Source organism: Lissotriton helveticus, chromosome 4_1 (assembly GCF_964261635.1).
Source record: "Lissotriton helveticus chromosome 4_1, aLisHel1.1, whole genome shotgun sequence".
Lineage (NCBI taxonomy): Eukaryota > Metazoa > Chordata > Amphibia > Caudata > Salamandridae > Lissotriton > Lissotriton helveticus.
The window spans coordinates 872,645,938-872,790,116 of record NC_136063.1 but is presented as its reverse complement, the minus strand read 5'-3'; positions in this window follow the sequence as shown (position 1 = coordinate 872,790,116).

Genomic DNA, 144,179 nt, shown 5'->3' with positions numbered 1-144,179 from the left:
GAAGAACTCAGTGCTCCTGGTTCACTACTCCTCCCTCCCTTCCACTGGGGTCCTAATGGATTTTATCAAAGACATTTTCTCTCTTCTGATGGCTGACATAATTGTAATTGTTATTTTTCCTACATTACATGATGCCTAATTGCTCTCACAAGAAAGGAAAAGTTATTGTTTGCAGTCATTATTTGTATTGCTACACATTACTTATGATTGGTTGTTTACTTTATGACATCATACTGCAGTTGTTTTCCAGAGGTTATCTGGGAAAAGTAGTTTACTTTACTTTGACTACCATTTAATTAAAGTAATAAAAATAATGCATAATACTTGACTTCATGCCTTTAATAAAGCCCAGACTCCAGGTAGACAAATCTTCATTGCTCTCTTTCTGTGTTCCCATGCAAGACTAACGATAGACTTTTAAGAAAATCATTATATTTTCCATAAAGTAAAGTTTTCCCCTGTTGACCTTCTCATTGTCATATCTTCGTGGCAAGCATTCTGAAAAAGGAGTCTGGCTATGTTGTCAGTGTCTAAAAACAAAAGACCTTAATACATTCAAACTGTCATTAGATACACTAAAACATTTCACATACACTAGTGAACTGCATATCACATTAACAGAGCACAGTGTGAGTTGTCTGTTGTCTGTAGGGGCCAGGCGCCCATTTAGAAGCAGAATCACGAGAGGTATGAGAACGCCTTTTTTAAATCTGCAACCAATTTGCAAATTTGCGACTCTCTATTTAGTGTATTATCTCACTGAGCTTTTTTAGGCCGAGCATTCAAGACCTCTTGTATATACTTTGGTACATACTTTAGTATATATATTCTAGTATATACACTTTAGTATATACTTTATTTTATACTTAAATGTGTATGTACTTTGTGGGCTCTGGAGATCAGCCCTAGGACTTGTCTGCTTCCACTTAGGGACTTTTGTCTTCAGTTCTCTTGCCTCTATTTAACTGCCTTGATAGAAAACAATCAGGAGAGGTCAGTAAAATACCAGAATTGCTTTCTGCTTAGGGACTTTCTTTTTAAAAAATGTCTGGCAACTGCCTCTATTTATCTTTCTTGATAGAAAACGTCCAACAGAGGTCAGTAAAATACCAGAATCACTTTAGCATTCTCTAGATTCCAGTCCATAGAAATTGTCTTCCACGAGCACCCACAGACAATAATATTTTTTTCAAATCCTGGATTTTCAGATATATGACCCCCGAAGGCCCTGCTTTCATATTAAAAACAGAGCTTTGAACCATACTATTTCCGGCTGAAAGGCAATATTTCTCTCCATGTGTTCCCATACCTGGACTGTCACACAGTTTGGTGCTTATTTTCCCTCCATGTTAAAGAACAGTAGATGTTTCAGCACCCAGGCCAATGTGCTGCATAGCTAAATACATATAAGGTCCCACAGGCGAGACCGAGTGCATTGCAAATGCTTGTTTTTGTGACAATCACTACAAAGTCCTCTTTAAACCGCCACATTGTTGTACAAATTGATGATCAGGCTCAGCATTTTATAAGCACAAGAATTCCAATCATGTATTCAGCAGTGACAGAGTCTCAATGCTCCAAGGCTGCACCGTTCTATTTACTTGTCATCCTTCCAGCACAAAACATCTTCTTCTTTCTCTCGGCAAAGTTGACCTTTAAAGTTATAGTAGGCATTTTCCAGCATATTTCTCAAGCTCCTGCTGGCATTGTGATATAAAATGCAATATTAAGAAAACAATTAGACCGGGAACATTTTTCATGCGGTTCTGCACATAAAAGGTGGAGTTCTAGTCAGGCAGAAGAATTGCTTTTAATGTTTGGGGTAACCTTATTACTTATTGTTATGCTCAGTACATAATATAAAACACAATTATCTATAAACAGCTTTTAACATTTCAAAGTGACTCCAAATTAACAAGTCATTCGAGGCAGTGAAATATATGAAAGTCTTTGTATGAGAAAAAGGAACGTGTAACAAATTCGTTTTTTGAGGTATACGGTAGAAATTGCCAAGTGCAGTAATGAACCATCATTGTCTGAAAATTGATATATTTTGTCTGCAGCATAAAGAAACGAGGATACATTCAGAGCCAGCCAGCATTACCAGAAATTACAGCATAATGTGAATAGAGCGTCTGTTTGAATATTTCTCATTTCGAAACAAACAAGTTAAAAAATATAATGTTGAAATGTATAATGTTTGATTGTGTTTTTAGAACCAAGAGGTAATGTGCTTTGTTTTTTTCTTTTAGCTCCTAAATGAGCTAAGTGGTGGATATTCTTATGTGTGGGTTCACTTTGGGAAGCAATGATATCTTTGCTAGTGTTCTGAATCTTGATGTGTATATACATGTATTTATTCTTGATAAAGGGATTTTAAAATTAACAAGAAAATGACACTAGTTATAATAAAATGTGCAGAATTAACCTGCAAGCTCTGATGAAAATAATGTATTTAAATGCAGAACACTGTAAGATATCCTATGTACTCGCACTATGCCTCAAGTGGCTAAGGTAATGCTGCTTGAAAAACAAGCTTGAAGAGACAATGCTGAAAGTGCAGCATTTTAAATTGTGAACTTGACTTTCTACCCTACTTGTTTTTCCCCATCAGTAGTGATTCTGCAAAATGCTTTCCTTTTCATTAATTCAGAATTTTTGACTTCTACATAGACTATTGTTCAGAAACGCAATATTTGGGGAGAGAGATGGTGGCCTGGGGATTTGGGTCCTGCTCCCATCCCAGTCGCCGAGCTTAAGAACCTCGGGGTCTGGCTGGACCCTTCCCTTACGTTTGTGTGTCATACCAAACACACGGCGGCCTGCTGCTTTGGCATCCTGCGCGGGCTCCGTCCAGTGCTTAAGTTCTTCAATGCCCCTACCAGGCAACTCATGATCCAAGCCACAGTCATCTCGAGGCTGGATTATGCGAGCTCTTTATTAGTTGGTCTGAACCAAGCGGAGATTGGGCGCTTACAACGGATTCAGAACGCCGCTGCAAGAGCGGTGGTAGGCCTCCCAAGATTCTGTCCTACCTCTAGTACCCTGCGGTCATTGCACTGGCTACCGGTGGCCCAGCGGATCCAGTTTAAGGTCCTCTGTGTCGCCTACAAAATTCTGAAGGGGTCCCCAGCAACGATCCTTTTGGCCCTTCTCGCCCATTATACCCCAGCTCGACTCTTAAGATCTGCGGACCTAGAACTAGCTGTCGTGCCGCGCTTCAAGCGGAGTCGAGCTGGAGGACGCTCGTTTCGAGTGCGTGCGGCGGTCCTATGGAACTCCCTGCCCCCGGCGATCCGCGCTATGAGAGATTTGCTTTCCTTTCGCCGTGCGGTGAAAACCTTTTTATTCCCTTAGTTTGTTTACATTGCTTGTTTATTGTTTAGTCGTGTTGTGCAGCTGCCTTGTCGGGCGCCAGGACGCTCCTTAGCTGGAGCATCTGTGCGCCAAATAAAAACGCATAACATAACATAACATAACATTGAAAGGTAAATGATCTACTGTATATGTGGTAAAGTAAGCCTGAATGAGAAAAACATCATGTGAGCATATAATAATTCTAATTCAGTTACAGACGTTACATTTCTGTCTATGGACTATTGTAGTCATATGAGAAGATAAGGACTGAACCTGTTCCCAGGAGAGCATCGGATGCTGATTGGCTGACGGGAGACAAGAAGAGCAACATGTTGCAAAGCTTTGCAAAGTGTTTAGTCTATAACAATGTGTGTTCCTAAAGTAGGTTACCACACTTTCCCCATTCTTTTTGAGAACTTTTTGCTCACATTCCTTCTGTTCATTCTACTCAGAACGTTTGCGTTTGCTTTGAAACTCTATTGAGTATCTTTAACTTCTCTTTTTGGGAAGTTCTTTACTTTGATATTTTTGATCTATTTGAGCTTATTTAAATGCTTTACTCTCTCGATCTAGAACTATTTATGAGTTCTGGCTGACTACTGTCTCCTGATTCTGAGAATACTGATACTTTGCTTTATGGAATGTGGTTTAATGCATTTATTATATGATTTATTACGCCAATAATGATTTTATATTTTTGTTAAATACTGACTATTGAAATTAACCTGAATTTAACGTGTCCTTTGCAATAATGATCTACTAAAATATTTGGATTGATAAAACCTTTTAAAGCTCTCAACAACTCTCTTTATTGACATATAATGTGACTAATGATTGTGATGATAATCTCTCTGATTCATTGCCCTCTTCTTCTCCAAAACAAAGGCAAACATCCATACGACCAGAAGCTGAAAATAAAAATAAAAGAGTAGGAATTAGCCTGTGTTATGGCAAACTGAGATAATTCAAATTTTGTGAACTCACTCCTCTTGGAGCAAATTTAGGATGGTTTTCGTTATGGGCAGAAGAGCTGTTAACAATTACCCTGAGTGAGAGTAATGTCTGAGTCTCATTGTTGAAAGCCCAGAATCTGAAGACTAACAAGATGTGGTTTCCAAGGCGTATGCTGTATTGGAGGTGTGAGTAATAATATGGTTATGCGCTGTGAATTGTGGTTATTGTTGTATTTCATTTGTGAGGTATTGGTGTACACGTGATGAATGAATTGGTGATGTTTATATGCTTATAAAGAAGACGTTGAAGAGGTTATCGAGCTCGACGTAGCCTAAGATCCTAGGATATTGATGTAAATTTTGAGATATTCTAATAAGTGTAGAATGCACTTTTTGGGTTTTCTTGTGTGCTAGAGATTTGTGGTGTAGGTCTTGAAGTACCATCAACCACACAATTGAGATAGGGATCCTAAAATCTGTTGTGAATATACTCATATTTATTGGTGTTAGCAGAACCTAATTGCGCAATAAGTGAAGCCACATTGATTGAGGTGATTTCCTGCTGGTCGAGATTTCATTTGCATGTGTGAAATCCTTTTTGTGTGAAAAGTCAGAAGGTGTAAATACCTTAATACTGCGATTGCTGAATTACTTTTCGTATTCCTTAGTGGAGCAGACAAATATTGTTTATTTATGTTAGTTTAAAATTGTAGAAGTTGTGTACGAGAGAAATTGTAAAGGAGGGTGAACCGCTGCAAAGAGTGAGATCATGCGTCATAGTGTACAGGGCTCTGCGATTGGTTGGTTGCTGTACTGTCGCACTATTATTGGTTGATGATGACACAGACTGTTGTGCTGCTGTAGTTCAATTGTTGTGAATGTGTTGCATTGAGATTGGTTAACAAGTCTTTTAGTATTAAAGCTTTGACAGTGTTAGACAAAAGAGATCTGACGTTTACAGAATAGAATCAAAACATTTGTGAATTTGAAATTTGTTGTTTTCTATTTGTTGCTTGATCCAAATTCACAAAAAGTTTTTGAGGATTTAAGAGTCTTGCAAGAGGTGATGTGACAATTCCAGTACGAAAATGTGAAGAGGCGCCTCATGAGGGCACACCTATACATTATATGACAACAAATATGGGGTTGCACACATGTTTGTGGCTTTGTCAATTGTGCTAGATCACTGAAAAAGAAGGTCCTTTGAGCTTTACAAGATATGGTACATTTGAACTGAGAGCAATTGAAAGGTTGAGAGAAAAGTTATTTGATATCAAGCCACCACCTACACCTTCACAATATGAAGCACTAAAGATTTGGGGGAAACAGCACATGCTGAGGAGAAAGAGAACTACCAAAATAAAACTAAGAGAGTTATGCAGATGCTCAATGGGATTAGTAATAACAGAGACGGAGAAAATCTATAGTCGATGGGACTAGGCTATATCCAGCCATTACTACTGACATACTGGAGAATCTGAAAGAGAATAAGAAACAGGGAAAAGTTGACAAGGGAGCTACAAAGAAATCAGATTCTTAGAGTCATTACGGGGATGATATTTTGGATGCATTGTTAGCCACACATCCACCACCATATTCAACCCCTTTGACAAATGCTGAAGGTACTTCAACATCTCGTGCAACAATAGATACAACCTCTGTTGACCCACATACAATTCACATTGAAAGACACAGACAGTTGTACCAACTGTTATATCAAATGTTGTGCCTGTGCGAATTGAGAATGTTCCTACAATGATGCCTCCAGGTGTTGCTGGTTCAATTGTAACTGGAGCAGCACTCTCTACTAGGGTTGTGACAGCACAACCATTAGAATTTGCACAATAACTGCATCCGAATAATATTGTTCCGAATACAGTAGCTCAAGGAGCTGTTGGAGTAGCACCTGTGACAGGGTAAACTGCAACATCACAGAATTCACCGATTATTCCTTGGACAACACCTCAAACAGTTCAGTAATTGAGAGGAATGCGAAGGATTGTCTTTACGAAACCAATAGCACATGCTGAAAGTACATTGTTTGAGGATGACATTTTTCCCCATGCCTTAAGTAAATGGCAGAGAATAAAAAGACAGAGTATCACGTTCTCACTACACAGCAGACAGAGAAAGAGAGACCATTTAATGTCCTGAGATAAAAAATAGAATTAGAATTATCAGAGAATATTTAGATAATGAGCATGTGAACCAGTACCAAGAGAAAGAGCTGGTATATTTGCATAAAAAAATTACCAGACATGCAGCCAGACACTCATGATAAATTGGCAGGTTTAGCTAGAAAGTATTAAGTTGATATTTCAAAAAGTGTTCCATATCAGAAAGGTTTTAGGGTACACTTGGATGATTAAGGAATCTATTGATGCTGCCCCAAAGCACCCCACTTTCTCCTTTAATGTTAGATATGGGACAAAGCCCTATTAGTGACATTGCTAGACTTTGCCCTCTGTTTTTCTGGGCCAGAATTTGGAGGACTCCGGAGCTTCTTCCTCATGCTGAAGCAACGACACAGGTTATCCATTTGGATACCTTTGGCAAGTTGGGATGGATAAGAAATTTAAGGAAGATTGTGGCTGACGTAGGGCTTCGGGAAGCCTGGGACAAATGAGATCCACCGCTGCTCCAAAAAGACACAATAAAGCAATATTATTGGGAATGGGTCACACAACATGATTTCACGTGGCCTAACTGGGGGGACTTACTACAGAATTCCTACCGCACTAACAGGCCAGATTCCTGGAACCTTACCTTGACCTAATCCAGATCCCCCCAGGATAGGAAACTCTTCATTCAATTCAAGTTTGGTACTCTCCCTGTGAAAGAGGTATCAGCTATATGGCACACTATTGATCCAAGCCCAAGTAACTGCCCAGGTTGCAAGGCAGAATATGTGGCCCACATGCTGTTTGCATGCCCAGCTTATGCTCAACCAAGATCAAAATTGGATGAAACCCATCTGCCAGCAAATGGGCACACAGAACTACCGGAAGGCCTTGTGAGTCCTCAAATCTGATACTAGACCTCTGTTTGTTTACACAGTTGCTAAATTCCTTTGCCTCATGTGGGGCACTAGGAGAAAAGTTGACAGAACTTAGAGGGTTAGTCTTTAACACCAAACTGGTCCCGGCATTAAGCACTACCACCTATGGAAGTATGCCCACCAGTAGAGTTGTTGCACAAGCACTTTATTTGCACATAGTAAATGTTTCTTTTAAATGAACTGTTTTTACCCCAAGTATGATAGGCGGGCATTTTTAATGTGTGCCTGCTGGTCTACACCTTAAGTTCCAGTTGGTTCTAATATTGGCAGAGAGTGTCTCGTGCGGAAACTAGATGATGGATTGTGCTCTGATAGCCACTCAAGTGATTGCACACTATAAACTTGTGTGTATTTTATAGCTTATTTCTTACAAGGTGTTTATATTTTATATCTTTTTATCATATCATATGTCTGTTTTGCTATTTGCTTTTATGACACAAGTTGTCAAAATAAAGCGCTTAAACACATACAGATAATGAAGCCATCGAGACTATGCCTTGTTCAGGGATGCAATTACACATTGATGAGTTAGTAAAATGTGCTTGAAGATGGAGTGATTTTCAGAAATTAGAGAACACCTGGGTAAAGAAGAATGAAAAGAAAAAAAAAGAGTCAGAGTTAGATGAAGCAAATATTAAACCACTGACAGGTCCCTGAGATGAAGGGAAAGCTTTGCCTCATCCATTGAGAGAAATGCCAGGAGGAGCATTTGTTCATTTACTGTGAAGCAGGGTAGATCTTGCAGCATTTACAAATAATTTTCCAAAGATCAGAGAAAAGCCTGTGCAGTAGTCCTCACAACTTGTCAGATTTGTTAGGATTTCAAAAGTGCTGCAGATCGATTTGAATAAATTCTTTGACATTATAGTACCAAATGATTTGTGGGCTGAATATAAAGTTGTTGTGCAATGGTTGTGTGCTGAGCCAACAAGATATGCTCACACTAATGCACCATCTCCTGTAGTCATGCAGAAATAGAAGCAGTGATGATTGGGAAAACATTAAAAGAACCACACAAGAGGCAAAAGAACCAGAGCATGATTTCTACAAGTGGTTTCTTCAGGTGTTTCAACAATGCTGTGGAAAGAAATATCCTGTGATATGGGTTTTTTTGTGTCTCATGTTGGTATTGGGTTAAGAGCAGAGATCAGAATGAACATACAACAGAGTGTGATTTGTTGGCAGATCCTAAGATATGCAAAGTATTACAGTGACAAACAAGAGATGAAGCAGAAAAAGCTTAAGGAGGTATTGGTTTACAAGCCAGAGTGCGAGGTACTTCAGAAGGATTTGGTGGTACACAGAGTAGAGGTAAAGGTGTTCTGGTTGATATGAATTCTGGTGTAGATGTTGCAAAGCTAAAGAAAATGACCTCTTGTCACTTTCGTAATAATGTTGGGCATTGGAAGAGGGAGTGTAGAATTTATCCAGATAGAATGAGTGGAAATGGTCAAATACAAAGAGGAAATCAGATTCAGATGTACAATGTACTGGTTCAGCAGATTCAATGCCATTGCAGAAACAAATTCCAATGATGCAGGTCCCAAAAGCCCACATGGTCCCACAGAACATAAGAAATCCCGGATTGAATATGTATCAGATGCCTAAAGCTAATCTAAACCCATTTGAGAACCAGAATCAGAATGCATTTGAACAATTCCCAATGTTAGACAATGACTGTTGTGTAGCTCCTATAAAAAAATATACAAGATCTGTGCTTTTAGACAGCATACACTGTATGATTGGTGTCTGACTGATTCCGGACACCCTCACCGGGTATGTTGGCTTCTTGTACCAACTAGCTCACAGTGCCACTAGAGTCTCCTCTTACCAAGAAGAGAATAGTTCTTGGCAGCCAATGAACATGACAACCCTGATCCCTCCGGACCGTGGAAATAATATACTACCTTTCGCTCAGTCACTCGTGCTTACTTAGTCTGTCTCAGAGATTTACACAGAATAAACAGGCTGGGCATTTTCAATAAGTATTTATTGAACAGCTGTTAATCTGGTGTATAATATATGAGCTGCAACAACCATTAGACAGTATAAGATATAAATGATCAGCAGTATTATGAAGGTAAACGGATGGTACAGTTCTACCATCTTACAATAGTCATGAATATATACGAGTATATTAAATACATGATAAAAGATGCGTACCCCTACGATGCCTCCCTAACTAGGTGTACCTAAGTGTACCTAGCATGTGTTTAGGTGTTAAGCCAAGACTCCCTCTAGGATTTAGTCAACCCCACTACTTGAAGTGAAAGACCGTGGGACCCCATCCTGGTCTCGAGTTGGACACCCTGAGAGGGATGTGAGACCACTGTGAGCTGGAGTATCTGCATGCAGGAACCTCAGCGGCTCTGGTCAGTGTTGACCTGTAAGTCTTGAACTCCTCTGCCCTATCTTAGCAAGATGTGATGCATGTATACCCATAGGTCTCCCCAGGGGACTTACCTCGCTGTATTACTGTATCGGCCTGAGGATTAAATTGGGCATAAACTTTATACTTGATGTTATACAGGAGATAGCCGTCCAGCTGTGCTTCCAAGAATCCTCATGAATAATGTATAGGATCTCGAACTAGGGAAAACCTGTGTTCTGGAGGTAGTGTTGTATCTATGTAAAAGGTCAGTCCCTATAAACCGTGACAAGTGTAATGTAGGGAAGAATGTAGGTGAAGGGTAATGAAGTTACCGGGCCTATTTTATGGTACCTTTATGGAATATAACACCCACTCCTCTTCTAAATGGACAACATAGTTAAATTCGAAACGTACACAAAACATTAGTTTCTCGTTATGATAAAAACAATGTTTAAAACAATAAAAAAGGTCATACGTTTTTCTAAAGAGATAAAAAATGGAAATTGACACTCAAGCTATAGCTCTGATATGTCTGTAGGTATAGTTTGAACCACTACACACATTTGAAAGCTATGCATGCACAAAAAGAATGTCAATTTTGATATGGAATTCCAATTTTCTGTTTGTTTTCCAAAAAGTCTCATTTTTTCCCAGCACATGACCGGCCAAATGAGTCAAATCTTTATGTGTCCTGGCTCGTAGATGCAACATTTTCATTTCCTGCCTCTGCAGTTGATGGTCCCTGTAACACCTCGCAGATTATGTCAATTGAGCACAGATGATATTTTGTACTGTCCAAAGCCGATGCTGAGGCAGAGTGTGTGCCATCCAAGGCCTAGCTATTAGAGGAGGATCCTGCAAGCTTGGGCATTTCATACGTGACTGCCCATCTAAACCAAAGTCACAGTGTTTTTCTTATGAAAATAAAAAGGTGGCCGTCTCAGTTATAGGTCCGGAGTCTGGTATGTTTGGGACAACAACATCTGTGTCTCCATTGGAAAAGGAATGGAAGATTCCGTCCTTAGCGACCAACCATATAAAAGACACAGAATCTCACATAGTGCTTACTATGAGTCTGGAGTATAGTCAACACATATATCAGGTGTTAGCTATGTTGTATTCAGGGGCTACAGGGAACTTTATAGACTCTGGATTGGTGAAACAGTTAGCCTTATGTAGTGTACCTTGTGATAACCCAGAGGAAGTATTGCCAGTGGATGGTAAGCTATTAAAATCAGGACTCATTAGAGAACAAACAGGACTAGTAAGATTATCAGTGAAAGATGTGTAAAGGCAGCATCTAGAAGAATTGGCTTTAAACATCAAAGACGCTGTGCATTGGAGAAACAAAACTATACAGTTTCGATCGGAGGAATGAAAGAACATTTTTCTCATGACACCTTTTCTCATGTGGCAGCCCTAACTCACCCGTTTTCTGAAGGTAGGGCAGCAGAGAAAGAGGTAGTACTGCCCTCCAAGTACATCCCGTTTACTGATGTTTTTAGCAAGGGACATGCAGAACAGCTCCTGCCTCATCGAGTATAAGATTGTGAGATCGATTTGGTTGAGCGAGCGTCCATTCCATCTTGTAGGGTGCATGCGTTGTCAGAGCCAGAAACCAGACACCTTAGAGAATACCTTGATCACTTCCTTGATATCGGTTTAATTAGACCATCATGTTCTCCAGCTGCCTCTCCTCTTTTCTTTATAGCCAAGGCGAGTGGTGAATTGAGAGCCTGTTGTGACAATAGAATGTTGAACATTATGCAATAGATATCCTTTGCCACTTATTGCTTTATTGTTGGATCAGGTGCGAGAGGCCACCATTTTTACCAGGCTGGATTTGATAGGGGCTTACCACTTGGCACGCATCTAAGAGGGGGATGAGTGGAAAACCACCTTTAAGACACGTTATGGTTTGTTCGAATATACTGTGATGCCATTCGGGTTGTGCAATGCTCCGGCAGCCTTTCAGTATTTCCTGAACGAGGTCCTGAAAGAGTATGTGGATCATTTTGTGATAGTATACATAGACAATATACTGATTTACTCCACGTCTGTGGAGAAGCACAATTAAAAAGCCATCCTAGTGTTGAAAAAACTAAGAGAATACCATTTGTTTTGCAAGTTGTGCAAATGTAAATTCAGTGTGCATGAAGTGGAATTTCTGGGGGTTTTGCTTGTCCAGAAGGGTTGAGTATGGCCGAGCGCAAGATAAAGGCAGTGAGGCAGTACAGGAATGGCCCACTCCCAAGAACATGTGAGGCATCCAATGTTTTTTGGGTTTTGCGAATTATTATCGCAGATTAATTTTGCATTTCTCTCAAGTAGCCGTCCCACTCACAAGACTATTTCGTAAGGGGGTTCCTTTTGTGTGAACTAGTGAGACTTCGACCGCTTTCGCCTTTTTGAAAACTGCTTTCACCGCTGCTCCTATGGTTAGACATCCACAGCTGGAGGTTCCTTTCATTATTAAAGCCGACGATTCAGATGAGGCCATAGAAGAAATTCTTTCACAGAGACACAAACATAAGGGACAGTTGCACCCAGTGGCATACTTATCCAAAAAGCTGAAACCAGCAGAAAATAATTATAATATTGCTGAGAAAGAGCTGTTATCGATAAAAAAGGTCTTCCAGGAATGGCTGCAGTACTTATGGGGGGCTTGTCACCTCATAACAGTATACTCTGATCACCGGAACCTGCAAAATATGAAGACAGCTAGGCATCTCTCGCAGAGACTTATGAGATGGATGCTGTTTTTCGCGGAGTATAATTTTGTCATTACCTTAGACCAGGAACTGAAAAATGCAAAGCAGATCCTTTATCTCAACAGGAATCCTCAGAAGAGAACACCACCATAACCCCAGAGGCAATATTCGATCCAGCAAAGGTACTGTGTGCTATTGGGCTGATAACTTCTTGGAGGAAGTAACCAAACACAAAACGGCAGAGGAGTGGAAGGAATGGTCAGAGAAAGAGACCCATCGCACTATGTGACAAGGGTTGCCTTTTGGGGACAATAAGCTGTATCTACCAACCCCTAATCTACAGAAAAAAGTGTACACCTGGTGTCAAGTATCCCCCTTGTCAGGACATCCCGGTATCCAAAAAACGATGAACTTGGTACAACAACATTTTTGGTGGCACTCTTTGTCCAAAGAAGTTTGCACATGGGTATCAAGTTGTGAAGTATGTGCCAGAGGAAAAGGGGAAAACACCAAGGAGAAACAGAGACTTATTCCCATGCCTACCCCTCAAAAGCCATGGCAAAACATCAGTTTAGATTTCATCACGGTAGTAGTGGATAGCTTTACTAAGATGGGCCATTTTGTTCATTGCAAGAATTTAACAACAGCGGGACAAACCGCTCAACTATTGATGAACCAGGTCATCAAAATACATGGATTGCCCAAGGTGATAGTATCTGACAGGGGGCCTCAGTTCATAACCAGCTTCTGGAGAATGTGGTGCAAGGCGTTGCAAATTGAATTGGCTGTTTCAACAAGTTTCCATCCCCAAACAGATGGCCAAACCGAGAGGTTAAATCAGACTTTGAAGAAGTACCTATGGTGTTATGCCAAAGAGGATCAGGATTCCTGGGTTTCTCTATTGTGGATGGCTGAAATGGCTTATTAAAATGCCGTTCACTTTTCTACAGGAATATCACCGTTTATGGCAAACTTTGGTTACAGTGCAAAAACTCAGCCTATTAGTATGCTGGATATACAAGCTAATCAACCCAAAAAATGGGAGAACCGACACAGAGTCAATGGCCCACAATATTCCGTTAGAGATCGTGTGTGGCTATCTATGAAGAACATCATGTTCAAGTTGCGCAGTGTGTTCCATCCCAAATTCATTGCGCCATACACCATCATTAGACAGATCAATCCTGCGACCTACAAACTGAGATTGCCTGGCAGTCTCTGTAAACATCCGGTATTTCAATGCAGTCTGCTGAAAACAGCCCTTGAGGCTCGATGCCAGGCTCCTCCTCTGGTGTCCTGCAATGGGGGATTGGAATATGAGGTCTGGAAAATTCTGGATTCCCAGTATAGGAGAGGCAAGCTATTGTATCTTATCTCTTGGAAGAGGTATACCGCAGAAGATGATTCTTGGGAACCTAGTCATAACGTACATGCCCCATCTGTGGTTCGTTCCTTCGTTCAGATTCATCCCTCCAAGCCTGGATGTAGGAGGAACATGGCAGGAGGGCCTACTGTCAGGAATCACAACGTCTACGTGCCTACCTGACTGTAAAACTACGTTTCCCAGAATACGTGCATTCGTGAACGTGCATAATTTTAGACCTTGAAGTGTATTGCCTCTCGACTGAGAGGGAGCCATCTACGGCGGGAGCTCCGTGCATTTGTTTTTCTTAAGTACTGGCCTGGAGTCAATTGCCCAGACTCCCGGTTTTAAGGACAAGCCTCCGTTTCTCTGTGCTCGGTAGAGGATGACTCGTCTTGTCTTTTCCTGGGGGCTTCCGAGGGTTCAGTGGAAGTGATCTGGACTTCCCGCGGAGCAGTGATAATCTATCATAGCACACCATGTTCAGCAGAGCATGAACTGGCCTTCGATCATGGACCGCGGCGAGGCAACCACCTTTCGTTTTCTTTTTCCTTTTTTCATTGACTTTGGACGAGGTAGGAGCTTCCATTGCCTCAAACTTAAACTTTCTTTGACACTTGGAGGGAACAGCTGTTTTGATTTGTTCTTGACTAGTAGTAATGGCAATGAAATAATTGCGCTCTGCTAAGAGACTTGAAGATTCAGTCTGTAAGTTTTTATGACATGCATGGATCAGGACTTTGGATATGATTCCCATAGATCTCTTTGAAGAGTTATTCCCCTATGTCATTTCAGTACTTGAGGGAACCGGTATGTGTGTATGCACCCAGTGAAAGGAGCTGGTGTTAGTCGTGTTGTTTGGGAGTGTGGTTTAACCTGCTGTTTGTTATGCCTTATGGAACTATCTACACATAGGACTGGTTATTTCCCGAGGCAAGGAATCTCTGAGACGCTTCATCAAGTAGATAAGGTAGTTGGAACACACTAGCGAGACCATATGAGTGTAGTGTGGCATGTGCTGTTTATTCACATGTATTATTCTTTGTTTTTAAGGTTCTCCTCCTTGCTGTTCCCATCCTACCCTTCCCTCACTTGATCGCCCTAATATTCTGTAACTTATATAGTTGAAGTTGGGGATGTCAAGGGGTGGACCTAATATTGCATCATCGGGACCCTGTGGAGTAATAAATCTCAAACATTGAGATCCTTACAATGTCCCACTGTGACACCACAAACAGCAGACGACTTACAGGGTCTGTAAATGCACCATAGCCTCCCCAGTAAAAGCAAATGCTGTGGACCAGTGTGGTGCTAGCACGAGAACTCCAGGACATTTATATCCTTTTGCTCTGGTTATTCTATAATTATATGGCATGTCACTATTGTTCATTATTTGCTCTGGCTCAGAAGAGGAGCTCCTGAATATGCGATTCTCACATGACAAATATGGTTCCCGGTCCCCATTTTGAGAATGCTACAAATTACTATGAAACAGTTAAATGTGTGTTATGTTTGGTTTGGCCTTGTTCAATTCACAGGCAAGGCCTGGTATTCAGGTTAACATGGGGGTTCGAGGGCTCTGGCATGCAGCAACTACTATGTCCTGTTAATGTGTATTGTCCCCCGTCCAGGTCCTCCTATCAGATACAGTTAACAGATAATGCACAAGCTAGACACGTATAATTATATTACATGAAATGTCAGATGTTTGGGTTCAGTATACAAGTGACACAGAGTGCATGCACACCTACTGCAACGTAAGGCACATGTTGTCTTCTACAGGAGTCGCACCTGATGGAAGCCGAAGCTGCAAAAATGTGGAAGAAATGGAGAGGTCGGCTAATTTCTACTAACTATTCAGCTTTCCCCAGGGGGGTGACAATCTGGATCAGAGGTGGTGTTCCATTTGCATTACTAGACAAAATGCTGGACACGCAGGGCATGTTTATTTTTTTAAGTGGCACACTAGATGGAATGCCTGTTATCTTGGGGAATGTGTACGCTCCAGATTTTGATCCAAAAAAAGATTTCCTAGGTCTGAACTCGATACTGGCAGGTTGGGAGGTACATCCATGGATTATATGGGGGGAATGTGATGCTGTTATGGACATTGTTGTTGATCGGTCACACCCGCCCCTGCGAGGCACGGTGGCAAGCAAACAAGTGGAAGCGCTGTGCAGCTGGGTAGATGGCTGGTCCCTGTGTGATGTATGGCGGCAAAAGAACCCCTTAAATAAAGAATACTCTTTTTACTCCACGGTGCACCAATTGCATACCAGAATACACAAGTCCTAGGTTCCCACTACATAGCAGATCAGGTAACAGACACCACTTATTTGGCAAAGACATTTTCTGATCACAATCCATTAGAGACGGCTTTTACCTGGGGTAGAATACCTACCCCGATACCTACATGGAAACTGTGGCCCCAACTGTTGGAGGATACAGTATTTCATAGCACGCTTTCTGCTACACTTGCAAATTATTTTTCAGAAAACAGAAATACTGCATCCACAAATCCACAATATTAGTTGAATGGGACGCGCTGAAGACAGTTATCAGAGGTACGGCAATGAGGGCCACAGTGGGAGCGAGGCAAGAGGTGCATAGGAACCTGGAATCAGTCGAGGACACTATGAGAGTGCTTGAACGAGAGAGGGTGCATGATCCCACTAAGCAGACTCCATTGCAGGAGGCACGTATGCAACATGCAGAGTTGTTAGAAACTCTCTGATTGACTACAAGGCCTACACTCAAATAAAACATTCAGATATGGATAAATTGAGTACTCTCTTACAAAACTACTAAGAAATAACCCACCCACTACCGTCCTCAGTCACATTAGCCTATCCTAGGGTGACACAGAATACATGCAATTCACCATTAACAAGGCCTCCAGCAAGTACTATTAAGCATTATATAGCAAGCGCCGCCATTAGAGGAGGCACACATAGACGAATTTGCTCACAGATTTACCCTACCCAAAAGTCCCAGCAGACATGCAGGATGCCATAGCAGGACCCATTACTAGGGCAGAAATTAAGGCAGTCATTAATGGGTTCCTGTGTAATAAAGCACTAGGTCTAGATGGACTGTAGTGGAATTCTTCGCCACTTACTCTGAGATATTAGTGCCGCAGTTGGAGGAGATATACAAGTCGCTTGACTTAGGACACCTTCCTCGCACCACCGTCCAGGCACTGGTGGTATCATTGCCAAAACCAGGAAGGGATTTGTCCGACATGACAGGCTACCACCCTTTATCACTGTTATCCACCGAATACAAAATCGTAAGAAAAATCCTGGCAAAACAGAATTCAACCATATTCAACCATATTTAAACAGGGTAATTCACAATGAACATTGTGGATTTATATCGGCACGAAGCGCGTCACTAACCATACGAAGGCTACACCATATTATGTCAACAGATCTAACATACTAACAGCTGGCTGGGTGTATGGCGCTGGATATGAGGCAGGCGTTCCACATGCTATCTGTTCTGTATGTAAACAATTTGACGTTGTCCCCATCAGGAGAAGCGTTAATGGATCACAATGGAGGTCAATGAAAATGTAGGAAAAATTGTAGGGTTTTACCAGCACACCTAGTATCAATTATTAAGTTAAATACACTTGTATTACGACCGTCTGTTTGTACAATCCCTTTAACTAAGCTATAATTAAGCTATAGGGACATTCTCAACAATACTCTTCCAAAACAGAAAATCCAGAACATTCATTAGTTTTTATTCCAAAATCAGTTTCTCCATAAATAAACTCCCAGCACACGACTTGCCGATACGTGTTTTGTCTTACAAAAGACTTTTTCAAGGCTGGAAATATCAAAATATACACAAATACATACACTATCCACATAAATATATACATTTACACAAGACAACATAAATATCTAAATATGTACACGTAAAATTGTTGATACACATGGTGACTATTGAAGAATATATTAATCTACATATATAATACAAGATAAACCACAAAACATCACATCTAACGATGTCACATTTTCACTCAAGAATGGACATAGTTATTACTGTACCATAGTGTATGAAGAAGACACACTTGTACTTAATAGAAGAAATATTACCAATCATGTCTATACTGGTAAGAGGAAGTGGAGAGAAAGGAAAATGTAATCAGCAGAGGAAGCAGAAAGTTGAAAGAATACACCCGAATAGCCCAAATTGGATGTAAAAAAACAATGTTCGTGTAAGAATATATAAGCACGAATGTAACCCACCATATAGCTAGTACGTATCACAAGGTTCAGGACCATATAAAGTCCTAAGTGAGATCAGGAACCATGTAGGGACCAATCCTAGTCACACCTATAATAGAAATTATAGAGATCAATGCCATGAAACTGTGATCTCTCATGCTCCAAAAGAGAATCCAGACTACTATTATACACAGTCCAAAATGGGCCAAAGTATCAGGGTGGAACATCCAATAATAACAGATGTCAGGGTGGATGCTCCAGTAAAAACAGATGTAACAGAAAGCACAACAGGTTGGACTAGGTCCAAGTTATAAAAGTACAGTCATGAAAAAAGTTAACAAATATGGCCCAAGGATATTCCATACTAAGCAGGCTGTCCAGTATCAATAGCCAGAATCATAAAAGGGCACTAAAATGCATATCTAAATCTCAGATTGGAAGGGTACAGTACTGCACAAAGCAACAACCTAGGGTGAGAAACAATGTCAGGTGGGGAAATCACAAAATCCAACCTTGAAGTTACACTGACCCCAATAGACTTATATGTTTCCAAATCTCCCAAGGATGAATGTTACCCAAAAAGTCATATCAAAATCATCAGCTGCTGAAAGGATTATTTAAAAGAGACTGGTGTCACCTAATGTTACACAAAACCAATGGTGAGTATATCCAAAAGTATAAGTGCAAGCGTAAGCACACTCACCAAAGGAACAAAGTCACTGCTATCAGTGTTGAACAAATAAGTTCAAAATAGAGTTGGCAGCCATGAGTATCCAAAACAATCGATTCACAATCGCCGACCATTCTACTGGTGACGGTTCACGCTTCATTCCTTCTAGTCCAGTCTGTAAAAATAACCTACACCATATTGAGAAAACGTTTTTTGAAAAAATGGAAAAGCTGGATGCCCCAAGTAGTTTATATCATGTACTGTACAAGAGTCCTTCCAGTAAGACCTACTTATCAGAGTAAACAACTGGTTACACCTGTTTAAGAAGCTGTCATACGTGAAAATCACCAACTAACCCGATACTCATCTATTATTTACCCAGGTCCTACCATGGTAAGCAGAAACTTAGGAAAGCAAACCCAGCAAAGAACCACATATGAGTTCTCCATTTCACAAAATACACATTCCTAACACTAGAAAAGGCAAACAACCCCCTGACCAACTCTCCTACTAGCTCACCAGTTGGGCAGCAGGTCTCGCAGCCAAAAGTTCCTTCCTTCAATACCAGGTCTAAACAACAAACTCATAGGAACTTGTTTAAATGGAGAAATGATTCCCGCGACGTCGATTACGTGACCGTTTCCTAATAGAAACTGAGTCCTAAATCTTTTCAAAACGGCGGCCATATTAGACTACCCCCTAGTCATGCAGACTATCTAACAAAGTCAGGTGGTCGAACGTAGTCTGGAGCAATTCCACAGTGAAATCTTGTGTACCCTTGAAACAAAAGATATACTGGACACTGGTAAGATGTACCTTAAGTCTCCCTAATCGCCCGCTATGGCTATCGACACGCTAACAACAAAGAAATGTGCTACGGTAGAGCGCCCTGAAGTCATCTAGTGGTCGCTGCTGATCGTATCAATGGATATTCTCCCTACTGTTCTAAATGGTACACAACATAATCAAAAACCCAATGGCCTGGTTGTAATTGATCCGACCAATGACCACTGACCACTGAGGCAACCATCCTGAAATACCCAATTGAAGGGAAATATATTGACATAAACAAAAGTAAAAAAGGTAATTTTACCATTGAACGCCAATGTGTTATTAGCCTGAAACTTAAGGGACAAGCAGAGGGATCTATCTACAATAAGGCATTCCAATGTGCAACATAGTACCCTTAGGGCACAATATGCATAAAGTAACACCAAACAAACATATTTCAATGCCCAAATCAAAAAGGCCCGAGGTCAAAGAACGGAGCAATCATAACAGATACCTCACATCCATTAAAATTTTTGAAGCTGTACAATGACTCACCAATTCTCGAAGGAAAATATCAAATAAATAAATAAAAACTACCATTCAATGTAGAACCAGACCTCAGCGAATGTAATAAGACTAGAGGTTGGTTGCCCTCGAATGTAAATATAGCCTAGGCAACAATAGGGACAAGCTGCCTAAAATTAAAATCGAACAAAGGTGATATTAACAACTTGTCCAACTTGGATTGGTGTAGAGATGACAGTTAAGCACTAGATCACAGAAAAGATGGGAACAAGAGAGCATGATTTGAGTCAGAGCCAGTTTCATTCGCCATTAGCTGTATATCTATTCATTGGCCAGCCAGCCTTAAATTTTGTCCCCAGCATTACGTGCACCACATCTAGTGCATGTCACATCTTGGCTTACATATTCATACAGAAAAAGAACATTCATTTTGATACTTTAGTCACGTAAGAAGACATGTAACTCACGGTCAGTATTTAATCCTCTATCCACTACCCTGAGTTTAATGAGCCACTTGGCTTCTTATTTTCTGAGGGCCGCAGTTCTATCCCCACCTCGTGGATTGACCACCACAAGGGCGATACCGTGAAATCTTAATGACAATATTTCAGAGTTGGCATGGGCCTCATTATAGTGGATAGCTAGGGGGTAGTTCTCATTGCAATTTCTGATGGCTCTCACATGTTCTTGTATCCTCTCTTTAAGAGGTCTTATTGTGCTGCCAACATATATTAGGTCGCATTGGCAGATAATACAGTAGAATGTGTATTTAGTGTTACAGTTCATAAGATCCTGTATGTGATGTGCTTGTTTGGTATTGTAGCAGAAAGTTTTTTTTTATCATCTGCAAATTGGCATACATTGCACATAGTGCAAAAAACCTTAGGTTTATTGGGTAGCCACATGTTGGTATTGGTGGTCATAGGATTTGAGATGACTGAGGGACGTAACAAGTTTCCTAGAGTTTTACTGCTTTTATACACAATACAGGGTTTATTGGATACATGTAAATCCAAATCACTGTCTAGTTTGAGAAGTTGCCAGTGTTTCCTCAACATTCTAAACACTTGTGTGCTACTAGAGTTGTATTGAGTAATGAAAGCAACCTTATCATTACTGGCCGTAGTAGGTTTTCTACACCCTCGCTTCAATATGCCTGTTCTTGACATTTTGTTAATCCTAGTGTGTGCCTTATCCAATAATGACTTGTCATAGCCTCTGGCCAGAAATCTGTCCTTGAGAGAGGGTTGAGGTGAAAAGAATACATAGCCCAGCATGGATAAGAAGGTAAAGAGAACCATAAAATCACCTCATAAGTTGTTTTCTGATTTCTCCCGCTAACTTTAATACTCCCCAAGAACCTTCCCTTGAAGGCAGGCAGGTAGCTCAGCAGCATGAGCTGAGATGGCAACTAGGTACTCAGACACTGTGTATCCCCTCTTGAATTGTCCCTCAGGGAGTGATCTCTGCTATACCTCTCAACTCAAGGCAGGTAACACCCAACTCCAGGTCTCACAAATGAACATGCATGAGACTCCCTTCTTCACTTGCCTTACTGACAGCAGGGATTCTGAAATATCTGCATGCAAACATATCTGTTTTTTATGCGACACTTCTTCGTGCACTGTAAATAACAGTCTTTGGATCCTCTTCTCGAGTATGGAGTCAGCTGTGTAAGGACTAAAATGTGTGACCTGCCAGCCACCAGTTTGTTCAAGTGAAGAACATTAACTCACTGAGTTATCTCTGAGGCATGCTGGCAGATAGTTTAATAGCTGTTAGGATTGGAGCACAACAGAGCCCAAAATATTACAACTTTCTCAAAAGGCTATCACACTTAAGCTAGTGCTTTAAGTGGCAAGAAAACATTGGGTGAATCTTCGAAATGTGTGTGGCCAAACAACCCTAACTGCGTGGCCTATGTATGTATGGGTGTGGCCTAAAACATGAGATGAAATCCTGTGCTTGACAAGGGGTGCCACCTGACTAGTACATTAGTTGCTCTGTGTGTGTTTCATGTTAGTGAATTCAAATACATCATACAACAATGAACACATATGTCCAAGATCCGGTGTAACTCACCTTGTTGTCGGCCATGAGGGTAACGGCTATCCCCCACTGAGACACGCCGTGAGGGAAACGGCCATCTTCGCTGGGCGCACACCATGAGGGGAACGACAGGACTACATCTGCCACCAGCCCAGCGCACTTCCTGCTACACTCGCACCTGGAGGCGTGATAAGAGCGCTGTTGACCTCCCACAGGCGAAGCCTGTCAGAGGCCGGACAAGGCTGGGCTGGGCCACCCTCCTAAGAGGTGGTTTTCAACAATCTGTGTTGCTGTGCTGAGGTGAGTGCCAAAAAACATTGTGACATGGGGAGCGCACCACCACACCAACCTCCCGTCCTACCACCACTATATATAGCATGTTAGAAAGAGCAGTCAACATTGTCACAACGGAAATCGAGCTAACAGAGAGGCGATTATCCTTGGGACTTGTACCACCTCGAACCAATCTTATGGCAGGGGATGAGCAGGAGTTTTGTATTGGTCCTCCCCTATCGCTAAATGTAATTCTTAATGCCTCCAGACACTCACCAACCCAGAGAAGTGGTTGTGACGTAGAAAGTAACCAGGGAAATAGTGATAATGAAGTTCGTGTGGACGACCGAGATATGGGTCATGTTAAGGATATCGTCCCAAATAAAGATGTTTCCGCAAACCCGATAACTACAGGAGCAAAAAGAAAAAGAACTATAGCTAAACCAACCAGCTCTAAGAGGAAACAACCCCCACGCTCAAAACATCAACGCACAGCCCTGAGCTCATGGATCCAAAGCACGGTGGCCCCTGCGACTTCAGCAAACGTGGAGCCCACTGATGCCACAACGGATACCATTGTTGACCTAACCCTATCAGAAGCACTAACTCATTCCATTTACACAAAAACTGAGTATACTGCAGCCCCTACAACTCGCATTAGACCGGGTGATATCTCAATTGACACTTTAGTGGACGTGGTATATGAGCATATGAGAGACCTGGTGGACAAGAACTTTAATGCACTTTGGAAACGCCTAGACCGCTTGGAGACACTGATAAACAAATCAAACATACACACTAGCACACTTGAATCTACAGCTAAGCTGGGGGGGTCAGAACCCTAAGCCTTCTGGCGTTGAGAATATAAATGCTCACCTGCAAACCCCGACTCCTATACCCCCCCTTTTAGAGATGCCTGTGCAACATACAGTAAAACCAAAAGAAAGCTTACCATCTAAACCCATCCCCAGTGAGAATAACCCATTATGTACAGGACATATTAACAACACCAATAGCCCAAATCCTAATACCCACTCAGCCAACTTTGTCGCTACTACCAACCCCATAAACTTAGCTCGCTTGAGGTGTAACACTCTGATTGCTACTTCCACTACAGAAAATAATGATACTGGTCTAGAGACCAGGGGCTATGTTCTTAACTTACCACTTGCAGCATGTCCCGATGTCCTAGTTTTAGCAGGCGTCTCCCACCTAAAAAAAAACCTAACTGAGACCTGGGACCAACTGCGGAATAAAAGAGCTGATTTGCTGGTCGAACATAAAGGCCTTAGGGTGGCAAATATCGGCGAGATTATAATGGTGCACTGGATTGGCTGGTAGGACCCTCAAAAAAGAACATCAATGGAGACTGTGTTGTCATTAACTTTAGATGATTGTCACTGGTAAAATCAATACTGATGAGTCAGAAATTTAACAACAACTCCCCAACTCTCGTTTGGTCACTGTCCCTGTTTTTTTTCTATAGGCCAATCCCGGGGTTAAATACCTGTGCCATCCCTCCACACACTATGTGTATCAGGTGTTCTGCCTTGTCAGGTCTAGACAGCCTGGATTGACTGCCACCTATTCCAATATCAGCTGTACCTGCTATTACTGGTTCCTCTTCCGATTCTTTGGAGATCATTACCCCACAATCACACGATTTAAACTTGCAGGTGCTTAACTGGAATGTTGCAAGCCTGGCCTCCAAACTAAGCTCCACAGACTGGGTCAACATAGTCCAAAATATGATATACTAATGTTCCAAAGAAACACGGAGTACGAGGGATCTATTCTTAGAAGGTTTTGCTTGTTTTAATAACATCGTACCCGCTCCAAAAGTAGGTTGTCCATCCGGTGGCCTATCAATCTGGATTAAAATGTCATCAGGGGGTAGTGCAAAGTCCCTTTCCACAAATAATGACAATTTTCACACGGGGGCCTTCAATTTGCTTTATTAATTTTTACAATAATGATTTTCTAACCCTCCCTAATATGAATTTTATTGACTTGTTTGATTTTATTGCTAATCTACAAAATCAGAATGTGCACCATCATTTAGCTGGAATTTGTCTTGGTGGTTACTTTAACACCAGACTCCCAAGGGAAAATTGAATAGCTACTCCATTTTCAGTTCATGGGCTTACAAGCAAAAGAGGGATGGAACTGACAGATCACCTGTCTACTTGTAATTTGCTTAATGTGATGGAAATTGCAGATGTATACCAAAACAATAATTGCTTAATACCCACCTATAGGGGTTGTGGTTGTGCCTCAATTATCGATTATGTTTTTATAACTGCCTCACTGGAAGATCTTTTATTAAAGGCTTAGGTGCTATGCACCTCGCAGGGCGATCATAACCCAATTTTACCAACAATTAGATTCACCCATAGACCCAGTCTTGTTAAAGAGCCTGGGGCAAGTAATTTAGTGGCTTCGACTGGAAAGGTATTAATAATAATATTTTATTTTCCAACATGATAAAATCACACCCATTGCTCATTGAAACCTGCCTGTCATTTAGCGACCCCAATCCAGAGGTCATTAAGGCATTTAGCGGCCTGTGCGCTGGCATTAAACAAATGATCTCTAGGCCTGCATTAGACATTAATCAGAACCCTAGATGGTTCAACAGTACTGGCTCGCGAGCAAACAGAGAACGTTGTGTAGCATTGACAGCAACACCTAGGGAAGCAACTCTTCTTAAATCTTTACTGTGCCATCATAAAAAAGTACCCAGGCAACGCAAAGACGAGCTTCTAAAAGAATGCTGGGATAATCTTGCCTGTGCCGCTACACTTGACAATGGAAACGGTTTCTGGCTGGCAGTTAAAGACATAAGATCTATGGAACTTACTCTCACTCCCCTAAGCTGTAACATAGCTAGCGAAGCCTGGGAAGCTCATTTTTCAAAAAATGTTCACAGCCCGCCCCAGAATGAGAATCCATTAAACGGCCTTTTTGTCACACGGATTTCTATATCAGTGTCAGAAGTTGAGGATGCCATTCACCAAAGACTTAGGCAACAAGGCCCAGGGGCCGGACGGGCTTCCCATCCACCTCATTAAACACTAACAGGATTTTGGGCACCTCTTTTACTCAATGTTTTTAATATTTTAACAAGCACTTTTATTCCAAGCACTTGATCTGCCAGCATTGTTGTGCCTATTTTTAAAAAAGGAAACTAATCCAACCCTAGCTGCTACAGACCGATCTCCCTGATTGATTATACTTTGAAGATCCTTGGGAGGATTTTGTTTAATAAAATAAGGTCTTGGGCTGAAAGGGAACATATTTAAAAAAGATGTCAGCTGGGTTTTAGAAGTAAACTAGGGACAGTGGAACAGTGCCTTACTTTAAATCTGATTGTTGGCAAGTACACAATAGCCTGGAAGTAACCCATCTACCTGGCTTTTATGGACCTTACTTCAGCCTTCGACTTTGTCAATAGGTCACGTTTGTGGTCGGTCCTTTTAAACTACGGGTTGGATGAGGCATAAGTCCATTTTTTGGCAGATCACCTGTCTACTTGTAATTTGCTTAATGTGATGGAAATTGCAGATGTATACCAAAACAATAATTGCCTAATACCCACCTATAGGGGTTGTGGTTGTGCCTCAATTATCGATTATGTTTTTATATCTGCCTCACTGGAAGATCTTTTATTAAAGGCTTAGGTTCTATGCACCTCGCAGGGCGATCATAACCCAATCTTAACAACTATCAGTTCGCCCCCAGACCCAGTCTTGTTAAAGAGCCTGGGGTAAGTAATTTAGTGGCTTCTACTGGAAAGGTATTAATAATAATATTTTATTTTCCAACATGATAAAATCACACCCATTGCTCATTGAAACCTGCCTGTCATTTAGCGACCCCAATCCAGAGGTCATTAAGGCATTTAGCGGCCTGTGCGCTGGCATTAAGCAAATGATCTCTAGGCTTGCGTTAGACATTAATCAGAACCCTAGATGGTTCAACAGTACCTGCTCGCGAGCAAACAGAGAACTTTTTGTAGCATTGACAGCAACACCTAGGGAAGCAACTCTTCTTAAATCTTTATTGTGCCATCTTAAAAAAGTAGCCAGGCAATGCCAAGTCGAGCTTCTAAAAGAATGCTGGGATAATTTTGCCTGTGCCGCTACACTTGACAATGGAAACGGTTTCTGGCCGGCAGTTAAAGACATAAGATCTATGGACCTTACTCTCACTCCCCTAAGCTGTAACATAGCTAGCGAAGCCTGGGAAGCTCATTTTTCTAAAATTTTCACTGCCCGCCCCAGAATGAGGATCCATTAAACGACCTTTCTGTCGCACGGATTTCTATATCAGTATCAGAAGTTGAGGATGCCATTCACCAAAGCCTTAGGCAACAAGGCCCCGGGGCCGGACGGGCTTCCCATCCACCTCATTAAACCCTTACAGGATTTTTGGGCACCTCTTTTACTCAATGTTTTTAAAATTTTAACAAGCACTTTTATTCCAAGCACTTGATCTGCCAGCATTGTTGTGCCTAATTTTAAAAAAGGAAACCAATCCAACCCTAGCTGCTACAGACCGATCTCCCTGATTGATTATACTTTGAAGATGCTCGGGAGGATTTTGTTTAATAAAATGAGGTCTTGGGCTGAAAGGAAACATATTTTAAAAAGATGTCAGCTGGGTTTTAGAAGTAAACTAGGGACATTGGAACAGTGCCTTAATTTTAATCAGATTGTTGGCAAATACACAATAGCCTGGAAGTAACCCATCTACCTGGCTTTTATGGACCTTACTTCAGCCTTCGACTTTGTCAATAGGTCACGTTTGTGGTCGGTCCTTTTAAACTACGGGTTGGAGGAGGCATTAGTCCATTTTTTGGCATATCTGCTCAGGGACTTGAAGGCACGGGTAAGGATTAGCAATGATGGAGAGGTTTCAAGGGACATCATGACTGGAAGAGGAGTCAAACAGGGTGTGTACTGACCCCTCTTTTATTCATCCTTTACATAAATTAACTACACAATGTACTGTCAGAATTTACCAAAGACATACCTGGCATTAATGGCAACGTACTCCCCGCCCTACTATATGCTGACAATGCAGTCCTAATGGGCCGCACTCTGAACGCACTACGCACTTTAGTCAGGGGTTTTGTAGTTTTTATGGCAGACTTAGACCTTTGCACTAATTTTAAGAAATCTTTTATAAAGACCTGTGGGGCAAAAAACATTGTATTACTTCAATAACCTCAGGTCCTGAACATTTATTATACACCCGCACTTTCCCATATCTGGGATTAGTATTTTCTGACAGTGGATCTTGGGCATCTCATGTTGCCCATAGCGGAAGTAAATTTATAAAAGCAACAAACTTGATCTTGAGTCCCCAACCCAAACAAGCAGAGGCAGTATCATCTATAACAAAAATGTATCAAACACAGTCTATTCCCACTGCCACATTTGGTGCGGAAGTTTGGGGTTTCATAAATTGCAGTGGAATCCAAGGAGAGGGGGGGGGCAAATTTCCTCACCTAACTTTGTGTGTCATAAGAAATTACATTTGTTCTACATGGAAGACTTTATCAGATCCCGTCCAGCTATTTTTTGGCTAAAAGTTTGGCAAAATCCGTCAGTGACCTTGACAAGGGAGATTATAGCTGACTACCTCAACTGCAACAAGGGAGGGTGCATACCCTGGCTTTCCGCTGCTAGAAAAAGTTTAACTAGTGGGGATCTAGAGCATGTTTTTTTAATCCTTTGGGCCAAGAGGGAATAAATAAAAAGGTCCTTATGGATGCACTACATGAATCTTATAATAAAAATGCAAGATATGTCACAGAGCTCTCAAAATGATCAGTCTCTAGTGGAGGCTAACAGCCCCCTAACCTACACTCCATCTAAATATCTTCTGGAGAATACATGTTGTTGGGAGAGAAGTTTGCTCTTTCGCCTCAGGGACGGCACCCTCAAATACTCACTTTGCTTCCCTCTGGGATTCAATATTAATCTCAAGCAAATTCCCTGACCCTGTGGCACTAGTAGCAGCGATGTTACACTTTTTATTTTTAAGGCAATTGCAAACATTAATTATAGTACAGTCTACTTGGAACTTCTCAGACTCCGGAGGGACAACTTGATTTTGAGCGACAGCTCCTTTCTGAGAGTGGCAGTTCGCTCATGTGCTTCCATGAGCAATTTGTAACGCATTTAAGTGTACCTGAACACACAACACAGTCTTCACTGCATGAATCTACCTCTACTTTATAGTATGGAACACCAAAGGAAAGCGTTACCTGGGGACTGGACTACCTTAAAAGATTACATTTAATTGCACTTTATATTACGCTGCTAAAGCTGTTAACAATGGATCACACTTTATTATAATATGCTGCTATCTGTTTGTCGAACCCCTGAAAGTGTTCAACACTAATATGTTGCTATCCACCCGTTTTTTTAATTCTTCTTATGATACTGTTGTTTTGTTTAATATGTTCTTTTTAATATATGCTCATAATTGAAATCTTTGTAACTTGATAATCCCCTGTTCTTAACAAAATTGTACTGTTGCTGGTATTCCTGACCTGTGCTTTTATGGATATTTTATAGCCGAATAAAGATTATTATTGAATATTGAATATTGAATGAACACATACACATGAAATTAGTCAAACATTTCGGCTTCACCACTACTTGCTCTGCACTGATTTTATTCAATAAAATGAGTAAAACTACCCATTCTTATGATCTCATCACTATCCTATCAATCTCCTGCTCAGTGTTAGTCACTTATTTCCTTTTTTTCTTGATGTCTCCCACAGAAACGCTCCGTCCACCATCCCCTTTTGTATCGCTTTGTTCGCCCTAAGTGTGGCAGGGTATGCTCAGACGTGAGTCCCTTGTTCACTTGGCCACTGGGTTCAAGATAGCCTGGCTGATGAGGATTATGAATCTGAAACCGGTCCCAGGATGCTTGTTTCTGGTCCAGGGAAGACATGGCTTGGCAGTTCGGGCTGGACTGTTCCCATAAGGCACAGGGTCAGACTGATTTGCATATAGCCATGTCTGAACTGGGGTGGCTGAGTGAACTAAAGAATGGTGATGGATTAAACCCAGATCAGTTGACTGGGGGTGAGTGTTTGATTTGTTAAAACGCTCCATCCATCATCCCCTTTTGTATCGCTTTGTTCGCCCTAAGTGTGGCAGGGTATGCTCAGACGTGAGACCCTTGTTCACTTGGCCACTGGATTCAAGATAGCCTGGCTGAAGAGGATTATGAATCCGAAACCGGTGCCAGGATGCTTGTTTCTGGTCCAGGGAAGACATGGCTTGGCAGTTCGGGCTGGACTGTTCCCATAAAGCACAGGGTCAGACTGATTTGCATAGAGCCATGTCTGAACTGGGGTGGCTGAGTGAACTAAAGAATGGTGATGGATTAAACCCAGATCAGTTGATTGGGGGTGAGTGTTTGATTTGTTCAAACGCTCCGTCCATCATCCCCTTTTGTATCGCTTTGTTCGCCCTAAGTGTGGCAGGGTATGCTCAGACGTGAGTCCCTTGTTCACTTGGCCACTGGATTCAAGTTAGCCTGGCTGATGAGGATTATGAATCCGAAACCGGTCCCAGGATGCTTGTTTCTGGTCCAGGGAAGACATGGCTTGGCAGTTCGGGCTGGACTGTTCCCATAAGGCACAGGGTCAGACTGATTTGCATATAGCCATGTCTGAACTGGGGTGGCTGAGTGAACTAAAGAATGGTGATGGATTAAACCCAGATCAGTTGACTGGGGGTGAGTGTTTGATTTGTTCAAACACTCCGTCCATCATCCCCTTTTGTATCGCTTTGTTCGCCCTAAGTGTGGCAGGGTATGCTCAGACGTGAGTCCCTTGTTCACTTGGCCACTGGATTCAAGATAGCCTGGCTGATGAGGATTATGAATCCGAAACTAGTCCCAGGATGCTTGTTTCTGGTCCAGGGAACACATGGCTTGGCAGTTCGGGCTGGACTGTTCCCATAAGGCAAAGGGTCAGACTGATTTGCATATAGCCATGTCTGAACTGGGGTGGCTGAGTGAACTAAAGAATGGTGATGGATTAAACCCAGATCAGTTGACCGGGGGTGAGTGTTTGATTTGTTCAAACGCTCCGTCCATCATCCCCTTTTGTATCGCTTTGTTCGCCCTAAGTCTGGCAGGGTATGCTCAGACGTGAGTCCCTTGTTCAGTCGGCCACTGGATTCAAGATAGCCTGGCTGATGAGGATTATGAATTCGAAACCGGTCCCAGGATGCTTGTTTCTGGTCCAAGGAAGACATGGCTTGGCAGTTCGGGCTGGACTGTTCCCATAAGGCACAGGGTCAGACTGATTTGCATATAGCCATGTCTGAACTGGGGTGGCTGAGTGAACTAAAGAATGGTGATGGATTAAACCCAGATCAGTTGACTGGGGGTGAGTGTTTGATTTGTTCAAACGCTCCGTCCATAAATCCCCTTTTGTGTCTCCCACAGAAGTCTCTACATTGTCAAGTCTTGAAGTTTATCTTCTTCACTTTCTTTTTACTCTCCATCCTTCTGTATTTCCTTTTGTTTGTTTCCTCCAGTTCGCCATCTCTCTGTCACACAAACATACAGACAAATGCTGAATTTCATTTACCTTTGATTTCATCCATATTCCACATTTGGCTCCGCCTTTACACACGTTCAAATTAAATAGTAAATACATACATACATATACAACCAGTGCTCCACTGAAATGCCAATGATTGCATGAGCATGTAATCTGAACACATTTATGCCTACAAGCAATGAATCCCTAAGTGGAATTGAGGTTGAGGTCGGGAAAACAACTTGAGAAAATGTATGGGAACCTTATGTTTGCGTCCTCCCGATCACAAACTATAGCACATAGTTGTAAACGTGGCTTGGTGTCAATATATCAAGGTCCATGCCTTGGCAATTATCCTCCTGTTGGGGCTCTTTCTGTGCAATTATGTCTCAATGAAAAAGGCCAAATGAATTACAAAAATGTGTAAGACGGCCTCACACAACACCCTACATGTCATGCGTCATCATCGGCCAGCCTTGCTCGCCAAAGAATTCTCTAATGGAGGGTGAGTTTGTTGACATTGCAAGGGATGCTATAGTTTGTGAAAGGGAGGATGCACAGGTAGCCTGCCCATACTTTCCCTCTAGTTTCCCCACACCCTTTCTCATTTAAGGGATCGTTGGTTGTGAGGAGCAGGATTCCTACATTTTTACTCTAATTTTCAGTCACCAGCATGCATACACTGTATACCCATTGATTTATTTTTGCTAGGAATCAATTTGCAAATGTCTACAATGTTCTAGAGACCTTGTAGTACATAAATAGAAGATAGCAGTGTAGTTTGTACACATAAAACACTTTGACCAAGGACTAGATATACAATAAGACAAGATACAGTTGCTTCTTATAACATGCTGTATTCAGCTAGTGCCACTGCACTCAACAAACGAGGGTGTCCACTGCAAACTGTTGCAAACAAGTGAAAATCAGATCATAATGCATTGCAAACATGAGGCCTCATTTATGAGGCCTTGCGTGAGTTTTGTGCTTCCGATGCGTCACTTTTTGTGACGCATCGGCGGCGTAAAACATGCCCCCTGATGCGCACTATTTACAAAGTGACGCATCTAAGCAGATGCGTCACTTTGTAAACCCCTGCGCTACATTATACCTGCGTCAGGAATAATGTATGCAGAGATGGCATTCACCCGCAAAAAGCCTCGTAATAGTGACGCAGTGAAATCTATGAGATTTCACTGCGTCACTTTTAGGACGCTGTTGCGTCAAAATCTTACGCCTGCCTCACAGCAGGCGTAAGACTGACGCAAGCCCTTTCACATGGGGCTTTCCCCATGTGAAAGGAAGCATTGCTGGAGTTGCGTCACTTTTGTGACACACTCCAGCAATGCGTCACTTTTGCGCCTACAGATACGTCAGAAATACTGACGTATCTGTAACTCCTTGCGACATGATGCGTCATATTATAAATATGACGCATCAATCATGTCGCAGGGAGAGCGCAGTGAAAAGTGACGCATCGCTGTTTTCACGCAGCGATGCGTCACTTTTCATAAATGAAGCCCTCGGTGCTTTACAATTGTACATGCTACCTTACCCTAGCTGATAACAGGGGACCTCATTGAGGAGTACAACGAGTGGGGCCGCCTAGTCACACTCTCTGGGGAAGGAATTCCTGTAATTGAGTACTTTGTCCAAGATACTGAAAGCAACAACTGCCAGAAATAGTAGAACATTATATGCCATGATAATTTCCCATGTATGCCACTCAAGGTATAATGCAGCCGCAGCACCTAAATCACCATTTGTCTCCTTCTGATGATGGACAGATGTGGGTCTGCCTCCCTTTCATATTGGGCATTGCTTTAGGTGCTCGCATCATAAGGTCTCGGTGCTGTGCATGCGTAATACTGCTGGAAAATGTCGTTTGTGGAAGGCATCTCATGATGGGCGACGGTGAGTAAGTTCGTTCAATAGAAATAATGTTAATGACGCCATTGAAAGAAACGCCGTCGTAACCGGTCTGTCCGAATTATGGTGCTCAGAGGTCTGCCCCGAGTGCCCGCATCTACTGATCGTGTAAAGGAGACTTTGAAAAAAACTTTTTTTTAAAAGTCACTGTCATCAATTATAGATACGGAAGAGAATGCATGGGTGTGTTTGATTGTCCAGCGTCGTTATAGAAAGCCAGGCATTCACTGTATAAGCCTTTGGGTCCTGATGAGAACTCCACAGTAAGTAGGAGTTCGAAACACGTAGAGCAATTTTTTTGTTGAGCCATAAGAACGTGAAGTTCAAAAATATTGCTCCAAATTTATGTGAATAGATAATCTTATTGTTAAATGGCTACTATGGTTCTTGTAGAAATGTTGTGAAAAGTCTAACCACTAAATGAATTGTAAATAAATATTTGGTGCTGTGAATGTGAGAGTGCTGTGTTTTGAATGTTTGACAAGGATGAGTGACAGTGTGTATGGAATGATTTTGAATACGTAAGCTGATTGTTTTATTAAATGTAAAAAATAAATTGTATTTGTGATGTAGATGTTCAAAATGCAAATTTGGTGAAATTAAACCAACTAATGTACTAAAAAATAGAAATAAACAAAAAGAATAATTCAGACTGAATTATAAGTCTAGTACCCATATTGTGCTCAATTCCAATGTGTTGGTTTTAATACAGAGGTATCGAAAGTAACAATATTGGCAGTTGTTCAGTTCTATACTTTTGTAAAGTTAGCATTTTGCTTCTCTTAGCCCCTTGTGCCTGCAGCCTGTCTGATTGCATGTCTGGGGGATATTAGGTGAGGCTTAATGGGCTATTCTGGGAAGATGGGAGGGAGAAGCTGGACAAAGCCTCACACTTATACCTAAATACGATGTGTCCTGTCCACACACACAAGGCTGTATATACCCCTGTTGTGAATTCGGAGCCAGGGCAGGAAGAGGGGATCTCTGTGCACTTCAAAGATCCTTCTTTGAAGTCTACCCCACTTCATAGGCACCACTAGGTATAAGAACTGGACCTCAGACCCTACCAATTAAGTATACTTCAGTACCTATTGATAGTCTGCCAGGAAGAAGGACTGCTGTGCCACTGAAGGACTGCTACTCTTCTGTGATGCTGATCTGTAACAACTGCTTTCTTCCTGTGCTGACATACTGCCTGTTGCCCTCTTGGTCTGGTTAAAGGACTGAACCTCCATCACTTGACCCCCAGAACCGGGTGACTTCAAAGACTAGTTTGCTGGCTCCTGATCTGAAGTCTCAAGGAAATAAAATACTTCTAACTATCTTTCTTCTTCACCTGGCCTCTGCCATCTGTGAGTCCACCTTGCCAAGAGATTCCACTCAAGTCCTGGCCCTTTGGAAGTGGCCTAAGGTGCTTGCTTTAGCCAAACCCCCTCATCCTCTATTGAACCGGTGCATTGCACCTATTGCATAAACACCGGCGCATTACCTCTGCTACATGGCTCAACCCAACACATTACCTTCAGAACCACCACTGCACGATGCTCTCCTCGACTCGTGGTCTTCGCATTTCTATCAATGGCAGCCTCAATTACAACGACTAGAACTCTGCATTGCAGCACCTGCGCTCCTAAAAGGAATGCATTGCTGCTGCTGCAGGGATCAGGACCAGTACATCACAGCCACTCAGAGAATTGACACCAACACATTATTTCAACATACACATATCCCTTTTGCTGCATCCTGCAGCCTCTACATCAACATGATCTTTGACATAGACACAACCTGAACTAAGGTACTTCTGCTCAGCTGGACAAGCCTGGTCCCTACATCCGGCCACAGCAGTTAGTCTGAACGTTTGACTTTTCTCCTTTTCCAGTATGACCAGATAGCCCTTGTTGTCAATATGTGCTTTTTGTCACTGTTTTCACATAATTGATTAAAATATAATCTATTTTTCTATTTTAGTTTGTAATTTTTCTTGTGTTGTATTTTCACTTTATTACTATTTGTGTGCTACATAAATACTTTACACATAGCCCCTAAGTTAAGCATGACTGCTTGTGTGCCTAGGGATTGTGGCTGTTGCTTGACAATTTCTTACACCCCAAAACAACCCCTCTTCTCACAGAAGCTGTGTGGCTCATTTGTGATGATCAATCTTCTTGGGGTGGTTTTCGCCCACATATATTCTTTCATTTTGGCGCCCTGAAGCACAGTTTTTATTTGATTACATTTTATTTGTGTGACAGATTTGCAATCTCTCATCTGAAAAAGGTATTGTTCACACATATGTTATCCAGTCCTGAGGGACCATTTAGAATATTAGCTACTATGGGCCAGATTTATTTCCTGGCAGGTAGCCAATTGTTCATTCAGGGCAATAAAGTCAATTATTCCATTGCCCTGGTGGAGGCACTGCCCAACAGATTCATAAATGACTGCCAAGCTGCCAGTCATTCATAAAGCATTTCAAGGAACTGTGGTCACAGCGGTTCCTGTCAATACATTTCACTCTTTGGTACAAGGCTCTGTCAATATAACTGAGCCCTATGCCAAATAGGTTTCTTCTTTTATTTTCAAAAAGAAAATCCTATAACGAGATTTCTTTTTTGAAAATAAAAAAGACTATTCTCCCCTCACCATGTGTCAATGGTGACGGGCAGACAAAACTGATGTCTAATTCTGCCCATCTAAATAAGATGGGTGAAATTACAGGTCTGTCTCCGACCTGCCCTACTCTACAGGGCCATCAGAGGGGTTTAATCACAGCGAGATGGAGTAGTCTCGGCCGGGATTAAACCTATTGTCCAGCTGCATCTAAATCGGGTGGGTGGACCATCATCTTGGTGGAAGACTGCTCCATCGCGGTAGCAATGGACTATGCTTATCGTCAATATATAAATCGGACCCTATGTTTTAATCAAATTAGAGTTTCTTGGGTTCAGGCACGTTGGCAGTAAAATTGTGTACATCCCTAAGTGATCTAAAATAGGAGATGCTTGTATGTGGACCTGGGACTTTCAAAATTTAAGCAGCATGCGCAAGTATTTCACTGTGCACTTGCATCGGTTACCTTGAATATGTGGCCCAACCAATTAGTCTCTGTGGTTGTCTACCGGGCCAATATCTGCAACCAATGATCCCCTAAGATAGAAGGGGGTGTGGGGAACAAGAGGAAAAGTATGGGCAGCCTATCTTTGTGTACATCCTACAAACTATAGCAGACAGTTGGAAACATGGTTTAGTGTCACAACAAATGTGTCCCTGCCTGAGGGATTATCCTTCTATTTGGGCCTTTTGTGTCCAGTTATGTCTTAATGAAAGGACAAAGGAATTATGGAAAGTTTAGGTCATGGCCTCGGACTCCACCATACCTTTCAGGTCAAAATTAGTTGTTGGAGGGGGGGCTTCATTTTTTGTTGCAAACTGTATAATATGTAGAGTACTTTTATGGTTAATGGGCAGTGGTACATATTTAAACAGACTGGGCCAATAATGTAGGTCTCAGTATTGATTCATACACACAGTGGGCAAATTGCATTGGTTACAAGTCAACATAATTCACATTCAAAAATATCAAAATTATATGTGGGATTCTTAATCCAAAGGATGTTCAGGAAGATTGATGGAAAATGGTGTAGATCAGGAACATTTCTTAACTTATTATTCTGTTGTCACCCAGATCACAGACCGAGATGTCCCACTTCAGTGGCTCTACACGTGTGAATATCTTTGTATTTTTAGCAGAACAATGCAATTCTCTTCCTTCATGGACGAAGGATGTGCCCTGTCCAGGCTGTTTAGCACATAAAATGTTGAAGCTTCCATTCCTGATATTACGTGGAGGCCTGGAGTTCCTGCTTCTGATAAATAGCCACAATTTTAATGTGCTTAGGATGTCCTGCAGCCTGAAGAGCCAGCTAAGTATAAAAAGACAGTAGCACTAGTAAAACAAGAAGCACAAATATTGTGCACAAATATTCATGGTGTCCCCAGAGTACAGACAGATTGCAATTAGAGGTACTCAGTGTTAACAGCTGCTATATCAGGCTTAACAGTTTGTATCCCTGCCACTGCCCCTGTGTTCCATGGAATCGATGGTCACAGAAGCGGTGGCATTAAAAGAAAATAAATGTAGATCCGGTGCAAATGGGAAAGGAGTTTAGTAGCTATGAGTGAATCAAGGGCCCAACAATTTAAAACTATTCGTCATCAGTGCGTGTGTAATGTCGTTTCCACTACCCTTGGCATTTTAGTGAATTGGCATCCATGACAGAAGAACGGATCCTCAAAGTTGAACCATATCATTGAATACTAGCAACAGAATGATATTCAAAAGTAATAGCCTTCATGAAATGTTTAGCAACTGTGCATAAAGTATTACCACTACAATTTATGTCTGAAATTTGCATGTATGTTTTCATGAAAGGCATCTTGAGTATATTAAAGTGAAATTCTTGTTTGAGGAAACAAGATCATGTACTAATACATCCTAAAGGAATCCTGGGTATTAGCTTGACAAAGATCTTCCAAAATAGAAAGGTACATTTATAGAACTTGACTGGTTTCTCGCTGGAATACTGGGTTAAATCAGATAATTGAAAAGGTTTATGATAAAGGAGCGTGGTAATGGTGAGACAAAGGACTGATTTATAAACATACTAGTGTTTTCTGTGCTACAGCAGGCGTAAGCTTGTGTTTGAGTGATAAGTGCTACATATAAAACTAACCTCGCACAATTTTCAAAGGTAGAATATTCTCTTCTGAGTAAGAATCCGTTACCCCAAGACAGTAAATATCACTCCAGCTAACCTAGTACTCTCCTTACTACCGCCTTAAACCGTTGATAAAGCCATACCATCTATAACTCATATGGCCTCTTTCTTGCCATTTCCCTGGTTCCCAATCTCCCTCTTTTAGCAGTATGCAAACAGCTAAATGTAACTATTAGGAGTAGGCTTATGAAGCAGCTGTGCAGTCGTATGCTGCCATCGGGCTCTCTGTTCTGCCCTACTATCTCATGTTCTGGTAGCATTGCAAAACTCATGGTTGATGATCATGCCTCCAGAATCCCTAATGACACTAGAGGATAGTATGGTACTGGTATACAGAAACATAGGATAGGAAAGGATAGGTGCTATAGCGGAGCAAAGGGATCAACAGAAGTAAGGCATCCACGTGGGGGGTACTAAGGTGTGAAGAGAAATGTTTTTAGGTGTTTTTTAAAGGCCACAAAAGAGTCTGCATCAGAGATATAGATATAATTGATAAACTTTTCCAGGATTTTAGCAGGGTTTAAGGATATGGGATGGAGATTCTTCAAGTCATAGGGATCGATGTTGGAATTCCTAAGGAACATTCCTTCCAGATGCCCGGATAGATTCCAGATTGGAGTGTTCAATTGAACATCTTGCATAGAAATTTGGTTATCGGGTCAGGAACAAGTTGGAGTATGGAATGCATACACGGGTCTGAGGGGGCTCCTGATTTCAAACTCAGGAGTAGATCCTTGGTTTGCTGTATAGAAATCTAAAGGAAGGCATCAAGGGGATTTTCAATAGGGCAGTGAGCAGGCTTTTCAAAGGAGATTTCCTCTACCATATGCGGGTCAAGTTCTCGAATGATGCTGAGAACCTTTATTTGGAAATAAACTGCTACTTTGTCGCAGACCTCTTGAGAATAGTTGAGGGCCCATTACGTCGGAGGTTCTGATAACTCCTGTAGTACTTTAAACAGCATATTAGAGGAGTTGTTGGCAGACCTAACCTTCTCTGTAAAATAATTGTGTGCTTTGGCCTGTACTATGGCCAATTTATAATTCCAAAGAAGTTCCTTCTGTTTCTCCTTTTCACTGGAACCTGGGTTAACTTTCCAATACCGCTCTTGTCTGCGGCATTCCTGCCTAATGACCATGAGTTCAGTGGAATACGAAGAGGCAGAGGGTTTAATTCTTTTGACAATCCTGGTTTCATAGGGAGCTGCTATATCCAGGGAATCATAAACCCAGTCATGGAAGCCTTCCGCAGATGGGGAGTACAAACAGTCCCTAGCAGCGAATAAAAATGCCAGTGCTGCTTCCCATGCTTCTGCTGTGATCTTGCTGAAGTTCCTACAGGGTAGATGTCTAGAGAGGGCCGGGCTCGTCCCAGTAGTGGAATGAGGAAGCAGTAGCTTAAACAGAATCAGCCAGTAATATAAATATTATACTGGCATATTTGCTTTTTAAAATTATTGAAAGATTAAAAATTTCCTTGTTTATAGACGTGAAGTTTAACGAACATTGATGAAGGATTTCATAATTTAAAATGCGTTCCTTTTCATTCATTTTTTGAGCACTACTATAACTTAGATTTCTATGTATAACGTGTTATAGCACAACTTGTTCAAACGTTTTCATTAAGTTTAAGCAAACTACAAATGCACATATGTATTTACCATATAAGTGTACGTGCTAAAGCACTTTTATCTACACCACTTTACCAAATTACATGAAGGCAGTATGAAAACAAGTAGTGCAGAAGTGATAGATGACATGTCATAACATAATTAAGAAAATAGCAAGTACAGGGATGCACAGATCCACAGAGAAACAGAAATTGAGGGTGATGAATTAGTTGAATATAACTAGGAATTACTGCCTTTCAAATACTGAGGGCTCGATTCACAAATGGCCTCTGGACTCTTGGTGGAGGCCCCACAGTCGTGGCAGGTGCCTGCACTTGTGGCTGGACCTCTGTAATGAGAAACTGCAGTCACCATAACTGCAGGGCCTCCACCACAAGTGGAGAGGCACTTTGTGAATTGGGTACTGAGTTTACAAAGAGTTATCCCTCTATCTTTTTTCACCACATGAAAGATGAGGTGAAGGGTCAATTCCTGACAGCTGAAAACATGAGAGGAAGATCAACAGATTACAAGGTACATATTCAAAGTGGAAAAGGCTGACAAGGCTCAAATATAGAACGTTTCGGAGTCAGCAACAGGACAGCAGTAGAAACACTGTAGTAGTAGAAAGAAAGTACTCTTCAATCACTCCAAGTTCCTCAAAGTGTGAGAAAATTGGAACTAGATGCAAGAATATCGAATATCCAGTGAAAGCGCAAAAGACAAACTACCTTAAAAAAAACAGAACGAGCACCATGCAGCCACACAAGACCTCTGCACCTCAGTAAACTCCAGAAAAATATTCAGCAGTGTCTCAGGCACACGCCCAGAAGTAAAGAAAATAAATGCTAGCAGGAGGACAGTGGAAATGGAGATGATGTGTGTTGGAACGTGAATGTCCCCTGCATGACATACAGTTGTGTACCCTTGCCCTGAGTGCCCCAAATGCTTTTGATTTGATATTCTTTTATTTTGGCACTGATGTCATGGCCTGTCCCTGATAACTAGAGCTCTATGTCCTGTTCTGTTACCTAGAGGAATGCACCAACCATGTCCTTATAGAGAGAGTGGACTAATGTCCCTGTCATAGGTTTAGCTCATAAGGTGGTGGTGGTAGTATACCTTGTTTGACAATCCATACAGTGACTAGACAATTGAATCTGCTGGGGGAATGGGGGAATGCGGGCTACTGTTCCCTCTAAAGTAAACTCCATTGTTATGCGAGGTTTAGAAACTTGAGCTGATATCCAGTATGTTGTGTGTACAGAGAGCATACTGTGCATACATGGTAGTAGGAGTGTTTGGTCTGTGTAGGGTGTGTGGTGCATGTGTTATTGTGCATGCGTGTGTGTGGGAGTGTGTGTGTGTGTACATACTGAAACTGTGGGAAACATTTTGAAAGCCTCTGATTTGAAAATGTGTAGGAGGGATGATGAACACAGCTTCCCCAGACAGTGGAATTAATTATCTGCATTCTTATGGCTGCAGGATGTACATCCAGACACCTAAGTAAAGAGTGTGGAAAAAAGTCTAGCTATTGAAATTCTGTAAAAACTTTGTAGGCAAAGGACTACTGATTAGATCTGACATTTAGTTGATGGTGGAATGGAGGGGCGGGACTGCAGTTCTGCAGTTTCTGTTGTGCAAGATGGATCGTTTCTAGGCCAAAACTGCCGCTTTGTCAACCTCTGACTAGTGCTTTGAAAGGCTGGAGACAGGCTAATGTAGAAACAACACACATCACTGTGTTCATGAAGTTGGTGCTTCTGTTTAGGGACATCCCCATCGGTACTTGATGTGAGAAGCATCACTTTATTTAAATACGGTGTCTAGAGAGAGTAAATAAAAATATCACCTTGAAAAAGAACCAATCAAAACCATTCTAAAGGTTGAGTCAGGGATCCACTCCCCTTGTCTGGAAGGAGTGTTGCGCAAATGACAAACAAACCACCCCACCTGGTTCCATTTTCATGTTCTTCTTGATGAAGGAAGGGAAGGCACTGCAGAGTACTCAAAGTACTGCCTTGTAACAAGGGCTGGTGTATGTTTGACAGCCAGTCTACCAGAGGTTGAGGGACATTACCTAAAGTCTGCACTTCCTTCTAGAGGTGCTGCTAGTCTGCCTAGTGCCTAGTAGCTCGGAGCCTGCCTGCCTGCCTCCTGAGACAGGGTTTTGTGTCTTTTGCTTTCCTGCCCTAAGTGCACCAGGTATGCCCAGACGTGTGTCCTGGGCTCACTGTGCCACTGGAATCAAGCTGGAATCAAGCTATCATGGTTGAAGAGGGGTGAAACCCCGAAACCGGTCCTAGGATTCTTGTTTCCGGTCCAGGGAGGACCTGGATTGACTGTTCCCATGATGCACAGTGTCAAGACTGATTTGCATATGGCCAAGTCTAAACTGGGGTGGCATGGTGAGCAACAGAATGATGGATTTAACCCAGATCTCTTGACTGGGGGTGAATATTTTGATATGTTCTGCATTCCATCCATCAATTGTGTGTAACAAGGGCTGGTGTATGTTTGACAACCTCTCCTGAGGTTGGGGGACATTACCTAAAGTCTGCACTTCCTGCTTGAGGTGCTGGAAGTCTGCCTAGTAGCTGGAAGCCTGTCTGCCTGCCTCCTGAGATAGGGAAGGAATATCCTTGGCCATTCATGAGGTGAGACTGTCCAGACGGAGAGGACCAGCATGTACTTGGTATGAGGAACACCTAGAGGAAGTAGACTGCCGGAGAGAACAAAGCTAGGCTTGAGATTGGCTGCAACTGCCATGCCGTGGGGTCCATCTGAATTGACCAGAAGGTGGGCTGCAAGTGCCTTACCACAAAGGATCCTTCTACACTGGCCCAGAGGTAGAGTGAAACCACTTTGCCATGGGATCTGACTGCATCAACCTGTATGCCGTTCACAACTGCCCTGTCATCAGAGCAGACTACACGAGCTGAGAAATGGGCTGTGACTGTTGAAGAAGCTGGATCACTGCAAAAAGGCCCCATTGGGTTCCACTCGTCTGTTCCAGGGAGTCTGCACATGCTTTAGACTTGGACTGTGACTGGCCTCCCTTGTAACAGCTACAGTAGCAACATGCAAGTCCAGTGAGCTCTGCATGCTAGCAGGACAGATGAACTGCAACATACTGAAGAGAGAGCAAGGACTTAAGACCAAAGCAAATCTCCTTATTACCTGCCCCCAAGCTTGGAGAAGATGATGTATCACCAACTATCATCCTCCATTGAGGCAAATCGGCTGCTATATGACACTCAGTTGGGCTTGAGAATGCCTTACTGGAAGTGTTGTAGTTTGTCAGAGAAACTGTAGCTTGTGGCTCCTCAGCTATGGTGGTTTTGTTAGACCTCTCTGCAGCATTCGACACAGTGGTACACCCCACCTTGTTGAATAGGCGAAGTCTGCTTGGCGTTCAGGGCGCAGTTGTATCACAGTTCAGATCTTTTTTGGAAGAGCGTTCCCAGTGGATTCTTCTTTACCCTTTTTCCTCCTCTTCCAAATGTTAGTAACCTGCAAAAGGTCATCCATGCAGTCTGGTATGACTTTGTCTCGATCCTTAGTAGATGTGTGTAAGTAGTTGTCTCTGCCACAGGTAAGAAACAAATGACATAGGTGTAGACCCAAACCCCCTGCTAGGCAATCTAAAACTGCCCCCTGGTTCTCGGAAAAACGTAAACACGCCAAAACCAGATGTAAAAACTTAGAGCGAAAGTGGAGAATACAGTATAATCCTGATGATAAACTGCACTACAAAAGGGAACTTAACAAATATAAGAAATTATTGAGAGTAGAAAAAAGCTGCTACCTCAAAAACAGAATTGATTCAGCTAACAACCCCACCAGAGAACTCTTTACTTTCTACAGAGAGCTTATGGCCCCTACCAGACTGGACGCCCAAGACACCTATTCGAAAGAATTGTGAGACCCTATTGCAGACTTTTTTATAGGCAAGATCGATAAGATCCATGCCACCTTTACGAGGGATGAGATCCACCCGCTTAAACATGCAGAAGCCAAAAACATCCACACGGGAAATTCTAGTCTCTCCTGTTTTGTCACACCTGAGAGGCAAGATTTAGTTAGCATTGCCAACAGCATTCAATCGGGCTCACCCAGCGATGTCTGCCCTCCGGCTCGCTATAAAGGAGTCTTGGAGACCACAATAATAGATCAGATCAGTCTTATTGTGTCGCTCTCCTTTCAAGAATGCCAGGTACTGGATGTGTGGAAAACTGCTCACGTAATCCCCCTTAAAAAAAAACCAACATCCACATCTCTCAGTTCCAGAATCTTCGCCCCATCTCCCTTCTCCCCTTCTGCGCTAAAATCGTGGAAAAGGTGGTGAATAAGCAGGTCATGAGCTACTTGGAGGAACACTCTCTCTTGCATCCCACTCAATCGGGCTTCAGAGCAGGACACTCCACAGAATCAGCCCTACTTTTTTCCACCGAGGGCCTAAGGAGCATAGTGGATGATGGAGAGACAGCAGCGTTGGTTTTATTAGATCTTAGTGCAGCCTTTGACACTGTGCTGCACTCAACGCTGCTGTCCCGGCTGTCTGACATGGGAGTGAAGGGACGGGCCCTAGCCTGGATAGAGTCCTTTTTGACCAACAGGAGCTTCCAGTTGCACTGCCCCCCCTTTAAATCTTCTCGCAGAAACGTAAGCCATGGGGTTCCACAGGGCTCGAGTCTGAGCCCTACTTTGTTTAATATCTATATGGCACCCCTGGCCCGTATAGTTGAGACATTTGGGGTGGGCATTGTCAGTTACGCCGATGACACACAACTGATGTTTAAGCTCACGCCTGACCACAGAGAAGACGCCACCAACTTCTCGAACTGTCTTTCATCGGTAGCAGCTTGGATGAACCACAATTGCTTACACCTTAATGGCGATAAAACCGAGTTGCTGGTAGTAGGGAAATCAGCTTCAGCATGGTCGCATATGTGGTGGCCTACGGAACTGGGCAGTCCACCTTGTCCGGTGGAGTCGGTGCGTAATTTGGGCATAACCCTGGACTCTGATCTCTCCTATAAATCCCATGTCAACAAAGTAACAGCCAGGTGCTTCAGTATACTGAAAGCTCTCCGTAAGGTTCTAGACCTCCTACCCATCGACTCTAGAAAGACCATAGTCCATGCCCTGGTAACCCCCCACCTGGATTATGGGAATGCCCTGCTTTTAGGTTTGAGCCAAAAAGGATTACACCAACTCCAGTGCGCTCAGAATGCCGCAGCTCGCCTTGTACTTAAACTACCCCGCAGGGCATCAGGGAAATCCGCTCTGTCCAAACTCCACTGGCTACCTATAAAAGAGCGTATTAAATTTAAGTCCCTCTGCTTCGCACATCGTATCGCTCAGGGCACAGGCCCGAATTATCTACAAAATCTCCTCACGATACATTGTCCCATTAGAGACCTGAGATCAGCCGGTACGATGATGTTTAAACTTCCCAAAATTACCAGAGCCAGGATGGGCGGGCGCTCGTTCAGATTTCTTGCTGCCAAATGCTGGAACGAACTTCCGCTAGGTCTCCGAATGGAGCCCTCTGAGAATATGTTTCGGAGAAAACTTAAAACTTTTCTCTTTCCTCGGGCATAAGCTTGTTCCGTTTCTGATCCACCCCTGTCCCTTCCTCTAAGTTATTTTGCAGTATTCAGCGCGGGGACACACTGTTTTTGGGTAACCAGGCGCTTTATAAATGGTTTTATTATTATTATTATTATTAGATGCATGACCCCCAATAAAACAGGATTTAAGAACCCATTGAGTGTAGTCTGTAACACTAGAAAATATTTAGCAAAATTATTACAATCCATCAATTAAGCTACTTGTTAATAAACTACATCATATTACTAACAAAGCCTTTCATTTTGACTACGTGCAGAGCTCCACAGCACATGGTGTGACAGCAATATTTAGGAAGAGTTATAATGATATGATTTTATTTTTGTAATAAAATTACCTTAACAGCTATACTTGCGTACTTTAGAGACCTTTATTTGGTTATGTATTCTATACCCGTTTTAACGTTGCCCTTCGTTTGTCACTTTGTTTATTCGGTTAACAAAAATATAATTTTGCTTTTTATAGAGCACTTGCTACAGCACAAATTTTATTTTTAGGAATTCTGTAAATGGCAAATATTATTAACTCAATGAAATCTATTATATTAATCTCCGAAAGAGGAATTGTAGAAAAACGCTGCTGAGAATCATAAATAGAGCATACTAAACAAACATGTTTGCAGAGAGCATTGTGCTGGCTCATACCTGAGAATGAAGTGGCATTTTGTGTATTAAACAGAAGGATCAGTAGATTATTATATTTGTTGACCTTATATGAGAATAAAACATTGTTTCTTTTCTACATTGTGCATTATGAAAGGCATCATAACACTTTAAACAAACCACTGCTGCAGCATGTTGTGTTAACATATGCCGTTTCAACTTTATATACTTTTCCTTGGAAAACAAAAATGATGGAGCTTTAGACAGCTGTCTTTGGCCTTTTAATGGGCACTTTTTCTCTGTCATTTGTTGAAAAGTGGTGTTACAAGACACCCCTGTTATTTTTATGCAAACGAGGTGATTCTTAACTGCAGGTTTCATCCCTGCTGTGATTTTACACTTGTACCCTGGATACTTTTGTTATCTCTGGACAGCAACAATTTTGCACTGGGAGCAGGTCAACAAGTACATTGAAATCATTGAAAAGAAAGAAAGAACTTCAGGGTTGATAAGGCTGTTAACAGTTCTTAGCAGGACGAGCAGCATATAATCCTGATCTTCTGCCAGGAGCACCAATTCAGCCAGCCCTACCCACGGAAACTGACACCGGTCACCATCGGCTAGCAAAAAGGTTCTGCCACTACTGATGTATATACCAAGGGATTCGGTCTATTTAATCAGCAAGGTTAGACCACTATAAAACATACATTAACAACAATATACCTTGTCTAAAATTATTTGACAACATCGAAAATCATTCCTTCATGATCAAGAAATGTAATTAACCTGAACACATTCTCTATACATGGTAAATGTTCAACCTTTTTCCTTTTACTCATTTTGCATATAAAATCATAAACATTGGATAACATAAACAACCGTTACTATCCTATGAGTATATTTCCCACACCTGATTCCTGAATTCTAGAAACAAAAGCATACATTTTGAAACTTTTCCTAACAGTTCATCCAGTGGCGGCTGGTGACATTTCAACGTTGTGAGGCGTAAAACTTGTGGGTGTGTTTTAGGAGGGTTAACGTACATGTCTGCATTTTCGGGTGGTATCAAGAAAACGCTAAAAAATACAGCCCTTGCAAGGGGTGTACGCTTCCACCCAGCAGTGAAACTGTTAAGATGAAAAGTTATATTGATAACCCACCATCCTATAACAAGGTGCATCAGAGAGTATCAGGGCCATTATCAGCAGAAAAGAGAATTACCAAGATGTGTGATCCTGGGAAAATCAAAGTATCTCTGCGCCTGCAGCTCCTTATCAGCCAAAACAGCACATACACACAATGGGCTGACAATTACATACAACAAGGAGCTGGGCATCTATAAAACAGCAAAATACTGTTTCAAAACTTTTCCTGTACATCCCATCTTGTCTCAGGAAGTGTGTTGCTGGGATACCCTTGGGGCACAGAAGACATGAGACACATTTCAGCAAAGTGGCCTGACATAGTATCCACGGTATGTCAACAAAACGTATTTCTCAATCGACACCCAGGAGGTGGCCACTGATTTAAAAACATCACTTTGGTCTCAAATTTCCACAGAAAAGAAGCTGCCATCACGATCTAGCTAACAACAAGACATGTTTAACTTTCTTTTGTTCAGTGGGACTGGTAGAAGAATGTATATGTTTTGGTAGAATCATAATTGGGTTTAAGAGGTTTAATAAGCGCCTTCTCGTGGATGAGTGTTTTAGTGCTGTACCAAAGTCCAGCTCTGAATCGATATTAGCTGATCTATGGTAAAATTCAGATATGTGCCTGCCTTTGACTAACTCTGTGTGCCCTCTTTATCACTGCAATGATCCGCATGGCTGCCGGAGCAGAGCAGCCATTGACGTCAGAGCCTCGTGTTGATTGCATTTCTATTTCAATTGCATATTGTAGCATTGTACTGCTAATGGGCCCGTTTTCACATACCTCTTAAAAGACAGTGCTGCTGCAAAAACTTACTGCCCATCACCATAATAACCCCCTTTGCATGTGGTTCCATCCTATACTATAGCACCAACTGCAACCCTCAACCCTTCTGCAGTCACATTTTACAGGAGCAGCTTCAGAACTCGTCAAACAAGAATTAAACGGTAGTGCAGGAGTCTCACTTTAGAGGTGTTCAAGCAATCAACTCCCTCCCAGAAGGAAAACTCATTAACTTCGAGCTAGCAGCCATACTCCCTGCATGCACTCACAGTCAGATGCAGATGAACACAGCAGTCACACACTGGCAGGGATAACACAACACCCAACTCACACAGTCAAAATAGAAGCCAGACGTACTAACGCAGTCACTGACTGCTAACCGAGTCAGGGCCTGCAAACAGTGAGTCCTGAACAGGGTCTCTGCAGAGTCATTAAAGTCGATTGCAGACCAAAACCTGCAAGTCCAACTAACAGGGGAATTACCCTGGGAAGAGAAGAACAATATGCACCTCATAAACCTGGGAGCAAGAATAGGTAACCAGGGCCACATCCTGGTTTACAGCCAGCAGCCATCTCTTCTCTGAGAGTACTATAGGTGGCATTCCTTTCCTATTGTTCCACGGTCGGTTGGGCCCAAAATAACTTGTTTCTAAACAACTAAAAGCTGACTAACTGTTTCTGTGCCATAATAAACTCAAGGGGAAAGAAATCTCTCATTCTAAGAGCAAACGTTAAATCCTTAAAAAACTCTTGCATGCTCTGTTATTCAGCTCCATGTTTCGGTACTGTTTAGTCCACCAAAAAGCTCTGGCTTGAGTGCCTAGAAGCTCTTCAGTTCCAAAGAAATGCCAACTACTCATGATTCAAAAATAAAAGTGATCAAATAAAAACTAGATCCAGTAGATTGGAGGTTAAGACATTGGACAACAAATATCAAAGCAAAAAATACAAAGGGAATGTATTGGTTTGGTAAAAATACAAATTTGAACTAATAGTCCTCGCTAGACCATAATATCTAATATCTATTAGATACCATATAATCAAAAGCATAGCTTCAGTGACACCTTCTGGGAGAGATGGCTTGGCGTGCACAGTATGTAACTTAAAAGCATATCTCATGCACGCCTCAATTCCTTAAATATTCTTAATAGTGTGTGCAGTGACTCAACCCCAACCACCGCCTGCCCCCTAATACTCCCGCACATTTCACCCATTGGATCTGAGGTGGCTGAGACAGGCCTTTTTCCGCTGATTTCCTTTCTTCCTCACAATGGCTGCAGCAGGCAATTAAATCAATTGTAGGATGCGCTCTAGTCTATGAGCGTGAACGCGATGACGCGTCACGCCATAGACAGGAGCGCGAAGGGCGCGCATGCGCAGTAGGCGCCAGATTGAAGGCGCGAAAGCGGGGAGAACGGAGCTGGCGACCGGAGCAGTCGTGTTAGACGCTCGGCGCCCTCTAGCTCGAGATTGCATATCATATTTGTAATAAAGACAAACAAACTCACCTACCTGGACTCTGTGCATATGTGGGGAACAAGGCAACATTACATTGGCGACGAGGCTGGGACCACGAGCACCAGGCACTTCAGGGTCAGGAGCAGACCCCCCATGACAGCCCCATATTTACAGCAGTAGGACACAGCAACAGAAAATCCAGGAATAAACGAGCAGAGGGCGTGGCAGCAGCTGAAACAACCACGGGAATCCACCTGAGCCGGCTCCAACAACCAGGTCAGTGCTGGGCTAGGAAAAGGGAGCATAGCCAGCATCCTGGCAGCCAAGGGCATTGACCCCAAGTCAGAGGAAGGGGCGCAAACGGACGACCCCACACAGACCAGAAGGGATAGCACGCCTGGCAGCCCCAGAGGGCAAGGGAACACGGCAGAGAGTGCGGGAGCATCCGGTGGACTCAGTCAACACAGTGCCCAGGGGGTGGACCCCAGAGGTGAAGCCAGAATGGCAAATCAAGCGTCTGCTTTGATGGCCCCAGTCCCATTCCTGCCTAGACCGGGCGAACCGCAGTTAAAATGGGAGGACTGGAAGGATTATTTTCAAAACTATATTGAGGCACTCGAAGATGAGAATGAAGGGGAATTCACCTCGGAAAGGAAGAAGAGACTATTGCTCCACAACCTGGGCCCGGAAGGGGTGAGAGTGTTCAAGAATCTGGTGCCCAAGGAGAGGGGAGTGAATGAGACAGATGTCTTCAAAAACGCACTGGATGACCTGGACAGCCACTACCGCCCAGCAGTTTGTGTCTCCATAGACAGGTATAATTTCCAGCAGCGGAAGCAGGAGGCTGGTGAGTCGATTGATGATTACGTGGCAGCGCTCCGACGCCTGGCCATCACGTGCCAGTATGGAGGGCTTCAAGAAGAATATATAAAAGACCAAATTGTTATGCACACCACGTGCAGGTCGGTCCAGGACAAACTGTGGGCGCAGAGTGAGACGTCCCTTAAAGAAGTGGTGGCGATGGTCAAAAAGGCTGAAATGTCACGACGCGGTGCGGAGGCAGCAAAACGGGAGAACGCGCCGAGGCAAATGGTGAACAAGATAGAAGATGCACCCCAGCCTGGGAGAGCCAAGGGAGGATATGGAGATCAGAGGAAGGACTTGAGATGGACAGGGAAGCAGGCAGGCCGCCCTAGTACAGACAACAAGTTTGCGTGTTATAGATGTGGCAGCACGGCACATTCGGCGCAGGATAAACGCTGTCCCGCGTTTCGCGCCAGATGCTCATTTTGCGGCCTGGTCGGCCATTTTGAGAAAGTCTGCCGCAAAAAGGGGAAGAAATCCACGGTCAAGTGCGTCGATGCGGCCGCAGCCGACGTCAGCGAGGAGGACGATTTGGATGACGACGACTTGGTGTTGTGCATCGAGGACCAGGTACTTGAGGTGACGGGGAAGCGAAGAGACAAGCCTCGCACGGACATGCTGATAGGGGGAGTGAAGGTACACGTGGCCGTCGACTCAGGATCTCCTTGGACCATCGTGCAAAGGTCCATATGGGAGGAAGACTTTGTGCCTGTGGTGGGGCCAGACCTATGGCCGCCGGACATCAGACCCATCTCGTACACGGAAAATGCCATTCCTTTGGTGGGGTGTCGAGACTTCGACTTCGAATTTAGAGGGAGGTCAGCCACGTGCACCCTGTACATAGCGGAGAGAGGACCTTCAGTGCTGGGGTGGAGAGATGCAGGTGATCTGGGGATCATACTCAACCCGGGAGGTAAAGAACAGATTCTCTTGACAGACGAGTGGCCCCTCACGAGAGAGGAAGATTGGAAGTCGGCATACCCCAAAGTTTTTGACGGATCAGTGGGAAAACTGGACAAGTTCGTTCACAAAATGGTCCTCAAGGAGGGTGCAGTACCGGTGGTGCATAAAGTCAGGAACATTCCCATATCTACCAGCGGAGCAGTACAACAGGAACTCCGGAGGCTAGAGGAGCAAGGTGTCATAGAGCCGGTGGATAGTGCAGAGTGGCTATCCCCCTTGGTCGTGGTCAAGAAGCCAAATGGGCAGGTACGGCTCTGCGTTGACCTCAGCGAGCTCAACAAAAGTCTCATCGTGGAAAAGTTTCCCCTTCCCAGAATCGAGGAGATGCTCGCCAAGACTAAAGGTGTGACTCACTTTTCCACTATCGATCTCACGTCTGCGTACTACCAGATAGAGCTACATCCATCGAGCAGGAAGTACACCGCTTTCATCACTCCATTTGGGTGCTACCAGTTCCGGAGGATGCCCTTTGGCCTGGCATCCGCAGCGGCTGTTTTTCAGAAGCTGATGCACCGCTTGTTCAAGGACATTCCTGGAGTACAATACTTTCAGGATGACATCTTGGTGATGGGCTCGTCAAAAGGTGATCACGACAGGAAGTTGCGGAGCGTGCTGGAAGTGTTGCAGAACAAAGGGCTAACGGCGGAATGGAGTAAGTGCAAGATAGGGACCCATTCGGTGACATACTTGGGGCATGAGATCAGCACGAGCGGAATTTCACCCAAAGAACGAAATGTGACGGCCATAAAGGAGGCGAAGGCACCCAGCTCCAAGGAGGAGGTGAGGTCGTTCCTGGGAATGGCCGAGTATTATAGTAAATTCGTGAGACACTTTGCCACCCGGACATACAGAATGCGACAACTCATCAGAGACAAGACCAAGTTTGAGTGGGACGCAGAGGCGCAAGAGGAGTTTGACACCATCAAGACCTGCATTAGTCAAGCTATTCCGTTGCAAGGGTTCGTTCCATCGGGCCAGACCGTGGTAACCACTGATGCCAGTGACAAGGGCTTAGGGGCGGTCCTGGCTCAAGTGAGAGATGATGGGGCCACTGAGACGATCTGCTTTGCGTCCCGTGCGCTGTCTCCGACGGAGCAACGATACAGCGTAATTGAAAAAGAGATGTTGGCAGTCACCTGGGCTTTAGGCAGATTCAGACAGTTCGTTTGGGGTACGAGATTCAAACTGCAAACGGACCATAAACCCCTCATCAAGGTCTTGACTTCCTCGGGGCATGAGACGGCGACCCCGAGAATAGCCAAAATGACTCTGAAGCTACTCGATTACACCTACGATGTTGAATATCTGCCGGGAACACAGAACAGGGTAGCGGATTATCTCAGCAGGGCTGCCGCGATGGAAGTGGCGCCAGAGGAAGCCCTGGATAAGGAAGAGATGGTGGCAAGCATGGAGGACTATGAGAGTTCGATAAGTGCCCAAGAATGGGAGTCCGCCTATGATGAGGACATGGAAAAAGGGGAGATTAAGAGATACTTAACATCAGGCTGGCCTGACAAAAGGAAGCTCACTGATGGAGTACGAAGGTTCTATGAAATTAGGGAAGAACTGTCCCTGAGTGACTCTGGGGTGTTTATCTATCGGGGCGAAAGAGTTGTGCCGCCGGATTCACTGATACCCAGATTACTAACTCTACTACATGAGGGCCACCTAGGTATTGTAAAGACCAAGGCACGCGTCAAGCAGATGTATTGGTGGCCAGGCATGGACGTTCACATTGAAAGGCAAGTGAGGGAGTGTGGCCAATGCCAGGGCGCGGACAAAGTGCTGAGGCCTCTCCGACCAGCCATGGGGAAGTTTGACACGCCACAGGGACCTTGGGAGAATGTGGCAATTGACATATTGGGACCGGTCCTGGATAGCAAAGGTGTGAACAAGTACTTGTGTGTAGTGATGGATAAGTACTCAAAATGGCCTGAGGTGGACATTCAAGAATCCATGGACACTGACACGATTTTGAGATTCCTGACTGCAGTTTTCTTAAGGGAAGGCATCCCCAAAACCATCCTTAGTGACAATGGCCCGCAGTTTGTCTCGGACAAATGGACTAGGTTCATGAGAAGGAATGGTATCGAATCCAAACACACGGCAGTGTATCATCCCGCATGCAACGGTCAGGTGGAGCGGTTCAACCGTGTGCTGATGGGCTCCATACAGGCGGCCATCATGCAGGGAAAGGATTGGGAAGTTGAGGTAATGAGCATGCTGTGGTCTTACAGGATCACCCCCACGGCTGTGGGGTACAGTCCATTTCAAGTGTTGAGAGGACGGCATCCGTTCACACGAGACAATGTTGTGTGGCGGGAGAAGACCATTACCAGTAAATGGTCCCCTGCGGTGGTCCAACACAACTTGGAAAAAGCCCAAAAGATTTATGCTGCGAATTACGACAAACGTCGGAATGTGAAAGGAACAGAGCTGGAGGAAGGAGAATGGGTTAGGGTTAAACTCCCTACCCTTCAAAAGAAAGGCGACAGCAAATATAGTCAGCCTCTACAAGTCAAGGAGGTGAGAGGTAGAGCAGCCCTCCTCAGCGATGGCAGAGTGTGGTCCCAAGACCGCATGGCTAGAGTAAACAGGATTGTTGTATGGCCCAAGCTGGAAGAGACAGAGGCACAGAAGGACTTCCACGAGAGCACGCCTCGACTGGAGCAAGCTGATGAAGTGTTGCCCGAGGAAACAGGAGACAACAGTGAGATGGACATTCCCGGCGCAGGGCGCGCAGTCAGAGATGTCACTCCGGCTGGAGTAACTCAGAGTGGAGATTGGAGAGATGGTGCGAGACCAGGCGGAGACAGAGAGGTGGAAGAGAGCATGCCGGTAAGACACACCCGTAGTGGCCGGGCAGTCACAGTGCCCTCAAGATATAGAGACTATGAAATGGGTGGACATTAATGATAGTTGGCAACCTGGCGGCCAGCCAGAGAACATTGGGACACCTTGTGCAACTTTGTGGAGGTTGAATAGTTAATTTTGTTTACTGTTAAAAAGGGGAGATATGTAGGATGCGCTCTAGTCTATGAGCGTGAACGCGATGACGCGTCACGCCATAGACAGGAGCGCGAAGGGCGCGCATGCGCAGTAGGCGCCAGATTGAAGGCGCGAAAGCGGGGAGAACGGAGCTGGCGACCGGAGCAGTCGTGTTAGACGCTCGGCGCCCTCTAGCTCGAGATTGCATATCATATTTGTAATAAAGACAAACAAACTCACCTACCTGGACTCTGTGCATATGTGGGGAACAAGGCAACATTACATCAATCACAGGCCTTCAGCAGGCCCTCACCCTTGGAGGTGGCCTCTTCAGGATAAATCACAATGTAGTGCTTCCCACCAAGCCGTGAGAGCATCCCCCGGTGCACAGCTCATTAATCCTTCTGGCTATCCCAGAGTTCCTCCAAATCTCACTCCAAAAAACAATGTTTCACTTTCCATGAATTTATTTCATTCATATGTGTTTCAAGAGTTCATATTTCATTCGCATTTATATTCATTGAGATTGTAATCAATTTCAATCCATTAGTCCAATGCATTTCGGTCATTGATGACCTTCATCAGGGAAAATCAGCTGAAACAAGGTACAGTATTGCTTGTGTCAATCGTCAATAAAATAATCAATTTACAAAAAATAATGATCAGTTTACAAAAATCTTACAAATAAACATTGTCAACACTTCCATGCTGTGTTCAAAATCGTGTTCATTCGTGATTCCCCCGTGCATAAGTGCTCACATAACATGAATGTCAAGAAATAATGCCTCATAGGCACTCACATGTGTTCATGTTCGTAAATTCTTCAATAATGCATCACTGAAAAATAAGGTGAAATTGAGCAGCGCGCTTTATATGAAACTCTTTGTCTGGTGCTTGTTATTTTAAACAAAACATATTGTCACAGTATTGTCAACTTACATATCGGACGAAAAATGCCATCTACAATCTTCATCTACTCATTCCAAATGTTGCCGGCATTAGCAAAGCGTCTGGCCAATAGCGTTACTTTTCACAACAGCAGTGTAAACACAAGTAAAATGACTAGCTCTGATTGGCCCGTGCCCCGGTCACATGATCGGACTTCCGGCCAATGAGAGGGCGGCTATTTTTATGCTTTTCGATACTAAGTGGGTGTTAATCTTCACTTTAACAATAACGCTTTCTATGTTTCAAGTCACTCAGAGACGATGGAGATTATTACACTGACATTCAAAATAAATCAATATAAATTAATAAAATGTGACTAACCTTTAGAATAGTATCCAAATTAACAGATAAATGATAACATACATAATTAACTACTGGGAGGATGTCCAGGCATCCATTAATTTAGGCAAGGCTAAGCACCCATGCCTTCTGCAGACTTTCTTCAGTGTTATTCCATAGGATGAAAATATCATCAATGTAACGTACGAGCATCTTTAGATTGTCTGTCCATGTGGGGTTGCTTAGTATAAATTGTTCTTCATATGCTTTCATGTAAATATTTGCATGCACAGGGGCGGCACAGTTGCCCATCGAAGTCCCTACCAATTGTTGATACCATGTGTCTCCCATTTTAAAATAGCTGTGATAAAGTGTAAAAATTACGAGTTCCATAAGAAACACTTGCATAGGCTGATCGTAATCTGTAGATAGAATTGCTTCTTCCATAGCGTCAATTCCAGCTCCATGAGGTATTGCAGTGTATTAAGATTTCACATCAGCCGTGCAGAGTAGCAGCTGTTCATTGGTTCCTATCTCCAACATATCCAGTCTCATCAGAAAATCAGTGAAATCCTTGATATAGGTGACAATTTTCTGTACAGTTGGTTGCATGTATCTGTCTATCAGTTGACCAGTGGGTTCATGTATACTATTTTTTGTAGAGACAATGGGACGTAATGGTGGGTTAAACAGGTCATTATGCACTTTTGGCATCATGTAAAATGTGGGACTTTTTGGATTAGTTTTCAATAGAAAGTTTCTTGTTTTCTCAGTTATCACACCGTTTTCTTTCGCTCTCCCAACGATTTCAGCCAATTTGTTAGCATATTCTTGAGTCGTATTATGGTTTAAAACAGCATAGGTGTTAGTGTCCGCTAAGTGCTCTTTGACCTTTTGTTGATACATTGCCTTATACATTATTACAAGGCCTCCGCCTTTATCTGCTTTTGTGCAGATGATGTCTTCATTGTTGGCCAGTTTCTTTAAAATGCTCATCTCTTTATTCGTCCTTTTTTCAAATGTAATCTTACTCAGGTCTTGCTTAACCATTGTCTCAAATAAATCTAGTGTTTTATGGCTCATTGGAGCCATAAAGGTGCTCCTTGTTTGAAGTCCTTTCAATTGATCTGGTTCTGTGATTGATGGTATGTCTACCACATGGTCAAAAAAATGACGTAATCTTAACTTGCGCATCAGTTTAAAAAAACTGATTTCAAGTTCCAATGAATTCGTATGTGTAGTAGGGACGAAAGAGGTACCTTTCTGTAGCACCGTTAATTCTTGGTTAGTCAATTTGTGCTTAGAAATATTAATGACTAAGTGTTCTTGCCGGTTGTCTTCTTCTTTTCTTTCTCTTTGGTCTTGGTTGTGACTCTTCTTGTATTCGGGGGTTCTTTTTGTCCCCCTGGATCATCTGGTTGGACCATGCCTAACTCTAAAAAAGGCTCCTCTGTGATATCTAAAACCGTTGAAGTGGTCGGTTTTTCAGCTGAACTCGTGCCTTCTTGAGTGATAGTTGATGTCTTCGCTTGAGTTGATAGTGTAATTTTTTTGGGTGGATAACTCTTGCTGGATGGTGGTTTATTCGATACATCACTTCCAGACGAGGAAGTATCCGTGTAAGGGGTGTATGGGCGATTTCTCCTTCTTTGGGCATACACATCTGCACATGTGTACACCTCCCCTAATTTGTAGTCCAATGTGTCGGGCTTGAACTTTCTGATCTTGCGTTCATTCACTTCCTGGGTATGTCGCTCAATCTGCTCCTTTCCATCCTTCAGAACTGAATCCAGTTCCTCAGCGTTCATCATTTTCGAAAGTTTTCTGTTAACTCATCCATCTCTTTAGACAACTCTAATAGAATAATTGAAAGTTCTTCGATAATCAACAATATGAGATCCTAATGAACATCTATTTAGAATGGCGTACCACTTGTCTTGGAAGGACTCAGAATTCTTACAGAGGGAAGGCTTCAGGGCTATGCGAAGCCCTCTGGGTATGCGTGAAGCTTTATGATAACGTATCAAAGTACTAGCGTGAAGTTTCTGGTTCACATGGCGTTTAGAGATGTAAATTAATTGTTTGATGTTTCTGAGCCTTGGTCCTACTTGAGGACGTCTGAGTCATCTCTTCCTGTATTAAAGAATACATTCTGGAAGCTTCTCCTTCCTGAAAAGCAAACGTGTCTGCCCTTGCTTCCGTGCTTTTGCTGATTTCCTCATACTGCATTGTTGTACAGATTTTTGTCAAAAAAACAGTTGTTACAAATTAGTATGCGTGCTGCTTCCCTCTGGGACAAGAGAGGTACATAAATGTGTAAACGTGTGAGGTCCGAGCGCACTGCCATTCCTTTGTCCATCAATGACCGAAATGCATTGGACTAATGGATTGAAATTGATTACAATCTCAATGAATATAAATGTGAATGAAATATGAACTCTTGAAAAACATATGAATGAAATAAATTAATGGAAAGTGAAACATTGTTTTTTGGAGTGAGATTTGTAGGAACTCTGGGATAGCCAGAAGGATTAATGAGCTGTGCACCGGGGGATGCTCTCACGGCTTGGTGGGAAGCACTACATTGTGATTTTCAGTTAAAGACGCCTACGACAAGAGGCGCCACTCTGTTCAGCACGCTCTGAGATTTACGAACGTTGCTCATTGAAATCATAAAATTTAAAAGGAACGGCAGTGCGCTCGGACCTCACACGTTTACACATTTATGTACCTCTTCAGGATAAATGCCAGGGCATGTGTCCGTGCGAGTCTGTGGGTTTGTGTGTGTGTCTATAGCTCACCAACCAGTCCCGGCCAGCATGTTGTATGGCGTTTTAGGATCCAAGTGAAATTTCCCGATTCATGCCAGTATATAGGTACAATTCACTTTGCCCTAATATAGGCATAAAAAATCATACCTATATTCAGACATAGCCCATGCAGTCCAAATACAGGCATGACTACTTCCACCCGTACCAAAACGTCACAACAAATTCTTGGAAAATCGGCTTAAGCAGTCAGGGACCTCCCCTTGCTTGAATATTGATTTGTCCAAGAACTCATGCACTTTACATAGAACTATTATTTCCTTGGGGTTCTTTACTGATGTTATTATGCCCGACTTTATGTCAAACTAGGCACTTTCAAGGTATAAGTAGGCCTTCACTTCCTCTAGCAGGACACGGTGGTTCAGAGCAGCTCGACTATCTACTTGCCCGACGCAGCTCGCTACAGCAAGTGCGGAAGAAAGCCGACCCTCCAGCTGACGCACTGATCAAGAAGCTGTCCTTACTCTCACTGAGAATCCAGCTCCAGTGTTTCCATGCTCCACTCGTGGGGTGTTGGGAAATCGAGTCCTGATACAGAGATACCAGACCTCCTTTATTCTAAACTAAGGTATGGAGCTGATTAGACCCTAAGAGAAATCTTGGATAGATTCTTGGCAAAGAAAACCAAACCTATGCTACACAAATACTAACTCCCTCCCGCGTACTAGACTTAGGTTAGGAACATTAGGGTAGGTGTATTTTAGATAGCACTAGTTGAGTATTTTAGTCTGTGTATTAATGTATGTAATTTTATATGGCTTAGAAACCATACAATGCTTTTACAGTATTATTTTATAATTCTATTCTCGCTGTACGGGTTATACTTTGCAGCCTGCATTACGATTGTAGCAGTTCACTTTACTTGCATGAGAAAGAAGACTGTTCAATAAATCCTTTTATTGAAAACACCCGTCTCTCTATTTCTCTGCACCTCTCTTGAAACGAAGCATGCACGATTGCCTGAGTAAAATATTTATCTATTGTTTCCACGACTCTGAAGATACGTTTATTCTTGGGGAAACAAAGTTGTATGCGCTTGTCAGAAACAAATCCCTTCTTGTGTATTCGTGAAAGTTTCTAGTGACCTCTGAAATAGCTGGCAATCACTATTAAGTTTAGTATATTCGCTAGAGACCAAGTCGACCTCAGTCCTACGTCTAAACTATACGATATACTTTTCCAATGCGCAGAGTCTATTAGGAATATAGGAACAACACTACATGGCACTCAACGTTTGGTAAGGCACTAATTTAACGCTAGATACTAGAGTAACTCAGTCATGCTTTTCACAGAGACCCCTTTTTCCTGTAAAATACTCCAAGAGACGTCTGGAGTGGGTAAAAGGATAAAATATCCCCCTTAACTGAGTAGGACAACAATCCTATGTATTAGTTTTTGGTTTGTTCAACCTTGAAGGATACAGTGTTCCAAAATATTGTGCACCTTATCTTTGTTCCCTTGAAACTTGCTCTGTAATTTTCATTAAACAATGTCGAATAACGGCAACAACACCAAGAATGGTAGAGCTGCAGCAACTGCAACCCAACCGGGCTTAGACGTTACAAGTTTCCAGCAAGACGACCCGGATTCTATAATCATCTCGGAAAACTTAAGGAAAGCAATCACTATAAAGCTTATAACAAATGGCCTATCACCAAGAGGTGATAGGGTAATCTTTGTCATAGAGGCACATGAATATCGGCAGACAGAGGTATTCTATTCATGGATTTTCTTCCCTGAAGCAAATCCAGTATCACATGTGTTTCATTTCTACAAAGTAGAAGAACATCCAACGGAATACACTCCTTTCGAGGATGTTGAAATTCCAATAATATACCAAGAGCATGCGCTCTGGTTTAAAGGCGCCCTACACCATCAAAATCACATTACCAGGCTCAGTCCACTAGGTAGACCAGGAGCAACATAGCCGGTACTAGCCAGCTATACACCACATCATGGCATTGAAGAAATGACAGGTGCAGAACTATTAGTTCATCTAAAACAGCAAATCAAAATCCATAGACAATTGGTTCACTATGTCATGCGGACTCTAACAGTCCAACCTCCTATAAGGATTCCACAACAAACCCCTTACCAGGAGAACACAAATAAAATCACACCACAAACTATACAATCAGTCATTGGTAAACTGCCCGCAAAATGGGAACAAATTCCATTCTGGATAGCTAAAAAAATTACTCAAATAGAGGCAGTATTTCCCGATACTACCTCTCATGAGACAAAGAGGATTCTAACAATCTGTTTCCCAATGGGGATCGCACCACACCTGGAGGAGTGTGACACTTGGGGTACAGTTTTTTCTGCAATCTAAACAAAAACACATGGTGTTCTGTCTATGGCGGTAATACCAGGCGTCCTGAAACAGATTCAAACTGAATACGGGGCAGAGCCTGCTTTAAATCTGGGTATGACACTACTGAGAGATTTCAAACAGGTCTCAGCTATAATATTAGCTAATATTAAAGGTGAGGTAGCATCTGTGGCGATCCGCCAAAGATTAAGAGAATTTGATGTAACTGAGCAACCATATGAACTGGCCAGAATAATTGAAAAATCCTATGAAGAACTAGGTGGGAAACCAGTTAAACCCCAACTAACTGAAAGTCCTGAAAAGGTCTTTATTAAAAACACTCTCACTATTCCCAAAAAGAAGTGGGAGAACACCAAACAAACTACTAAAGAGAAGCGTTCTCAATCCCGAAGTAGGTCTCCTCAAAAGAAGCCCTCTGAAAAGAGGTATAACCTCAGGAACAGGGATAATTTGAAAAAACCTGATAGATATCAAGATACTGATACACGTTCCTCCCGTATCATTCAGACTTCCTCACAGAAATCGGAAGGAAGAGGATGGTCAGAACAAAAGGAAGAATGCGTGAAGTCCAAAGACTATCAACACGTTCCAAAAAATAAGAAAACCCAATTCACCGAAAAGAAGGTAGCAGGTCTAAAAATCAGACATGCCGACTATGTTGAGGACACAACTCAAGAACGGGGAGTGGGTCCAGACAATGCTGGACAGCGCAGCAGAAGTAACCGAAGCTCGCAAGATCTTGAATGATCATCTAGAGACAGTGGACTTGAATGAGTACATCCAAGTTGAAACAGTTGATACCATGGTTAGTGTACCCCAAAAGTTATATGAAGTAACGCTCCGGATGGAGGGGGACATAAACAGGAAAATAAGAGCACTCTTTTGGGAGAAGCTCTCTAAGGGTTATGACATTCTTCTAGCTGAAAAAGACTGGGCACCTAAATTTGTCAGGGAGTGCCCACATGGCAAGGACATCATTATGCCAGCATTCTCCAATCATATTCCAATTAATTTAAAATACACCTATACCAGAAAATGGGCAGTAGCCCAGGCTCCAGCATTATATAAAAATCATGTAGGATGGGATGAGGATTCCCCTCACCATAAAATCTAGTTAAAAACTCAACCAACTTTCACAAAGGCAGTATCCAGTTAAGCAAGAAGATAAGAAACAGGTCAGGGAGATATTAGATCAACTTGAATACCAAGGGGTGATTAAAACATGCACCTCGTCAATAAACAATCCTTTATTTCCTTTCTCCAAACCAGACAATACATATTATCTAGTTTTGGATTACAGATATCTACACTCTTGTTGCAAAACCTTTGCAGTACAAAATGCACACAGTGCAGCACTAATGAAGAACATTGTGCGTAAAAAATATAAACCCACATTAGATATTTCTATTGGTTTCTTCTGTCAAAACATTGCACCTGAAAGCAGGTACTAGACCGCTTTCTCAATTATGGGGACACAGCATCACTTCTGTCGTCTCCCACAGGGATTCAAGAATAGTCCGGGGTTATTCTCAGCTAGAGTAACAGAGTTACTACAAACGTATGATGATGATGCATATTCTTATGTTGATGACATCTATCTAACAGACGATGACTTGGACAGGCACTTGAACAGAGTGAATACCATTATACTTGGATTCGCCTCTGAAGGGTATAAATTCAATTTTAAAAATAAAAAAATTGCCCACCTCAACGTCTTTTTTCTAGGATATCAAGTGAAGGAAAAAGCCTGGAGGCCAACTTTTTAGAAAAGTGTGCGCTGCTCCAACCTCCAAAAATGCTGAAAAACTCACAGTCGATTCTAGGTTTCCTGAATTTCGGAAGAATCTACATTCTAAACTATGCAGAAAGCGTTAAACCTCTCTACGAATTAATCAAACCTGATTTCAAAACAACTAAGTGGACTCAAAAACATACAGAAATTTTGCGTTCAGTCCAAACAGACATGTTAGCAACAACACATTTACAGACTCGCGTCAACGTACACAACCTAGAAATCAAAATCATTCCAGGAAGATGCGGATTCACATACTTAACCTTTAATGAAGGAGAAAAAGTACCAATAGCTTATGAATCACACTTGTACACACAAGCTGAAATGAAATTCACTTCTACGGAAAACATTCTGACAGAGGTTCAAACTGCTGTAGCAAAAAAGAGACCCCTTGACCAGGCAAAACGCATAATGGTCCAAAGAAGCAACAGATAGCAGTAGGAATCAACAGTTGCACTACCCTGATATATACACGACAGTCAAAGCAAAACCTTATTTGCCAAAGTTGCCCACCTCTTAGGTCCACTGCTATAGAACCTTAATTAAACAGACAAAATAGAGAACAGAGAGGCAACAATATACAGTACAGTGCATAAATCAAGTGGTTTTCCAAAGGGTATTCATATATGTTCCCAAAAAAGAGTAGCGGTCCTTCAGGTTATTCTTCAAAGATTTTTATTGCAGTCTTCAAACACAATCTTGACAGAGATGACAGCCAGCACGTTTCGCCCAGATTGGGCTTCCTCAGGGCAAAATGGTATTTTGAATGTCAACGGAACTTCAGTGTGATGTCACACGGAGGGCGGACCTAATTCTTGGGTGTCGAATTAAAGCTGTCTAAAAGTGAAGAGGTCCACGCGCTTTCTATTTAAAGATGGATGCCAGTATGCATTGAACATGAACACGGTGCTGACGCAAACATTTGCTTTCAAATGAATTTTCCTATACCAGGTGGTATAGCTTGGGACAGAACTGATTATGACATCTTTGGTCCTGCAGAGCTGTTGAACATTCTACATCAATTCAAGGTTTCTTGAGTGACTTTTTTGCACCCAGCACATTTTCTGATTATTGGGACTTTGCGACTGTTAATAATATGATGTCAGACTTATAGATGTCTGCAAAATTTACAAAACATGAATACTTAGAAGGTTCATCGGATTATGAACAAATGTACTGTTATAATCACTATGGTCATCATTATTCGCACAAATCTGCAAACCCTACAAATGTCATAATTATAATCAATGTGAACATTGTCCAACACCACCAAAGGGTAGCTCAAAAACATTCTATGAAAAATGTCCATACTTCTCAGGTTTTAATGTCTGAAATCCAGAAACATTTTACTTTAAAAATGTTAATAAGATAGGAATAAAAAGTATGTTGACTAATACTAAGCAAATTTATTCTGCGGCCTTTTATGCCCAGCTGTCCTTGTTAGGTTTTGACTTTTTGAGAGACACCATTGAGACTAAAACTGTCTGGGACAAAAGACTGGCAGGTGCAGGGAATAGAAGCTTTATTTCGAGCCTGCATTATCCCAGACCAAATAATGTTTTTACATGACACTGTCCAACAAACATACTGTCTTGGCCTAGCTAAGATAATAGATTTAAACAAACCGTCCATACCTACACCTACACCTGATAGTAAAAACACTACAGAGGGGGTGGTCGACGTAAAAACAATTTTACTTAAAAACAGAACAGATCCTGATTGGAAAAAATGTTTAATCTGGCCCACAGACACAAACAACTGTCAAGATAGATTCCTGAATAAAACTCAAGGGTTTACATTCACTAGGCCAGATCCAAGATATGTCCAGAGACAATATCCAGGGAGAGTAACAACATACAGTGTAGGAAAACTGTGCCTTGATTGGTTACAAAAATCCACACTAACAGAGGTAAAACAACAATTATCTTTACTTAAAGATGGCGTTGATTTAAGGGACTTCTTACAAGGTCCTTGAAACAGCATCACAAACATTTTATATATGCTGGTGTATATGCCATTTATGATAAAGCTTGGAAAGCGATACAAGCAGAGACTGCAGAACGAATACGAGAAATTGATCGTATCAATTTAGAGAACTCTTTCTCTGTAGTTGACAATGGGTTAACGACTCTGTCATCTTAAATTTATTCTTTGGACAGCATAGTATCCTCTGCCATAGCCATAATGGAACAGGTCTTGCTCATGCTACAGCATGGACAGTCACAATTGCGTTCTATAATGCTTTTAGGCTGGACGTTACAAAATCTTCGTTCTGGATATGTGCCATGGTGTCTAATCAACACCACGTAATTGTTTTCTGTAGTTAACCTTACAGATGAACAAATCACTTTGGCACAAAGAGGAGCAGACTATATGGTGCTGAGCATTGAGAAACTGGAAAGATTACATTTAACTGTTTCAGAAAAACCTGCAAAAGAAGGGCTAATATACAGGACAATCACTCTTCCAGTCACAATTTTCCATTTTCAGTATTGTATGAAACATATACCAGCTGGCGTATATGGAAGGTTGGGTAAAGAATACATCAAGTCAACCTGGAAATTACCATATACACACAGATGTTGGAGAGGGGGAAAATAAATATTTCTTAGTGGTACAAATTGCAAAAGCTCACTAAGTGGTACACTTTTATGTCAGTGTATTAACTTACACGGGGCCTGCGATGGTTCTTCGACCAACTTATCCTGCCCCCTGCAACGTTCTCCAGCTGCAGTGATAGATCCAATTTTTAGGCAGCTTTCTGGTGAAAGCTATATTATGTTGAATGATCACAGCTGCTGTGGAATGTTGCCAGGAATAGCCTATCTCGTAACTGTGTCAGCCAGGGTCACTTGTTGTATGCAAGTATTGTTTCCTAAAACTGAGACAGACTGGTAGTCACCATTATGGCCTTCACTGAACATCTCTTCTAAACAAATTGATACTTTAGGCAGAATGAAAGCCATTCTTTTACAAAAAACTGTGCCACTGACCTCGTCCAAAGAGACGTATGAACTACAAGTTGCAAGGTCTTCTGCAGAGATACATGCCCTTTTATCAACGATCTGCCGTATATATTTCATAGAAATGTTAGGACGTATCTTAAACATCTCTGATACCAGTGGTATTGTACATGTATTTAAGACAGTTTTTCCGGGACTGTTAGCAGCGTTTGAAGCTGTCCTCGGAATATTTCCAAATTTCGTGCACTCTGTGTTCGGCGGCCTGCCTCTCATTTTGGGACTCATGGCAGGAATGCTATTTTTGTTCCTTCTGCTCCGATATGGCAAGTCAAGCCACCAGCGACACCCAGATTACCTTAGAGAACACTCTACTGGCAATAAAGTGATGTACGCGCATGATACAGATTCTGGGCTTGGCTCGTTTTACGAGATCTGAATACCACGTGGTTTCTATCATTCCAACCAATCTGGCAAGATTGCATCTTACCTGTTCTACGATGCCTGCTATGTGAAGAAGAATGCATGTTAGACATCTGTCTGACACTCCCATCAGTCCTGCCAATGGATATTGATACTTTGCTTGGATCGGTAACAGCTCATGCATTGTGTTGTCCCCAGCGGCTACTAATCCTGATGACGGCATTTATTGAGGTCTCACAGATGCAAACTGCTGGTGGTGGGATACGTGGAGCGACAAGCACAGAGTTACCATCTCCTTCGAACATTGCTAATGCTGACGGTGATGCTTCTCATTTTTGTGCAATCGATCTACTTCTCGAGGTAGTCCAACTTTCACCTACTGTAGTAGACAAATTCTTTACAAGCTTAGAAGATTTGATGTTTTCTCCAAACAATGAGACTGACTTTTGAAGTTAGCACACAGTGTTCTGTTGGACTCTGTATTCAACCTTCACTTTTCAAATCAAGCTTCTAACTTTGGAACTCTGTTTTTCTACAATTTTACTTTTTTTTCTTCCCAAAATAAAAACATTTTTGTTGGTAAAAAGTGCTCTGCTTAAAGTAGAACTATTCCTAGAGAACAAGAATTCTTTGAATACTTCCAAGAGACAATATTCTATTCAATCTTCCTTAGTTTCCGCGTAAGCGCAGAGATACTCCTCCGGGAGTCGATTCCAGCACTATCCAAACCCAATATAAATGCCCGACTTTAAGTCAAACTAAGCACCTTCAAGGTATAAATATCCTTTACTTGCTCTAGCAAGACACGGTGATTCGGAGCAGCTCGACTATCTACTTGCCCGACGCAGCTCGCTACAGCAAGTGCCGAAGGAAGCAGACTCTCCAGCTGACACACTGATCGAGAAGCTGTATTTTCTCTTGCTGAGAATCCAGCTCCAGTGTTTCCAAGCTCCCCTTGCGGGGTGTTGGGAAATCAAGTCCTGAGACAGATACCAGACCTCCTTCATTCTAAACTAAGGTATGGAGCTGATTAGACCCTAAGAGAAATCTTGGATAGATTCTTGGCAAAGAAAACCAAACCTATGCTACACAAATACTTACTCCCTCCCGCGTACTAGACTTAGGTTAGGTACATTGGGGTAGGCGTATTTTAGATAGCACTGGTCTTTGTATTTATGTATGTACTTTTATTTGGCTTAGAAACCATACAATGCTTTTACAGTATTATTTTATAATTCTATTCTCGCTGTACGCGTTATACTTTTATTTTATTTTTATTTATTTATGAAGTTTTGTATAGCGCTAGCCTAACCGGAGGGTATCGGAGCGCTTCACAGCAAGTGCATAGCAAAACATTCCGGAGCATAACATATTACAATAAAGTGAGCAAAAGGAGCAGAACAAATAGCAAAATAGTGAGACAGTCCGGGTGGAAGTTGTAGTAAAGAAGATGTTGAGTGGGTCCATTACAAGGACTTGCTATCCCGCAGCCGGGAGAGCTAAAGTGTAATCTTCCACCCTCCAAGGGATCCTATCTGATCGCTGGAGATCAATCGAGGAAAAGGATTTTGATCCTGCATTACGATTGTAGCAGTTCACTTTACTTGCATGAGAAAGAAGACTGTTCAATAAATCTTTTTATTGAAAACGCCCGTCTCTCTATTTCTCTGCAACTCTGTTGAAACGAAGCGGATGTATGACGTTACAACGCATACTTTTACATCGCATGCCTTTACAACGCGGTTTTTACATCGCATACCATTACAACGCATAGTGCTTTTAGGCGCTGGATAGTGATTTATTTAATTTACTATTCCAACTCCAGTCCCCGTGGATAGTAGGGAAGGTGTTGGATAGTATATTAAATACATTCCCTATCCTAGAGCGCCCCCCAGCGCTATGCGTTGTAATGGTTTGCGTTGTAAAAGTTGCGTCGTAATGGTAGTGCGTTGTAAAAGTTTCGTTGTAAAGGATGTTTCCCAACGAAGCATGCACCATTGACTGAGTTAAATATTTATCTATTTTTTCCACAACTCTGAAGATACGTTTATTCTTGGGGAAACAAAGTTGTATGTGCCTGTCAGAAGCTAATCCCTTCTTGTGTATTTGAGAACATTTCTAGTGACCTCTGATCTAGCTGGCACTCATTATTAAGTTTAGTATATTCGATAGAGACCTAGTCGACCTCAGTCCTACATCTAAACTATAGGATATACTATTCCAATGCGCAGAGCCCATTGGGAATATAGGAACTACACTACATGGCGCCCAATGTTTGGTAAGGCACTAATTTAACGCTAGATACGAGAGTATCTCAGTCGTGCTTTTCACAGAAAATACTCCAATAGTGGGTAAAAGAATAAAATATCTGCCATAACTGCCTTCTCGCACTACGAAAAAAAAGTGGGGTGACGCCGGGACATGCCCCCATGGGGGAGCCACCACTGAGTTCATTACACATACAAAATATACCAGTCCACTATTTTTGAAACAGTGGGACTTACATATTACATCACAATTGTACGAACTCCTAGGGGGATATTCACAAGGAACTGTCGCAGAGAGGTGTTAACCTTCTTGGCTTAACGCCTCTCTCTGCCACTTCGGAAAAGCAAGGCTCCGCCATATTTTTTCACTCTGCGATGGCGTTAAGTTTCACAACGTAGCACCAACGCAGACACCCTTGCACCAGAGTGTAAGGGTGTCTGCAAGCAGGGAGGTTTGTTTATCTACAGGAAGGTGTCCCTTCCAGCACATAAACAAAACTAAAATGCCAGTTTGTAACTTACATATGCACTGCTTCATGCAGCACACATGTAAGTTACAAAACCGCATTTTTTTTAAAAGGTTTGTTTATGTTCAGGAAGGGACACCTTCCTGTACATAAACAAACCATGGCATTTTGTATTTTCCATGTGTGCTGCATAAGGCAGCACACATGGAAAATGCAAAAACAAGGAGAAATAAATCCTTTCTACTCATATCGCCAACTTAAGACCAGGGTTTTTCTGGTCTTAAGTTTGAAATTAGATCCTATTTACGCTGCCCTCGTGAATAAGGGGCAGCGTAAATATCAATGGGTGTTAAGGGGCACTGCCCACCACAACACCCACTGCACTCACTTTTCACGCTAAACACAGCGTGAAAGGGGGCCCATTCACAAGGCAGCGTTAAGCCACGGTAAGTGGCTTAACGTTGCCTTGTGAATAAGGCAAAGCCCCTATCGCCACCACAACATAACTGAAAGTGACGTTGTGGTGGCAATAAGGGCTTGTGAATATGCCCCCTAGGATCAAGCATATACGGGGGTTGTACCAACTGATTAGTTGAACTAAAGCAAGGCATCTAATTTTACAAAAATAGTTGAAATATCCAACAACTCCCTAACACCTGCAAGTCAGCGCATTTCGAACCCCGTTATTTTGGGATCTCCGCAATACCAAGAACTGGGTACAACTGTAAATACAATAAGTGAATAGATTGCTTTGTTATATTCTCAATACTTTTGTGGGCATTTATCATTCAAATTCCACCCCTCATGGTTAATTTTTGTTACCTCTATTTTGATGTATGTTCCATCTGTGCTCGGTATTATTAGGATGAAACTATAGCTTCAAATAAAACTAGCATTTGCAATGCAATTGGTCTCAAATTTAGTAGAGTTAGGGCTATTGGTGTGGTAAATAAGAATGTTTTTACCTATCGGTTTTGGTTTGTAATAGAGTGGATGTATGTAGTGCTGGGTGGAATGGGTTGGATAGGAATTGTTAGTTGTGAAATTGTGCTGGGTTGAATTGTGTGGTGTGGAGTGGATTTGTGTTGTTGTGTTGGGTATTAAAATGAATGTGAATGGATCACAACAAGCCTGTAGGGCAAGGTTGACACTATTTATTTTATGGGTCTAGATGTCTAACAAGAATAAGAGAAAATGTCCAGGAAGGTACCTTGGCGTCCCCTGGGCTGTCCCTTTATTAGGACGAACTCCCTTGCCCACCATAGGTGGCATGCTTCATCATTGGGATTCTCCTCGTGTCGGGATACCTAGTTGTTGCATGTGCTACAACCCCTCAATGAGAAGCTCAGGGATGCTTTGTTACTTATTTACGGAATACTAAATACTACAATGATGATTCACAGATCAGGTCAGGTTAGAGGTGCAGTGCAAAAAAAGAAGATAGTGATAGTGAAAAGATAAACCTGGCTACCAGGTATTTAATGTACCTTTATTAACACGTTCTGGGGGCAGGAGTAACACATACCTGCAGTTAGTGATGAGGATTGTCGATATGTTTTAGCCTATTGACCCTGCATAGAGGTGTTGTGGCTTTCGTCAGGACCAATATGTGCTGCTGCTTTATGAATTAGTGTACCCACAAATCAATGTAATGTACATTGTGTGAAAAGTTCCTTTCACTAGAACAAAAGCAATAATCAGTGTGCATTAACTCTGAGAATGCATAATCACAGAAGAACGTTTATCTTCATGCCTTACCTGTGTGTTGCAAGAGAAATAACCTCACCTTAACCTGGCATGCAGCTTAGGGAGGGGGCACCGCTCTGTAAAAACATGTGAGGTGAGTGAGTAATCTCACTCTTATCTAGTGTTACCAACTTAATCTGTGAAAAAGTCTGTTGCAAAAAGAGAGTTTATCTGATTCTGAAAAGTTATCAGTACTGTATGATTGCAACTCAAAAGGTGTATAGTAAAACGGGATTATTTCAAATGGAAATGGAACACAGTGGAAAGAAGTCTCTGTTTAGGTAAACATCTCCCAAGATAATCCATACTCAGGCCCTCAATAATTTCTCAGTTCGAGTAGATTCCCTATGTTCGTCTATATCGGCCCACAAAGGATTCTTTTGGTAGCATGAAAAGGGTTTATTGGCGTGACTGGAGGCCTACCACAAAATGGAAAAACATCTTAGCTCACAGTCGATATCAATACATTTTTTAGCCTGGGATTAGAAAACATACCTCTCAGTCAGTTGTGATTCAGTTCAACACATAAAGAAATTACCTCTGCTAGAGAGTTACCCATATAAAACGTTTGCGTTCTGTGTCAACCTGCATGGACTTTAAGGAGTTTAAGCAGGCCCTGGCCTCCGACGTCAAATGGAGTGATTGCAGGTGTGGGGCACCTGCACTTAGTTTTCCGCATCAGGGGCCAGATGTAGGTGTCCAAATACCGGTCGGAAACGGCAGAAAATACCGATTTTCGGCCATTTCCAACCGGTATTTGGACATTGGTATGTAGGGGCATGTAAAATTATAGAATCGGTAATTTTACCGAATCTGGAATTTTACCGATTCGGTAAAATACCGAATTGGTAAAATTACCGATTCTGTAATTTCAGATGTAGGTAGCACTGTTTTCAGTGCTACAAGGGTTTAAGAATTCTTAATTTACCACCAACTAGTAGTTGGTGGTAAATTAAGAAAACCATTTAAAAAGCATTTTTTTTGCTTTTTAAACAATGCCATGTGGCACACATACATGCCCTAAGGGCATGTATGTGTGTCACATTGCACACAAGGCAAAAACTGGGGTGCTACAGGGTGTCAAAGTGACACCCTTTCCCCCTTGGCAATTCGGTATTTTTACCGATTCTGTAATTACAGAATCGGTATTTGCCAGTGATTCCTATGGGCTTCAAGGCCCATAGGAATCAATGGCAAATACCGATTCTGTAATTACAGAATCGGTAAATACCGATTCATACCGATTCGGTATTTTTTACCTAATGAATACCTACATCAGATTTACCGATTCATGAATACCGAATCGGTAAGATTCGGTATTTATGAAGCGGTAAATCTGATTTACCTACATCTAGCCCCAGATCTTTACTTACCAGAAGAGCAGGAAAACAGACAGATCAGGAAGGAGAAAGAGAAAGTCCGTAAAGCCATCAAAAAGGAAGAAAGCCACAGCCTACACGAGTGAGATAAAGGGGCAAGGAAAGTCTGGTAGTTTATTAAAGGCACACAAGGTAATTTTAGGACAGCCAGCCTTTGGATTTGGCACACCAAGAACTTCGTAGCAGGGCTTTGGGCACCAGCACTCTCTCTCTTATAAATTATACACTGCTCCAACCCTCTTTAATAGTGCATTGTCACCTGTTAGACAGAATGCAGTGAGGGCGCCATGTTTTATTCCTAGCTCAGCATTCTTATTAGTTTTCTGAAGCATACACCCAAAGACAGAGTTTGCTTCAGAAATACAATATTGCAATCACCTTGATGTTCAGGAAGCTTTCTCTGTGTATGTCAGTGCCATTGATAGTATTGCACTCATTTGGATTAACCCGACATTTAGTGAGAGCAAGAGAGGAACACACATGAAAGACATCCAATATCGCCAGGCGGCAGTTTCTCCCCCCCAGTGACCCCACCATTTCAAGTGCTGCAGAGTGATTTGGGCGGCTCTAGATTTGCATTTTGCAGAGGAGGAGGGGAGGTGGGCAGGTCTGAGGCCCGAAAAGGAAGGCGCAGTTGCCTTAAAACAGCAGTGGGAGGAGGATAGAATAGGCAAGCTGCTTTAGGTGTTGTGTAGGAGGGAACCCCACAGGGAGATGCAGCTTTGAAGCTGCAAGTAAAAGAGAAAGCATAGCGATTGTTAAAATGGTGCCGTGCTGAGAGTTAAAGTTGAGAGTTATCAAAAAAATGGAGGCGGTTGAGCTGCACAGTGCAGAACAAAAGAAAGGAGCGGACACCATACTTCAAATTAACGTGCGGCTGAAGTATTGTCTCTTTATGAGGTGCGCTGAGGGGAGCACCTGCTCGGTGATGTTTATAAATAGCACATGGCTGGTGTTTTTCTTACCTGAAAGCAGGGACCATGCTGAAAGAAAGAACGGCCCTCGTGTACATAAAACGTTTGTGCTTGGCTACCAGAGAAGCGGGCGCCATGGTAATAAATAAGTAGTCCCCAAACAAATACATAAAGACCTACAGTGTAAGGAAACTGTAGTTGGCTAGTGCTCCTGGCCTAAAAACGGAAGTGATGTATCAGGAGCACCAACCAATAAGGAGTCAGGAAATAAGAGAGATGGAGGAGTGAACCAATTGCAAGCAGCAGGAGGGATTACTCTCCATAGAGTGATTACAGTAGGTCTTGCAGACAGCGCATGCACACTGACGCTTGACCTAAAAACAAACAAAAAACTTGTGGATGTGGTTTCGTCTCAGTATTCTTTAAAGTCTCATTTAAGACATTAAATGCTGGAGATGTGATTTACATGAGTTACTAGCACGTCTTCTGAATCTAGGGGCACCTTTTCACTGAAGTGTGTAGTAAACACTCTTGGTTTAGTCCTTCAATCCGTGTAGTCTCAGGTTTCCAATTCCTGGGTTTATCAAGGGAAAAGCACTCTATTAGTTATAGCTCCCATCCTTTAGTTTGTGTGTTTTATTTCCGAAACTAACTGAGAACTTACTTTATCAGTGCTCACAATAAAAGTTTGGGGTGGAGGATATATTATTTTTCCCCTTTATCTGTGTTAGATTTTTTCGTTTAAGTGTTACTGTCTAGTTCATATTTTAGAAAGGGGGAGTAAACAATCTCCTCTGGGCTGATGAGGGGTGAGATCCCAAAACTGGTCCCAGGATGCTGATTTCCAGTCCAGGGAGGACCTGGCCAGACAGTTCGGGCTGGACTGTTCCTATGGGGATTAGGGTCAAGACTGGGGAGACTCTGAATAAACCCTACCTGGACCTTTTGCGGAGCGTGCTGGTTTGGCTGGGCTTTCTTTTTCGGTGCAGCATGGGGACGTTTGCCATCGGTCATCTCTGCTGCCGCTGCCTCTCTTCACCCTAGTGCACGGCGGCAGAGCGGGGGGATTACAGCCCCCAGGTGCCCTTGCGGCAGGACACCGCACACACTGCTTTTGCGCCAGCAGGCGCACAAAAGACAGCGGAAGTTGCGGCAGAGCGGGAGACTCTGAATAAACCCTACCTGGACCTTTGTGGAGCCCTGTTGCGGAGCGTGCTGGTTTGGCTGGGCTTTCTTTTTCGGTGCAGCCTGGGGACGCTTGCCATCGGTCATCTCTGCAGCCGCTGCCTCTCTTCACCCTAGTGTACGGCGGCAGAGCGGGGGGACTACAGCCCCCAGGTGTCCTTGCGGCAGGATGCCGCACACGCTGCTTTCGCGCCAGCCGGGGCACAAAATACCGCGGCATAAGCCTGGGCAAAGGGCAGGCCGTCTGTGGCCGTCAGAGGCCAGAGGAGGCCGGGCTGGGCCACCCCCTTAACATCCGCAATACTATTTGGAGTCTGAACTATTCTATAAGGTACTGGCAAAAACTCCAATTGGACATTTTGTTTTTAATGCACACATATTTGATCACAGGGTTGATTATCCTAAATATTTCTTCTAGTGTGTAGTTTGAACCTGAATATTGTAGGGAAGATACACTGTGCATAGTGGGAGTTGCCCATCCTATTCGATAAAAATGAGCAATACGGATAAAAATGCTAAGTCTACTAATTCCCGCTCGATGACTAGGCACCAGGCTGCCACGACACAACCTCTCCCGAGCCTGACGACCATTGACAAGATGCTGCAGAAGACTATCTGGGTCGTGGCTACAGCCATAGAAAATACAGAGAGACGATTATCAATTACCCCTGCTGTCCCTCCGTTGCAGCAAGTGGGGGATTCCTCAGCAGCTACAGTTATCCCCCTGACTCTAGTTTCTTTCTTACGTCTTCTTTCGCTGAGCTGCCCTGTGCTCAGGTTGCTCTTGATGTAATCGATAGCCCTGAGGTTGTTAAATCTGCCCCACATTCTGTAGCAAAAAAGCCCCTAAACCCCGCCCTAGAGGTAAGAAATTAAAACCTAAAAAAAACATACAAAAGAATTATGCCCATCCTTGATTGTACACCGGTTGTTGCTCGTCCATCTCTACCATTCGTGGGAACGCCTGTTTGGGTTACTCACTTACTTGCTGACTTCCAGGCTCATATGGAACACATTATTGCCACACATATTAAAACTCTGTCATCCAGGCGGATAGATTAGTTTCTACAATTAACAATACAGGCCTAGGGAGAATTCAGTCCACTAGTCCATCGGGGAAACAGGTATCTAGAGAGACTCCTAGCATTATCAAGCCTACTCTCCACTCTAGAAACATCCCAGCCAGTAATAACGTTGGTGGGACTCCTGCTATTAGACCGACCCCTAGCATCACTAAATCTATTCCTGATCCTAAAAACCTGCCAGACAGTAATAATATCCCAGCTGTACCCCCTCAGTCAAGTGGTAATTCTATCCCCGAAACAGCTTTGCCTCTGCCTAGGGATGGAAAAGTAGGTAGCGGAAGCAATATAGTGGTGAGGGGGGTGTCTGAAGTGGGGATAAAGCACTTGGACCAACAGACCCAATCTAGTAGAAATATCCTAGCAAAGGGGTCCTCAACAGAGCTGCCCTCCATTGATCTCCCTCCCGAGTCCTTACCATATGTTGTGGTGCTTGCTGGGGTTCCTCCCATAAGCCAGGGAAAAAGTGAGGATCATACTGATCTCAAAAACAAATGCATAAACTGGCTTAACACCAACAGGCCTTCTCCCCCTAATGCATCTGGTGAAATACTATGTGTCAGAAGAGTATAGTGGATCGGGACATTACCTAAAACTATTGCAGGAAATTGTGTTGTAATTAACTTTAGGCACATATGTGCTGTAGAACACATCTGCAGTGGGTTGCCAACCGGGTCGAACACCCAAATTCTTCCCCTTCACTTGTCATACTTCTATCCCACTCCGCAGGCGAGGATCGGCCAGAGTAGAGGTGTTCAGTATGAAGGGGGGCCAAAACAAACCACCACATAGATTCCAACAGAGGAGACCAACTTGGGAGGGCTCTGAATTGTATACCCCTTTGCTCTCACTATTCCCCCAAAGAAATAGGTTTCGTTTGCTGGAACAGGTGGATTGACGCCCTGAGAGGCAGAATTTTATACCACAAACTGCTAGTAGTCTAGGTACTCTAACAGCCACAGTAGAGGGCAGCGATGTCAGTACTATCCTTGAAAACTTAACTACAGTTCAACATTTGACCATTGAGGGTTGGATAGAATCAGGGGCAAATATGCAACAAGTGGGGGTTTGTGCCCCCAATGAGGTGATGTCTAGTGGTGAGATAAGGGGAAGACACTAGAGTCTAGGACTCCAACATGTGGTATTGGGTCTGATTCAGATAAGGGTAAACGACCAGCTAGTACTGGGCTAGCGGACGGAAGTATAAAAATATTGTCTTGGAATGTGGCGGGATGAAAAATAAACTGCCCCTGCCTGAGTGGGGCTCCTTTATGGCAATGCACAACATCTGATTGATGCAGGAAACATGGGCACTGGAGGAGAGTGTAAGGCCTGTTTTTGCTACTTTTGACATTTTGGCAACAACTAGGGGCAGGGGGAGACCATCAGGTGGCCTATCAATATGGGTGGGTACGCACCTGGGCGCCCAGGTGGTCCAAATACAAACTAACTCCCCATATGTCCAGTGTGTACTTCTAACCCCTCAAAACATGCCCCAGGTGGCCATATTAAATATTTACTCAAGGCCACTTAAGAGTGGGCAGGAATCTGACACAATTGAGGCACTAAGGCAGTTTATGCTGACACTTGATCCTTCGGTTGCCCTAGTGGTTGGGGGAGATTTTAATTGTCAGTTCGAGCCCCTTGTGAGTGCAGATACGGGTGAACAGGAGGATGAGGATCAGTTTTGGCATGTTCCTGACCCGCAGATCCCTCCTGCCAGAGCGTGGACCCCATTGGTCCTCCAAATTAAATCACTCTCCCTTACAACGTCTCTGTGGGCGTGTAATGGGAGGTTGGAGCCTGACAGACCAGGTCAGTTACGTTCAATAGACTAGAGCAAACTTCCATCATTGATTATATACTGATGGAAGCTAGACACTGGGATAGGCTGCTGGAATTTAGGGTCCACCCAAGACAAGATAGTGACCATAATGCCCTTGTTTTAACGCTTAAACCTGGGAGTTTTGGGTTAAGAAATCCAGCTCCCGAATCCAAGGGCGGAATCCCGCCCCTTATGTTAGCCAATGACAGGCGCAGGGTTAAATGGCCCTATCTTCAGGGCTTCCCCAGTAAACTTGCTGAAATATACCAGATAGCTATACCGCTGATTTCTGATATGGGGGATGTAGGCTCCCAGGGTAGAGCCGTGGAAATCCATAAGCAGCTGGTCGTCGGACTCGCGGATGTGTTTTGCCCTGTGGGAGGGAAAAAACCCCATCGGGCTAGGACGCATCCCTGGTATGACGCCCCATGCAGGAAAGCAAAAAAAGACCTCCTCTCTGCAATTAAAGCCAAAGATAGAATAGGTATCAAGAAATCACGACTAATCTATAAAAAGGCAATTACTAGAGGGAAGAAGGATTGGGAGGAGAATAGGTGGGAGGAACTCAGATCCGCACTGTCACGCAAGGACTCTAAGTCGTTCTGGGCCATTGTTAGCTCTGGTGTGTGTGGGGGAGGCCCGGCCCTAGCCCCAAATATAGCACCCTCAGTGTGGGAATCAAACTTTGGAGCACTGTACGCTAACTTGGAGCTGGAAACCACACCCCTTCCAGACCTCAAACCCTTCCAGGAGCATAGATTGGTGGGGGTGACAGACTTGGCTCTGGGGGAAGCACTGGTATCTCCTCTGTTGGCCGCCTCAGGCCCCCGCCATGAGCATCGATTGGTGGGGACCTCGGACGGCGAACAGCGGCAGGACTCCCTGGATGCTGGGGATGAGTGCCACCTTGAATGGTCCGAGGTCATTACTTTGAAGGAGGTTGAGTCTGCAATAGCAAGACTACTTCCTAACAAGGCCCCTGGCCTAGACAAATTGCCTGGGGATTTATTTTGCTCCCAACCTAAAATATGGGCACCATATTTGGTTGTCCTATTCAATATGATCCTCATGGGGACTGATCCGCCAGGTACTCGGCTTGGAGCTGAGAACGTCCCCATTTATAAGAAAGGTTGCCCGCTAATTCCATCCAATTATAGGCCCATTAGCCTTATAGATACAACACAAAAACTTATGGGCAGGGTCATCCTAGATAGGATCCAGGGGTGGATGGAGGTAAATGAGATACTGACCACACTCCAGGCCGGGTTCATGTCAGGCATCTCAACTTTGGATCAAATATTCCGGCTGCAGGTTTTATTTTGGAAAACGGCAAGAGTGGAGGGTGGCAGCCTCTATCCCGTTTTCGTTGACCTGAGGGCCGCTTTCGACCTTGTTCCAAGGGAAATGCTGTGGAAAGTTTTTGCAGACTTGGGTCTCCCACCCTATCTTTTGAATATTTTAATTAGACTCTATAGCAGTAACTATGCCCAAGTTAGGTGCGGGAGGTATGCAGATTTGTCAGCACGTTTTCCCGTTCTGAGGGGGGTACGCCAGGGGTGCGTCCTGGCCCCAACGCTATTTTGCCTTTACATCAATGGTCTTGTGAACCATTTAAATGGTGTAACAGACAATGACGCCCCCAGGCTGGTTACTGGGTGGGTGCCCGCTCTGATGTTTGCGGATGACACTTTGCTGTTATCCAAAACATCATCGGGCATCCAGCGAATTCTGGATGGTTTTGCAACGTTCTGTGCTTCGCGCGGATTGGGAATAAACTTGGATAAGACCAAGTTTATGATTTTCAATCCCCCGAAGCAGACCTACCCAAACCCTATTCTTAATGGCATCCCCTTGGAAAGAGTCAAGACTTTTGTCTATCTCGATATTACCTTGACGGAAAACTTTGACTGGGGTTTCCAAATTTCTAATTCAGCTCTTAGGTTATCCCAAGTAACAGGGGGCATCAATAAAGTCCACAGAATATCAGACTTCAAGCCGGCAGCCCCGGTTATTGAAATCTACCGACTTCAGGTTAGAATGGCCGCAACGTATGGTGCTGAACTTTGGGGCCATAAAAAAACATCTAATCTCCTGAGGGTGGAGCAGAGCTTCATGAGTAATCTAGTGGGCTTGCCACCAAGCACACCACTTGTCCCTCTGCGACTTAATCTGGGGCTGGAATCAATAGAGGAGCTAGTAGCTGCACGGCCTATGCTCTATTGGAAGAGGCTTTGGTCAGTCCCAGAACTGGCTCCCTATAGAGCAGAATTCTTGGAGGTTTGGGCTCTTTTAAAAAACAAAAATATCCCGTGCTTGCTTCATATTAGGGCCCTTAGCACCCGGATAGGCTTGCCTGAGTTATGGGAGACTCCTGAGTTATGTTGCCCGGGTATATCTAAATCGGAACTTCTAAATTTGTTGAGGCGGCACAACTCACTAACCCTACAAAGATCAGCAAACCTGGGTAGGCTGTCTGTTGAGTTGCTCCTAGTAAAAATGGAATCACGATTAGAGGAATTCTTAGATGTAATTCAACCACCTCTCGCGAGGAAGCTTTACATCCAGCTAAGACATGGCAGTCTACCACTCAGGGCATTTACTTGTAAATGGGCAAAGTCGGAAACTGCAGCCTGCCCGGCATGTAATTACAAACGAGAAGATGTTTTGCATGTTATGCTTTTTTGCCCAGTGTATGAAATAATAAGGAAATGTTGGCTGATCCCATTATGTAGGAACCTCGGGTTTAGATACTGCATACAGGCTTGCAGGGTTTAACGTATGATACTTATCCCCCTATTGTCTTCGCCGTATCTCGCTTTTTATATGGTATGTGGCGCAGAAGGAAAAGGGTTGTATAATACCTGTGATTAATTATGAATTTTATATTCCCCAGTTCTTGATAACTCCGAGTTTAATCAATTTTTATGTATAACACTGACTTGTCCATTATTTATGGTTTTAATGATCTGTGTTTTTGTATGAATTTTACTTGTACTTTTATGGTCGTCTGACCGAAATAAAGTTATCAATGAATGAATGAATGATTTACATAAGGATTGGTTTAAACGGGAATGGCTGGGTTGGCAAAAAAACAATGGGATTAGGCCCTGATCTCTGTACTGGGGGTGAATGTTTGACATTGTTCAGCATTCCATCCATCAATTCTTCTTTTTGTTTTTGTCACTCTGAGTGGGGCTGGTATGCCCAGACATGGGTCCTGTGCTCACCATGTCACTGGATTCAAGCTAGCCTGGCTGATGAGGGGTGATACCCTGAAACCGGTCACAGGATACTTGTTCCCGGTCTAGGGAGGACCTGGTCTGGCACTTGCAGTTCAGGCTGGACTGTTCACTTGGGGAGCAGGGTCAAGACTGATTTGCATACGACTGGGTTTAAACTGGGATGGCATGGCAGGCAAACAATGGTTTCAGGCCCAGATCTCTGTACTGGGGGTGAATGTTTGATATTGTTCAACATTCCATCCATCTATTGTTGGTTTGCAGAAAGATTCAGCGGTAGGCTGGAGGTGCTCGATTTGATTGATCTGAAGCCTAGGCCCGCCATTACTGTATGAACATAGACCGCCAGTGATCTGAACCCTAGGCCCGCTTTTACTGTAGTGAACAACATAGACCGATGGTGCGTTTCTCAATGAAGGTATTATAAAGATGTAATTATATGACACTGTGACACCATTTTGTCAGTAAGAAGACTCTGGGCATCAGCAGCAGAGGGAGAAAGTTAATTTTAGTGTGAGCACTGGTTATTAATGTAGCTTCCTCGTTGAGCGTGAGCTTCGTGGTGGTGTGGCCCCAGGGGTGCTATATCACGTGACTAATACATTTTAGTGCAGTAATGAGGATACCTCCACAAAAATGTGTTACTCTAACCCCTGATGAGTGGTAGTTGGCATTGCCGAAGGGAGCCTGGGAACATCTATCTGCATACCGGGCAGTGCTTAATTTGTAAAAAACAGGAGGCAACTGCAGCTTGCCCCACACATTGCCCCTGCTATGCTGCCAATGATAATAACAAGACAACTACTAACCATCAGACTCCTACAAGTGTGACAATTCTGACTGTTGTATTCCCCAAAGCCATAAGAATGGCCTGGGTGGAAGGTAATAGTTGTTTTTAATGTATATTGAAGTAATAATTAACTGTTGTGATCCTCTCCGAATTACCCAGACAGTGCACCTTGTGGCAGACTGTCACAAGCGTTGGTGTTGGCAATTAAGTGCCGGTGCCGAGCACTGGAATCTCCCGGCTCAAATTAAGCACTGATACCGGGCCAACAACTTCCCTTTCATGCACAAAATTCAAGCTGACCCCATTTCACACGGGGCCTGGGCAGTAGTTTTTATACTGGGTGATGCGAAAATATCATTTGAAATGTTCAATGCATCAAAGGAAATTTAACACACCCAGAGCACAATTGTCTGGTAATTTTTTTAATTACATTCTCTTGATTTGTGCCTAATGCTTACACAAAATCCTGCTAAGTTCATCCAGTTCATAGGTATAGCGCTTAAACCATACTGGTATCCAGGCACTTGTGCAGAACCGACTGAATCATATACTATGTCAAACAGATGGATCTTTAGAGTTTTCATAAAACTTTGACATTTTTCAAGCCTCTGATATCGAAGGGAAAGATATTCTAAATGCGAGCCTCTGCTACTTGCAATAATCAGCATCCTGCAGAGCTAATATGATAGTGTGAATCATGCATCACGCACACAAGCCTTCATTTATGAGTACAGATTTTTTTTGCTTGCATACAAATGAAATACTGCTCACTGCTAGCCCAAGCAATTTCATATATTGAAATCACAAGTCATGCTTCACTCTCCCTCCAACATTAACATACACTAGAAGCATATACTATAATAACTTGAACAGAGATATGCGGGTAAAGAACAGGAACACTTTCACATAATTATAGACTTCGAGGTTGAAAGAATCTATATTTGTTAAGATTTTATATTTTGACAGATTATTTATCAAGCTGCAGGCTAGATTGCTTTGTGACAGGGAAGCTCTGTCAAAGGTGTGCTGTTCTATATATTTTTTAAGCCAGTGCAGATTGCATAGACTTTCTTTTCTATTACCACTCTTGGGGCGATGCCAAAGATTTGTTCCAGTCTGATTTCAAATCCTGACATTTTAACCAAAAAGAACAGCCAGGTTTGGGGATATGTTCAACTTTCTTTTCTTTATCAGAGTTGAAAAACGTTCAACCCTTTTAAAATCTCATTTATAAAAACGTTGGAGCCTTGCTGTAGCTGTTTCTTTGTGACAGGCATTGAAACATAGTTTTCGAAAAACAAACTTTCTTTGGAAATTTCACTCATTGTAATGCTTGTGTCTGTTTGAAATATGTGTCAATAGCATTTCAATAAAGGCATTGTTTAATACAACAAACAAATATATTCACAAGAGCTAAGCCCCAGAATGTATGTATTGAAAATGAATAATGATACATTATTTTCCTTGTTTAGATGATAAAATTCAAAGATCACAGTGACCTACCATTAGAATGATCAAATATATTATGTATTTTAATTTCCCAAAGCTACTGCATCATTCTATGCTAACAGAGAAAATATCAAAAGGTTCATTTAGTAAAAAAAAACGAATGCCCTCAATAAAGTTGAATATGTTTCACAGGGATAATTTTACTAGCAAAAAATGTTAGACTAGATGAACCGATGTTGTTACTGATGAAAGTGTAAAATAATGTTTTTGCCTGTGCCACTTTGAAAATGTACAAAATTAAGCATAAGGCAGTTCACAAATGGCAGCAGTGGTTGCACATCCATGGATGTACATCATTAGATGCAAGCAATGATTGCCATCCCATATTCACAGAAACTAGAGGTGGGCAAAACTTGCGAAGTTTTAGACTGAGGAATTCCACAAAGTTACACACAAACTCTTCAAGTTTCTGCGGAGTTCCACGAGCAGGCAAATTTCAGTGCATTGTGCTGCTCGTGCTGATTTTTACCACCGGAAGCTTGTTTTGCACTGTGAAATCAGAGCAAATAGCACCACATGCTGCATTAGAAGGTGCTGATTCATTCTGCTGCTTTTCTATATTTTCTACTGAAATGGCACCATTCTCAATGCAAAAGGCAACAACCTGCTGCGACTGCAGATGTTGAGAAATTATGCTGGGCCTCATCCTAGCACTTAATTGTTCCCATTCGCACTCGCCAACTTAACAATGGTGAGCTACACGCAAGAAAAACTCCACCACATGGTGGTTCATGGAGTTTTTCTAGGGCTCCAGACTCCAGGCAGCTAAAGCCTTCGTTCATTTGCGGTGCAACATGAGACAAATATTGATTTATATGTATGCCGATGATATCACTTTATATGTGAGAGACCCCCAACAAAATTTGAACCCACTCCTTCGGGAATTCATTGTATTTGGGAACCTTTCGGGGATTCAGATAAATTGGGGGAAATCCTGCCTCTTTCCACTGGCGGACCCCGTAGTGCGCTTTCCATTAGGGTACCCGACGTAATGGTGCGATGACCAGCTGAGCTACCTGGGTATTGGCATCATCAGAAATAAGGAGGAACTTATGAGGCTCAACTATGGGGTTGCGATGAACCATATTACAGATAATGTGACCCGCTGGATAACACTCCCGCTCTCCATGGCAGGGCGGGCATCCGTAATTAAAATGGTGGTACTACCCCAATTGCTTTATCTATTTTGAAACATCCCGTACTATCCGGGACATCATTTTTTTAAATCTCTCAAAACAAAACTGATTAGATTGGTATGGGGGGGGCAGGCAGTCTAGACTGCAGTGGACTGTCCTAACAAGGCCATACTCTTCAGGAGGGTTTGGTATTCCTGATTTTGAGCTTTAATATATAAGTGCGCAAGCCCATTATTTATATTTCTGGATAAAGCAGCCCAAATACATGCCACAACTAGCTGCAGAACACTGGCTTATGTACCCGATCCTGATAGAGGGAGCGCTGTACGCTGCTCTAAATACTCAGGAGCGGACGCAAAACACTGTCTATGCTATGATCACGGCATGGAGACTTATTGAGCACCTCCTAGCGGCCCCCATGATCTACTCCCTGCTACTACCACTAGCATCCCACCCAAACATGCCCCTCCTTCAAGAAACACTATTTCATAAATTTCAGGATCGCATGGCCATCAGAACCTGGGGAGACTTGTATGAGAATGGACAATTTCGAGATTCAGAGAGTATATTCCAGGGTGTGCAGAAAACCCAGTTAGATGCCTTTCTGTATATACGACTCAAACAAGGGGTCCAATCTCTGAATTCAGATTTTCCGTCTGAACCCCCGCCACTTGCCCCACTACATTTGCTTCTTCAGCAAGCAACGCCCAAACGTCTAGTCTCATTGATCTATTGTATAGTTCACACACAACGAGAGGTAGCAGCTTCACATTCCCGCACACGATAGGGGAAGGAATTGGGATTTGCCTTGATGGATGACCAATGAGAATACTGTTGCCCACAGACCGAGCAGATCTCGGCCAGCAGCAGGCTGCGTATTATACATTATAAATATTTACACAGATTGTATTATACGCCAGTCAAGATGCACAGATATCAGTCACGTAATACAGATAGATGTGAGAGATGCCACGAGCCACAAGCTGATTTTTTACACCTAGCCTGGAACTGCCCAGGAGTAAATGAATACTGGGGACACGTATTTGAGGCCTTGAATCAGATGACCGACACGCATATTGAGCCCACGCCACTGCTGGCCTTGCTGAGCTACGTTAAAAATGTGCCCGGAGTGCATCGCCGATACATAGCCCTTGCACTGCTAATGGCTAAGAGACGAATAGCCTGTAGGTGGGGCAGGGGGAGAGCACCCAAATTTAAGTACTGGCTCAATGATATGATTTATTGCCAGGAGCAGCTCACCACTTATGCCGAATTGTTGCCTAGTGCATCCAGACCCAGGGACATCTGGTCACCACTAACATCCTACCTACTGACGCGGCCCCGTGGGTCTTTGGAGACCACGTCGGCAAGCCTGACTTCGCAAAACTCTCAGCTGGGAAGACATAGAGTGGGGGAATAGTGACCATTTATATAGACCCACATGTACGTTATTCTGAGTCAGCCATTCTACCTGACACACACACAGGTATGTGTCACTGATGGGTCTGTTTAGCTAATACAGTTTAGAGTGTGTTGAGATGAGAGACAACTTGATGGGTGATGGTGAACCCTCTGATGTTTATACAACAATTGATAATGTTGTGTGTAACGTATTACAATGTACTAAGTGTTGTGCAACGCTAAAATATATGCATGAGTCAAAGGTACCACTGTGGTCAATAATGTAGCCTCTCTTGTTTGTAGTTATAGTTTCACAAAAACCAAAAACAGATAAATTCAAGCTAAAGCCTTCGTTCAAACTTGAAATAAATTAAATGAAATACCAGTATTTGTAAAGCGCACAGCTACCTCCGAAGTGTTGTCCCGGTGCTGGGGGCCCTTAAACAATTTAACTGCAGCTCTGGCCAATTGAAGCAGCTTCACTGGATCCCAATGAGGACACTAATTAATGTCAAAGCTTCATGTATCAGGTTTAAAATATTCCAGAGCACTGCCCCCCATTTCTAATCAGGCAGTTTAAAAAATATTTCCCCACAGGGACCCTGCAATCCTGTACTAAAAACATGTTTGAAATACCCTGTTTTAATGATCTGAGTTGGTGGAAGATCAATTAGGCATGAGAGACCTAAACTCTGGAACGAAATACCTCCAGAAATTAGAGACCATTTGTTAGACCTGTCTCAGCCAAAGGGTGGTCTTTTCCAAAATGTTTGCCACCACCCTCCTACTTTTCTGAATTAGTTTTTGCTGGCTTTAGGACTCTGTGCTAAAGTGCTTGATCTCATTCCCTAAAACATAGCTACACTGGGATATATCTAGGTGTGCCTGAATGGTTAATCACTGGCAGGATGGGAGAGCGGAGCTGGGTATAGCCCCACTCACAAATCAATAGGCTGTACCCTGCATTCACACAAAGAACTTCATGTTACTTCATTGTTCATGCAGTCAGAGTTGAGCCTAGGCAGGGAAGGCAGAAAACTCCAAACACTTCAAAGAGGATTCTCAACAAACTCATCCCACTTCAAAGAAGGCACCAGGTATAAAAACTAGGGCCGTCAGAACCACTCTTCAGTTCACTTTCTAGACCTGCAGAAGGACTGCATGCAGCTGTGTACTTCAGAAGACTGCTCTGCTTCACCTGGAAAGACTGCTCAGCTGCCTGACTTGAACCCTTAGAGGCCTGCCCTGCTGCTGAACCCTGTTCAACCTCTTGAACCCAGGACTACCAGAGTGACTCCAAGGGCTAGCTCTCTGGCCTCCTGATCAGAGCCTCAGAGACAGAAAAGGCTCCAAACATATTGAACCCAAACCTGGAGCCAGCCTATGTACATCCCAATCCTGCAAGTGATGCCTATCTAGTCCTGGGCCTTTGGAAGTGGTGCTAAAGATGCCCAAATGGCCAAAATCCAAAACCTGGGACTTTTACATTTCTCGGCTAAAATTGATCTGAGAACTGAGAGGAGACTGGGACCAACCTACTTGTCTATCCACCCAAGGTGCATCGCCAGTTAGCCTGACTTTGTGGTGGCTCACACTGCGCTTTTCTAACATCAGCAAGTCGTGCTTGGCGGTCTATCACAGATAGGGTATCAAGCATCATGGATACTTCGCTGGTTACAGCCTCCAGCTTCACCCCACTGGAGATTTTCAACGTCCAAAAACAAACTAAGTCAAAACATGTAAATCGTCTTTTTTTAAAATGATTTTATTGTTAATCCATGATCGTACAGAGAAAACAAATCACAAAAGGAAACATCAGCCAGAGGTTCATAATACACAATACCTAATTAATACAAAACATAAAATAGCAGAGAGAAAGCAGAAAAAAACAGCCCTGGGATTTATAGACCCATATAAGTAACAACTGGACCCCACATTTTGCAGCCAAGTTTATTTTTCCGTTAACCTTTCAGAGCATATACACAATATTCAATATTGAAGGATGCTAAAAATCTCACCCTCCACAATTCAAAAGATGGTGCATCCTTCTGTAACCACATTGAGGCGATACATAGTCTGATTACTGCGGTTGCCATAAATATCAGGTACCTGTGTTTACACATCACTTGATCCCTCTCAGTTCCCTCGTCTATCCCCAATAATACATGAGCGTTAGAAAGTCGTACTGTTCCACCCAATATCTCCGCCAGAAATTTCTCAATGTGCCCAAACAAACTGTTTAAATGCGTGCATGAGTAAAAAATATGTACTATATCAGCCTAATCAAACCCGCAACGAAAACATTTCCCATCATTGGACCCCCCCATTTAAACATTTTGGCTGGAGTGTAATACAAATTAAAGATTGTCTTGTAATGTTGTGCACGTAAGTTAGCTGCCATAAATATTCTCCCTGCCATGTCGATAGAGGTTTGAATCCGAGTGCCAACACGGCAAAGCCGGCTGTCCCATTTTAAATTATGATTCTCTAAGTCATTGCCCATAGTGCTTAATAATAAAGACTACAAATTACCAATATGAGCATTCTTCCCCACAGCTTCAATAACCAGATTTTGCTCTGTATTCCAGTGATGTTTACACAAATAATACCGGAATTGAAGGTATTTTAAAAAATCGGAGCGTCGAATTTGAAATTTCTCAACTAGCATTTCAAAGGACATCAGATCCCCGTTAAAGTATAGATCTCCTATTTTTGAACGCCTTTAGTTCGCCAGTTGTCTACTATTCAGTCCCAAACTATCGATGGAAGAAGTACAGAAGCGGTTAGATGGGTATACCCAGATATTTTTCCAATGCTATAATATTTTTTACAGACCTCCTCACCTTATAGGCCGCTATCAAAACCTTAAACCTCGTCCTCTTATAATAATTCATGTCCAAATTGATAAACAAGCGTTTTTTAGCTTCACGGCCAAGAAGCATTTGGAAAATGGAGGGAGCTTCAGCTACACTACACGGTTCTATTCCTGTTAATAAGATGTTCATGTGCTGTAAAATGCATACAAAATGATATAGGGTAAAATCCGGGACAGCCCAACCACCTTGCTCCCGCGGCAAAATCATAAATCGCATAGCTCTCCGCGATTTCCCCTGTGCCCACATAAATCTAGCACATACAGATTGTAGCAGCGCTAGATTAGCCCGAGATATCTCCAGTGGGATGGAATCCAAGAAGTATAGAATTTTAGGCAGGACTAGCATTTTCAAGACATTACATCGCCCTACCATGGACAGATGTAAACATTCACATCTGTCCAATTGCTTCTTCACATCACTTAAAAGAGATAGCCAATTAACCTCTACCAGTGCATTTAGGCAGACCCGCAGCTTAATCCCCAAATAAATCACCTCATTAACTACCCTTTGATCCGCAAAAGTCGTTATATTGACGCATAATATTTGTGTCTTGGCAGTGTTAAGTTTATAGCCTGAGACGGCTCCAAACTGTAACGCCAATTGCTCTATTTCTGGCATAGCAGTAGAGGGATTCGTTGTTACCACGGCCACATCATCTGCATATGCCAGGACCCGATAGTGTTCTTGTTGCCAGATCACAGGTTCAATCCTAGAACTGAATTCAAGCATTTTTATAAATGGATCAATATATAAGGAGAACAACAGGGGGGAACAGGGACGTCCCTGCCTAGTTCCACGGGTAATATGCACCGGGCCAGATTCTAAACCCATAATACTGATTCTTGCTGTGGGTTGGCGATAGAGCGCTTGTGTAGCTAGAATAAAATTTGGCTGGAACCCCCGGTGCTGTAGCACTGCCCACAAAAATCCCCATGCGACCTGGTCAAAAGCCTTTTCGACATCAAGTTATTTTAGACTGAGCGCACCCCCCGTGGTGTTTGCAATATCCATTAGAGTCACCACCCTGTTAATGTGATTAGTCGTCCCCCTCTTAGGGATAAAGCCATGCTGTCTCATAGATACCAACGGGGTTATAACCTCAGCTAACCGGGTCGCAAGGATTTTAGAGTAGATCTTACTGTCTGTATTCAACAGAGAGATAGGGCTGTATGAGGCCGGATATTCCTCAGACTTATCTTTTTTTTAAAGACTATAATACCCGCCTCATCCCAAGACCGAGGCGGGGAGCCCGCCTGTGCCTGCCTAAACGTAGCAAGCATGTCCAGTATCAAGCTATCAAAAAAGATGTTATATATTTCAAGTGTCCGGCCCAGCAGCCTTTCCCAGTGCCAAACTATTAATGGCCCTCTCCAACTACTCCAAAGTACTAGGGGTCTCCAAGAGGTCGGCCTCTTGCCAGCTCAGATTGTTATCACAAAAGCGCAGGGCCAAAGCCTCCCCAGCTTGTGCATCATAAAGTTCCCTTGTATATAAAGTCTCATAAAAGTCATGAAATACATCCACGATCCCCGCCTCTGTTTCTATAAGATCACCCCGAGCATCTCTAATTGCATTGATCTGCTGGGCCGCCTCTTTAGATCTTAATTTCTGAGCAAGGCACCGTCCACTTGCCTCTCGTACTCATGATTCAAATGTTTTTTAGTCAAATATTTCTTAGCGGTTTCTGTATTCCAGTAGAGGTTGATTTTGGCCTTACAACGGGCCACTTCAGTCAAGAGATCAGTAATATCCAAGCCCCCATGTATACCTATCAGAAGCTTCTCTTCTGCGAGCTTTCATGCAACACATAGTCCCTTTAATACAGTACGTAGTTGCTTTTGCTTGTATAAACCATAGCTGAGAACCTCCCCCCTAAAAGCAGCTTTAAAGGTATCCCAAACACATCCAATCCCTGCAGTATTCCGATTTGAAAAAAATGCTTAATCCAAATCTTAATCTTACTTACAAACAGTGTATCACACAACAATTTCCAATCAAATGAGAAAGCTTGTGGTTTGGTTCCCGTTCTAGCAAGGGTTAAACTTAGCACCAGAGGGCCATGATCCGAGGTAACACGTGGATACACCTGTATTCTAGCCCCAGACAGCATTAAACGTGATACCAAAAAATAATCCAGCCTTACTAGTTTTTGATGGGGACAGGAATAAAAGGTATACCCCGGTTCAACGCCTCTTAATGTGCCCCAAGCATCTACCAGGCCATGATCAGCCAGGAGTGACTGAAGAGCCTTAAAAACCTTAGGTTTCCTCCCATTATAACTATAACTATTATCCTGTAAACCCATGGGCCCAAGATGTATATTTAAGTCACCACAAATTAATAATGGGGTGGGCCACTGAGCTAACTCAACATTAAGCCCCTCTATTATTAAAGCCTCATCACAGTTTGACCCGTATATAGAGCAAACAGTACACTTCTGCTTCCCGTTGATACATTCGGCTATAGCCCATCTCCCTTGCTTATCTGCTAAAAACCTGCCTGTCCCTTGAATATGGTTTTTAACTAAGATCGCAATTCCTCTCGTGATGGTAGACTGCTGTGTACATACCAAAACTTTGAGGCCAAGCTCCATAAGCAGCTTTCTTTTAGCCCATGCAATATGGGTTTCCTGCAGACAGATCAGATCACTCTGCAGCATTGCCAATTCGCTTGCAACCCGTTGCCTTTTATTATAATGTTATATATTATATAATTTAATAAATGATTGCTATCATGGCGATCAAGTACTGCTGTGTCTTTTATTTTGTGCTATGCCCGAGCATCCAAAAGGATTAAATCAATGTTCCTCTTATATTCACCCCTCCTGAATGTTAGCTTGGCATCAAAATCTTATGGAAAGCGACCACTGCATGACTTCAGACCAAAAGAGACCAATATAGCAATAATTTGGAGGGCAGCAGAACTCATTTTAGGTGGTTTTGTATGGGTCTGGGTATCCTTCAAGATTCATTCTCAACCTTAACCAATTCCAAGAATGAGGTATATGGTTCAAAAGATGCATTAAAATCTCATGCAATGATCACGGTATGGCCAGGGCCAAAGTCCACCAAAAATGCATTAAAGTTTTTGAGAAACTGTGAGGGTATGGAAAAAGGGGTCGACCTGATGTAAATGTTAATCAACAAATGCGGAATCCTAGACTTCGGTTTCACGCTAAGAACTAAAAGGTCACAAGAGTCAATAATGATTGTCTTAATGGTACACTCAAGTGATATTTCGGACCATATTAGAAGTCCCTCAGATGCCTACCCACTTCTGATGGCAGTGCTTTAATGCGGTGCACAGTCAAAATATTTTTAAATATCGACCTACCTTAATATCGAGTTTTTAATATCGTAGGGACAGAATAGCGACCTTAAGGTTAGTAATGTCGTTTTCTTTAATATCAAATTAGGTAATGTAGTTAGCAAAAATATCATTGTCAATAATATCGAAAAAAATGTTGTGTTATGTATTTTAGTATGTATTTTTATATGTATGTTTAAAAACATATTTTATGTATTTTCATAAAGTTTTAAATATATGTATTAAATGTTTAGAAATTTGTAATTTTTTTGTCAATTTTGCATTTTAGTATCAACGCTGTTTGTGGGTTTATAGGGGAATAGAGTGGGAAGTAATTTAGTTATAATTAATTAATTAATATGTTTTATTTATTGTTATTGATTATTAATGTGTTGTTAATTAATTAATAATTGGCAATTAATTGTTATTAATTGTTTATTGAAAATTATATTATTTTAATTAATGTATTATTCATTTCTATTAACTGGTATTGTTAATTAATGTATTGTTAATTGATTATTAATTAGTAATCATTTTGTAAATTTATTAATTGATCATTTAATTAATAATGTACTGTTTTATGTTTAGTGGGTTGTGGGCTCATAGGGAAATAGGGTGGGAAGTAATTAAATTACATTTATAAAATTAATATGCTTTATTTATTTTTATTGTTAATTAATGTATTGTTAATTAATTATTAATTGGTAATTCATTGTTATTAAATGATTAATTGATAATTAAATTGAATGTATTTTTAATGTGTAGCGTGTTGTGTGATAATGGGACAATAGTGTAGGAAGTAATTTAATGTTATTTAAGTAAATATTAATTACATTTTATTGGTATTTATTAATAATTTTTTGTTAATTAATAATTAATATGTTATTGAGTTTACACAAATTATTTCATTGATAAGTGTGTTAATATAACCCCTACGTCATCTTACATTTCCACACTATTACACTCACTGGAGTTGAAATAATAATTTTAACCCCTACGCTATCCAACACTTTCCCTACTGTTGCAATCATTGGAGTGGGAATAGTAATTTTACCCCTATGCTATCCAGCACTTTCCCTACTGTTGCACTCATTGGAGTGGGAATAGTAATTTTTACCCCTACGCTATCCAACACTTTACATACTGTTGCACTCATGGGAGTGGGAATAGTATGTTTACCCCTAATCTATCCAACACTTTCCCTACTGTTGCACTCACTGGAGTTGGAATATTAATATTTTCCTCTACGCTATCCAACACTTTCCCTACTGTTGCACTCACTGGAGTGGGAATAGTAATGTTTACCCCTATGCTATCCAACACTTTCCCTACTGTTGCACTCCCTAGGAGTGGGAATAGTAATTTTAACCTCTATGCTATCCAACACTTTCCCTATTGTTGCACTCCCTCGAGTGGGAATAGTAATTTCAACCCCTACGCTATCCAACATTTTCACTACTGTTGCACTGTTTGAAGTTGGAATAGTAATTGTATTTCCTCTGCTATCTAATATTTTTTGTATTATTTTAGCTAATATGGTATATAATTAATTTTTAAAAGATTAAAAATCTGGTGATTTTTTTTACTTGTTACATATATTTATTTAATTTGTATTTGTATTATTGTTTCATGTGTATAGATGTATTTATAATTGATAAGTATTTTTTAAACAATTAACAAGTTATTAAAATAATTATTGAAACATATTAATAAGTAAGTGTATATATTATATGTATATGTTTAATATATTTTTTTATTATATATATATTACTTATAATGTTTAAACATTTTAAAATATGTGTAACATTGTTTATTTTAATTATATTTATCATTTACTTTATGTTACATATTTTTTTTACTTGAAAAAACGATATTTTTAACAACGATATTTTTTACATCAATATTTTCTCTCCGATATTTTTGTACTTACCATAATGTAGATAGGATGTTGATATTCTTGATTTTGATATTCTTGCTGCAATATTTCTGTAGGTCGATATTCTGACCTTCAATATTTTGTCAGTAATTCCTTTAAATCTATGTGTTAAGAAACCCTGCCTATTTACCTTAGTGAGCGCCCAAGTCTCCTGGAAGATGCAGTAGTCGAAATTATCAATAAACAATCCCCAGTCCCGGTCGTCCATTTTTTACTGAACCCAGCAATGTTCCAGGAGATAACATGGAGAGCAAAGGTTGGATTTGTTGGATACTGCATGGATCTCTAAGCAGACAACCTTGGGAGCAGAACATGTGTTGTCAGTTCAAGGTAATTGGTGGACAAACCGATTGAACACGGGAACACTATAAGGCCCGACCGACCACTGCTGGCCACACTGCTGGCCATTCGGGGAACACTTGAGCATTTTTGAGAATGTAATGAGGGAAGGGTATGAGAAGCCCAACTTAAACATGGTGTCAGTTTGGAAAACAATCCCAAGGGAGGTGGATAAATATTAGTTTGACCCACTTGTGCCAGATCAGTTAACAATTTTTGCACCAGGGGGGTTGCTTTAAAATTCAGTGTCTAACCCAGGGTGGTTGGAGTGCAAAAAAAAACAATGGATTTAGGCCCAGATCCTTGTACTGGGGTGAATGTATGACATTGTTCTACATTCTGTCCATCAACTGTGTTTTTTGCAATTTTCACCCCGAGTGTGCTGGGTATGCTCAGACGTGAGTCCCAGGCTCTCCACACCACTGGAGTCAAGCTATCCAGGCTGATGAAGGCTGATAGCCAGAAACCGGTCCTTGGATGCTTGATTCCGGTCTGGGAAAGACATGGCTTGGTAGTTCGGACTGGACTGTTCCCATGAGGCTCAGGGTCAGAGCTGATTTGCATATAGCCAGTGTCTAACCCAGGGTGGTGTGGAGTGCAAAAAAAACGATGGATTTAGGCCCAGATCCTTGTACTGGGGTGAATGTATGACATTGTTCTACATTCGTTCCATCAACTGTGATTTTTGCAATTTTCACCCCGAGTGTGCTAGGTATGCTCAGACGTGAGCCCCAGGCTCTCCACACCACTGGAGTCAAGCTATCCAGGCTGATGAAGGCGGATAACCAGAAACCGGTCCTTGGATGCTTGATTCCGGTCTGGGAAAGACATGGCTTGGTAGTTCGGACTGGACTGTTCCCATGAGGCACAGGGTCAGAGCTGATTTGCATATAGCCAGTGTCTAACCCAGGGTGGTGTGGAGTGCAAAAAAACGATGGATTTAGGCCCAGATCCTTGTACTGGGCTGAATGTATGACATTGTTCTACATTCTGGCCATCAACTGTGTTTTTTGCAATTTTCACCCCGAGTGTGCTGGGTATGCTCAGACGTGAGTCCCAGGCTCTCCACACCACTGGAGTCAAGCTATCCAGGCTGATGAAGGCTGATAGCCAGAAACAGGTCCTTGGATGCTTGATTCCGGTCTGGGAAAGACATGGCTTGGTAGTTCGGACTGGACTGTTCCCATGAGGCACAGGGTCAGGGCTGATTTGCATATAGCCAGTGTCTAACCCAAGGTGGTGTGGAGTGCAAAAAAAACGATGGATTTAGGCCCAGATCCTTGTACTGGGGTGAATGTATTGTGGTAAATAAATAAATAATACCCTATTTTTGACTAAGCATATAGTATAACAGATAGCTCAATAAATAAGAGTCAAGATTCGAGGTAGTAGGAGTTTCTGCAGGTTTATTACAGCATAAGGACAGGATCAGGACAACCTGCATAGGATGACCCAGCAGCTGCTGGGGCTAGGTCTGGGATGAGCGCGCTAACTTTTAATAACAATACATTGACTTATATACATAGCGCAAACACATAGCATTACATTGCAGTAGGCGTAGCAGTGGGTGGAGCAGAAGGCGTGACGCGTAGCAGTCGCGAAAGATAACAGTAAAAAGAGGTGTAACTGGGAGTATACATAGACATGTGATGCAAACGTAACAGAATATGTCATGAATGGGCGGAAACATAGGAGGGGGCTACCTAAGGAGTCGGGACCTCTAACCTAATGGTGCGCGAAAAACTGGCAATGACGTGTTACTAGGAGAAGCTGGGGGCTACGAACTCTGTGCTAGGAGCAGAGACTAGAGTCTGGAGGGTCGGAGCGACATGTACCTAAACCCTATCTGGTATCTGATGTTTAGGGAACATGTTGATATAAACTAGAAGTCATGAGGGGAAAAGCTAACTTGACTCTAAGACTGGACCATGCATTATTCTACATGTAGTGCGTGATGAAGAATATTAAATGACCATTAATACAGTATTTCTCTAACGTGGAGCCGAATAGGCTAGACAATGACGGAAACTATTGATGCAGTTCAGTAACTTAGGAATGCAGAGAAGGAGGACTGAACTGATAGCTGGAATCATAACATGCTTTTGGCAGACTCAGAGGCAGAGCCAAGCTGCACCGGGCACTGCGAGGCAGGAAGTAAGTGAAAGGTCGAGGATACAGGTGGGGGCTGTATCGCTCCTCAGCGAGGCTTTCAGGAGACAGGAGCTGAATCTGATGTCCGGGCCCTTTTGAGGCCTGGAAACGGGGACTTTATAATGGAATAACGTGCACACTGAGAAACGTGGCAACATTACTTTACACAGGCCTGATATTCGTAGTATTCACGAGGACTGGAAACTAACATACCAGAGGTGGACACAACTGGAATTGCGTCATTAATCGGACATGGGGAATAACATATGCATATTGGTCATGCACACATAACATATGATGGATGAGGCGTAGGGACACAGAACATGGCAAAATTTACTTTTCCACATTCCCTCCTTGTCACTACGTTTCATCAGGAAACATCAATTTTCATGATACCATCTATCATTTCATACAGTACCATTTGCTCGTCTCGAATTGTCTTGGAACGGGATTTAGAACGGGGCTTGGGACTAGGAATACAAGAGGTAGCACACATATTGCAAATCGCAGGGCCACATTGTATACAGAGGCAGCAGCTAAATATGATCGCTACTGCAATACCTAGAAAGGACAGGACTTTCCATCCCCATGCGGAAATTATATTCCAGAACCAACCGGACCATGTCCAGGTGCCTGGGTCTTGATGTAACAGATGGGCAATTTTATGGAGTCTGGTTATAGCTGAATAAACAGACGGCGCGTTATTTGGAATGAAAATGCAGCAACTAGATCCGAGAACTCTACAGGCCCCGCCCCTATCGGCCAGTATGACGTCAAGGACGAGACGATTCTGTAAAACGACAATTCTCATAAAGGATTGCTCTTCAGTTAGGTTACCTAGAGCAGAGGCAGTCTCATTTACTACAGCTTCAAGGGTTCTTGTTAACCTACGGATCAGTTTACTATTCTGGACAGGTCCTACAAAGAAGAAGAAACCTTTATTGAAATCTGTATACTGTTCTAGAGTAGTTTCAGTATAATCGACAATTGGGAACTCCCTTCTATGTCTAATGTGTACTAGATGTGTGTTTCTGTGATAATCAGATGGGGCTAGGAAAACAGGTGGAAGTAGGAAAGCAATGTAACAGGTTCCCTCCCAATCGAGGGGCAGACGGACATATGCAGTTTGACCACAAATAAAATAAGAATGACGTGAAGCTTTGAAAACAGATTTCCCACTGTTACTATACTTGATAACAGTAGTACAGTCACTATGACCTACATGTATGGAACCATAACTACGGACACATAATTCGCCTTTGACAGGTAATACTGAAATAGCAGGTAAGTCTGGAGTAGTATCAGACTGAACATTCAGGACCATGAAATTCGACGAATAATTACCTAAATTATATACTTCGTTTTCTAGATCTAAACCTGTTCTGTGGGGAAGACCTTGCTTGTCTGGAAAACATGTACTGTTAAGAAAAGACATATCTGTTGAGGATGACGTTAACGTGGACCATGCTCCACACGAACCATTATGTGAGAATGGATAAGGAAACAGTGGCAGAACTCCCTTCGGTGTCTGGAAAGGGGGGAGTCGACCACACACCCAACAATTAGTGGCATTGCTGGTCTGGTGTGAATAATGTAACATACGGATGAAAGAATTGTTGCGCATAGCAAGGCGGTAAGAATATTCGTGAGGAGGCAGATCACTAAACGTGTGCTCTACTGTAGTATTAGCAGACATATTTACATGAGGAACTGGAAAATACAGATAGAATGCATAGCTGGTGCAGGAAATCATAATACTGATGAATAATACGAAACTCAGAAAAACGATACATCTGATTGAATTTTGACTGACTCTCTCACTATGGGGGTCTATTTTATACATGTCAGAAACAATCTAACCGTTTCACCTAGGGGAGGACTTATACAATCAAACTGACTGACTTATTTTACTAGACCTGAGCTTTAACTTATACTCCTGCTGCGGAGTTTTCTCTAACAAGGAAGGGGTTGTAATAATGTCTTTTGCGGGACAGTCCTTTAAAACAATGTCTTGACAGTTCTTAAAATCCTGGGAATCCTGGGAAATGTTCTTGGAGACGGGTTTCAATCCATTGAAAAGTTTTACATGAGAAAGGTGGACCCACCACTTCCTGCCTTCCAACTTGACGGCAGTACGGGTGGTCAAGAGGACCTGACGTGGCTCCTTCCAACGTGGTTCCAGCGGACTTGATCTGTCGAAATTCCGGACCATCACTAGGGAGCCTGGAACGATTTCATGCGGTGCCACCTCGGTATTGTCTGGAAATGCGGCGGCAACCTGTGAACGACATGAGTTGAGGGCAGACATCAAGGAAGCTAGGTAATCTGTCAGCATATTACATGAAACATCGGTAATACTTCGGGGTCTAGGAGTACCCCACATGTTAGGGGGGCGGCCGAATACGACCTCATACGGGGACAGACCTGATCTGGAATGTGCGACCATGCGCATATAAAACAAAGCGACTGGCAGAGCTACTAGCCAGTCCACACCTTTTTCCTTACAGACTTTTGCAATGCGGATTTTCAGAGTCTGATTATGTCTCTCGACCAGACCGGCTGCTTCAGGATGGCGTACACAATGAAACTTCCACTGGTACCCTAACAACAGGGAAACGTGCTTCATGAGTTCGGATGAGAATGGCTGACCGTTATCAGAATATACGACTCTAGGGAGTCCGTATCTAGGGAAGAATTCACGAACCAACTGCTTGGCAGTGGTCGCGGCTGTGTAATCTGGGACTGGATATGCTTCTGTCCATCTGGACAAAGCGCATACAACTACAAGGACATACTTGAAACCTCGACATCGCTCCATCTGAATATAATCCATCTGGAGGACCTCAAAAGGGTGGTCAGGGGGCTGGAAACCACCTTGTTCCACCGGAACACTTTTACCTGGGTTAAACTGACAACATATCATACAGGTACGGACTTTCTGCTTGGCTGCAGCTCGTAAATGCTTGTTAAACCAAATGTTCTGGATACTATCTAACATAGCTTTTTCTCCTAAATGTGCTGGACTATGTGCGGTATTAATAATGACTTGAACCATAGAGTCGGGGAGAAACCATGTGGCTCTACCCTTCGTTAACCATCCTTTATCTGTCTGGACCCCTCCTTGTTCAGACCATTTCTTGATTCATCGGGGGTAGCATGTAACTGTATATCTATGACGTCTTGTGTAGGGTCCTTAACTGTCATACATGTAATCGGATCTGGAGTATGTGTCATGTTAACTGGAATGTCTGGAGTCTGTGCTGTAAGCTTGGCTGTGCGATCTGCTAGATCATTACCTTGAGAAATAATGTCAGTAACTTTCGTATGTGCTTTGCATTTCATGATGGCAATAGATGCCGGTAAATGTATGGCATCTAACAGGGCTTGAATAAGGAGACCATGCTGAATCTTGGTTCCATGAGAAGTCATGAAACCTCTCTCCTGCCAGAGCACTCCGAAGTCGTGTACAACTCCGAATGCGTAACGTGAATCTGTGTAAACATTAACTTTCAGGTTCTTGGCATGTATACAGGCTTGTGTCAGAGCAACTAGCTCTGCTGCTTGAGCGGACAGAGTGTCAATACGGTGTGTCTCAATAACTTCAGTGTCAGTAGTCACTGCATACGCGGCGACTAGTTCTCCTGTACTAGTTCTCATACATGAACCATCCACATAAAGTGTCAGGTCAGGATCTGGTAACGGAATGTCTGTCAGGTCTTGTCTTGGCTTTGTCGTAATATTAACTACTTCCACACAGTCATGTGGGTCAGAATTTGAACTAACTGATGGTAACAGTGTAGCAGGATTCAGGACGTTGCAGCGTCTAATTTCTATGTGTGGCTGGAACAGTGTCAATTCATAACCCGTTAAACGTGCAATTGTCAAGTGCTGAGTTTGTGTTCGGTTTAAAAGAACTTCTACTGAATGTGGGACTTGTACTGTCAGGGAATGTCCTAAAACTATGGAATCACTTTGTCTGATAGCTAGTGCTGTGGCTGCAACTGACTTGAGGCACGCAGGCAACGCCTGGGCGACTGGATCTAATGTGCTCGAAAAATAAGCACAGGGCTTGTATTGTCCTGCTTGATCTTGTGTGAGAACAGATAATGCTGTACCTTCACGTTCAGTAACGAAAAGTGTAAAAGGCTTACTGTAGTTCGGTGTAGCTAGAACTGGAGCTTGACATAGGGCTTTCTTTAACTCCTTGAAACTAAGTGTATGTTCAGACGTCCAAGGGAGAACAGTCGATACGGCTGCCTCCTGTGTCGTTAACTGTATCAGTGGCTTGGCTAGAAATGCATACTGGGGAATCCATTGTCTACAATAAGAAGTAAGGCCGATAAAGGCACGTACCTCCTTCTGGGTTCTGGGCTGGGGAAGACTCGCTATTAACTGGATACGGTCGGGTGTCAACTGCCTACCCCTCTTGGACAGCAAGTGTCCTAAGTATACCACTTGCTGGACACAGAATTGAAGCTTCGAAGGTGACACCTTGTGCCCCATCTCAGCTAGAAAATACAGGACTGTAAGTGATGCTCGCTCGCAAGCACGTTCAGAACGGGCTGTGATCAGGAGATCATCGACATACTGGAGCAGGGCAGTGTCAGTTGGCATGTGAATGTTGTCTAGTTGTCTCTTAAGTGCTTGACTGTAAATACTAGGGCTTTCTGTGAAACCTTGAGGAGCGCGTATGAACATATAGCTCCTTCCATTTAAACAAAATCCGAAAAGAAACTGGCTGTCTGGATGAATAGGAACACTGAAAAATGCATTCTTAAGGTCTATGACAGTGAAAAACATGGCTTTGGAATCAATAGCAGTTAACAGGGAAGAGATATCTGGGACAACTGGGTACTGAGGAATAATACATTTATTAAGCTCTCGTAAATCAATCACTAATCGATATACTGGGGGTGCATTTGGATCAGTACGTTTCATGACTGGAATGATCGGAGAATTGCATACATTGGAGTCAGTTTCTACAACTACTCCTTGAGCCATGAGCTCGTCAATAATTTTGGATAAGGCTGCTACAGCCTCGGGTGGCAATCTGTACTGTCTGATTCGGGGTAACACTACACCTGGCTTGAGAGTCACACGATAGGGTGTGATTTGCATGTAACCTACATCAGTTGGACCTTGCGCCCATAAGTGCTGCGGAACATTAGACAATCTTGAATCAAAATCTCGTAATACATAGTGACCCTTAAAGTCACGTAGGAACAGACGTATTCCCTCTGGGGAACAGCAAATAACTGCACCTAACTCTTTCAGTGTCTTAATGCCTAACAGATTTTCTGGACATGACTTAGTAAGTAACAGATCAGTAGTGCGGGACAATGGACCTACTTCTAGAGTGACTGGCTTAGATATCTCATTAACTATTGGCTTTCCTGAAAATCCAAGGGAAACATTTCTTGAGCCTGAGAGCGGAGCCCCTGGAACTTCGGCATGACTAATTGTGGTCCTACTTGCCCCTGTATCAATCAAAAACTTTCTGTCTTTCCCTAATACTTGGCTGTGAACATAGGGACCTTCTTGATCTACAGGTATCTCGATGAGAGGCAAGCCTACCTCCCTCTCTAGGCTGTTTCATGAATATGGCTGGTACTCTGGATACTCGGACTGTGCATACTGGTACATCTGCGATGTAACGTGCTGTGTTGCAGCTATAGGCTGCGGTGCGGGAACTGTCTGTTGTGCATTCTGTGACTGAGGAATCTGTGAAACTTGTTCTTGTCTAGGCGGACGTGGTCTTTCTTTAGTCTTACCAGTAGCTATGTTATGTTTCAGAACTGCACACTCATTTATAAAATGACCTGGCTGTTTACAATAATTGCAGTTCCCTTTAACGGGAGCTGCAGGATGACTGGCTTGATTCGGACCCCTCTTCTGACTGTCTTGAGGAACAGATTGTGCAACTAGTACTTTCATTTTCGTGTCTTTCATACGTTTTCTCTCGTGCTCTTGCTCTTCTCTGATTCTATTCTGGTGATACTGGAGCATCTGGAGCATCTGGGACGGAGTATTTGCTTGCCAGGTGCTTTCGACTTTCAAAACTCGGTTTTTAATTTGTGGACTTGAATTCTCGACTAATTTAGTAACGAATAGGTGAGGGTACGACTCACTACTTGTCTTGAGACCACTGTTGATACTGAAACATTTTTCAAACCTAGAATAAAAATCACTAATATCTTCGTCTTGTTTCTGTTTACAGGCTGAGATTGCATCCCAGTCTTCTTTTCTCGTTGTCAATAATCTGGGTAAAACTTGAATCAATAATTCTGGTAATTCTTTACATTTATCTCCAAGACCGGTACCTGGTACTCGTGCCTTGTCTTCAGCTTCTAGAGCTGTCCAATCGATCTTTTTCTCTCCCACCTCCCATTCTTTTTCCTTTAACTTTTCATACACCCCTGCGGGTAACAGGACCTTTAACATTTTAATGATATCTGGGTAAGTGTATTCTCCCATACGGAGCATGTCTTTTAATTCTCTATGGAACCCTGCTGGATCTTTGTCATGACAGGGAATTAATTTCTTCATTTCAAGAAGTTCCATCTTTGAAATCGGAGTGTATACAAACACTCGTTGCATTTCGCCACCCGCCCCTTGGACTGGGTGGACTTCTCGTAACGGATTCTGTCTGTCTATGTAGAATGGCTTATTTTCTGGGGGTGAGACATGAACAAAATGCGGATTCAGGAACGTTCTATATTTGTGGCGCTGTTCTAGAATGATACTGATTAAATCGGTACCTAGACCTCTCCATCTATACTGGAGTAACTCGTTCAGGACATCGTGTAACGGGCCTGGATCAGAGTGCTGACCCTCATACAGAGTAATGAGGTACTGGATCATATACATACCCACCAGTCGTTGCTCGGCTGGGGGCAGTTTCAGAAACATTTGTGCCACTATTTCGTCTGGAAAAGTGGTAGAATCAGTAATCCATCGGACTGCTGATCGGGCTAGTTCTTGTTCATGCATAGTACTTAATTCGCTATAACCGATTCGTGATTTCAGAATGTGATCGGTAGCTTGAAATACTTGCTCTAGAGAACCTTGTTCTGGTGCTGGATGATGAAAAATAGACTTGTGTTCTAGACGTAAATGACGATCTGGAAATCTAGATTTTCCTACATACGCTATTCTGTCGGAATTCTCGTCTTCCTTTTCAGGATCAGAGATACTTTCTTTCTCGCTTACTTGTGCTGCTTTACGCTGTTCGTGTAACCTTATTATTTCTTTACGAATTTTCTTGTACATACTCTCCATGGCACCGACGGTCTTGTGCTTACCCTCGGCTATATTATCACTCCACCTTGTCAGAATTTTCATCTCGGCGGGATCTTTAGACGGATAATCTTGTTCTCTTATTAGACAATTGATCAGGAACTTTAATATCATGAGCTGGATCTCGGCTTTCCTTTGAGACATAATCTCGCCAATACTTTCTGGATCATCCCCTGTACGGATGAAACGATATATTCTGTCTAGATCTTCTTTCATATTCGGCAAGGTGACTAGATACTCGGTCACCCTCCTTACACGTAAGGAATATAAAACCATATTATACTCGCCTGGGACTGCGTCATAAACACATTCGCCAAGGGCTTGTCTGATTTCTGTGACGGACTTATTACTTTTAGGAGTACGCTGTGATGCTTGAGCATGTAATTCGAGTGCTGATAAACGCTTGTGTGGCGGCGGGGTTTGAGGAGGACCTCCTCCTGCGGCCCCTAGACTGGAATCGTCTACTGAGGCTCTACGTCCTGGCAGAGTGGGAAATGGAACTGTAGGCTGGACCGGGGGTACCGTAACAGGTACTCCGGTGTCTGGAGGAGCGGGAAGTGCCTGATTTGCAGGGACTGGCGGAGCGCGAACAGGATTTGCATATTCTGGGACTGTGTCGTCCAGATAGGACGAAATAAAAATATCAGCTGCGGTCGGTTTGTGACGTAGCTTGGTCGGAACTAATGGTGGCGGGAAATTACTAGATGCCTCTGGGGTCGCTTTTGGCAAGCCCTCGGCAAGGAGAGGATACATACCCTTAATGAGGGCATGCCTCTGTCTGTCTGACTGTTCGGCTTTGACTTGTTCACCTATCTCGATTAATTCTCTTTCTTGGGCTCGTTCTTGGGATTCTCTACTTAACTCTGACTTTCTGACTTCCTTTTCGGTTCTTTTATGAGCTTCTCTACGCCATAACTCGATGGCATCTTTCTGTGACTGTCTGGCTTTCTTTTTCCATAATGCTTCTTCTACTCGCATGATACATTCGGCATCCCATGTACCCGATACGGGCCATCTATACTTTTCTTCTAACTGTTTGGTATACTCTACCCATAAATCTAGATACAGTATGGCGCTTATGCCATGTTTCTGATACATAAAATGACCTGGACTGTCCCTAGGTGGGACAGGAACCGCTTCCTCTAACAGACCCTTTCTAGTTTTTATCTGACGTAACTTGGAAAAGAGCGGCATGACTGAACTGTAATCTGGACACAATACAATACACAATGAAAACACGAAATCACATCGCACTCATACCACAACAGTAAAATACATGAAGAACATTATAAATAACAGTTCGAACAAAATATTACCTGGAATACTGAGAACAGAAATAGAACAGAATTTCTCGAGAACGGAACAGACTAGAGTTACTGGATGCACTGCTGTAACAGTACGGAACATACCGGTCCCATAAAGGGACGCATCAAGACCCGTATCCACCTAGGTGAACACTTCGTTTGTGAGTCTGGGCACCACCAACCCACGGACCAGGAGTCAATTTAGATTGGTCCTGTCTAGATACTACCCCAGCAATGGTACTCACCGGGCAGCACGGAACGGAAGGCCTTGGACTGGACTGGACTGCTACGACGACGGACTTCGGACTTCAGTTACGGGTGGGCCTCCGGATACCTCGGACCTTGGACTCTCGGCTTGGGCTCTGGTCGGGACTCGCCGCGTTCCTCCACCGTCTCGTTTGGATGCTGGACCGCCTCCTCCGTCTCCTCCGTGGGCCTGAGGGATACTTGAAGCAGAAATATCTGCACGTGGCCGGTATGGTTCCGTCACGGCTGCAGAGGGTCAGGGGGTCGGCGTGGCTTCACCGACGCGTGGGGAAAGGGCAAGTCCCTGTTCGGGCGCCATTATGTGGTAAATAAATAAATAATACCCTATTTTTGACTAAGCATATAGTATAACAGATAGCTCAATAAATAAGAGTCAAGATTCGAGGTAGTAGGAGTTTCTGCAGGTTTATTACAGCATAAGGACAGGATCAGGACAACCTGCATAGGATGACCCAGCAGCTGCTGGGGCTAGGTCTGGGATGAGCGCGCTAACTTTTAATAACAATACATTGACTTATATACATAGCGCAAACACATAGCATTACATTGCAGTAGGCGTAGCAGTGGGTGGAGCAGAAGGCGTGACGCATAGCAGTCGCGAAAGATAACAGTAAAAAGAGGTGTAACTGGGAGTATACATAGACATGTGATGCAAACGTAACAGAATATGTCATGAATGGGCGGAAACATAGGAGGGGGCTACCTAAGGAGTCGGGACCTCTAACCTAATGGTGCGCGAAAAACTGGCAATGACGTGTTACTAGGAGAAGCTGGGGGCTACGAACTCTGTGCTAGGAGCAGAGACTAGAGTCTGGAGGGTCGGAGCGACATGTACCTAAACCCTATCTGGTATCTGATGTTTAGGGAACATGTTGATATAAACTAGAAGTCATGAGGGGAAAAGCTAACTTGACTCTAAGACTGGACCATGCATTATTCTACATGTAGTGCGTGATGAAGAATATTAAATGACCATTAATACAGTATTTCTCTAACGTGGAGCCGAATAGGCTAGACAATGACGGAAACTATTGATGCAGTTCAGTAACTTAGGAATGCAGAGAAGGAGGACTGAACTGATAGCTGGAATCATAACATGCTTTTGGCAGACTCAGAGGCAGAGCCAAGCTGCACCGGGCACTGCGAGGCAGGAAGTAAGTGAAAGGTCGAGGATACAGGTGGGGGCTGTATCGCTCCTCAGCGAGGCTTTCAGGAGACAGGAGCTGAATCTGATGTCCGGGCCCTTTTGAGGCCTGGAAACGGGGACTTTATAATGGAATAACGTGCACACTGAGAAACGTGGCAACATTACTTTACACAGGCCTGATATTCGTAGTATTCACGAGGACTGGAAACTAACATACCAGAGGTGGACACAACTGGAATTGCGTCATTAATCGGACATGGGGAATAACATATGCATATTGGTCATGCACACATAACATATGATGGATGAGGCGTAGGGACACAGAACATGGCAAAATTTACTTTTCCACAGTATGACATTGTTCTACATTCTGTCCATCAACTGTGTTTTTTGCAATTTTCACCCCGAGTGTGCTGGGTATGCTCAGACGTGAGTCCCAGGCTCTCCACACCACTGGAGTCAAGCTATCCAGGCTGATGAAGGCTGATAGCCAGAAACCGGTCCTTGGATGCTTGATTCCGGTCTGGGAAAGACATGGCTTGGTAGTTCGGACTGGACTGTTCCCATGAGGCACAGGGTCAGAGCTGATTTGCATATAGCCAGTGTCTAACCCAGGGTGGTGTGGAGTGCAAAAAAAAACGATGGATTTAGGCCCAGATCCTTGTACTGGGGTGAATGTATGACATTGTTCTACATTCTGTCCATCAACTGTGTTTTTTGCAATTTTCACCCCGAGTGTGCTGGGTATGCTCAGACGTGAGTCCCAGGCTCTCCACATCACTGGAGTCAAGCTATCCAGGCTGATGAAGGCTGATAGCCAGAAACCGGTCCTTGGATGCTTGATTCCGGTCTGGGAAAGACATGGCTTGGTAGTTCGGACTGGACTGTTCCCATGAGGCACAGGGTCAGAGCTGATTTGCATATAGCCAGTGTCTAACCCAGGGTGGTGTGGAGTGCAAAAAAAACGATGGATTTAGGCCCAGATCCTTGTACTGGGGTGAATGTATGACATTGTTCTACATTCTGTCCATCAACTGTTTTTTTTTTTAAATTCATGATGACACAGTGCCCCGGACAGATCTTCTGACTCTTCCCAAACCACTGCAATCTGCGATTAAGAAGTATATTATGAGCCAAAGAAGTAGGGAAATAAATTTTCTTAGAGAGACAGTTCAGTCACTTGTCAACCAAATTAGTGTGAGGATCTTTCTGTTCTTTACTCAATCCCGGTACTCCTGTCAAAGTTACCACACAGGGGCAAGCTGTGGGGGGTAAGTTAATAACAGAAAGGTTCCTAGTCTCATGTGGGGGTACTTCAGGGTTCTTTTCCTTCGATTCTCCTAAATCCTTCATAGTGTCATGGAGTTCCCTTTGCATCTTTTCAATCTTAATGTCAATTCTCTTTTACTTTCTTCCTCTAGTTGCTGACACCTTCTTAAACCCACAATGAAACCTATTATCTGATGAATTTCCTTTGTGGTATTTTAGGGAACACAACAAAAATGGAACACCAATTAGTAAAATCAAAAGAGGATGTTAGAAATGGGGGGTCTCTAGTTGGCAGTGGTATGCATCCTGTCCAAGTAGGAACCCTCCCTTATAGTCAGGATAAGGGAGTTACACACCCAAAAAAACCCTGTTCACCCCCTTGGTAACTTGGCACGAGAAGTCAGGCTTATCTCAGAGGCAATATGCAAAGTATTTGTACATAACACATAGTAACACAGTGGAAGCATTACAAAGGGACACCACACCAGTTTAGAAAAATATGACTTTTAAAAGATTTCAAGCAATTATCTCAATATAACTCTATTGATGGATTGATTTTACACAAACTACCTGAGATGAGTCAAATTCCACATGGAAAAACAACTGCAAAGGAGGGAAACATTGGAAAAACACAATGATGTGTGGGATCCTGAGCCCTTGGGGAGGTGGCGTCAGTTCTGCTGCAGGCAGGAGAAGTGTTGCATCGAATCCGAACTCTAGGGGGAAGCGAGGCTTTGAAATCCCAGATGGTTCTGGTCTGCGGGTGATGCATCAGAGAATCGTGGCATACTTGTGCGATGCGTGGAAGTCTGGATGCGCTGGAGATCGATGTGGTGGCAGCAAACAGGTGCTGCATTGGTTTCTTCAGCCGCGGTCCCACAATGCATCGATATTGTCAGCCCCATTGTAGGGCATGCGTCGGAGTCAATAATGTGCCCTTAGACCTCGGAGACAGGGAGTGCTGAATTTGGGCTACAGCAGTTCCTTCAGCCACGGGCAGGTGCTGCGTCAATTTCATCAGACGCATGGCGGTGGTGTATGGAAATTTCTCTTGTAAGTGGTGGTGCTGCTTCAGAAAGACTGGCTCTGGAAGGCTGATGCATTAATTTTGATGGGTTTTAAGCAGATCTGTGCAGCAGGACATTCTCCAAGGGCCCAGAACTGGAATTGGCACCACTTGACAGGTCAAAACTTCCAGCAGTGGAGTTCAGGGATGCTGTAGGTGAAGTCTTTGCTGGCCCTAAGACATCTTAACAAGAGACAAGCACACATAAGTCCTTGGAGAAACTTCACAAGCAGGATACAAAGCAAAGTCTAGTCCTTTTTCTCTTCATAGCAGAAGGAGCAACTGCAGGCCAACCCAGCAAAGCAACACACAGCAACAGGGCAATACGCCTCCTCACAGCTCTTCAGCTCTTCTCCTTGGCTGAGGTTCCTTTTAATCCACAAATGTTCTATAGTCCGGGTTTTTAGGTCCAATACTTATATCCCCTTTGGCCTTTGAAGTAGGCATTCTTCAAAGGATTGTCTTTATAGTGCACAAGTTCTTGTTCTACATGGTCTTGGCTCCAGACACACTCCAGGGGGTGGAGACAGCATTGTGAATGGCCAGGCACATCGCTATTGAGGTGCAAGTGACAGCTTCTCCCAACACTCTAGCTCAGAAAGGTCCATCAGCCTGGTTATGGGCCATCAGGATATGCAGGGCACACCTCAACTCCCTTTGTGTGACTGTCTTGAGTGAATGCACAAACAGGTCCTTGTCAGTCTAAACAAGACGTTGATTCCACAGGCAGGTAGAGGCACAGGATGGCTTAACAAGAAAATGCCAATTTCTAAAAGTGGGATTTTCAAACACACAATTCAAAAAAAACCTTTACTAAACAAAATGTGTTTTCAACTTCTGGGCTCAGAGATCCCAAATTCAAAATCTCTAGTTGTTACCAATTGAAAGTTACACTTGCAAAATGTTACAAGACAGCTCCAATGATAGCCTATAGCAGGGGTAGTCAAACAGAGTGAAAAAAGAAATTGGCAGTATTTCACTATCAGGAGATGTAAAACAGACCAGTGCATTTCCTACCTTTCACATACACGGCACCATGCCCATGGGGGTACCATGGGCCTACCTTATAGGTGCCTTACATGTAGTAAAAGGGAAGGTTAGAGCCTGGCAAGTGGGTGCAATTGCCAAGTTGGCATGGCAGTTTAAAAACTACTTTTACAGACACTGCAATGGCAGGCCTGAGACAGGTTTACAGGGCTAGTCATGTGGGTGGCACAACCCGTGCTTCAGGCCCATTAGTCGTATTAGATTTGCGGACCCTGGGCAGAGACAGTGCACTTTACTAGGGACTTACCAGTAAATCAAATATGCCAATCATGGACAACCAATCAGAATTACAATTTACCAAGGAAGCACTTGCACTTCAACACTGATCAGCAGTGATAAAGTGCCCAGAAAACATAAACCAGCAAAAACGAAGTCCAGTATAACATTGAAAATACAGGATGTAGAGGCAAAAAGATTGGGAAAACTATGCCAAAGATGCCAGGTCTAACAGAGGAGTTTTAAGCAATTTCAGTATTCCTCTACCTACACTACCTCTATTCGCCTATCTTAGCAACTCACTTTCCAATAGATTCAAATAATGAACATATTCCTTCCCAGGCACCTGTCTCTTCCAACCCAGTTAGTTCATATTTGATATATGTTACGTTAGTGACAGAGGTGTTAAGCTGGTTATTTACTCTGGAGTATATGCACAGCATTCCCTGCATGGATTACCTTGCAGATTCCACCTTGTTTGTGAGCAGCACATCTAACGCAAGGTGGTTCTGAATGATCATGGCTCTCACAGTAACCAATTCCTTACTAATAACTGTTAAAGCACCTGCAGTATTGGAGGCGAGTCTGTCTACTAAAGTAGACAGCTTTCTAATCTTAATGTCATTTGAGGCAATCCCTACTGTTGGTATATGTGCTCCGAAGATATCACTAAGGATCTGCTTAAAGGCTCGCTTACTACCTTTTATTTAACAGTCAAGGGGTGAATTTAACTCATTAGTGTACTAGATTCTGGGAAAGACTAAAGTTGTACAACAACTACCAACCCAATCATGTGGCAACTGAAAGCAAGCTGAGTTACCAAATAGATCATAGATACCCTTGATACTTACCTGTAATTCTGCAAAGGTTCTACCCTTCACTAGAGAGAGAGCGAAATTCCTCATTTTGCAAATTCAACACATTTAACTGTAAAGTGTTAACTTCAATGTCTAATAACATGTACACATTTAACGCAAAATTGGTAATATGTAATCACACTTAAACATTATAAGCAAAACTCAAATTAATATATTGCAATTAATTCAGTTAGCTTAAATTCTGATGCCATTTTGAATGTTAATTTTCATGTTTAAGGCTATGAGGCCTGTTTACGCATTTAAACAGTAGTTTTTCATGAGATGCTTTTCTAATTCTTCCCACTGAAGATGCTGTGATTTTCCAGAAGCCTTCTGTTAGCTAGCGAATAGGCATTTGTTATGTATTAAACAACTGATAGTGTGGTTCTCACTGGGAGGAGAGGAGATGTCAGGAAGCGCAACTCGTGGTAAAAGATTTCTGAACCACAATATTCTGTTTAAAGTAACAAACCTATGACATAGTTGTGTATGATCCATTTCAAAGAGATGAGAAGCTGGGTAGTTTACCTGCTCCCAGACTTTGTAGGCGAATGATAAGCTCCTAAAAGTAGGAATGAGATGCATTTTTGCAACTAATGTTTTGTTGAATGTTAATAGTGTGTCTTCCTAGATTAGGGGAGGGCAGATCTTGGAGATGTTTGCTGACCTAAAGCTGAGAAAACTCATCCAGCCACTGAATGAATGAATGAAACTCATTGTTTATTTAGACAATAGTCTTTAAACACAACAGGAAACCAAAATAAATAAATTACAATTCAATTCATTAAAACTTCCTTATAGTATATTCATGATAAGAGTACAGAATCCATGTCCTTTCCCCAATAGCAGCAACCTTTTAACCCAAAGAAAGTCAATATTATATATATATATTAAACTAAATAAATAACAGTATAGTTCATTAAAAATACCTTATCAAATATGTACATATTAAAAATACGATGTCTACTTCCTTTCCATAATTGCAGCAGCATTTTGACTAATTTCAGTAGTATACATTGAACTGAGATATATTGCGTAAGCTGGATAAGGGGATTTTAGAAGGAGGAACTAACCCCCTTCAATCTGTCCCTCAAGAAAATGTTTATGCTTTTCATATAATTCCCCAATGCAATGGCAATATCAAGATTTGACATTTCTATAAGCATTACTATAGCTTGAGCTTGTGACCTTAATCCATATTTTAAGAAAATTGTGCATAAAAACACTTTCCTCAAGGCTAAAACTGCTAGACAATCTACCAATATATGCAGAATATCATTTTTAGTTCCAAGCCCACATTTAGTGGAGAAGCGTGGCTCAGTGGTTAGAGGCGGCAGACCCGAAAGCTGAGATTGGCCGTGGACCAGGGTTCAATTCCCCGCCTCGGCGGGTCTCGGGCTCAAAAAAATTCCACGGACTCGACAATTCTCGCTCCGGTGCCTACTTGACTCATGGGGTCACACTCTGCGACTCTGGGCAATAGCTTGCTTAATCTCCACTACAGCCCCTCACAGCGGGATGCCTGGCTTTCACCTTGTGGATACCCTGCCGGGGTATCACACAGGGGAATACCAGGACGGGTTCCCTAAGCAAGCGCCTTGAGACCCCCGGGTGATTCGTGCACTATATAAATCGAAATACATTTACATTTACAAGTTCCATCAGCATGTATCATTTTGCCCTTTGTTTTTCCCTCCAACAGTCAGGGGTTAATACAAATTCGTACTCTTAGTATTTCACACCTAAGCTCATAGTTCGGCAAGGTGTCCAGGTACGGGTACCATGTTTCCTTTACCCATGAGTTTCTTGTACCTTGCACTGATTTTTTCGCCCTCAGGTATGACAAGTCCTTCTTCCTTGATTGTTCCTGACCTTGGAGTCTGAGTAAACACTTGGTAAATTCTATCTCCAGTGAGTGCTGAGGTAGTCGCACATTTAATCTCTCCGCTATAGACAGGAGTTTCTTTCTTGCTTCTTTAGCCCACTTGAGGCTGCTACTTTAGATCTCCTCCCTATACCACTGTGAGACCTTCTTCACACCCCCTGGGTCTTGTTGTTTCCAAAATCTTAAGAGTGACATTTGGATCTGAATTCTCCATGCTTTTGTTCCTGTCTCCATTCTAACAGCCTGGATCATTGCGGAGCTTGGTAGAGACAGTAAGGTTTTTAGGATCTTCCCTTCTTCATGATTCCATCTGCATTTACCACTTAAGTACAGGACTTCCGCCCGTACAATATCTGTGGGGGGATCATTGCCTCATATGCTTTTAGCATTAGTCTGTGGGACATGTCTCCATATTCCTTATTACATTTTTTCAGGCCTCATATTCAAGATAGGGCTTTTGCTTTTTGGGCTTCTAGGTGGGTACACCATTTTAGGGCACTATCAAACCAGAGACCCAAATATTTATATTCTTTTACAATCTCCAATTTCGTCCTAAAAACCGGCTAACATTTTTATCAGCCATTCCCTTTGTGGCACCAAATGATGTAAACACCTGAATATTGCCAATCTCTCATGAACTCCTTTCACCACATTTAAGTTCTGTCTCAGAAACCTCTACCAAGGAGAGTACTTACTTCAACAAACTAACAGACTCTTGACCGGTGGGAGTTGCTGTATTCAGTGTGTTCATTCTCAATCATGCACTGAGGAATAAATGACCACTGAGCTTGATTAATTCACTTGCACAATGGGAATGTTATTTCCCTATTTTGGTGTAACTGATAGCACCTCACAGTACACCTTACATTAGCAGATAGTTCAACAGTTCAACAAATCTATCTGAGTACCTATCTTCAACTGTATGTTGTGTACATATAAAAATCAGAATATGTTATCAAAAATACAATAACTGCCATCCATACAAGTTCAAGAATTAGGGGCTGATTTGGAGTTTGGCAGACCTGATTACTCCACCACAAATGTGATGGATATCCTGTCCGCCATGTTTGAGTCTGTTATAGCCTATGGCACTTGTTATACTGTGGATGGGATATCCATCACGTTTGTGCATTTGTCCCTCTTTTTCACTGGAGATCATCTGCTATTGTGAATCCAAGAGTGTTGCATTTTGGGGGCCTCTGTGGGCCTCACTATGGTTTCCTGAAGTCTTATGATATTCCCTTTTAATTTGTGACAGTAGTCTATAACGTATTTCCATTTAATTGTGTGATTGATAACTTTTGTATTGAGAGATCAGATCTTAAGAGATAACAAACCTATCAGGATGGCAGAAACATAAGGGTGCTATATCTTAACCAGCAGTGAGTTCCTGGGAATAGGATTGGGGAGGAAAGAAGGGGAGGGAGAAAGGAGGAGAGAGAGGGAGAAGGAGAAAGAGGATAGAAGTAAGAGAAAATGCATAAATCACAACACAATAACCATATATTCTTCTGTGAAACTCCCCATAGTTAAAACCAGAACACAAGACCCACCCCCTCCCCTTACCCACCCCAGAACCTCCCTCCACTCCAGAAATAAATAAATAGGTGCCAGGTAGGCCTTCACAGGTAATTGGTCCAAGTGAAAAGAGCAAATACCGAGCGAGAAACAATCAAAATGCTAGGTGAATGCGAAACATGTAACATGCAGGCAATTAGAGTTATATCTGAGTGTCTGCAGATAGCACTCAATAAAAGCATATCCAAACTGGGAACCTTTGAAGGTATCTATGAGGAAAAATTCTTAAACCCCTGTTGTCGAGAGTACAATTGCTAACCTTGACATAATACAAGATCAAAGTGGAACTAAGAAACCCTAGTAGAGTGGCTACAAAATGTCCTAGCTGAAGACACACCATTGTGTGAACGTGCACAGTCTTATATGGCTGTTTCAAGTAAAATAGGTAAAACAGAGTGTTTCAGATAAAATGAAACCTATGCGAGGACGGGTCTATACCTTAAAGAAAGGGAAAAAGCCATCAGTGAAACAATGATAGCAGAGTGAGATTAGTGGGACATACGTGAGTTCAGCAAGTATTTAACAATTGTCTCTATGTCCTTAAGGTCATCATAGAGGGAAGCGGGCCCTCATATTTGATCCTCAATTTTGCTGCGCCAACAAAGGATCTTAGCTCCATACGAAGGGCTAGGGTTCTTTACCTGTGGTTCACTGAAAGTTTTGCATAGGTTTGGGCAATCCCAATATTATGGCCCTTCCTACCTATGGCTTTATTCATCCCCATGCAGTCCAGAATCAGTTCTGTATGTTGGCTAGATGTAGGTAAATCTTTTTTACTGATTCTAAAATACCGAATTTTACCGGTTTGGTATTTTAGAATTGGTAAATTAGATGTAGGTAATAATTCAGTATTTTTTACCGAATCGGTAAGATATTTATTTACCGATTCTGTAATTGCCATTCATTCCTATGGGCCTCTAGGCCCATAGGAATGAATGTCAATTACCGAATCGGTAAATACCGATTCGGTAAAATTGTGAAATGGTCAAGGGTGGCAGGGTGTCACTTTGACACCCTGTTGCACCCCTGATTAGTGCTTGTGTGCCATGTGGCACACATACATGCCCTAAGGGCATGTATGTCTTTCACATGGCACAGGTGTACATGCACAGATTTGCATATACACAGGTATTCCTAATTTACCACCAACTAATAGTTGGTGGTAAATAACGAATCCATTAAGCCCTGTGGCACTGTTTACAGTGCCACCTACATCTCAAAATACAGATTCTGTAATTTTACAGAATCGGTAAATTTACCGATTCTGTAAATTTACCGATTCAGTAAAATTACATAATCTGTATTTTGAGATGCCCTACATTTCAATATCCAAATACCGGTCGGTAACGGCCGAAAATCGGTATTTTCGGCCGTTACCGACCGGTATTTGGATACCTACATCTGGCTCTTAGTGGCCAGAAGATGAGGACTCCTGGCTTTGATAGGGTAAAAACAGATTTCAAAGTCTTTATCAAGCAAGGTTTATAACACTTGAGGCAGCCAGGATTCAAGGTAAGTCACTGTTGTGTGGCCATGCCTGACTCTGTCTGTGACTTCCGAGTCAGGCATGGCAGGAAGCAAAAGGGAGGGGTGAGGCACAGGGGCACCATTCGGAGGTAAGACGAGAAACAATAAAGACCTGCAAACCCCAGCTCGTGTCTGCGTATCATTGTAGCGTGGGACACGAAGCCTGGAGACGAGGGTGGGATAAGAGAATACCCCAAATCGGAGAAGAAAAGAAACACTGCCCGGGAGGTGTTGCAGCCACCAAATAGAATTACCTCATCAGAGTGAGCGCGCATAGTGATCCTGCTCACATTCCGGCTCATAACGAGAGCACCCTGTGGAACAAACCTCCAGAGCCCCAACTGCATGAACAGAACATAAATTGGGGTAATAATGTTGATTGCCCACCACAAAATCGGCATGCAGAGAGGTTGCATTCGGCGGCCATTTTGAGGTCAGGCATTCCTCATAGGGAAAGCAATGCCACCAGCCCGGCGGCCATTTTAAGGTCAGGCAAAGGACAGAAAACATCCCTGGGCCCACCAAAAATATATTTTAAAGCACAGTGAAGCCAACAGAACTTCAGCATGACCACCCTGCCTGATTCCTCACAAGATGCACTGCCAGGTCCAGCTCAAGCCATGCCACGCAGACCTTTATTAATGGGGGTATCATTCCTGTATCCCCCTGAACCTCTGATACTGACCTCTGAAAACAGCATGGGTCCTAAGTGGAAGAGCTGGTTAGAAGATTTGGAAGGCTTTATGAAGGGCTCACAGGTTAGTAACGCTGACCATCAACTCATAGCGCTGCGGAACCAGGTCGGCAAAGACATCTGACAAATTATCAAAGAACTACCTCCAGCAAATGCTGCGTCGTACATGGACGTGAGGGATGCCTTAAGCAGGAAATTCCTTCACAAGCACAATTTGGACTACAAACGCTACACGTTCAACCTCACGTCTCAAGAACGACAGGAGTCCATGAGTGACTTTATTTTTCGACTAAAGCATCTAGCGCGATATTGTGAATTTGATCATTTTAACACCGAAGATTCACTTTGCCTACGAATCATCGAAGGGTGCCAATATGAGTCACTACGACGTTGGCTGTTAAAGAAACATTACTCACTCAACGACATCAAGGAACTCACAAGGATAAACGATTGAGCTGAGGAGCAAACAAAAATATGGAAGCCAGCAAGACAGAGAAACAAGAAGAAAGCCTTCCAAACACAATCTAAAACAGAAGTGAGACGTCGACCGGATCATCAGAGACCTGGAAAATCCACAAGTTCGTCCCATGGTGGGACCAGAAGCGGCAACACCCAGCAACAACCGCAACAATGCTATCACTGTAGTTTAGACTACCCTCACACAGGCTCCTGCCCAGCCATGGAACAACAATGTCACCGATGCGGAAGGGACAATCACTTTGAAGCGATGTGCCAAACTCGCCGTAAAAAGCAGGACTGACCAGGCGAAGTACTGGACCACGTCACCATGTGAGGGCAGTGCAAGGAAGAAGGGACCGCTCAACAAGCTCGTCCAGATCCAGCACCCAGTCACAAACTTCATATCGATCCTGATGATCAAAATCAAGAGAATCGTCCACCCTCACTCCCATAACACAAGACAGTGACAAATATGTGTGCACGGTGGCAGACCCGGACCGGCTAAAGAAATATCCACCGTTACACATTCAAATGATAAAATAATTTCGCCAAATTTGTTCTAGACACAGGAGCATCGCTCAACTACATCTGTACAAATAAATACGAGAGGATGTGTCCAAAGCCGAAGCTGGAACCAGCCGCAGTGCGCGTCTACACATGGATGTCCTAGGAACCACTGCCATGCTTAGGACGATTCCCCACATCAATAACTTACAAAGACAGAACAATTCAAGCTCAAATTCATGTAATAGAAGGCCCTGAAGCTGCTGACTGCCTTCTCAGTTTACCCACAGCGGAACGTCTGAAACTTGTAGATATTCTATTCAAAGTTGATGACTTGCCCGACATAATAAACAAGTTCCCGAAACTATTCTTGGGCCTAGGAAAACTAGCCCATGTCAAAGTTAAACTACACATAAACAAACAACTCATGCCCGTGGCTCAGCATTACAGGAAAGTACTATTTCATCTCCAAGCAGTTGATGATGAACTCCAAGACTTGCTGAGACATTCGAGCCCCAAACACAGCCATCGAACGAGAGAGACATTCAGGACCTCTCATCAGTGACATGATCACTCGTTTGAATGGAGCGACAGTCTTCTCAAAATTAGATCTCAATAAAGGGTATCACCAGCTCGAACTCCATGAGAAATCCAGATACATCACCCCGTTTACCACACACTAAGGGCTCTTCAGGTACAAGCATCTCAATTTTGTATTTCTTCAGCAGCGCGGATCTTTCCAGAGCCAGTCCGGCGAGTAATCCATTACATTCCAAACTCATTTAACTACAGCGACAACATTCTTGTATTTGGCGCAACACGTGAGGAACATGACAAAGCCCTGGATTGCGTGGGCCATGCTCTTCTTAATAACAACCTCACACTTAGCCGAGACAAATGTGAATTCCACAAGTCGACTATCAAGTTCTATGGTCATATTTTCTCCAAAGACGGCATGAGACCTGATCCTGAAAAAGTCTCAGCCTTGGCTGACACTCCACAACCCCATGACGTCAGCGACATTCGATCTTTCTAGGGCATGGCCTGTTACTGTACTCGATATATCAAGGACTATGCGACCATCAGCTACACGCTGCGAGAACTCAAAAGACAAGGCCCAAGATTCCACTGGTCCAATGCATGCGAGCATGCTTTCAACAAGATCAAAAAGGCTGTGAGCTCTGCTGTCCACCTGGCGTACTTCAACCCTAGATGAAAGACCGAGATTACAGTTGACGCAAGCCCCGTCGGACTTGGTGCCACTCTAGCTCACTATGATGACGAAAGAGATCAGCATCATATTGTGGCATATGCCAGCCGCAGCCTCACCGACACAGAGAAAGCATACTCACAACCTGAAAAGGAAAGCCTGGCGGTTGTGTGGGCATGCGAGCACTTCCATCTATTCATATATGGTAAACACTTCATGCTCATCACCGACCATCAGGCCCTAACCACCATATTCGGCAACCCTCTTGCAAAGATGCCACCACGAATCGAGAGGTGGGGGATTCACCTGCAAGACTACATGTACACCATCATTCACAAACCGGGCAAGGAATAGAACCCGGTGGACTACATATCACGCCCTCCCCAAGCGCTGATGCAGATACGTGACTCGCTAGCAGAAGAATACCTTCACTTCACCATAGAGGCCACTGCCAAGGACTCCACGCTTCAAGACGTCATGCAAAGTGTCCGCACAGATTCCTGGAGACATCTGGACGATCCACGCACCACTGTCGCCATCAATGTGCAAGAACTCTCATCTTTCAGACACGTCAAGGATGATCTCACGATCAATGCAGACTGGTTTATGTTGAGAGACAGAAGGATCGATATCCCTCACCAACTAAGATAAGGGATGGTCAATCTAGCACACGAAGGCCACAGAGGTGTAGTGGCCACAAAGAAAGCACTGCAAGAGAGAGTATGGTTCCCATCCCTCGACCTGATAGTAGAAGCCACACTTCAAGATTGTCCACAATGTCAACTGGTAGGGCAATAAGAATCGCACGCCCCACTGCCGATGTCTGATCTTCTAGACAGTGTATGGCAGCAAGTGGCTGTCGACTTCTTTGGCACGCTGAAATCTGGAAAATATATCATTGTCATCATGGATGAATTCTCCCGATTTCCTATCGTACACCAGATTTCATCCACAAAAGCATCTGCTGCCATACGTGTCATTGATGAAGCATTCACAGCATGGGGAATTCCCAAGGTGGTGAAGACAGATAAGGGGCCACCCTTCAATGGCATGAATTCACAGAATTCGCCAACCACTTGAATTTCAAACACCGAAAAATCATTCCCTTGTGGCCCCAAGCCAATGGGATGGTTGAGCATTTCATGGCCACCCTAAAGAAAACAATACAACAAGCTGAACTGACTCAAAGTGATATCCAACCAGCACTCAACAGTATTGCGAGCCTATAGGACCACACCGCACAGCACTACCAACAGATGTCTTGCAAGCCTAATGCTCGGAAGAACCCCGGGCACCAGGAGACCGACCTCGGACGCAGTCACACAGTCCAAACTCCCGACCTCGGTCCACGAGACACTGGTGAATCTCCACAAGACCAAGAAAGCAAAAATGAAAGAATATGCTGATAACCGTAGACATGTCAAAGTGTCTGACATCCGAGAAGGAGACTGGGTACTGGTGAGAAAAGAGTGGAAAACCAAAGCTGACAGTCACTATTAGGCCCACCAGCTCTGAGTAATGAAGAAAAAGAGGACTATGATCACAGCTTCCTCTGGAACCAAAAGGACCACGAGAAATGTGTTGCACTTCAAGAAGTGCAATCCAGTGGCCTACGCTCGAGAAGACGAAGCTGGCTAGGACACGGACATATCGAGCAGAGAAACAGATAATCAAGAAGAACCTTCTTGTGTGAGTGACACGAACGAAGTGAGAGAGAGGCGTCTCTATGCGAGCACAGAGAGTCATCCGGAGACCAGTTCGACTCATTGAGGAACTCTAAGAAGTAACATGGGGCAGCTGACAAATCAAAAAAAGGGGGAGATGTTGTGTCGCCATGCCTGACTCTGTCTGCGACTTCCGAGTCAGGCATTGCAGGAAGAGGAAGGGAGGGGCGAGACGCTGGGTCGCCAGTCTGAGGTAAGACGGGAAACAATAAAGACATGCAAACCCCAGCTCGTGTCCGCGTATCATTGTAGCGTGGGACACGAAAGTCACACACTATTTATCGCTGTTCTCTATATTTTTGGGGAAGCCAAAAATCCTTGAATTGCCTCTTCTATTTCCCAAGTCACATACTTCTCTCTGAGGGATTCCATCTTATGTGCCATGAAGTCTGTTTTTTTCGGTAGTGCATTTTGGGTTTATTCCATTTTGCTGCTTCTCGTTTCCACCTCTTTCGTGCAATTAGCCAGAGCTCCATCTTTTCCAAGGCCCATCATTTCTGCTTGAAGGCATTTGGTGTTTGTTTTTGTCAACTGTGTCAAGTCATGACAGGAGATGAGCTATCGTAAAATAACATCTATTCTGTTGGAGAGAACACGGTTGGTCAGTCTTTTGGTCCCTCAGTTCTTTGGTCCCCCTATGGACCCCCCTTATGATGCTTCTCCTTTGTGTCTGCCATGACTTGGGCCGCAAAAATATAGGACACGAGAGGGAGGGATTTGCTGTGCTACAAATAAGAAAGTGTTAGGATGCAACATCAAGTTCCCTATAATCAGACCAATAAGTTACCTTATTGTTCAATCAATCAGGGAAATTATGAGCATGCTACTCACCCGTGAGGGTCTCAAGGCACTTGAGGGGATTGGGGGGGCAGCTCCGGTCAGTCGACAAGCCAGGTCTTAAGTGTCTTCTTGAAGATGTGCAGGGTGGGGGAGCGTCTGATGTTAATCGGCAGCCCATTCCAGGTCTTGGCAGCATCGTAGAAGAAGGTTCTTCTACCGTTCTTGCTCAGCGGATGCGTTGGGGTTCGCCGAGGGAGACCGGGTATGGGTTTACAGCCTGTGAAATAGTAAATATGTATAGCCTACGCTGCACAAAGGACAGTTATTGGATGTAATACCATACAAAAGGTATATGCAGTGCTTGACAAGGAAAAATGGAAGAGCAGGTACCAGAGTACCTGCTTGTTTATGAGAAGTGCTGGTGCTCTCCAATTAAACATTTTATGTCACTCTTGAGAAGTGCAGGCACGCTCACTCTCAGAATAAAAAAGTGCTGGTACTCAGTACCGGGCAATACCAACCCATTTAAAGCACTGGGTACATGAGCTATGCAAAACTGCTTTTGATTTGTGAGCAGGTGTGTGCAATCACAGTCAGGTAAAGTGGTGTAAAGCCGCTTGAATTTTCAAAATCTCAAAAGCTCAAAAGACTCCAGGGGAGCTGTACTTTTAGGCAAGTAGGAAACTGAGCTCGAGCCTTAGGAGAGAAGCTTCAGAGATTCATTATGCTTTTACCCAGGGTGTTTGTGAGCAGGCAAGCCGAGCTGTTCTTCATCCATAAGAGCTACAGGCTTTGTAGGGGTGAATTAGATGAGGCATGATGGAATAGAGAGTATCTGTTACTCCCCCACGTGAGCTGGCAGTGAGTGAGCTCCCTATGTCACACTGATGCCTCAAAGATTGACAGGATAAACAGAAAACAGCAGGCAGAGGACTCATAGGGGCCATCATGTAGATGGTGAGTAAAGATTACTGCCCTCATTGCAGCAGGTATGGTCACGCTTGATCCAGCGCTAATAATTAATCAGGGATCAATACTAGATAACATGACATATGAATGGCCTATACACATTCACCCAAATCCCTGATGCGCTGAGGGTCAAATTTTAATGACGTTAATGATTAGTTTTCTTCACAGGTTCATATTTAATATTTCTAAATACATAACTAAACCTATATATCAACTCTCTTTCCTCTTGTTGATGTAACAATTGGTTGCGTAGTTGATGGTAATATTAGTACTATCTAACTAACTATCTAGTCAGCTAAATAATCACACACTCTTGGTAAGATTAATAAAATGTATCTCAATTAATTGTGAATAATAAATGCTCATTGCAATACGGTTACAAATGCAAACAATGAATTTCACAAGAGGGAGAGGAAAACATCAGCCAAATGCAAACAGTGTCATACTCATCATCAATATATGATATGCGTATGAAGGAGTGGATAGATTAGGAGACATAAGTTTCAGCAAAAATATGTCAAATGATACACATATGATGGAGGGGATAGATGAAGAGACAAGTTTCAGAGACAAATGTACTTTGCAAATGATTATGCAAAGTACAATTCAGAAGGATAATACTATCCCAAGGATTAGTGAAATACCACCCCCACTGGCCAAGGAGGTAGCAGGGGGTCCCCTGAAATAAAGTCAGGGAACAAAGACTTCAGAACCCAGGAACGGTAAAGGGACAGGAACAGCTAGGCCTCTCTGCAAACCGACAAACAGCGAAGCATCACCCTCCTCTCTCTCTATCTGTCACGCTCTAGACCAACCCCTAAAGGCACCCCAGTTATACCCTAAAACCTACATGTCCAACCCACATTAGTTGAAACATTTAATACAATTTGACTTTTTATTGGTTGAGCCGGGCAGTGATCTGTCACACCAACAGGTTCCCATTCACATTTTGTACAGCCTATTGTTTATTTGATGCTTACATAACGTAATTCCTGACTCGTTCATTTATTCTCAATACTTTATACTTTCACATTATTTCACATGTGTTTCTCTGCTTTGTCCGAGGAAGAAGTCTTGGGTTCCATGACCAGTCTAATCCTTTTGCCAGGCAAACAATGTCTTTCTCAGCATATCAACGTTGGACCTTTGTGTCTCTTCTGCTGTGCTCAGCCTTTGCTGTCTATTTTCTTTATTATTTCATGTTTTTTCTCACCAGTTCAACTATTGTGTCAATTTAACACATTTTCGGGCCCATTCATCTCAGTATGACAAACAAAAATATTGGCATTTATTAATTACACAGAAATGCACTTTTCACTACAAAAGGAAAAAGCTAATACAGCACTCCAGTTAGGTATTGAAATTGATCACATAAATCAATCGTTGTTACAAGCATTTAGTGTTCAATAAGCCCATTAGTGAGTTCATACAGGTCTGTAACTTCTCATAACCGAAATATAGGCCATGAAGGGCATTCAACAAAATTCTTGTTGTAGAAAATGTTTGTTGTTATACTATCACAAAATAAATGTTTATGGTGTAGATCTATCAATGAATAGTGTGGTGGAAGTTCTGTGCACTCCAAGAATCTGAATCTATAATTTTTCCAATGGATTGTGCTTGGAATTACTCATGCCTCATTTACACCGGTCAATTACTAGAGGTACACCACAATTATTTAATTTGTGTTCTTAATGACACTTCCACATTTAAATAGTTGTTTCAGATTTACTTTGGTCGAATTTCAGTGCACCCCACGCATCTGAATACAGCAGTTTGCCTATGGGTCGTGCTTGGGATTATTTGTACTATTTCGAAACTATTTATTGATAGATCTACACCATAAACATTTATTTTGTGATAGTATAACAACACTCATCGCATTATATAATGTGGATCATCTTTCCGTCATACCAGCATCTACGATAGATTTAAACTTTTTTTAGCCTTAAAAAATTCTCAGTACCTACTTGTACAGACGAAACACGTCTTGGCTTCTATGTTTGCTGGGAATTAATTCTGAAAAGAAAATCAATAAATGAAACATTTTCTACGACAAGAATCTTGTTGAATGCCCTTCATGTCCTTTATTTCGGTTATGAGAAGTTACAGAACTGCATGGACTCAATAATTGGCCTATTGAACACAAAATTCCCGCAACAACGATTGATTTATGTGATCAATTTCAATACCTAACTGGAGTGCTGTATTAGCTTTTTCCTTTTTTCATGTATGTGCATGTTTTACATGCTAATTGCACCCTTTGGTAGTGAGTGACTCAAGCTAGCCAAGCACCCTGCTGTACCTACAGCAAGTTCACCTAATATTCATGCTAGTAACGGTTATATATTCATACATAATTTCTTATTGATGTGCTGTTTTCCCTTGTAGGGAAAGCTACTACCTAACTTGTAAAAATCTGCACTTTTCACTATTGACCCTCCTCCTTTGCACTAGCCCATGTTGATCTATTTCCTAGCAAAGCTTTAGCTAAAAGCGGCATTATTCATTATTTTAAAGCAAGATTCAAGATGCGACCTAGTCATGTATTATTTCTTGGTTTTTTTTAAGCGCAATATAAATACGGTTTAGTTCTTTCATGCATTAATTCACATTAGTACATGTGTGCGCAAAGCAGTTTCCCACGTGTTTCATCTTGTTTTTGTATGTTAGTTTACACTGCACACTATTAGTATGTATTACGGAGGTGTTCATCCGAGCAGGTTTCTTTTTGAGAAAAACCTGCTCCATCACGCTTCAGCTAGTTTTCAAAGTTAAGCGGCGCGGGTGCCATCTTGGTTCTTTCCTCGTTCCCATAGATGGATTGGACGGTGGAGAAAAACCGGCTGCCAAAAGTCCACAGTTTCAGCTGTTGTGACCACAGGGTACGCAGCATTTGGGCATATTGTTTTTTTTTGTTGTTTTTATTTCACTGCATCCAGTAAGAAGTGTGTACAGTGGTAATTAAATGTTCATGTCAGGAGCTCAGCCACTCTGTGGCCATTGCCGTCGAACGTCAGCCACGCCCCCTGCCCCACAGCAAAGGAAAATTCATAGACCCTGTGCACAATTGTCTGGTACATTATCAGAAATTGCGCCGATTGCTTGCTTACACAAAATCCCGTAAAATTAATTTCGATTACATTGGTATAGCGTCTAAAACCATACTGTTATCCAGGGACTTATGCAGACCGAATTGTTATGTTCTGGGACTATGATACGCCCCTGGCGCAAGGGGCGTGCAGTGTTGAAGTCATGTGACCTGGTATAATAAAGAGAGGCTCCGCACGCACGTACGCTATTCAGAGGCGGGCGCATGGAGAGCCAGCAAGTTATTCCCAGAGTCTGACTCAGTTATTTCTAGGGCCATGTGCTAGGCCTAGTTAGACCTAGATGCCCCGCAGTGTAGGCCCCCAGTTGTGATTCCATAGGTTGCCCAAACCCATCTGCAGGACACAACAATTGGCGACGAGGGTGGTTGCTGAATCCTCGCTGGGTGAGGGTACCTGCATCCTGCCCCGTGTGGCGGCTGCGAGCTCGTCTCTCGGCTCGTGGTGCTCGTGCCTTACGGTGTACCCCACCCCAACACGGAACGCTTGGAGGAGTGACCTGGCGCATGAGTGTCGGGTAGGTGTTTCTAGCCCTAGCGCCGCACTGTGCTTCTCAGCCCGTGCGTGAAGCGCGCTTCCTTCTGCTCAGCCCGTCGATCAGGGCGGTGCCCTGCTTCAGCGCACGCATCTGGTGGTCGCGCCGGGTGCCTGATCCGGCACGACCTGGAGGATGGCCACGATTCCGCCCATCGAACCCTTCGTGGTGGAGGGTGCGCCCTCAGCCCTCGCTCCCAAATGGAAGGAGTGGGTGGATAGACTCCTAGTGTTCTTCGAAGCTACGAAAACACACAAGGAACAGAAATGGGCCATGGTGTTACATCTCGGTGGCAAGGACATTCACTCCATCGCCCGAACCCTCACGGAGGCGACCCCCAAAACACATCACACGCTGATCAATGCCCTCAATGCCCATTTTGAGCCCATGGCCAATCAAGATTATGAACGGTTTGTGTTCAGACAAGCGCGTCAGCTGCCTGAGGAATCGCTAGACACATATCACACCCGGCTCAAAAGGTTGGCGCTGACGTGTGGATTTCAAGATACCACTGAAGAAATTCGGGGGCAAATTATACAGGGATGTGCCTCGGCCAAACTGAGGGAACGGATTCTGGAGGAGTCTGGCAAGCCGCTGGCGGAGATCCTAACTCTCGGCCGCACGAAAGAACTTTCCAAGGCCAGGGCTGCGCACATGGAACCTGCATCGGTCAAAGTGGAACCGGTTAACAAGATACAGGCCCATATGCCCACCAAGTGGCACAAGAGACCGCCCACTCAGGGTGGAGCGTCGGGACAGTCATGTGGCTATTGTGGAGGTCCGCGACACCAGATGGCAGAATGCCCAGCACGTGGTAAGCGGTGTTCGGGATGTGGCAGGCAAAATCATTTCGAAAAGGTGTGCCGATCGAAGTAGTTCCGCAAACCACGCCCCGTTGTGCAGGCCATAACGGAGGGGGAACAGAGTCCCAGTGACATGGATGACGATGAGGAAGAAGAGCGGTCGGTGCACAAGGTGCACATGATCGGCACCGCTGCCCGCCGCACCAGGCCACTGCCTCAATGTGCCATACAAGTGGCGGATCAAGACTTAATAGCGGTAGTGGATACGGGCGCATCCATAAACCTTATGAGTGTCTCCCTCTACAGGACCATGACCACGCCTCCGGTGCTGCGCCCCACCCCCATCACCGTCTTTGCGTATGGGCAAGACACCCCTCTCAAGATTCGGGGGAAATTCAAAGCGGTCATCCGCCATGGGAATAAGACCATCAGAACCAACATCTTTGTGTCGGAAGAAGGCCAAGGTATGCTGTTGAGCTGCAGAGCAGCCGAAGACCTGGGCGTGGTGACATTTGCCTTCGGAGTCCATGAAGAGTCAGTTCAACATCTCCTCATGGAATACCCGGACCTTTTTGAGGGCATCGGTAGGTTCAAGGGTCGAGAAATTCACCTACACATCGATCCAACGGTGCAGCCGGTGGCTCTGCGACACCGTCGCATTGCCTTCCATCTCCGGCCGCTGGTGGAAGAGGAACTCCATAAACTGGAAGCCGCGGGCATAATCGAGAAGGTCTCGGGTCCCACCCCCTGGGTCTCGCCCATCGTGGTCACCCGGAAACCGAAGCAGCCCGGAGCGGTCAGGATCTGCGTGGACATGCGCCTCCCTAATGCCGCCATAAAACGGGAGCGTCACATTACTCCCACTATCGATGACCTCATCGGAGAGATGGCAGGTGCCTGCTGGTTTTCGAAGCTGGACTTACGAGCAGGATATCACCAATTGGTGTTGGACATGGAGTCGCGTAACATCACTACCTTCTCTACCCACATTGGCCTTCGACGATACACTCGGCTCAGTTTCGGAATTTCCAGCGCAGCAGAGGTGTTTCAGAATGTCATCCAAGAGTTAATTGCTGGAATACCTGGAGTGATAAATGTCAGTGATGACATAATGATACATGCCCGTACCATTCCTGAACACAATCAAAGGCTGGCACAAGTGTTTCGAAGACTCAGGGAAGCTGGACTTACGCTCCACAGAGAAAAGTGCGAGTTCCTGCGGAGCCGGATAGGGTTTTTTGGATACATCTTCTCAGCCGATGGTGTTAACCCAGACCCTGACAAAGTGAAGGACATTAAAGATGCGCCACCCCCTCAGACCGTCACCGAAGTCCGGAGCTTCCTGGGCATGGTCAACTATTGTGGCCGGTTCATCAGAGACTTGGCCAATCTCACGCTTCCCCTACGGGACCTCACCAAAGACTCCACTCCATGGAACTGGGGACCTGAGCAGGAAAAAGCATTCCGAGATATCAAAGACTCTCTGTCCAACAACACCACTCTTGCCTTCTTTGACCCACGAAATATCACGCTCATTGCAGTGGACGCTGGGCCTGCTGGATTGGGAGCGGTTCTCATGCAAAGGAAAAGGGACGACATCGACTGGACACCTGTCGCCTTTGCGAGCAGATCCCTCACGGACACGGAACAACGGTACTCGCAGATCGAGAAAGAAGCAATTGCCATTCATTGGGGGTGCCGACACTTTCACCTATACATCTATGGCAAGCCATTCACGGTGGTGACTGACCATAAACCCCTGCTGTCTCTGTTTGCGGGAACCTCATCTAAACCGCCGCCTCGCATAGAGAAGTGGCTGCTCCAATTGCAGGAGTACAACTGCACAATTGAGTATCAGCCCGGAGCAAGGAACCCGGCGGACTATCTATCACGACATCCCAGACCAGCCACGCCAGAAGAGATGGAGGAGGCTGAAGAGACGGAGGCTTATGTCAAGTGGGTGGTGGCACGATCATGCCCTCGTCCCCTCTCCATCAGTGACATTGTGAACGCCACGACACAGGATGCCTGTCTCCAGAGGGCCAAAGAACTTATTCACACGACCAACTGGCATCGGGCCAAGGATGGGTGGAAGGTGCTCACCTCCGAGGCTCAGAAAATAATGGAAAGCCTGTATCACGTCCGGGAGGAGCTCAATGAGGATGAAGCGGGATGCCTTCTGCGAGGGCATCGCATAGTGATACCCTCAGCCCTAACTGACCAAGTAATACAGCTGGCACATGTAGGTCACCAAGGAATAGTCAAAACCAAGGCACGCTTGCGGACAAAGGTGTGGTTTCCCCTGATGGACGATATGGTAGAGAATGTAGTGAGGACATGTGCGGCGTGTCAAGTGACAGGGGAAGCTCCTCGTGAAGCTCCGATTGCAGTGGAACCTCGCCCACAACAGCCATGGGAGAGGGTCAGCATGGATTTTGGCAGTCTTCCGGATGGGAGGTACATGTTGGTCATGATCGATGACCATTCCAAGTATCCGGAAGTAGAAATAATAACCAGCACTAGTGCCGAGAGTGTCATCCCGAAAATAGAAAAGATCGTTGCCACTCATGGGGCCATGCGTGAGCTCCGCACGGACAATGGGCCCCCATTTCAAGGACAGGAGCTGGCCACCTATCTATCATCCCTGGGCACTCGACATCGACGCATCACTCCGCGCTGGCCACAAGCTAACCGGGAAGCTGAACGTTTCATGAGGACTCTGAATAAAGTGATTCGTATCGCCCATGATAAAGGACAGTCTGTGGAAATGGCCATCTTCACATTCCTCCGCAGCTACCGGCAAACCCTGCATTCAACCACGGGGATAGCTCCGGCGCATCTCCTGATGAGACGGATTATACCCGATTCCATTCCTCACCATCCCCAATGGGCACCAGCAACTGTGAATGAAGAAATAATTGCACGCAAACGAAAGACTGCTTTTGCTAAGATTAGCCAAAAGAGAAGAGCCACAGTGACACAATTCAGCAGAGGGGATGTGGTACTCCTTCGCAATAGGGTGACCAGTGGAAAGTTCCGTTTGAACTATGAAAAAGGTCCGTGGCGAGTAATTAGTGTGAAAGGAACCCGTATCACTGTGGTCCGAGGACGAGAGACAGTAACCCGAAATGTGTCGCAATTTAAACATTTCCATGGGGACTCCAGAACATCCGATCACCCAACTCTGCCTACAGAAACCGAAACTGCCAAGGACTTGCCAGGCCGGGAGCCGACGCCTAGTCTCGAGGTCACCCAGAGTAGCACTCCGAGGGCGGTGATCAAAGAGATGGAGGGCGGCGCTGAGGCCCAGGAGGGGGCGTCAGATCCGGAGGAGGCCGACTTGGAGGCGCCTGAGGCTAACACCGCCCCAGAAACAGACTGCTCAAGCCAGAGGGGCGTGCATCAAAGGCTGAGAAGAAACCCGACGCCTTCCTGCCGACTACGCGATTACCTCACGTAAGACTGTTTTATGTATCAGTATTGAGTGCAATGTTCAGTAACGTGTCCTACCCGTTGGTAGTGTTGTGGAAAGCGGACTCGGAGTCTATGAAGATCATTACAATAGACTGTCCATCAAGACTGTTGTTGAAGTTGTTTGGGTTTTTCTTGTTTTAGGAGGAATGTTATGTTCTGGGACTATGATACGCCCCTGGCGCAAGGGGCGTGCAGTGTTGAAGTCATGTGACCTGGTATAATAAAGAGAGGCTCCGCACGCACGTACGCTATTCAGAGGCGGGCGCATGGAGAGCCAGCAAGTTATTCCCAGAGTCTGACTCAGTTATTTCTAGGGCCACGTGCTAGGCCTAGTTAGACCTAGATGCCCCGCAGTGTAGGCCCCCAGTTGTGATTCCATAGGTTGCCCCAACCCATCTGCAGGACACAACACGAATGACCCACATACTCTAGAAAAAATCTCAAAGTTCTGCAGCCTCTTGAAATCGATGGAAGAATATTCCAACGGCGAGCCCTTCCTACGTGCAATAATCCGTTAACTGTAGAGTTAAAATGATAGAGTGATTCATGCATCACACACACAAACCTTCATTTATGAGCGCAAGATTTTTTGCATTCAGTACAAAGGAAATACTGCTGCTCACTGCTAGCCCAAGCATTTTCATATTATGAAATCTCAAATCTCGTGTTACGCTCCCTGCTACACCGACACACACTAGAACCATATACTCTAATACTTTAAACAGAGATATGAAAGGTATAGCAGGAACATTCCAACATAATTATAGACTTTGAGGTTGAAAGAATTTGTATTTCTTCAGACTTAAAATGTTGACAGATTATTTATCAAGCTGCAGGCTAGATTGCTTTGTGACAGGGAAGCTCTGTCAAAGGTGTGCTGCTCTTTATATTTTTTAAGCCAGTGCAAATTGCACAGACTTTCTTTTCTATTACCACTCTTGGGGCGATGCCAAAGATTTGTTCCAGTCTGATTTCAAATCCTGACACTTTAACCAAATAAACAGCCAGGTTTTGGGATGTTTTCAACTTTCTTTTCTTTATCAGAGTTGAAATACTTTTAATTCATTTAAAATCTCATTTATAAAAATGTTGGAACTGTGCTGTAGCTGTTTCTTTGTGACAGGCATTGACACATAGTTTTGGGAAAACAAAATTTCGTTGGACATTTGACTCATTGTGATGCTTGTGTCTGTATGAAAATACGCGTCAATGACATTTCAGCAAAGGCATTATTTATTTCTCCAGACAAAAATATTTACAAAAGCTAAGCCTCAGAATTAAGGAATTTAAAATGAAAAATTAGAAACAAAGTTCCTAATTTAGATGATAAAGTTCATAGATTACAGTGACCTACCATTAGAATAATGAAATATAATATGCATTTTGATTTCCCAAAGCAACTGCAGTATTCTTTGCTCACTGGGAAAATATCAAAAGGTAAATTCAGTTAAAAAAACACACAACATAAACAATGCTTTCATTAAAGCTGCATAAGGTTCAAGGAAAGAGCAATACTAGTATAAAACGTTAGAATTGCAGATAATATTTTGTTACTGGTGGAAATGTAAAATAACCTTTAAGCTCATGTAAATGTACAAAGTGAAGCACGAGGCAGTTCATAAATGGCAGCAGTGGGTGCACGTCCATGGATGTACAATTAGATACAAGAAGTGATTGCCGTCCTATATTCACAGAAATCAGTGTGGCCAGCAGAGTGATCTGCTTCAATTTCAGAACATCCCTCATCCACATAGAAGTGCCCTGCCTTTCAGTCCCCTATGGTACACTATGTTTATTCCCTAGGATGCATCAGGAGCAGATGTTTAACTAATACTGAAACAGATAATGTCAACCCTTCTGTAGGCCTTGAGGCACCACATGGAACCACACTTGACTCCCCAGTCAAGATCGAAGTCTTGCCCAGCTTCATGTGGCAACACTGTTTCTACCACAAAGTGCATACCCTATTCTAGAACATGAGACCTGATCACAGTGGGGGGGGCTTGTGCAGGTGGTGGACACATCTTTGCAGCAGGTTGTTCACACAGCAGACTTCCACACAAATCTTTGAGGATCAGGGCCAAGAGATCCAAGCTAGAAGGTAGCCAAACCACCCGACTTCAGTAATGTGGTATTCCTTAGATGGAAAGATCCAAAGGAAAACAGATTACATTACAATTGAAAGCACAAAATACAATTTAACTGGTCAATTGCCACCACATTTTCACAAATACACCAGAAGAGCGCTACTGAAATCAAGTAAACACTCACTCTGAAACAAGCACATATGTACTAGACAAAATAGTCAAAATCTGCGCTGCATTAAGGGTCACTATACATGCAATTGCACCACATGAAAAACACATGCTTTAAAATTAAAAGGTATTTTCCCACAACTCCCACCGACTACAAGTAGGAGTACACAGTGACACCCCCACGTTGGACATCTTGCAAAAAGAGATACGAGACAGAGAAAAACAGTAACAGAGCCTGGTTTGAAACTTGGAGTTCAAGCCATGCTATCATCAGCTTCAGAAGGGATGAAACAAAATTTCCTTAAATTTAATCCAACAAAATTCGAAATTCTGTCAATCTTCCCCTTGGTAAATCAATATGAAATTTAGCTCAGATCATAGAATCTGGGAAATGTGGTGGTCACTTAGTGGTCATCATTGACTCAAACCTAAATCTAGACAAACAAATGAATATGGTATTAAAACCCTCCTTGCTTTATATACACACCATGCATTGGGTAATGTCATTTCTCATTTTCCCTTACAAGATTATGGTGGCTTAATCCTTCATTCAGGCTTGATTGTGCTATGAAAACACGGCCTATCTGGACCTAACCAACACTTACTAAACAGATTACAAAAGGTCGAGAATTCAGAGGTTAGATCCATGTTCAATGGACATTTGAAGCATCTTCACTGTCTCCCAGTGCACAAAGGAATTCATTTCTAGGCAGCATCTATCATGTTTAACATTTTCCAGAGCACCTGTATCATGTTTAAAACGTTCCAGAGCACCAACCCCACTCCCCCTTTCTAATCAAGACAAAAAATAAAGCAAACACAAGCACAAGCAGATGATGGACGGAGCTCTGACACTTTTCGGACACTCACCCCCAGTCACAGATCTGGGTTGAAACTTTCCAGACACTCACTCCTAGTCACAGATCCGGGTTGAATCCATCATCGTTCTTTAGCTCACTTTGCCACCCCAGTTCAGACACAGTTATATGTAAATCAGTCTTGACCCTGTGCCTCATGGCATGTTAGCCCGAACTGCCAAGCCATGTCTTCCCTGGACCGGAAACAAGCATCCCGGGACCGGTTTCAGGCTAACAACCCTCATCAGCCAGGCTAGCTTGAGTCCAGTGGCAAAGTGAGCAAGGGACACATGTCTGGGCATACCCTGCCAACTTAGAGCGAACAAAGCAAACGCAAGGAGATAATGGACGGAGCGCAGAAACTTTTCAGGCACTCACCCCCAGTCACAGATCTGTTAGCCCAAAACCGGTGCCAGAATGCTAGTTTCCGGTCCAGGGAAGACATGCCTGGACTGTTCCCATGAGGCACAGGGTCAGACTGATTTGCATATAGCTATGTCTGAACTGGGTTGGCGAAGTGAGCTAAAGAACGATGATGGACTCTACCCAGATCTGTGACTGGGGGTGAGTGTCTGAAAAATGTCAGCGCTCCGTCCATCATCTCCTTCTGTTTGCTTTGTTTGACCTAATTTGGCAGGGTATGCCCACACGTGGGTCCCTTGCTCACTTTTCCACTGGGTTCAAGCTAGCCTGGCTGATGAGGGCTGTTAGCCGGAATCCAGATGCTTGTTTCTGGTCCAGGAAAGACATGGCTTGGCAGTTCAGGCTGGACTGTTTCCATGAGGCACAGGGTCAAGACTGATTTGCATATAGCTATGTCTGAACTGGGATGGCGAAGTGAGCTAAAGAACGATGATGGATTCAACCCAGATCTGTGCCTGGGGGTGAGTGTCTGAAAAGTTTCAGCGCTCTGTAGATCAACTCCTTGTGTTTGCTACACCAAAAAATATGACCCTAGGGGGACCCTGCACTCTTCTTCTAAAAATATGATCGAAATACACTATTAATTATTTAAAATGGGGCAGCAGGTCATTTAGACACGACAGAGCTAAACCCTGGAACCAAACACCTCCTGAAATTAGAGATTAATGTACTCTTCTAGCTTTTAGGAAAGCATTCAAACTGTTACTTTTCCCTGCTTAAGCTCATGTGTAACATCAATTTTGAGGCATCTGGTCAGCACCACGAGACCCTTCAAAGAGTGTGTGATCTTTATAAAAAAAGAAAACACCATAACTGAATAAATAAATAAATAAGCATTCACCGAGTTTGGAACATCAGAAAATCACACAAGTACATATGTTTTTTTTGTGGACTAACCCTGTTGGTACTGGCCCTAACAAGCCCCATAAAACTATATAAAAAACAAAACACTCCAATTATGCTATTAAACGCACATACAACTGATAATGCATAATAAAGAGATTACAAGCAATTAAAAAGGTGGTACAAGAGGTGCATGCTACCTGTACAGATTATCTTTGCGATCACTTTACCAATTACATTGTTTTTTAAATTCTTGGTTAAATACACAAAATCAAAATGGTAAAAAAATGTAAATAAAAAAAAACCTATCTCCCTACCAAGAGACATAAAATTATTCAAACAAACGATTAAACTATGTAAACAATTGTTTGTTTAAGCTATAAGATGCATGTTGTACATGCAAGTTACAAATTACAGTGATGCAATATCCAAAACTTCTAAAATGTATAAAATGTATTTATGCCTTATTGGCTAGTTTCATTTCGAACACAGTTAGATCGCTAATTACACCAAAAGTCTCTTTCTAAAAGCCAGACTACATTTAAATAACTGCGAAGTGTAAAATATGTGATATGACTAATATCATACTAGAGGATCCAGCGGGCGATTTTGTATGAAGCCCATTCATGGCCAGACCAAGTGACCAGATCCACCCCGTCTGGTTTGTTGCAAACAATGGACATAAATAAGAAATGTGTTCTACATTTGCATGCATGTTGATTAATTTTATTTCGATCACATTTGGATCAATAGTCAAAGCTGAAGACCCAATCTCTTTCTAAAGAGCCAGACTACATATAAATATCGACTAAGAACAAAGACTATAATAGGGCTCGTATCTGGCCAGAGGGCCCGATAGGCAATTTTGCATTGTTTCATACCTAAGGCCAGACAAAGTGGCCTGATCTATGCCTATCTGGGTTTGATAAGCAAGGGAAAGGAATATACTATGAGTCCTGCATCCTCAACCATGTTGTTACATAGTGTGCAGTATGGGAATTTGGTAGTGTTGGACTTACAATTGCGAGTTTACTAACTGACCCAAAATGTGCCAAGCCTGATGTTAAGGTTGAGTGTTCCATCTTGGTATGGTACAATTGCATCCATATGGGGTTTTAGCGAGGTGACAAATTTACCGGACAAGTACACAAGGGTAAGTCTGCCTGTTTTGGAATTGCTGTAATAAGAGTTGGGTGTGTAATTCCAAAATGCCTTTTTTACTGAGGCTGTAGTGCTCTTATTGATTGATACCGGTTCATGCCAAAAATTTGCCACACCAATTTCAATAAAGGTAAATTTGATGTGTTGAAACCAGGGGAGTTTATGCGTTTTCACTGTGTTCATGAATTCCACTAGGCCAGACCTATAGTGAAGTAACTCAGTATTTACCCAAAGTCGAACCTAGTAGAGCAGGAGTCTCAAGGCAGCTACGACCCCTTTAAAACCTATATTGAAAAATAAAGGGATGGAGGGTGTGCTTTGGTGAAGACTTAAAAGGGATTTAACAAATCTATTTTTCTTTGAGATCAACCCAGTTAAACTCCTGATGCCCCAAATTTCTGCCCCATACAATGTTGCAGTTTGTGCTTTAGTGCAGTAAACCTCGATGGCTGGAAAGAAATAGATTTCGGCATGGTAGCTTTATATTTTTCATTGATCGCAGAAGCACTTTGAAGCAAAATCAACTCACTTTTTAATATATGTGTGCTCCACAAATTATAGGCCAGATTCACAAAGGTAAACTTAGTTGCGAAGTATAACTTCAGACCTGAAGTCTAAGGGTGCGATTCACAAAGGTAAACCTAGACCAAAAGTCTAAGTTTACACCTGAAGTCAAAGTTTAGAACTAAAATCTGACTAAACTAGTAGTAAAGTTAGACTTTTGGTCAAAGCTTAGATCAAAACTCTAACTTGGACCAAAAGTCTAACTTTACTAATATTAAAGTTAGCCTTTTGGTCTTAACTTAGACTTTTGGTCTAAGTTTACCTTTGTGAATTGGGCCTTAAGTTTAGGACTGAAGTCTAAGTTTAGACTTCAGGTCTAAACTTAGACCTCAAAACTACAGATAGACTTCAGGTCTAAGTTTACTTTTGTTAATCAGGCTCCTCGATAAGGCACCAAGGAATTCAACCAGGTAATATCAGCAATCAGAGTTGTGAGACCTCTGAGACTTTTGTAGCTGGTGTCGCCGGTGCGTGTTTCTGAAGATTGTTGACTATAACCACTCACACCAAAATCCTGAAACATGTTGTGGCTGCAATGTTGCTCTGGCTTCTGGGATTTTCCAGGTGTTGGAGTACGAAGACTCCCATGTAGAGTGCCACCCAGCCTCCAGGGATGACATCTGTATCCACCCACCCTGGAGGCCGAGTGCGGCAACAGAGATAAATAAACAGGCACTGGAACTCTCATGGCCATACCCATAAGAATTCAGAGAAGTATATGGTGTTGTTCTTCCATCTGCCGTGACTGAGACCCAGCATCCTCAGCCTCCGTTCACTACACAAGCGACAAGACTTATCCTGCAGCACTTGCGTCCACTTGAGGCTGCAACCGACTTCCCACCCACTTCCCAGCTGTAGGGCCTTTGTGACCCCCACCGCCTCCCAGGACTTCAGTCTGTTGGGAATTCATCCCACGTGGGAACTCACTGCTCCAATTCATAGCTCAGCTGCTGCTCATTGCCACAGGTCGGCTTGGTGGAGAGCTGCAGCCCTGCTTGGCCAACGTCCCACATCACCAGCTGCCTGCAACTCCTGTGTGACTGCCTGACACAGGGAGAGTGCCTGCCCCTGGCATTTACAGCCCACTCCTGCACAGAATGCCCGTCTGGTGGGCTCCCGGTTAAAGACCAGCCCAAGAACGACTTTCTGCCTGCCGTTCTCCAGCACCAGCTGGTGGGGACCAGCAACACCGCACCCAGACACTTCCATAAAGAACTCATGGATCCAGGTGCCTCCTAGTTTCTGCCTACAACCAGATTACCAGCCTACAATGAGGCTACAGCCAAGGCATCAGGTCCCAGCAAAACTATCTGATGCCAGCCTCAGCCACCACAACAGCCAGTAAATAGGACACTAACGAACTAAAATCCCAGCACCAAGGGCCACAGTTTCAGAAGTGAGTGCACCTCTGCAAAGCACATTGAGCATTCCTGCACCCAGTTGCAGGTGAAAAGCAGGCAGTAGCCCCAGCACCTGTGCTACACAGCCTCCATACCTAACTGCCAACGCTCCAACCTTTCAGCATCATAGCCAACCCTTCCACAACGGCACACAGGTGGCACACATGGATTGGAAGGCTGAATGACTACTTCCTTGCAATGCGGGAAATCAACAGAATAGTGAAGAGGTCTCTCCTTTGCACTCTCTGGGAGAGGATATATACAAGCTATTCGTGACCTCGCCAGCAGCAGGAGCTGACGACAACAATGATGCATCAGTGAAGGCTCTGGATGTGCACTTAGGCTTGCAGCGTAATGCAGACTTTGAACGATTCAAGCTGCATCAAGCCTAACAGAAGGAAGACAAGAACATCACAACATTTCATGCCAAGCTGCCACAACTTGCAAGCACCTGCAATGACGACGACCAGCCCAAAGAAGTGTGTGCTTAACTCATCTAAGGTTGCAGATCCCCACACTGATATAGTTTATCCTAAGCCAACCCGGTATTATGCTTGACAACATCTTGGTTCTGGCTCGCTCACACAAACTGCCCAACAGCGGGGCTAAGGAAATGAAATTAGCCTTCAACAGGCCCCCCTGAACATATGGTGGATACCCCGGAACAAGAAAGATTAAGACCGAGAGGGTCAATGCTGTTTGCCAGAAAGGGAGGAGAAAACAGGCAGCGACTTCACAGGCCCTAGCATTATCAAGGTGCAGCGATTGTGTCATGAACCAACACCAGGGTAATATCTGCCCAGCCGAGGGAGACCTTTTGCAGGTGGGGAAAGACCAACCACTTTGCCTGTGTCTGCAGGACTGTAGAGCAGGGCTGGACAACTCAGGCATGGCAGAGTCTGGCTGCTACACTTAGCACTGGATGACAGTGCGTCCAAACAAGGGAGGTGGGCCCAATTTTGTAGACAATGCCCTCTAAAGAGAAGAGATTATGTCTGCAACATCTTTTCCACACTGTCAGAAAACGGACACAGAAAGCTGGCTCCCATGAGCACCATCATGGTCGGAGAGGTGGCAGTGCCCACCCTGATTGGTACGAAGGCTTCTGTCAACATCATGGGCTATGAACAGTTCGTGAAACTAAGACCACCCCCCCAACTGGTACAGGCGGAAGACAGAATCTTCACGTATGGCAACAAGAACCCACTACCGCTGGCTGGGGGGTGTAGACCTAACCATAGGGAATGGAGAAGGAACCCTGGGAGCATGCTTCCACATAACCAAGGAAGAACAGGCACCTTGCTGAGCTGCCGTGCTGCAGACAACCTAGGCCTCATCTTCTTCATCCATCACGTTCATATAGACCAAGCAGAAGCAATTATTGAAGGACTTCCCATGCTCATTCCAAGGCTTTGGTCATCTGAAAGATATCAAAATCAAGCTCCACATTTACTCCACCATTCGCCATGTGGCGTTGCACCACCGATTGCTCCCTTTCACTTCCGATCTCAGGTAGAAGAAGAATTAAGAAAAGTGGAGCAACTTGACATCGCACTTGTGTGTGTCCCAATTGGTGGTCCCAGTTAAATCAAGGCAACCACAGGTGGTGTGCCTCTGTATGGACATGTGCCTCCCAAACACAGTGATACAGTGGGAATGCCATCTGATTCCAACAATGGACAACATAATCTCAGACTTCAATTGGGCACAGTGGTTCATATAACACTCAAAATGGGTCCCGCATGTTGCTACATTACCATTTTCTCCACCCACCTCGGTCTCAGGAGGTATAAGCACCTCAACTTTGACATCTAGTCCGCAGCTGAGATGTTCAAAAAAACCATAAGGGAGGTGCTCTCAGGACTTGAAAGGGTGCAGATCATTAGCAATGGCGTTCTGATATTCTCCACCACAACAGTAGAAAAACATAGCAAACACCTACGCAATACAATAGCCCACTTAGCAGAGCATAAACTAATGCTACTCCCCCTACCGCCTGGATACTTCTCTTCACTCCAGTGCCTCCCAAACCCTTGATCCTCACGCACACCTCCCCAACAAACCAATGCTTGACTCTATTAAATCTGAATTTCAACTGATCCGAGCTCAAATTGCCAACTAGTTCTTATCACCACCAATCTCAAACACAAGTGGTCCTTGCACCCTACCCACCTCCTTACCAACAACACCCTTATCTCCAACTGCCACTTGGTCCCACTCCCTGCTCTCCCTGGGATCTCTCACCCTTGTTGGAGTTCCAATCATCATTTCTATCCTGTTATAATTTCATTGATAAAAACAGGATTTTATGTATATGCTAATCATTTTACTAAAACTTCTTCATTAAATGTTTTCCATGCCCCCAGATTACCCATTATCACAAGGATATTAGCTCCAATTTATGCTGGCCATTTACACATTCTATCAAAACTTCGTGAAGTTACACCAGCTCTGCCAAACCCTCGAAATATGTCGACAACTGGTATTGGCATTTAAAATGTAAGCAATTTTATAAAGAAAATGTAATTTCCCTAATATACCCAGGTATTTACCTTCTTTATCTAGCAGTCCTGTCGAACCGATAATTGGTAAGCCCCTTCTTTATAAACCCTTTCTAAACTGTGCATGCATGTCTATTCGGTGTCTAGACTGACAGACATATTAGACTCAAAGAGACCTCCATCTCTTCCTTAATTCCATTACTAGGCCGCCTTTTTTTGTCACACTCTATTAATGCGTCTCAAGTATACAACTCGAAGAAATGCTTCAGCTGACAACTTTAAACTAACATGACATTGTCTCTATTAGTTCTGGTCTAACTGTTTACTCAGTCGGCATTTAATCCTAAAGAAATAGGTCTCTAATGGCGAGGTAAAGATGTCCAAAGCTGTTGTTTATATTCACCTCCACCTCTTTATACTGTTTTTCTTAATGATCGTGTCCACTCTACCAATCAATAATCTCCAAATATACCCTGTGACAGCCATCTTTACATCAGGCATGTGGAAAGCTTGATTATTATCTTGTGCACATCACAATTGCTTTTTGATAGATACAGCCTGGATGGAAAAACAAACAACATTATTATCTAAATATTCTGAATACATTTTTAACAGATATTACGAGAAAAAAAATATCTATGCCTTATTTCCAATATTAAAAGACTGATCTATACCTACATTTTCAGAGAGGTTTTTAACCATAAATATTTATATATGATCCCCTTACCCCAACAGTCTTTCCAATTGTTCTCTATTGTTGAGGTCATATTTATATGTATATGTACCCAACTTACTCATGTAAAACTGTCCTCTTTTTCTTCGTTTCTTGTATAAATAACCTCCTCTTTTTGCACCATTTATTTTTCCTATTTATTTTATAAATATGATTATCTTAGGTGACTGTAAATCAAAACACTGATTCCCCCATGTCCTGTTGTTTCTTATGTACTTAACCTACATATATCTTAACTGTTTATTGACATACCACTGGATCGCAGTGAACTTCAGATTCCTTGTCACATACGGTTTAAGTCACATCACTTATTTCTCTGCATAACCCTAAACACTAAAAACACCCTTACCTCCAAATACCCGTACCCACCCCATAACCCTAAAAAACACTTTATTACGCAATACCCTTACCTACCCCTAAACCCTAAAAATACCCTGCCACCCAATAGCCCTCCCCTCCCCTAAAAGTACTCCTTACCGCCCAATACCCTTACCCACCCCTAAACACTAAAAGTACCTTACCACCCAATACCCTTACTTATCCTAAACACTAAAATCACCCTTACCACCCAATACCCTTACCCACCCCATAACCCTAAACATGCCATTTCCACCTAATAGCATTACCCCCTAAACCCTAAAAATACCCTACCCACCCCTAAACCGTAAAAACAGCGTTAAAACTCAATACCTTTACCAACCCCTAAACTCTAAAAATACCCTTACCACATAATACCCTCACCCACCCCTAAACCCTAAATTCACACTTAAAACACTGTACCATTTCCCACCACTAAATCCTGAAAAAAAAAACCTTAACACCCAATACTTTTACTCGCCCCTTTACCGAAAAAATGCCTTTGCCAGCTAATACCCTATTCCACCCTGTTCCTTTTCCACCCGTAATGCACTGCTTATGACCTTACATATTACATCACTGATGACATGGTCAGTGACATCACTGATGACATCTCAAATGACATCACTAATGACATCACTGATGACATCATCCACATAATCTCAGATGTACCCACTCATAGCCCAATATAACATTTCACTCCAACTTCCACATTAGCATTCTCAACCTATACTGCCTTTCACATATGCAGTTACCCACCCATATACCACTGACACATCCATTCACTCACTGACACAACCATTAGCACACTCACTCTCCCATACAGGCCATCTCAGACACAGTCATGAACACACACAGCCAGTGATTCACCCACTCACTCATCCATGCAGAGAGTCACACACTCCCTCGCCCACCCACACATACACCCATACACCCATACATGTACTCAGACAAACAATCAGTAACCCATATAGCCACTCATGTACCTACTCACCAACCCATACAGCCACTTATACACCAATTGACAGACTGATACAGACATTCACACAAATTAGTCACTCACCCATACATTCACTGAGACATCGCTTATACAGTCAGTCATGCACCCACTACATCATCAATACTTTTTAAAAACACTCACAGTCACCGGATGATGTCATCAGTGATGTCATCAATGATGTAATTTGAGATGTCATGATTGATGTTATCAGTGATGTCACTGGCCATGTCATTTATGGTTAGCTAAGCTAACTGTAACTGCTGAATTTCGCTGGGTTTGTAAGAGGAAAATATCAGCCTGACTATAACGTCCCTGTAACCTTTGTTTTTTAGTAAATTTCTAAGGTTTTCTAAATGCTAATTACTAACTATGACATCGCTGTATTCTTTGTTTTTTTTGTGAATTTCTAAGGTTTTTTACGTAACAGTCACGTTTGAAGAGTGGTGGAGAAGGTGCGCTGGGCCCCTGACCAGCTCTTGGGAATTCTGCTTCTTGGTCCCCAAGGCCCCTCTGGAGCCAAAGGGACTTTATCTCCCAACTAGTAATGCACCTGGAGGCACATTTGCCGAGAGGCAGAGAAAGGGGGTGTGGCCTCTAACAACATCTCAGCAATCCTGCTGTGTTGGACCTACTGGAGGTAACAAGAGGTGTTATTGACCTCCAAAGATGTTCTTCGGGCCCACAACCCCTCCTATTACCTCCTGTAAGTCTCACACAGCAGGATTACTGAGTACTATTAGCAGGTCACGCCCCCTTTCTCCACCACTCTGCAAACGCACCTCCTTAAACACTACTATTAGGGGAATGAAGTCCCCATGGCTTTCGAGGGTCCTTGGGGGCCAACTACCCCTCCTGTTCCCTCTAGAAAGTCCCACACATTGGGTTTGTTGAGAGGTGAGTACTTTTCGGTGGCCCTGCCCTCTTTCTCCTCCACTTTGCAAACACGCCTCCTGGCATACTACAATTTAGGGGATGAAGTCCCCTTGGCTCTTGAGGGTCCCTGGGGGGCAACTAGCCCTCCTGTCCCACACAGCTTGATTGCTGAGAGGTGGTCAGAGGCATTGCTACAGCCATCCCATAACAAACTGCAATGTTCAGGGGGTGGCACCCTGGGACATTGCTGGAGCCGGCTCTGGAGATGGGGTCCCCAAGGCCATTTACGGCTCCTGGAGGGGGCTGCACATTCCGCCTCCCATTTTGAAATTACCCTCTGGTAGGTTGCTGTTCCCAGAACTGCGTGAGAGGCCCGGAACCCTCCCACTCCTCTTATTTCAATATAGCCCCAGGGAGGTCGCGACCCCCCTCCTGAGGCCGATTTCTGCACCGGGGACCCCATCCCGAGACCTGGCCTTTATTAATTTATTATAATAAAAGTGAAGGGGGCATTCATTCCCATAAGGTCAGGGTACCCCTACTGTGACCACCTCTTTCACTTTTACATTTTTTTTCTCCCCATGAATCATCTCTTAATGCACAAAGTGGCAGCTGTAACTTTACTGATGCGTGCAGTCAATCCGAGCATTGCTGTTGGCATGTGGATCCATGAATCTGCAGGGTCCACTGGGAGATCCGCAGAGGATCCGCGTCTCTATATATACATACATGTGTTTACTTTAATAACTCCCAAACTGTTGAACAGATTTGCTCCAAATTACAGAGGCACTCTTTCTGGGCCAAGATCCAGCTTCCAGCCGACTTAGTGTAATTCCGTTCAGTGGTTCTGGCTACAGTCATGTCTCGAATCCCTACTGGAAAATACATGTGGAAAATGTATTTTGGGATCCCCTTTTTCTCTTCACGGCTTGATGGATCACCGTAAAACGTTTCAGACAACAGCTTATATGACTGGCAAATGAGTTTTGAAAATGTTGTGAGGATTTGTCAAACAGCATTAGAGGTATTAGCAAAAAAAAAAACAATTTTCCTATGGAAATTAGGGGCCACATGTAAGACCGCTTCTTTTTGTAAGTTCCTAATAACGACTTTATGAGAATTGCAATTAGGAGGTCGCAAAATGCAATGAACAAATGTGCCTCAAAAACACTTTTTGATTCCTAATGGTGTTTGGAAGGGCTGTCCTTGATATGCCCCCTCCTCATACCGACTCGCAAACCCTATTTTGTTAGGCAGTAATAGGTTACTGACTCACAAAATAGGGTTGGCACATGTCAAAAAGCTATTTAGCAGTTGCAAATGGCCCAGTTCTCTGTTTACGACTGTTAAAACCTTTTGTACATGTGATCACCAGTACGCTGTTATAGTTAGTACCTAGTTTCCATAAAGGAAGTGTTTTTTGTTGTGTGAGTCGTGGGGTTGACTGCATAAAGCGGGGACACTAGCCCCTTCGGCAAATCTTCCGCCGTGCAGTGCCAAAGGCTGTGTGCGTGGAGGTTGGATTAGCATATGGTAATTAAATATTACTTTACGTTAACAAAACCCTAGAAATTCACTGAAAAAATAAAAAGGTTACAAGGACTGTATTGTTAGGACATAGGATTAAAAAATCCCTAGAAATTCACTAAAAAACCAAAGGTTACAGGGACGTTATAGTTAGGTTCACATTTTAAAAACACGAAACCATTGAAATTCAGCTGTTACAGTTATCTGAAGAAACACCATTCATAATATCGCTGCAACATTTCAATACAGACATTCAGAAACGCATACACCCACTCTTTCTTCAATTAACCTTGGTGTGTAGATATATGACATTCTTAAACATTTTAGAAACACTCAGTCACTGGATGATATCATCAGTGATGTAATTTGAGATGTCATCAGTGATGTCACTGACCATGTCATGAGTGATGTAATATGTGATGTCATCAGTAGTGCATTGCGTGAGCACAAGTTATAGTTAGCCAAATTTCTCTGGTTTTGTATGAGTGAAATGTCAGCCTAACTATAATGTCCCTGAAACCTGTGTTTTTTCAATATTACCTACTGGCGGTCGCCAGTAGGTATATATAGTTAGGATTTTTTCCCTATGGGTTTTTTGAAAATTCTATGTCTAATAACTTTGGCGTTTGTGGACGGAATTGGCTGAAATTTTGAGGAAAATGGCACATTTTGTTTCTGAGCAGCCCCTGAAAATTTGGGGGGGTTTCGTCAAGGGGGGGCCGAGAAAAAAGGGGGGTCCAAAAACGTGTTTTTAACATTGATTTTTCCATAGGGCGGTTAGCCTCACTTTTAGCCCGAACGGCTGAATAGATTTGCACGAAACTTGGCAAAATTGTAGGGACTGGTAGCCCGATGTGCCTTTTGTAGGTCTCAATATATGTGCTCCAGTGGATTTTGAGAAATTAACGTTTAAAAAAAGATATATATCTGTAACAGCGGACCGGGCAGCGGCGCAGGACGCGTACTTTTCGCGCAACGGAGCTTTGTGAAGCGAAGCTGATTGGTTCTCTGGCGTCTGTCAACATTCCAAAAAGTCCGTAGCGGCCGCCATCTTGTCTCTCGGTAGGATCGAGAGACAAGAGGAGGCCAAAACAAAGGGGCAAATAACCATAAGGGGGCATAGTAGATCCTCCCTGACCCCCTAGGTTTAATGTGGAGGCTTTAAAAGGGC